Here is a 108,202-nt window from a genome sequence, read left to right on the forward strand (position 1 = left end):
AGAGTAAGCTCAAAAGGCTCCATCTTCCACTGCAGCAGCTGCTGTGTGAAAACCACGATATCTCCAGGTTCATTCAGGGGATAAAGAGATGAAAAAATAACGAATGGCCACACCCCCTTTCTTCCCTGGTGAATTGTGATTTGGAGAAAAACTACCGTATTTTTCGGACTATAAGACGCACTTTTTCTCCCTTTAAAGTGGAGGGGAAAAGTACCTGCGTCTTATAGTCCGAATGTGAGGCCAGGTGTCCCCCATAGGCAGGTGCAGGACATAGCGTAATCCCTCACCTATTCAGCCGTGGGCTCCTCCTGCTTCTGCACGTCACCCGGCGACCACGTGCGTAATCCTGTAGCAGTTTCAGCTCTGCTGCCCCTGAGATAAAATTTTCAGGCAGCCGATGCTGAGACCTGGACGGATGGGCTCTCTTCCTCTCACCCCGAGAGTACCACGTAAGGCTTCAGCTCTGCCGCCGCTGAGACCACGTGCTCAATCCTTCTGCGGCTTCAGCTCCAACATCGCTACAGTGAGAGGATCGGTTCCCGTTGCTGCCGCTATAACGAAGATGGATGGATGGGCTGCATCCATCGCACCACGTGGTCCAGCTTCAGTTCTGCCGCCGTGAGAGGATCGTATGCCCGCTGCCAGCACTATGACGACGACTGCCTCACTCACTTCCACCACGTGGGCCATTGTTTACCTTTGCCGCTGAGACTATCGCACATGAGCTGCCTTCCTCTTTCCTGAGCACACCACGTGGACCCTTCTATAGCGGCTCCAGCTGAGCTCTACCACCGCCCCAGCTGCGTGGACTGTTTCCCCACTGTCGCCGCTGAGACCACGTGCTTCAGCTCCAACATCGCTACAGTGAGAGGATCGGTTCCTGTTGCCGTCGCTATAACGAAGATGGATTGATGGATGGGCTGCATCCCTCACACCACGTGGTCCAGCTTCAGTTCTGCCGCCGTGAGAGGATCGTGTGCCCGCTGCCAGCGCTATGAGGTCGACTGCCTCACTCACTTGCACCACGTGGGCCATTGTTTACCTTCGCCGCTGAGACCATCGCAGATGCGCTGCCTTCAACTTTCCTGAGCGCACCACGTGGACCCTTCTATAGCGGCTCCAGCTCTACCACCTCCCCAGCTGCGTGGACTGTTTCCCCACTGTCGCCGCTGAGATCACGTGGGCTATCATGCAGCGGCTTCAGCTCCATCACCCCAGTTCCCGGCTAATGAGACTCGCCGCTGATGGGAGACCCAGACCAATCTCCCGAGTGCAGCTTCCCTATCTTCCTGGACCAGCTCACTTCAGCCCTACAACTGCCGGTAAATGTACTGTAGTGTAGTTTGTGGGGTCAGTGTAGGTTGTGGGGTCAGTGTAGGTTGTGGGGTCAATGTAGCTTAGTGTAGGTTGTAGGGCCAGTGTAGGTTGTAGGGTCAGTGTAGGTTTTGGAGTCAGTGTAGGTTTTGGGGTCAGTGTAGGTTGTGGGGTCAGTGTAACTTAGTGTAGGTTGTGGGGTCAGTGTAGTGTAGTGTAACTTTGTGTAGGTTTTTTGTGTCAGTGTAGGTTGTGCGGTCACTGTAGCTTAGTGTAGGTTTTGGGGTCAGTGTAGGTTGTGGGGTCAGTGTAGCTTAGTGCAGGTTGTGGGGTCAGTATAGGTTGTGGGGTCAGTGCAGCTTAGTGTAGGTTGCGATATCAGTGAAGCTTAGTGTACTTTGTGGGGAAAGTGTAGCTTACTGTAGATAGTGGGGGCAGCAGGGGATTAGTGTAGTGTAGCCAGTAGGGCAGCAGGGGTTAGTTTAGCTGGGCAATGTAGTTTAGATAGAGACAGCTTGGGTGGTAAAAGATTATAAGACACTCCTGCACTAAAGATGCACCAGGTTTCCAATTATTTTTTTCCCCCAATTTTTGTCCTCTGAAACTAGGTGCGTCTTATAGTCCGGAGCGTCTTATAGTCCGAAAAATACGGTAACTACTAACTATCACTTATTTATCTCATACTTATCTCACATTTATCTCTTGCATTTCTCTCTGTCGATATTTTCCCCTATACTTCTGGAGAATTGCTATTTGGAGATATCACAGGAGGTAAATTACCTCCCAAGAGATAAATAGGTTGGTAACCTCTGGTGAATTGACGCCATAGACACAAAACGGTGAGAGAGCTTACAATCTAAAGGAGTATTGAGTTAGGTCAGATAAAACAGCAGATTGGCAGGTTAGGGCTTGTTCCAAGGGTGTTGGCAGGGGTAAGGTAAGGCATTTGGTAAGGACCATAAATATAAAAAGGTTTATATAAAAAGATAAAAAGGGTCTATGTACAATTCAAAATATAAGATGCAACAAATAGCAGCAGTGTGACGTGCAAAAAGCATATTGGAATGGTGCATAAAGAACAACAGGTTGAATAAAGTGCTTGTGCATTAAAATTGTAGAAAAAACTGTCTGCAAAGCAGCAGAAGTAAATCTCAGATGAGCAGATGTTCCCTGATTATTAACCTCCTTGCCAGTTATCCCGAGCTCAACTTTGCTAGCTGCGTGTGGTACGCGATCGCCGCCGCTACCCGCCGATTCGCCGCTAGCCGCCGCGCCGAGCCGCCCCCCCCCCACCCCAGACCCCTTCGCAGCCTGGCCAATCAGTGCCAGGCAGCGCTGAGGGGTGGATCGGGATTCCCTCTGACATCCCGACGTCCATGATGTCGGTGACGTCATCCCGGCCCGTCGCCATGGCGACCGGGGAAGCCCAGCAGGAAATCCCTTTCTGAACGGGATTTCCTGCTTACTCTGATCGTCGGAGGCGATCGGAGTGGGTGGGGGATGCCGCTGCTTAGCGGCTATCATGTAGCGAGCTCTGGGCTCGCTAAAGGATTTAATTTTTTTTTTTTTTTAAAGTGCTGCGCTGCCCCCTTGCCGCGGGAATTGGACCGGCAAGGGGGTTAAAGGACCACTCTCACAAACATCTTAAAATGTAAAATATATGTAAACGCATACAAATAAGAAACATGTTTCTTCCAGAGTAAAATGAGCCATAAATTACTTTTCTCCTATAGGCTATGTTGTTGTCACTTACAGTAAGTAGTTGAAATCTGACAGAACCGACAGGTTTCAAACTAGTCCATCTCTCCATAGGGAATTCTCAGCATAGCCTTTATTCTTTATAAAGAAACTCCTTGAAAACGATTTATATAAAGATGCTCCACAGCCTCCATGCACACTTTAAAGAGAACCAGAGATGAAGCACCCTCTTGTATTTTACCTTATAAATCAGTGGGAACATGACAGTAAACACCTAATCTGCCCTTTGTTTCATTGTTCTCTGTGTAATCTGACTGTTAACACCTCTGATAAGAACCCCCGACTGAGAAGTCAGGCTGCTCCGTCTAGCTTTGCTACAGAAAGATTATAGCTAAGTCTGTCTTCTGTGGTGTTATTTCAAGCCCAAGCCTGCCCCCTTGTGGCTTTGCTATAATGACTCAGCAATAATCATTCCCAGCAAAGCCAGATTTAATTGCTCAGTCTGGGATTCTTGTGACTGCTGATAACAGACACTTTTAGCAGTGAGGACGAAACAGACAGCATGGTAAGTGTTTTCTCTAATGTTCTTACTGATATACATGGTAAAATACACAAGGGTGCTTCCTCTCTGGTTCCCTTTAATGTCAGTTGGACAGAGCAACTGCCGTTCACTAAGTGCTTTTAAAGATAAAGAAAACCCTGAGAATCCCCCATGAGGAGATGGGCTAGTCCAAAACCTATCTGTTCTGTCAGATTTCTACTACTTACTATAAGTGACAGCAACATAGGAGAAGAGTAATTTATGGCACATTTTACTCCGTTAGAAACATACTTCTTATTTGTATATGTTTACATATATTTAACATTTTAAGATTTTCTAGACAGTGGTGCTTTAAAATGCTATGTGCTTAGGAAACAGATAGGAAGAAATTGTTCGACTGTGACAAAGGATAGTCAATAGATTTTAATAAATTGATTGGGTTAGGTGGATGTGTCCACTTATTGGACAACAATTTTCTCCCCAACTTAGGCCCATATGTAATTAACTTTTTCTCCTAAGTTTTCTCAGAGGTGATATTTTCAAATGTATCAATAAATTGACTTTTAACCAACCACCAAGCAAAATAATACTTAAAATAGTTTTGACAGTACTTTTTACCTACTTTTTGGTACTTTTTCCATTGTGAAGTGCTGAAAAGTTATTTTAATCAAAAGGTGAAAAATTAACTCAAGAGAAAAAAAATAATTGCATATAGCCCTTAGTGTTGCAGTAGTTTGTAATGTTTGTACTTATTTTGTTTTGTATATTTTATTTTAAATGTGTCTGATTAAACAAATACATATATTTGTAATCATTAGTGAGTATTTAGTATTTTTGAACCTATGTACTTGGTTTTTCCCTTGAATGCATTGTATTAATGCTTTTGAATGTATTTATTATTTATCTTTGAGTGACCTTTTACCGTTTGCTTTCATCTGGAAAAGCCAGGTAAAAAAAAAAAAGAAACCAGTGTAAGCTGTATGAATAATAGATCAGCAGTTACTGATGAGGATATGAATGCAAGTAGAGAGCACCGAGCTGCAAGTGGAGCCCTGGTCAGCCCCCTCATGTGTCTCTTGCTGGCTTCTTCAAATCATGATAAATGGTGTTAGGTATTTTTGTCAATACAGAAAGTTTTCTTGGTTTTTTTTTTTTAATACACAGGGTTGTTTTTATTCTTTTTGTATACAATTACCATTACCATCCAATCACCCCATATTTAACCTCTTAACCCCACAGACTGTTTTACCCTTACTGCCATTTTCACCTGTCAGCTCTCCTCCTATTTGCAGTGTTTGGCCATAACTTTATCACTGCTTATCACACCTAAATATCTATATTTTTTCCCCACAAATCAGGCTTCTATGAGCAATACTTGTTTTCAGTAATTGCTTTTTTTTTCTATGCATTTTATAGAAACATTTTATAGGAAAATACAAGGAAAAAAACAAAAAAGACACAATGGCCTCGATTCATAAAGCATTACCTCATGCGGTAATGCTGAAAACAGCAGACTTTACCGACCACTTAGCAAAATGTCAATTCATAAAGGCTGTTACCGCATGAAAAGCTGACATTACCGACCAGGGAGATAAATTACCGACTTGGCTGCAGTTACCGACAACACATGTCAGTAAATTGTCAGCAAATGTCAATTCATAAAGCCTGCAACAAGCGGTAAGTCTGGCGGTAGTTACAGACACCTCTGGTGAGGTCTTAACAAGTTACCAACAGCTCTGATAGCTCTGATGAATGCCAAGTGCAGAGAGCCGAAGTCTGTTTGATTCATCTGTGGAGAGAGCCAGAGAGCCCTCTGTGTGAATCATTTCAGCAGGCAGGGAAAGACTGTGTGACTCATCTGTCTGAGTCATCAGTGGAGAGAGCCGGCTGTGTGAGTCATTTTTGCAGGCAGGGAAAGACTGTGTGACTCATCTGTCTGAGTCATCCATGGAGAGAGCCAGAGAGAGCCATCTGTGTGATTAATTTCTGCAGGGCAAATAGAGAATCGAGACACTGCTCTACTCTACCGCTCAATGGGCTGTGGTAATTTACCGACCTCCAAGGGCAGCTGTGGAAATCTTTATGAATTAGCACACAGACCGGGAAAATACCGAGTGCGGTATTTTCCCGACAAGATTTTTTTTTAACGAACTGCTGTTTATGAATCGAGGCCTATTTCTCCAATTCCATCCCCCATAGTTTTAAAATAAACAATGCTATTATAGATAAAACCCATACAATTTATTTTCCCATTTGTCCTGGCTATGTCAACATTACAATTTTGTTTTTGGACCCTATCAATGTGTTTTTTTTACCCTATCAATAATAAGGTAATAAAAGTCCTTATTTGCTAAAATACCAGTAATATACCCTCATGACATACATATGAAAAAACTATCACTTTTTTTTTTACAAGCGTTTCTGTAACAAATATGGACGGGCAGCTGCGGCGAACAGCACTGCCACCGTCACTACCTCCGTTCCCCTGCCTAATCAGTTACCTGTGCCTCGGGCATCTAGCACGCCGAGGACGGGTTTGTCGGCTGCCCATAGGGTTGTTGTGACGCGTGCGCGTGAGCATCGTCAGGGCCTTTATGCGTCGAAGAGGCGGCTCAGCTGACCTGCGGGTCGGCTGACGTCACGCCATGCGCCCGCCGCCGCTGATTGGCCAGACGCAGGGGGGCATGCTGCGCCCGCCGCCGCTGATTGGCCAGACGCAGGGGGGCATGCTTCGAGGTCTCCTCGGGCTCTTAAGCCCGGAGGATTCGGTGCTTCTTGTCTGCTGTTGCGATCACTACGTGTTAGCGCTTAGACTTTAGTTAGATCCGGTGTGCTTTGATCCGGGAGGAAACCGGGAATTTCACACAGCTCTAGGATTTGTGCATTATTGTAACGATTGGTGTCAGCACGCAGAGAGAATCTGATTATTGGCGTTTAGCAGTACCACCAAGAATGCAGATATACGCCTGATTATCGATGATCTGCAGAATCAGCGATAATACAGATGTATTACTAACCTCTGGACACCAGAATAGTGAAAGTGTTTGGTGTAACAGTAACAACTCTGAGTGGAGACCACCAGAGGAGCTGGCGGCCTAAGACTTCTGAGGAATTCACCCCTGACTGTGGGTGATATTCCTGTAGCCTGTGAACCCCTGGGCGAGGGACCAAGGCTGGGTTGCAGGAAGCCCTGCTGCTAATATGAAAGGTTTTGCCCTGAACTGGGCTAACGTAACACAGTAACAGCACAATCCTAGTCTGGGTGTGAGGTCCGTAGTCACAACACCCTGGAACTAGTCTGGAGCATAACATAAATGATAATACAATTCCCTAGTCTTGGGTGTGAGGTCCGTGATCATCAACACCCTGGAACTAGTCTGGAGTATAACATAAATGATAATACAATTCCCTAGTCTTGGATGTGAGGTCCGTGATCATCAACACCCTGGAACTAGTCTTGAATATAACACAAAGACAATACAGTTCCCTAGTCTTGGGTGTGAGGGCCTTGATCTCAACACCCTGGAACTATGCTAGAGAATACACTGAAGATACACAGTATTCCTAGTCTGGGGTGTGAGGGCCTTGATCTCAACACCCTGGAACTGGTCTAACAAATAATAATAACAGTACAAGGTAATCTGGCTCAGTGTGAATTCCCAGGTCACCCTGGTTCAAACACACTGTAAGGATCTGACTATGGTCTGAATGCTTCCACAAAGTGTTTGCAATGGCAGACAACCAGCAACTGACAAGCAAGCAGAATATATAGTAGCTGAACTCTGCTGCCCCGCCCGAGCCACTCAGCCAATCATGAGTCCAGCAGGAATCAGCTGATCGTCCCTGCTGGGAATAAAGGTCCTGACTTCTAGACCGCGCGCGCGTAGCTCTTCATCCATCTATGTGGACTAACAGACCCAGCCACTCCAAAGGCACGCTGCTGCGTACAAACCGCCACTTTGGACGCGGAAACAGCCGCTTTGCTGTTAGAACATGCGGCGGCTTTTCCGCGTTCTGCCACACTACCAGACGCGCACCTACGCGTGCAAACTGCCGCGTTGGACGCGGAATCAGCTGCCTTGCTTTCAGCACACGCGGCGGCTTTTCCGTGGTTTCTCACAATTATATTGTATTATTTGTTTATTACTCTGGCTCGTTTCTGACTATTCTCTCTGCTCTAGTGATTCTGTACCTTTGCCCATCTGATCTGCTTACCCACTCTGCCTGAATATCGTTCCTCTTTCTGCTCTAGTGATTCTGTACTTTAGCCCATCTGATATTGTTGCCAAACTCTGCCTGTTAACCGTTACTTCTCTGCCTCCCGATTTTGTACTGTATCTGCCTGTCTGTTACCGACTCGATTAGTCTGACCTTTCTACTCACCAGTGAGCCCTTGTCATTGGTGAGGTACTCACTGCACTGACAGTCCCCACCAGCTCGTCTGGTGAGGTATAGTCAAATCTGTCAGTATTACTGTTTGCACCAATCACTACACTCATTACAATAAAGTGTGACTAAGGTCTCGATATTCTCTGTGTTGCTATATTTGTATTATTGGTGATTCTGCAGATCACCATATAATCGGATATAGTATCTGCATTATTGGTGATACTGCAGATCACCAAATAATCGGAACCATATTATTGCTGACACCAATCGTTACAGAACAGCAGACCAAAAATGTCTATGGAGACACTGTGCAGTTAAGTTGAACTGTTAACCACGGCCGTTAATGACCTAACCAACACGGTTAACGCTCCATAGACACAGATCAACCAGTTGTCTGAGGTGGTGCGCACCCTTCAGGCAACTAATGCACCAGTGCCATCCCCTGTTGTTATGGAACCAAGGATACCTCTCCCTGAAAAGTTTTCAGGGCACAGGTCTGACTTTCTGAATTTCAGAAATCGCTGCCTTTTGTATTTTGATATACGACCTACGTCATCAGGGTCTGAGGGTCAGAGGGTGACTTTTATTAAAACTCTATTATCTGGGGATTCACAGACATGGGCTTACAGTCTCCCTACCGGTCATGAAGCGTTAACGTCCGTTCAGGAATTTTTTAAAACTATGGCGATTATATATGACGATCCCGATTTGGCAGTTACTGCTGAGAGGAAACTCATAACTCTCAGGCAGGGGCATAACACCGTTGAAACATACGCTTCAGAGTTTAGAAGGTGGGCTGTGTCGGCTAGATGGGGACCATTTGCTTTGTCGGATTGTTTCTTAATGGGTTTATCTGATGCAGTGGCCGATTTGATGTTAAGCCATCCGGAACCCAAGACTATTGATGACGCGATCTCATTAGCCGTTAAAATAGATCGCCGGGTTCGGTACCAAAGACAAACTCGAGGTAGATTCACGGGGAGACCCGTTCCTATCACCTCATCTTCTCCTCCTTCTCTTCCTCAGGAGGAGCCGTTGCAGCTCAGACATTCCAAGTTGTCCGAGATAGAGAAAAATCAGAGACGAGCTGAGAGGCTCTGCTTATACTGTGCAGCGAAGGGCCATGTGGTACAGAATTACCCCAAGAAGGTGGAAAACTCTGCCGCCTAGGTGTAGCTAGAGGCACTACCCTAGGCGAGCCTGTGTTACCTCTAAACGAGAATCGTTTACTTTTCCCGTGTTCTATTACCTGGGAGGATCGAGTTTCTTCCACCCAGGCATTCATAGATTCGGGTTCAGCAGCCAATTTCATAGATTATGATTTCGCTATGAAGTTGGGAGTCCCCTTTGTTTATTTGGACAGGCAGATTTTTGTTACTGCAGTGGATGACTCTCCACTGCAGGGAAAAAAACCTCTGTTTTAAACTCCTGTATTGTTATGTCAGGTGGGGGTGCTGCATAGGGAGGAAATACAGTTTTTCGTGCTCAAGATGGTCACTTCCACCGTGATCCTTGGTATGCCATGGTTGCAAAAGCATTCTCCTCAGATTGACTGGAGTTCCGGGCAGCTATTAAGTTGGTCCTCCTACTGTCATAATCATTGTTTGGAGAAAGTTACTATTTGCGCTACCAAGGTTCAAATGGAAGGATTGCCCACACCATATTCTGAGTTTACTGATGTCTTTTGTCCCAAAGCGGCAGACAAACTTCCTCCACATAGAAGTTTCGACTGTCCCATTGAGTTAAGACCAGGTTGTATGCCCCCTAGAGGCCATTTGTATAACCTTTCCGGTCCTGAAAAACTTGCTATGCAGGATTATATTAAATAAAACTTGGCCTAAGGGTTCATCCGTCCTTCAAAGTCTCTGGCCGGAGCAGGATTCTTTTTTGTAAAAAAAAAAAGGACGGTGGGCTACGGCCATGTATTGATTACAGAGGGCTAAACAAGATTATTATAAAGAATCGTTATCCACTCCCTTTAATAGATGACTTGTTCTCCCAGGTTACTGATGCATGTATCTTCTCCAAACTCGACCTACGGGGAGCATACAACCTGGTACGAGGTGGTGGGGGGTACTGTAACAAATATGGACAGGGCAGCTGCGGCAAACAGCGCTGCCACAGTCACTACCTCCGTTCCCCTGCCTAATCAGTTACCCGTGCCTCGGGCGTCTAGCACGCCGAGGACTGGTTTGTCAGCTGCCCATAGGGTTGCTGTGATGCGTGCGCGCGCGCACCGCAGTGTTGCCAACTCATCCCTTTAATTACTGACACATCTAAGTAATACAGGTTCTGGGGCTATTTGCACATAATCAGTGCCTTAACTGCATCTACCTAGCCACAAAACCTGTATAATTCCTGTGTGTCAGTAATTAAAGGGATGAGTTGGCAACACTGGTGCACCGTCATGACCTTTATGCGGCGAAGAGGCGGCTCAGCTGACCTGCGGGTCGGCTGACATCACACCATGCGCCCGCCGCCGCTGATTGGCCGGACGCAGGGGGGCGTGCTTCGAGGTCTCCTCTGGCTCTTAAAGAAAACCTGAAGTGAAGATTAAAAGTCAAAATAAGCATACAGAAGTCATACTTACCTTCCATGTAGTCTACTCCTCAGTGTCTCTCTCCTGTCCCGCGTCCTGTTTGTTCACTGTGATCAAGGGAATTTTCCGTCCTCCATTTTGAAAATGGCCATTACCCATAACAGCTTTCTGGTCAGCACACAGTTAAACTGTAACATCGCCCACTTGAGCCATAGGGAAACATGGACATTACCTGGTACATCTGTTTTCCTCTCAGCTATAACTGACAGCAACTGATATTTTACTGACAGCAACTAATATATTTCAGATCTGACAAAATATTGTCAGAACTGGAAGGGATTATTGTCAGAAGAAAATGGTGAGCTTCTGAGAGGAACTGATGGTAAGGTAACTATGTAATGTTCATTTGAAGTTACCTCATGTGTTTATTTTAAATATTTTTACTCAGTACAGGTTCTCTTTAAGCCCGGAGGATTCAGTGCTTCTTGTCTGCTTTTGCGATCACTACGTGTTAGCGCTCAGACCTTAGTTAGATCCGGTGTGCTTTGATCCGGGAGGAAACCGGGGATTTCACACAGCTCTAGGATTTGTGCATTATATTGTATTATTTGTTTATTACTCTGGCTCGTTTCTGACTATTCTCTCTGCTCTAGTGATTCTGTACCTTTGCCCATCTGATCTGGTTACCGACTCTGCCTGAATATCGTTCCTCTTTCTGCTCTAGTGATTCTGTACTTTAGCCCTTCTGATATTGTTGCCAAACTCTGCCTGTTAACCGTTACTTCTCTGCCTCCCGATTTTGTACTGTATTTGCCTGTCTGTTACCGACTCGATTAGTCTGACCTTTCTACTCACCAATGAGCCCTTGTCACTGGTGAGGTACTCACTGCACTGACAGTCCCCACCAGCTAGTCAAATCTGTCAATATTACTGTTTGCACCAATCACTACACTCATTACAATAAAGTGTGACTAAGGTCTCGATATTCTCTGTGTTACTATATATTATTGGTGATTCTGCAGATCACCATATAATAATAATCAGAACCTTATTATTGCTGACACCAATCATTACAGTTTTCTTTTGGTTCCATGAGGGTGGGTGGTTAATATGGGATTAATAACTATTACATTTTTTTCTTTATGTATTTTTTACTTTATTTTACTTTATGGCCACAAGATGGCATTATGCACAATCCTAGATGTTACCAGTAAGTGTTTGATTACTTTTTTACTCTCACTTTTATGAATGAACAGGGCTCATGATTCACTCGTGTTCATTCACTCCCAGGTACTTCGATTGTCTCAGAGAACACATGTTCCTATTCACCAATCGCTGCCCTGTAAGCCTCGCTGTGAATGATCACTGGGAGCATGCGGGCATACTTTCTGCTGATTAAGAGGAAGCACTGGTATGTCCTCATAGCATTAGTGGTGCTCAAACTGGATGTTTTATTCATCCAGTTTGAGATAAAAGGTTAATATGTGTATAGGATGCTGTTGAATTTTTGTGATGTATAATTATTTGGTTTCAATTGGAATTGTTTTAATCAAACCCTTTGAGAACAAATATGAGCTAACACAACTGTATACAATTAGCTACTGTATACAATGAAACTAGTATAATCCAACAGTTTGTTAATTTGAAAAGAGTGTGTCATGAGTTATTAACTTGCCTCCTCAAGAAACAAACCACTCCATTTATTCTTCTGGTGGGTCTACTTTTCTTCACGCCCAAAGGTCATAAACTCTCCAGACATAACACCACACCCTGCTATTGGTTACATGTGGAAACATATTATTTAATATTATTGATTTATTTACTCCCATTGCCTTCTGTAGTGTTGTACAAAGTAAGAATCATGCTTGGTAACAATACAGAGTCTAGTATATAATATGGAGTTGGGAGACAAAAATCACTGTGACTAATGCAATTGTGTTTAATAAAACGCTAAACAGATTACATGAAACAAAATAGAAAGAACCCTGCCTTTGAAAGTATGAATGAACTCAATTTGTTGCAAAAATATAATGCAATTTTTGCAATATACCCTTTTTAGGAAAAATAAATGGCATATATGCAAAAAGGGAGCTGAGTAAAAAAAAGGCGTCCGGTACAGCCCAAAAAGTTTTTCTTCGGCAATAAGAACTAAACTTAACCCTAGTCTCACATTGAACCCTTCCTCTACCGATGTCTACCCTTAACCCCCCCTCCACGGCTAACCTTAACCACAATCCCATGGCTAACCTTAACCACCACCCCCATGTGTCCATATTTCTGTGATCAGTTCAAAGTGCCTACAGCAATAGTGCAGTTCTTGCCACTGCAGTGCATACTGGGAGATGTAAAAAATTAATGTGACTAGATTCTCTAGCTGGAGAGATGTGTTGGTTAATAGCTTGTATCATAAAAAAAATAAACTTTATGGTTACAAATCAAGTTGTCTCTGTCAGTAGGTTAAGGCACTTAGGAGTTGATTGACTGAGCCCACTGACGCAGTTGTGCCCGCGGACATAAGTGGACACAACTGTGTTAGTGGGCTCAAGCCCTAAATGATGGTAAAATTTACAGACAGTGCATGGCAATTGTAGTGCACATAACATCACATGCATTATTATGCATATAACATGCACGTTGCTTCTGTACAGCTCGTTGGACAAATAGCATAACATGCAATATACTGTACTGTCAAATAAACAACCCCTTAGTGACAGGTATGAAATGGATTTCTAGATACGCTCTGTAAAGTGCACAACTAAATTGATTTCCCAAATCTGCCATCATCCTTACTGTAACCAGTCTCTTTGTGAGAGTCAAGGCACACAATGCAAACAAAATGGTATTTGCACTAGCAGTGCTTAGTCAAAAATACTGTATATATCCCAACCAATATTAAAGAGGAACTTCAGCCTAAACAAACATACTGTCTTTAAGTTACATTAGTTATGTTAATTAAAATAGATAGGTAATATAATCTGTTACCCACCCTGTTTTAAAAGAACAGGCAAATGTTTGATTTCGTGGGGGCAGCCATCTTTTTGGTTGAAAGGAGGTGACAGGGAGCATGAGACACAGTTCCAACTGTCCTGTGTGCTGATCACCCCTCTCAGTTGCTAGGCAACGTGAATAACAACATAGGAAATCCCATCATGCTTTGCACAGCATCAGGGAAATAAAGCCCGGGCAGTTTTCTTTGATGGGTGGAGCTTAGCTAAAAATGCAGCTAAAAATTATCCTTTGGTAAGAAAAACAAAGTTCTGATGCTGTGAAACTGTTAAAGAAACACCAAGCCTTTTGAGTTCTGCTGAGTAGATTTTTAGTCCGGGAGGTTCACTTTAAAGATACAATCTATGGAATATGTTGGCGCTTTATAAATCGATAATGACAATAATAACTATTAACTAAAGGGTGTTACACTCCTAAGAGGTTGAATAAACTACAGAAATGTTCAATAGTTTCTCCTAATTGTTTTGACTGGAGGATGGTTGGGTGACTTAGTGGCATTGTAGATCACACTCTGGCACTGCAGTGCTGGGTCCCTGGGCTAGAATACTATCTGCAGGAAGTTTACACATTCTCCCTGTGTTTGTGTGAGCTTCTTCCAGGCACACTGGTGTCATCACATATAGCAGAAACATACAGGTAAGTTAATTAGCTTCCCCCAGAGTCTGGCCTTTGACTATAATGGACATATGATTATGGTAGGGATTAGATTGTGCACTTCTCTGAGGGACCTTTAGTGACAAGACTGTCTACTCTGTAACGCACTGTGGAAGATGTCAGTGCTACATAAATGCAAAATGAATATAAAGAGGAACTCTATCTTACACTTATGGTGGACCTGTGAGGCTGTACAATTTTATTATTATTATTGATTTATAAAGCATCAACATATTCTATGGCGCTGAACAAAGTAAGAAACAAACATAATACAGACAATGGTATACACCAATATACAAAATACAGAATCGGTACAAAGTACAGAACTGGTAATTACAGGGACACAATGAATATGAATAAATGTGTAACAAAATCCAAGACACAAAAGGGTGAGATTTTAGAAAGATATTGCGCACTTAAATGTGAAAAGTAATCTTACCTCATGGTCTGGCATTATCAGCAGCATTATTGGCTTTATCAGTGCCACGAATGTCCAAGCCAGTTGAAGCATTCATTGGAAATGTTCACACAGCTGCGAAATGGAAAATGACTAGTACTTGGCATACTACCACACTTATTAACAGCTAAAATGCTGTTTAATGGCATGGCATTAATGTTGAAGCACAACTACACCTGAAATTTACATTATTAATTCTAAAAGCACGCTTTTATTTTGTAAAACATTGTATTACTTCTGATGCTGAATTTTAAGTAAAAAAAAAATCTGTTTTAGGCTAGGGGCCACTAAAGGCGCTTTCAGCTGCGCTTTGGGATCACTGACTATCACCAGCAATCGCTAAAAGTGATGTGCTAGTTAAAGCGTTTGGAGGCGAGTATAATTTGGCCAAATCTCAATAGCGGCTTGTACTGAATTTTTGGAGCAATTGTGCTTCAATGTAAAGTATAGGAGTGCTGTAAATTAACTTTTGAATCACTGTTTTAAATAAAGCTTTATTTACCTGCGGGGTCTAATCGTGTCCATGTAAGCCGACTTTTAAATCGTAGTCCCGCCCCCTTGCACAAAAGATCATCGGTGCATCTCTGTTTGGAGATAGAGAAACACTGATGACCTTTTGTGCAATGGAGGTTGGGGTTATGTTCCAGAAGCCGGCACACATGGACACGGAGAGAAAACTTTATTTCAAATGATGTCTTGCTGCATTCTATTCAATTGAATTAATTTGTATACATTTATACTGTAACTTCCAGGACACTATTTAAAGTTACATTTTTTTAATGATCTATACCTAGAGATTATTTTTGCAGCACGTCTTATTGTTGATGAAACGGTAATATAGTTAAGCCCAAAAAGTTCTTTATTCTAAAAGCGAGACTGAGCTGAGCTCACCATTTCTTCCCTATGGCATAGATCCCCGATGGGCGACATCAGTCATCAGTGTGTACAGGACAACTGTAACAAGAGGGATACGGAGGCTGCTATATTTTTTTCCTTTTAAGCAATACCAGTTGCCTGGCTATCTTGCTGATTATCTTCTAATATTTTTAGCCATAGGCTCTGAACAAGCATACAGCAGATTAGGTATTTCTGACATCAGATTTGACAAGATTATTATTCAGACACTACTGCAGCTAAATAGATCAGCAGGAGTGCCAGGCAACAGGTATTGTTTAAAAGGAAATAAATATGGTAACCTCCATATTCTTCTCACTACAGTTGTCCTTTAAAGAGAAACTCCGACCAAGAATTGAACTTTATTCCAATCAGTAGCTGATACCCCCTTTTACATGAGAAATCTATTCCTTTTCACAAACAGACCATCAGGGGGCGCTGTATGGCTGATATTGTGGTGAAACCCCTCCCACAAGAAACAAGAAAAGTACGTACTCTTGTCAGTTTCCTGTCTGTGAAGCTTGCTGCATTGTGGGAAATAGCTATTTACAGCTGTTTCCAACTGCCAAAAAAGCATGAAGCAGCTACATTACCTGCCAACAGTAAAAATGTCACCATGTAATAAATGTCAGAATGTAAATCAGGGATTTAAAAGATTTTACAATGGGTAAACACAGACTAAATCATTTATACATAATAATAAAAATGGAGCACTTTTTTTATTACATTATTTTCACTGGAGTTCCACTTTAAGGGCCATTCACATCAGCTCCCCCACACTGTGTTGTGATACATCAGGCAAGAAACAGACAATGGAGAGATTGAACAGTTAGCTTTCACATGAACACTTTCACACCATTGCAGGTCGGGGCACTATAACACAATGCAACTAAATACATTTTTCTGGACAGCCGGATGCAATGGAGTCAAGTGTTGAAGCCACATTGTATTGTGTTGATATATACCGAATATGTCAACGTTATGGATGTTATTAAGAAAAATTTAAATGATAATAGGTTATCTGTTTTTAGCCCGGTCACATAGAAAGCAGTATTGTCTAATTTCTGTGACCAGAGACATTCTTTAAACTGACCTCATACTGGCATTGTACGTGGATGTCATCACTTGTAATAACGGTCAGTCCCCACTATCTTAGATATGGTCTTTTGACATTTTGTTAAAGGTCCATACTCGTTAGTAACACTGTATGGAATATCTCTTTGGAGAAATTAACAAATTCTATTTTTTTTCTGTATATGTAGCTGCATAATGACAATTAAATTTAATATGTGCAAAAGCCAATTCCCTGAGTGATTCGTCTCCATGGAAGGAGGAATTTCCTGATGTATGTGTCATGTATTAGTACCAAGGCAGTGAGGTTAGTCACATAACTGGATATAGCATCCCAGTACTCAGATAGGGAATGGCTCACTTATTTACATCCCAATCATACAAGTGGTTTGTTTCCTGGCAAAAGTCTCTTTAAAATGATATTATTCTTGTATCAGACTTTTTTTTTTTTTTTTGCTTGATCAAAATGTTTCCACTGATTGAAAAATTATCTGACTCCATTAAAACGCCATTGACAGAACATCTAGAGGTTATTTGATATTACTTTAGATAATAAACACTGAGGCATCCAAATTAAATAGATTAATTGCGAACACCTGTGGAAGGTTACATTCTAGATTAGCACGCTGCATTCTGACACACTTCCAGCAGCTATATATAACACAAGCGTGATGGTCTGTACAGCATTGCGGTCGGTTCTAAGTCCAGCACCATGAAGTGGGTGATTCTTGCGCTGGTTTGTCTCCAGCTCTCAGAGGGACTGGTCAGGTCTGTAAAAAAATTAGGATTGTTAATGCTGACCAAGAAAACACGAAAAAGCTTATTTACTAAGGTTCTCCCAGGCCGGAGATCACCGAAGAACATGAGTGATTAATGAATATTGGGTGGGAGACATTCACAACCTTCATATGGGTTGTATTGGACCACAGCGAGGGTTGTGGAGAATGTTAGCGAGTGTACAGTTGCTCATGTATACATGCGCCCACTGTAAGAGCTGTTTTCCAAACACAATTCAGACTGTGCAATAGAAATTCTAGTGCCTCTATTCACAGAAAATAATTTGCTTATGTTACATCAAAAATGTTTTGGTCTTTTTACTTATGCAAAAACATTTTATATCATCTTTCTGGAATGATACTTGCTTCCTTAACTTCAATAACAAATACAAATGCATTATTATTAGGATGCATTTACCATGTACTGTATATGATTGTGGTGCTAATGTATTTACCGAAAACTTGAGAGCTTGTCTTCTTCTTGAGTTTGGCACTCTGATGAGGGTGGACCACTATTGTGTGTTGCTGCCCAACCTGAGGGAACTTGCTTGCCTTAGTTACTGCAACACGTCTTGCAAGAGATCGCACTGCCTCAAGAAATACCCAGTGCCACGTTTGTTGAGAATGCTTTTTCTCAAGTTTGGTGGCATTCACCTGCTTCATGACTGTGTACATGATAAATACATTCCACATATGTGAAAAGAGAAAAAAGTATTACAGTGTGCTGTAGTGGAAAGATGTTTTTTCCACTGAGCACCTTGCACTGATTTTCTTGTGTTCTGACACTTTAATCTCTTTGTTATTTAGAGTCCCTCTAAAAAGATTCAAATCAATCCGGGAGACAATGAAGGAAAAAGGAGTTCTGGAAGAATTTATGAAAACACACAAGAGGGACCCCGCCATGAAATACCCCTTCAACCACAAAAATAATTTTGCTATAGTCTATGAGCCAATGAACATGGATGTAAGTTCCTAGGAGTGCCACATGCCTTAGTGATAGACTTACAGAGACAGAGTTATAGCTTACTGTTGATTTTCATAGGCCTTGTTCAAGTGTATTGATATGATGGTATAAATTAGATAATACAGCAATATTCCATTATTCTGGTACTCCAGTGAGATGTGGTGGGCAGTGAATGCTATTTAATTCAGTTGTATTTAATCCTATATGGACAGCCGGGTTTTTTTGCAGGGCACCATGTAAGGTTGTGCCTCACAATCACTTCTTTTCTAAATATCATTTACATTTCAGCCCTAATCAGTCCCATTTCTAATTCTATATTTCACATAATGCTAATAGAACTTATTTCATTGATGGTATGTGGATTCTCTTTAATTCAGGCATGTTATTATGGACAAATCAGCGTTGGAACACCTCCACAAAACTTCATGGTACTTTTTGATACTGGATCATCTAATCTGTGGGTTGCTTCAACTTACTGCCAGAGTCAAGCCTGCCGTAAGTATGACTATAGAAGAGATGATAAAAGCGCTTATACAGAACAGTAATATATATTATAGTAGGCATGTACCACTAATTACAATATATTCAATCAAAATAAAAACAAAGAGAAAGGTTACAGGCTGCTTATGGAGTCTGAGTGAAAACAAGCACTAATGATGCCGAACTGGAAATAAAATCAAATACAAATCAGTGATTAAAACAGTAGTTCTTAGCATGAGGTCTTGATTAATAATATGTAAGATACATGCACTACTGTTTTCACCTTTATACACAAGCTTGTCAATGCCATAGTTTACACACACAAAAATGAGTCAACATCTGCTGTACAGCCATAACCTGTGTTTGCTTATGTTATGTGCATTTATTTAATGGGTGAGAAAAACTAATGACACTCCATTTACAACAGTGGAAATAGTTTTAAATAACATTTTCTAAATAAGGATCATCGCACACACTGTAGTAGTTTACCATCAGTATAAGCATGCAGTAAAAACTTAAGGGGCCCATACACTCAGTCGATTTTTGGCCGATCGATCAAAATCGATCGATCGATTGGTCGATTGCAAATCGATTGACCAATCGATCGATTTGCGGCCGATTTCAATCGATTTCGATCGATTTCAATCGATCTGGCAGGCTGGAAAATCTAGGTCGATCTGTTGAGATTGCTTATCATTTTGCATTGGCCCTAATGGAAATCTGATGGCAAAAAAAATGTCATCAGATCGATTTTCAATAGATTTCAAACTGAAATCTATTGGAAATCTGTTCCTAGTAAAAAATGTTCCTAAACACATCAGATAGATCAGAAATCTATCTGATGATCTATCTGCTGCTAATCTAATGAGTGGATGGCCACCTTTATACAGTAAATATTTACCTCTGGATACCTCTGGATTGCAAATCCAACTAATATTTGTAAGCAAATATACTGTATAAGTGGATTTCTGGAGATTTAGAATTTGGGTGTTGCCATCTATGACTTCACCTGCTATACATGTTCTGTGATCCAATCATATAAGAAGTTTCAACTGTGGTATGAGTTGACATATTGGATGTATCTCACTTAAACCTAAACAATGCAAACTGTGGACCCTGCTGTAAATAGACATTTTGCTGGAATGTTAAGTCAGCATTTTATTATGCATTTATACAGAACAGACACATTCTGTGTAGTGCTTTACGGAATACATAGGGTGGGTCCCAGTTCAAGTCTGGATCGGGAAATTATCTGCATAGAGTTTCTATAATCTCCCCATGTTTGCGTAGATTACCTCCAGGTAATCTGTTAATCATCCACTTATCCCAAAAACATACTGGTAATTTAATTGGTTCCCTCAAAATTGGCTGTGACTATGGTAAGGATGTAAAGGCTCATACACACATCAGACCATAGTCTTTTGAAAATGAAAGATCACAGACCAATTTTACCCCCTTCCATACATGGAAGGGGGTAAAATTGGTCTGTGATCTTTCATTTTCAAAAGACTATGATCTGATGTATGTATGTGGCCTTAGACTACTTCTGTGGTGGGAATTAGTTTGTGAGTTCCTTTGAAGAACAGTGATATGACTATGTACTCCTTAAAGTACCATGGAAGATTTCAGCATTATATAAATAAATAAATACATGCATATTTTATTATTATTATTAGTATTATTATTATTAATAAATAATAATAATAATAATAATAATAATACTAGAGTAATTCAGGTCACTATCTTCCTCAGAGGGGACAATCTGTGGTGGGGAACTGGTGTACCTGGAGGAAACTCATGACGCTAGGAGTACTTACGAACTCCACGTAGAAAGTGTCCTGCATGACAATTGAATTGGGGTCTCTAACACTGCTAGCAAGAATGCTGGCCACTGAACACCATTTATTTACAAGAAGTAAGGTTGAGATACCTCAGAACCATAGCACACTGTGGAACTACATTGTGGCATCTGGCTGCTTCATAAGTAGCCACATTAGATAGTTACAGTACATGGTTAGTTTGGTTGAAAAAAAAAAGTAATTTTTCCATCAACTTCACCTTAAATCATAAAAATGGTATTGTGGGACTGAGACATTCTGCTTATTAATGCTTCTCTTTATTTCTTCATGCTTGATTCCTTAGAGAACCACCCACTGTTCAACCCAAGCCAGTCCTCTACATACACTTCCAATAACCAGCAGTTTTCTATGCAGTATGGCAGCGGCAGTCTGACTGGTGTCTTCGGCTATGACACTGTGACAGTAAGTGAAAGATGGAGTCATGATCAGTCATCACTATTTTTAGTAGTCCATCAGTAGAAAAAGAAATGTTTTTTATTGGATTCCAACCATTATGCCCGCATCACATGGGAGTTAAACGTAGTGGTCACGTGTGTTTGTCACTCAAGCACTGTTCATTCAAATAAATGGACAGCATGTTTAAACGTCGTTGCTGGCTTTTCCCCTCACTTGCACAGATGCTGCACTCGATCCCATTGAGGCGGGGGCCTCCCATCTAACTGCAACTTTTCCGTGTCCCCCTGCGGGGATCAAAACATTACATGACAACTTATTAACCGTAATCGATGTCAGATGCTTTTCTGCTCACTTACAGGGAAGCATTTGGCTTTGGTTAAACAAGACGTGCCCGAGCTCCCTTCTGAATCGGCCCTTAGATTAAAACTGAATACTACTACAGTGTTTTGTGATTTTGGCCAGTTGCTTAATGTTTGTTCCAGGTGAGCTTGGAAAACAAAAAGGATCCTGCAAACCTGCGCCGGATTAAAGAAAAAGTGTCTGTCTCCCTCACCAAGGTCATAGATCTTAGTGAGAATTCTTGGAATGTTAGTGAATTTTGCAGTCATGTGCCTGCAGTCTCATAGACACACCCACACAAGAACTTTATGTTACTTGTATCACAGCCGGGTGCAGGGGCGTAGCAATAGGGGGTGCAGAGGTAGCGACCGCATCGGGGCCCCGAAGGGCCCTCCCTCAAATACAGTATTAGCTCTGTATTGGCCCTGTGTTCATAATAATCACTTCTATAGATACTTTGAATAGTAGTAATCATTAACACACTGTTCCCCATCCCCCTCTTGCACCCCTGACACTGTACTTGCCATTGGCAGGTTTTGGTGCGCCGTATCAATTGTTATGTATAGAGTGCTTGGGGGGGCCCCATAGTAAAACTTGCATCGGGGCCCTCAGCTCCTTAGCTACGCCACTGGCCGGGTGTCAAATTAGAGCACAAATGCAACTGTAAAGGCAAAACTACTACCCCATTTTTTGGCCTATAAGACGCTCCTGACCATAAGATGCACCCAGGTTTAGAGGACAAAAAGCAGGGGAAAAATGTATACTAAACCTGGTGCATCCATGCTGAAGGGCATCTTGTGGATTATGTCCCCTTTGTACCTCATGCCCCCTTGCACCTTTTGTGTCTCCCTGTGTCCTCCTCTAACCCCCTTGTGTCCTCCTGTGTCCCCATGTGTCCGCCTCTGTCCACCTTGTGTCCTCTTCTATGCCCCTTTGTGTTCCCTGTGTCCTCCCCTGCTTGAGCACAGTACAGGGAGTCCCTGACATTGCGACAGGTTGGGAGTTCATATTGGAACGAGTTCACAAGTCAGGAACTCCCTGCATGTGGGCTATAAGACGCAGTGACCTTTTTCCACACTTTTGGGGGAGAAAAAGTGAGTCTTATACTCCAAAAAATACAGTAATTCACTAATCGTTCAGCAGCACTCACTATAATCTGATATGATCCAATGGAGAGTTGAAAACTTTTTCTACCCAATAGCAGACTGTTTAATCCATGCCAGATTTTCAGGATTACTTATCTGAGATAGCTAAGGCCACTTTAAAAAGGTAGAACACTCAACCAGGAAGTTTCTTTTACACAGTAACCTCTCTTTTGGGGGTTGGGGGAGTTTGTGGGACATAGGAGGGGAGGTGGGAGAGTTACTTTACTTCAATTCAAATTCAATTCAAAAAAAGCTTTATGGCAGGACCAAATACATTTAGCATTGCCAAAGCAAAACAAAGTATTGCATGGGAGGGTGTGGTTGTGGCATTATAGGGGTGGGGAAGGTATAGGGGGAAGTATAAGGGGTTTATAGTCCATAGGCATGGGGAAAGTATAGGGGCAGTGGGGGGGGGTTACAGTCCATAGTGGTGGGGAGGGTATAGTGGGCACTGTAGGGTGTATATTTCTCTATTAGTAAATCAACCCTTATAAAGAAAGAAAGTGCATGCCATGGAACTAGCCATTTTCATTCAGAGAATATTTTCACTTTTTTTAAATAAAATAAATACTTGTTTGACAGGCTTGCTTTTTTGGTACATTTCAGCCTAGATCAGGATATCACTATGCCTTTTAAATTTCTCATTAAACTAAATTTCATCTTGTTGACTTGAGGCAGACAATAACACATTCTGTAAGAAGGGCATGATCTGCAGATTGGGAATAGTTCTACAAAGTTGTTTTTTTTTCACTTTAGCCACTTGAGGCCTAGAGGTTTATACTGCCTAGTGACCAGGATATTTTTTACAATTCAGCACTTAACAACTTTAATGGTTTATTGCTCGGTCATACAACTTAGCTCTCAAATGAATTTCACCTCCTTTTCTTCTCACAGATAGAGCTTTAATTTGGTGGCATTCGATTGCTGATGCTATTTTTAGTTTTTGTGTTATTTTCATTAAAAAAGACTGAAATAAAAAAAAAAACACATACAGATAAGTTAATTGGCTTCCCCCTAAATTGTCCCTAGACCACGATAGATACACTACACTATACATACAGTACATAGACATATGCCTATGGTAGGGATTAGATTATGAGCCCCTCTGAGGGACAGTTAAGTGACAAGACTATACTCTGTGCAGTGCCATATAAATACTAAATTCATAATTACTAAAAAAAAACAGCTTGCCAGCTCCGATTACTGGCTCACAGGCTGATCGCTGGGGCCCGCTGTGTATGCTGACGGGAGCAAGCGATCATGCGAGCGCAAGCTCCCGTCAAATCTCGTTCCTCGTGAGATGATGCATATATGTATCAAGGAGGAACGAGGGATCCGCCACCATCCCATGTTAGGCGTGCAGCTAAATATTAAACTTGAAACTTGCAGCTGTGATGGCGTTTCAGTGATAATGTTTGATTATTTTTTTCACTTTTTTAAAGGTGCAAAGTTTGACCATTACAAATCAAGAGCTTGGTCTGAGTGTCAATGAGCCTGGTACCAACTTTGTGTATTCTGCCTTTGAAGGTATTTTTGGAATGGCCTATCCAGCCCTGTCTGCAGGAGGCGCTACCACTGCAATGCAGGGCATGTTGCAACAAAACCTCCTCACATACCCCATTTTCAGTGTCTACATGAACAGGTATGTCCTTAAAAGCACATAAGGGTGCTGCCTTTACATTTGTTGAACCCCCATGTTCAGGTAGAATGTTATATGCATATAACAGAACATTGTTTTTTTAATGGATTATACATAAAAGGGTTTTGTAAAAAGATTTTAGTGTTTACTGTACCTCATTTCCCTCACAGTGAGAAAGCAAAGCGCCAATTCCTCAAATACATTAACTATGATACCTGGATGCCTTTGCATGTAGTCGTGGGGAGCAGATTGTGGGCCTATCCCTGGGTGTTAAGAGAATATTCAATTGGTATATTTTATAAGTAGCAAAAAGCAAAGATCGCATCCAGCCTACCTATGCATACTATGCATGGTTTCATTATGATACAATCCAGATGGCTGAAAGTCTATAGAACACAATTTCTTCTAGAAAGACAAACTTACTGTTAAAATCCAGGTCACATGTTCCAGTGTTGTTTTATGGGTCAGTTTTAGGTGTGAAGCATGCCATCAGCATTCTGGCTTTGGGCTTCAAATAAAACGTATATACCTGGAGGAAGTGGTTCTGCTGTAGACTTAACATTCACCTGTCTACTTTCTATGTACACTTATGCTCTAGCCTTATTCCCTCTCCTATGCCCAATCCTAACCTTCACCCTATCTTCAGCCTTGCACCTCAACCCAACGCTGCTGCTAAGAGGCCTAACCCTTTACCTAACCTTTCACCTAAGCCTAACGCACATCTTTGAAATTATGCATGACTCACTAATTGATGTCCCATTGTACCACTGACTCTTACATAACACAATAACTTTACCTAATCTGATTTATAACCCTAGTTTTTATGGTGGCTCTAAGCCCAGATGAACCACAGCAGAAACCTTTACTTCAGCCTAGAGTTAGTTCTAAGTTAAGTTATACTCACTTTTTTTTCTCTTTCTGTGCAGCCAATCAGGAGCAGTCATTTTTGGTGGTGTGGACAACAGCCTGTACTCCGGACAGATAAACTGGGCCCCAGTCACTCAGGAACTGTACTGGCAGATTGCTATTGATGAGTGAGTACTTTTTAGCTAAAAGCCAAAGTAAGAAAATTTAATATTTTTCCTGGTACATTTCATTACTAATAAAATTTAGATACAAATTAGGTAAAATTAGGAGCTGATTGGAATAGTGTTTGGTATAAGAAGAGATGGGAATTCCAGTGGTGGTCCTATCTGAGAGGTCTTTCATGGCCTTCCGGTTTGAGAAAAAAAACCTTATAGCATCCTGACTTACCTTGCTATGGTATCTGTTTATAAAAACAAAGCTCTCCCAAGCACCAGCAGTCTACCAGTCTCTCCCTACAACAATTCATGGCAGATGGGTGCACAGCCATGGCCTAATTTAATTTAGTTTGTGCAATACAATATGTCACAGTGAATTTGTAGAGTAATTCTCCACATTAATGCATTTCAGGTTTTCCATCAATGGACAGGCAACAGGATGGTGTAGCCAAGGATGCCAGGCCATGGTGGACACAGGAACCTCCCTCCTCACTATACCTCAGCAGTTTTTGGGAACTTTTCTGCAATATGTTGGTGCACAGGAAAGCCAGTATGGAGAGGTAAAAGGATTTAAAGCTGGTGCTCTAGCTCAGGAGGATAGGATATGGGCATCTTTTAAAATTAAGATAGCAAAGTAATTACTTGAGGGTTCCCAGAGTAAAATGTCGTTTAGCCTTATTAAATTACCTCCTTCACTTCTTTGTGTTGGGGCAAGAAATGCAATGAGTTCACAGCCTCTATTCTTAAAAAGAACATCTATGAAAGACCAGTCAGTTTTGTGCCTCCCCATTGGCAGACAGAGTTTGTACAAGCTCCAGTCAGTAAACATGAACTCTTAATGGAAATCTAACATTTCACTGAAAAAATGATATAACATGCTTAGGAGATGCAGAAGAATGATTTGTATTTTCCTGCAGAAGTTGCTGAAATAAAAACAATATCACTTTGTGATTGAGTGACAAGAGTTAAGGTAGCCACATAATATCCAAAATAATGATTCAAATTTATGACAATCTCATAAAAACGCTTTTTTTTTTCATTCGATCCAGAAATCTGATTGAATTTCCTGTTTTTATTCGATAAAATGATCTGTAAATTTTTATCAATTTATATGAGAATTGAATAGTGTAGGGTAGATTGACAATTTCTTGGTGTACAGAACCAAGCTATTTTTTTTCCGAGTAGTTTTCAATCATCTACTTTATAAATGGGGAAAAATTTAACATATGTATGTGGTACATTGGTCAGATTTTTAAAATGTTACAATCAGAAAAATTGATTGCACTTCTTGAATTGAAAATATATTTAAAAAATGGTATGGTTTGTGTCCACCTTTAGTTTCTGTGATTTAACTGCTTCTACAGTGCTTCTATAGTTACCTGATGGCCAGCAGATCTATAAACTGACATCAGTCATTGAGAGTCAGTGTTATGAGCTGGGTATTGGTGGTAAACATAGCAGTTAACCTCTTGAGGACTGCAGGGCTAAACCCCCCTAGTGACCAGGCAATTTTTAGTTTAAAAGGCCACTGCAGCTTTAAGGCCAAGCTGCAGGGCCGCACAAAATAGCACACGAGTGATTCCCCCCCCCTTTTCTCCCCACCAACAGAGCTCTCTGTTGGTGGGGTCTGATCGCTCCCCCCATGTTTATTTTTGTTTTAATAAATATTATTGTTGCCTTTTTTTAAAAAAAAAACCCTCTTCCTTTAAACCCCTTCCCTCCCTCGCTCCCTCCCTCCCCACAGCCGGCCAATTACGGCGATCGGCTGTCATAGGCTTCTGCCTATGAGAGCCGATCGCTCTCTTGTCCCCCAGGGGGACAGCCGTGTCACACGGCTGTCCCCAGTGCAGCGCTGCTGCTGATCGCAGCGCTGCACAAAGTAAATAGACGGCGATCACGCCGTCTACCGGTCTCCCGAGCGGCAATAGCCGCTCGGAGACTGAAGGCGGGGCGGAGCTCCGCCCCCCAAGCAGGAGATGCGCGCGCAGCCTGCGCGCGATCTCCTGCAAAACAGAGCCCCAGGACTTTACGCCAATTGGCGTTAGGCGGTCCTGGGGCTGCCGCCGCGGCCACGCCTACTGGCGTGACGCGGTCGGCAAGAGGTTAAAGGGGATCCGAGATGAAAAACTAACTATAACAAGTAATTTGTCTATATATCTTATCTTAAAGAGAATCTGTATTCTAAAATTCTTACAATAAAAAGCATACCATTCTCTTCCTTATGTTCTCCTGTGCCCCTCTGTGCTGTTTCTGACACTCCCTGCTGCAATCCTGGTTTGTAATTAACAGTTTTAGGCAGTGTTTACAAACAAAAGCTGACTTCTAACCAGAGTATGATAGGCTGAGAACTAGCTTACTGTGTGACTCATGCAGAGCTTGGAGGGGGTGTGTAAAGCTTCTGCCAATGACAAGCAGTGCTGCACATTCCACACATTCCAGCCTCAGCCCGACAGACATGACAGAGGAAAGGAGATAAGATTTATTACAGAGACAGTGCAAGTAGGAAAGGCTGCAGTAAGACAGACCACATTAGAACAGTAGTAGGAACTTATAGGACAGAAGAAATAAGGCTCAACGTTTTGTTGAGTCTCTTTAACTTTACATTTTTTACACAGCAAATCTAGCTGCAACAGCTTCAACAGTAGATGATTATTTCTACCTGTGATACAATGACGGCAGCCATGATCTTCTTGTGATCATTACACAGGCAAGCTGCTCTGCATCTCCACCCCTCAGCCCTTGAAAACTTCACTCTCCCCTCCTCCTCACTCCTCCCCTCTGCCTCTGAAATCTCTGGCTAGTAACCCTTCTCCTCCTCCTGCCCAGACTGAGCTCCCATAAGCCCTTGCTACATGGGTCTCAGAGTGCCTAGATCCTGGAGGAGCTGTGGGCTTGTTTAGTTTATAGAGAATTAGGGTATTAAAACCATAAAAAAGTATTTGGCTTGAGGAATGCCCTATAAACTATATGTAAGGAACACAATTATGCAATGAGTAAAAGTTTATCTCGGATCCACTTTAACAGTTGGCACTCGTCTAGATCATGGGATGTTTTCCCGTGTCCCTGAGGAAGCTGGTGCTGAAGGTAAAGATGATCTACGTGAGGCTAATTGTCTGACTTTGGCCTCAATTCACTAAGCAGATCTCCTGTCTTTAATAACTTTCTGAGCTGTTTCTAGTGTTATCACTATGGTGATAAGGCATGTAGTATTCACTAAAACAATTTACCTCAGGCAAACCTAATGCTGGGAACACACATTACGTTTTTTTCACCCGATTTCCCATGCGATCGATAGTACGAATCCAATCTCAACCAGAAATCGACAGTAATTTTATCGTCCGCCTGCTACACACATGTACGTTTTCTGTTCCGATTTTACTATGTTTTTGACTCATTACGCCCAGTATTGATGACACTGCACTCTGATACTGCCCCCTGAACGCCTCTATATCATACACATAATCGAGCTGCTTCATTGATCGCGCCAACACACATTAACCTCCTTGGCGGTAACCCCGAACGTAGTTCGGGGTAAGCCGCGCAGGAGGTTTTCTCAGGCCCTGCTGGGCCGATTTGCTTAATATTTTTTTTTGCTGCACGCAGCTAGCACTTTGCTAACTGCGTCAGCACACCGATCGCCGCCGCCCCGCGCTCGATCGCCGCTATCCGGCGCCGTGCCGCCCCCAGACCCCGTGCGCTGCCTGGCCAATCGGTGCCAGACAGCGCTGAGGGGTGGATCGGGACTCCCAATGACGTCCCAACGTTGGTGACGTCATCCCGCCCCGTCACCATGGGGAAGCCCTCCAGGAAATCCCGTTCTTTGAACGGGATTTCCTGATCGAAGCGGGCGGGGGGATGCCGCTGAGCAGCGGCTATCATGTAGCGAGCCCTGGGCTCGCTACATGATTTAAAAAAAAAAAAAAAAACTGCTGCGCTGCCTCCTGGCGGAATTTTTTAGACCGCCAGGGGGGTTAACATGTCCGATACTATTTCGATCGAGAACACACTCGATTCTGCACATAACATCGCCCAAGTGTGCTAAAAATGCTTTCGATTTTGGTTGCAATTCAATTCGTACTATCGATCGGGAAATCCGGTGAAAAAAACGTAACGTGTGTTCCCAGCATTGGGTTGACTCTTCTGTCTTTAAGTTAAGGTGAGATCTCGAAAGTTAACTCTTCAATCCTTAAAATAACTACAGAATTCTAAAGTTAAAGACAGGCTGTTAATTCACAGAGAGGAATACAAGAGTTAAGTCTGTGAGAAGTTATCACCTGGCCTGAGCTGTCGTTAAGTGGAGAGTTATTAAAGACCTCCTTCACTTCTTTGTGTTGGGGCAAGAAATGCAATGCAATGTAAAGTGAAGCATTCTGAGCTGTCTGCTTCATTATTTACTGGTTTATGCAGAAGAAGACTCTGTATAGACACAGAGAGGGAGGGAGAGAGAGACGTCAAGCATGTGTATACACACACACACACACACACACACACACACAGAATTGATAAGATAACTCTCTCACTGTGAAAAGGTATCAACTTAATAAGGCAAGCTGATAACGCAAGCGCAGAGGACCTGTAAGGTCTTCACCTTCCAGAGAGACAGGTTTAACTAAGTGGTTGTAAGAAGAAAACAATGAACTTCTGAGAAGAACTGATATTGAGGTAAGTATTTAATGTTCATTTGCAGGCACATCATGTCTTTACTTTAAATAATTTTACTTGGTTCAGGTGCCCTTTAAGGAGAATTAATATTTTGATTTCAACCTATTTACATGGCATGTAAGCTGTGTTGTCTGAGGAACTGTTAGACGTGCAAAAAGCAAAACAGTATATTTCATTATATTTACAACTCATTTTTGGTATCTCTTTACAGTACATAGTGAACTGTAACAATGTACAGAGTCTTCCCACCATCAGCTTTATCATCAACGGAGTTCAATATCCACTTTCTCCATCTGCTTACATCCTTCAGGTATCACATAGTAATTATATAGTAACACGGAAATATGTATGAAAATACTAAAAATGATGTCACTGATATACATAATGCACACTAACCAACAAGCTCATGGTGGACCAGAACTCATTGGAGTGTAATATACAGCATATAGTTATCCAGCTTATGAAGGCCTTTCTGCACAAGTAGAACAACAAGGCTTTATCCTGCGAGGAATCGAACAGTCTTACACCAGCCAAAACATCTTTCATTTTGGACAGGGGGAAATGTTGGAACCACTCTTAGTTTATTAATAATGTCTGTTTCACCATTAATGAAATTTGACCTCACTTCTTGACTGTTGTGACCTGCAAGTAGGGCAGGAAGTGAACAAAATCCTAAACAGGAAACAATACAAACTAAAAAAAGAGGTTTTATTAATCGCCATCACTAACAAAAAAATATATCTCATTGTCGGTGTTCCTGTGGATATTTCTCCCTCACTTCCTGTTCTTTGTAAAATCTATGTGAGGAAGAGGAAGTGAATGAAATTCTCATCCCCAACATGGCTAAACTGCCAAAACTCTTATCTGAGGTTCTAGCCTTTCCCTGCAGTCATAGATCCCAACTGTCCCTCTTTTGGCGGGATAGACAGTCCCTCTTTAGGGACCTAGTCCCTCTGACCCTTTTTCTTCCTCATTTGTCCCTCTTTCAGGACTGATGTACAGAGCTATGTAAATATATGTATTTTTCTACTGAAAATGTTCATTCTAACCTTAATACCATCCTTTAAATTGATATATTTCTTATTTTCAAATGGTAATATGAAGGAATATGAACCAGGATAGAAAGGACCAGTGTGGTTTGAATTATAAAATAACATATTTTTCATTTAAAATTCTTATGCTATGTGTGACTAGGGTGTATCGGGGTATGATTAGGGGTGTGGCTTAGGGGTGAAAGTGTCCCTCTTTCTCATCTCAAAATGTTGGGAGGTATGCCTGCTCTCACCATCACTTCACCACAACTCCAAAATGTTTTGTCTGCAGCTTTCTTATAGCCAGGGCCGGATTTGTGGGCAGGCCTCAGAGGCCCGGGACTAGGGCGGAGCTTAGGGAGGGGCGGGTTAACAAGCAGGCAGTGTCCTAACAGCTGTCCAATCCATGCCAGCCCCACAATAACGGCAAAGTTGTCCGCAGCCACCCCCAAAGTTCCCCCGCTTTGCACTGCACACAGTACTATGTCTGTGTGTGCATAAGCGGCGCTGGCAGCATAAATCAGGGACCGATTTAATTTTGTGACAGGAGCAGCAGCCACATCATTGCAGCTCTGCCCGCTGTCAGTCACTGGTAATCCCTCTGCCCTCCGCCCCCATATTCAGTGTCAGCCAATCACTGCTGAGGAGGCAGCATGAGGAAGTGCCAAAGCTGGGCAGAGATTGGTGGATGGCTGGTGCTGGGAACTGATTGGTGGTGAGTGACTGCAGGCGGGATTTCTGGTTGCTGGATGTGATGGGGAAGCTCGTGGACAGGACTCCGGAGACAGTGAAGAAGGTACAGGATGGAGGGGAATGGGAGAAGGGGGTGGCACTGGCGTCGGGATCACCCTAGGGGAAGCCTGGTCCTGGCTGCCTTTGTTTTAATTAGCCCACATACACTGTCCCCACTGCCGCTCAACTCTGCAGTTCCAGGTGTTGCCCAGCGTCATTGTTGACATGGGGTATGTGTCAGAAGTCCTCCTTTCAGGAGTCCAGTAGCTGTATAGATAAGCCGACTTTCCAGATGCCGCTGAATGTTTTGTCTTAGCTTGCCTGATTTATTACCCATTCCCAGTAACTCTCCAAATGCCTAACTAACGTCTCCTTCCCTCCTCCACTCTTTTCCTCCGATCTCATTCCCCCTCTCTTGTTCTCTCATCCTGAGGTCTATTTCTGTCCTTTTTCCTACCCTCTTCCTCATCTTGTTCCCTGTCTGTCTTAATTCCTCATCATATGCCGTCTATCCTTTCCTCCACTTTCTCTCTCTCTCTCTCTCTCCCCCCTCTCTCTCCTTTCCCCCCACAAGTATTTATATAGCACTGGCATCTTCTGCAGCACTGTACAGAGTACATAGTCATGTCACGGTCCTCAGAGGGGCTCAGAATCTAATCCTACCATAGTCATAGTCTAATGCCCTACCATGTTGTTGTTATTATGTATTTATATAGCACTGACATCTCCTGCAGCACATTACAGAGTACATAGTCATGTCACTGAGTGTCCTCAGAGGAGCTCACACTCTAATCCTACCATAGTCATAGCCTAATGTCCTGCCATATTATTATTATGTATTTATATAGCACTGACATCTTCTGCAGCACATTACAGAATACATAGTCATGTCACTGACTGTCCTCAGAGGGGCTCACACTCTAATCCTACCATAGTCATAGTCTAATGTCCTACCATATCATTATGTATTTATATAGCACTGACATCTTCTGCAGCACATTACAGAGTACATGGCCATGTCACGGTCCTCAGAGGAGCTCACAATCTAATCCTACCATAGTCATAGTCTAATGTCCTACCATATTATTATTATGTATTTATATAGCCCTGACATCTCCTGCAGCACATTTCAGAGTACATAGTCATGTCACTGACTGTCCTCAGAGGACCTCACACTCTAATCCTACCATAGTCATAGTCTAATGTCCTACCATATTATTATTATGTATTTATATAGCCCTGACATCTCCTGCAGCACATTTCAGAGTACATAGTCATGTCACTGACTGTCCTCAGAGGACCTCACACTCTAATCCTACCATAGTCATAGTCTAATGTCCTACCATATTATTATTATATATTTATTTAGCCCTGACATCTCCTGCAGCACATTACAGAGTACAAAGTCATGTCACTGACTGTCCTCAGAGGAGCTCACAATCTAATCCTACCATAGTCATAGTCTAATGTCCTACCATATTATTATTATGTATTTATATAGCCCTGACATCTCCTGCAGCACATTACAGAGTACATAGTCATGTTACTGGCCTGTCCTCAGAGAAGCTCACAATCTAATCCCAACCATAGTCATAGTCTAATGTCCTACCATATTATTATTATGTATTTATATAGCCCTGACATTTCCTGCAGCACTTTACACAGTACATAGTCATGTCACTGATTGTCCTCAGAAGAGCTCACACTCTAATCCTACCATAGTCATAGTGTAATGTCCTGCCATATTATTATTATTATGTATTTTTATAGCCCTGACATCTCCTGCAGCACATTACAGAGTACATAGTCATGTCACTGACTGTCCTCAGTTGAGCTCACAATCTAATCCCTGTCATAGTTTAATGTCCTATCAAATTATTATTATGTATTTATATAGCAGTGGCATCTTCTGCAGCACTTTACAGGCATGTTACTGACTGTCCTCAGTGGAGCCCACAATCGGTGATATAATATTGTGTTTCCGTATACACACGTGGTGGTGGTGAGGGGAGGGGGGCGGTTTGTTGATTGCTGGCCTAGGGCGGTAAAAAGTACAAATCCGGCCCTGCTTATAGCTCCCAACTGTCCCTCTTTTCTCCTCTGACTTCATTCGTACATTTTGCAATGCAGTTTTCTCTGTCATCATTCTTAACACATCAACCCTTAAAAGAGAAGCAGGTAGCACCTGATATCAGCGGGGCTATAGCTGCAATGCTACAGTGAGCGCCCACGTAGCTGTAATTACGTATACTCCCCCAGGTTGCTATGACTCGGAGGGGGAATAGTATATCACGCTGCTGAGGATTTCAGCGCCAGCAGGGTGAGCCATCATTCGGCGACGCACTAGTATGTATGCCTTGTATGTCCTCCACTTATGTTTCACAGTCATTTCTTTTATGTTTCGCAGAACAATGGATATTGCACTGTGGGTGTAGAAGTGACCTATCTGCCATCCCAGAATGGTCAGCCTTTCTGGATCCTGGGTGATGTCTTCCTCCGCCAATACTACTCAGTCTATGACATGGGCAACAACAGAATGGGTTTTGCACAGTCAGCATAGATATATCAGATAGAGGCTGTTCCAGGAATCACATGTACGTTATACTGTAATAATGAATAATAAGATGAGCAATGTTATAAAGTACCTTCACCCAAAATGTTATCTGTACAATGTACACATGTACTGTAAGCCCACTCTGCCAGCAAATGACGGTATATAATAAAGGCACAAACAAAAGCTCTACCAAATTAAAGGCCACATTAGATATGTTTTAGTGAAAGGAACTGTGGTTCTTCAAAAATGCTGCACTGCTTTCAGCATTGCCCTGCCAGTCACTGTCATACCACTGAGAATTACATTTCATACCACATCCATATTTTGCATTGAATGCTATAGAAAATGAGACTGAAGTGTTATGTGTATCTGACTGGACCCTTGAAATAAACAATTATGACTATATTGTGTGTGCACATTCTTTATCTGCTGTATACCATGTAAGGTACATTTCTTACATATACAAAGGCTATTGTAAGTCAGATGTCTTGTGTCAACCCCACTTCTACGTGCAGCTCCTCTCTAATGCCTCTACTCCATGAGCAGCTGAAGCAAAAGCAGTGAATTCAGTGCCTGTCAGCTTGTAAAACGGGACACGTGCGGTGTTACCAAATGCTGCCATTCGGCTGCATGTAATTGCAGCCCGAAAGGCACTTGCGGCCGGCAGACAGGGGGCTGAAATGCCTGAAAGGGGCTGAGTTCAGCCTCCTGCAGAGGCCTAAGATTTAAAGAAGCTTCTCTCTTCCATGTGCAGCCTGTTCCCATCTTCTATATGCAGTCACCCAGCTCTTACAAAAATACCATATGCGCAGAAGACCTCATTGCGTATACTGTTCCTCAATGTGCAGTTTCCAATTATATTTGCAGCTCCCTCTTCTATGTGCAGCTTCTGCCCTTATGCAACATCTCCCTCTGTCACGACTTATGTGGCCTTTGCTGAAATCTTGCCCTTTTCAGATCATGTACATGTGAAGTGTCCTTTTTAAGCAGGTCATGAATGAATGAAGGAATGTCAGAACTTTGACACATATCACACAAGTTTACCCCACCCAAATTGTAAAATCCAATCAGAACAGGGTCATCATTTAACTAGAAGCAAAATGGGAATTGATCATGGGAACAGAACTCTGTTCTGTCAGGGATCCTCACATCAGGGATCATGGGGGTCGCAATTGTAAGTTACATTGTCAAATAGCCAATCCCCATCTCAGTGTAGATGTCCACAGTGAAACATTGAATATAAATCATATTACCAGGCTCTATCAATGAGCAGCTACTGCAGCATTTGATTAAATTGCTGTTTAAATTTGCATTGATGTTTCCACCAACTCAGAATTATTTGCATCACATTGACCATTCATACACAGGGGCACTTTAAGAAAGGAGCAATAAGTGATGAAACAACTAAAATCACTATAACAGGGGACACTATAATGAGGTATGCTAATGGGGGCATCATAACAGGAAACACTACAAGGTGGGACACTAATGAGAGGGCATTTTACCTTAGATAGTTCAGGGACGTACTGTAACTATGTAATCAGGAGCACTATATGTTACACTGTAACAGGAGTGTTATAATATAGCACTCTAAATGAGGGATTCGTGTAAATTTGGGCACTGTAACCAAGGGCAATATAAGAGGGAGACATTGTAACTGAGGAATGATTTGTGTTGCTTGTGTGTACCAGAACTCATGGACAAACACTTGACACATTCTCACCCACAGCCTGTCATGACTTGTCATACAAATATTCATCCATCACTACCTATCACTACTCCTCACCCACTACCTGTCACTATTTATCATCTACTATCTGTCACCCACTACCTAGCATTACCCGCAACCCACTATCTGTCTTCATCCACTACTTATCACTACTTGTCAATTCTTGTCACTCACTATCTTTCATTACTTATCACCTATTGCCTGTCAATACTTGTCACTTACCATCTGTCAGTAATAATTGCCTACATCCTGCCAATGGAATATACCTATTGTTGTCACTATATTCTACATATCCATTGTTGTCACTATAATCTACCTATCACTATTTGTCTGCCACTAGAAACTGCCTATCTCTACCTGCAACCACTAGAAACAACCTATCACTGCCCAACTGCTTCTAAAATCGTATCTGCCTTGTCATTAGAAACTACGTTACACTATCTGCCTGTCGCTAAGAACTACCTACCACTATTTTTTACATTACTTCCCAAACTCTTAAAGTGGACCCAACCTAAAAATACAAAATTTCAGAAATAAAATCTATTTTCTAAATATAATAATAAATAGCAGCCTTTTTTCAGCTGCATGATGACAAATATAAAATATTTTACATTTAATGGAAGAACCCCTCCCTTCCTTTCATTTTGCCGGGACAGAAAACGGCAAACTGGTGAGTAGCAGGTGTCTGGCAAAGGAGGAATTGCTAATGGCTGCCACCTATATAATCCTAGTTATGCAAAGAGGGGGGTGAAAAGCAGGCACTGAAATGCTCATAGACTGAAAGGAGTGTTTATTTATCTTTGTATGTGTCAGAGTGGTGCATTTAAATATTTTGAATTAAAAAAATGTTTAGTTTGGGTCCACTTTAAAAGAGCATAAAGTCATGATACTAACTTACAATCTAATTTCACAAGTTTGCCTCAGGCATGCAAAAGGTCTAGAACTGGCCCTGCTGTAATGCAAACTAAAAACTTGGAGGAAACACACGTAGATGGGGATAACATGCATACTACATGCAGATAGTATGCTGGATCAGATTTTTACCTGAAACACTAGTACTGAAAGTCAAGAGTGCTATCCACTATGCCACTTTGCTGTTTACTATCTATCATTGTAGTCGACCTGTAACCAACTCCCTGTCATTGGAAAATATGACTACCTGCATGACAGTGGATTCTAACACTATTTATCTGTCACTAGAGTCTACCGATCACTACCTGCCTACCACTAGAATCTAATTACAACTACCTGCGTGTCACTAGAACCTGCCTATCACTGCTACTCAAATCTACCAATCAATGGTTGAAGTTGATGTTTTTTTTTTTCCCAGACAAGCTGTAATACTTCACTGCCACTAGAATCTACATTACTGATCATCTGATTGTGACTGATATTATCAGCATGTCATTGGGAATATCTGTATGTCATTGATATCAGTCTATTGTTGTTATCCTCTAAATTCTCTGTATGTTATTGGTGATAGCTGAATGTCATTGATATCTGTTTACCATTGGTAATATCTGCATATCATTGATATTTGCCTGTTATTAGTGACATTGGTATAGAACTGCAGCACTGACTTTAAAACATTTTTTGTTTTCAAATTATTTTATTTTTTTCAACTGACTTTAAAATTTAATCTCTCATAGCAAAAGGAGGAGAGACTAATAGGAAAAGTGCGCTTGGTGTCTGTATCTTGACTACCTCATGTGGGTGATGATGTAATGTGAGAGGCATCTGGATAGCTTTCTGTCTAGTAAAATTGAAATCTAATGAAAATACTGTGGCCAGCCGGGTAATTTCAAGTACAGAAGTGCAATGCACAAAATATTGTACATTACTAATTAATGCAAATGTACGCTAATAAGCTTTAAAGTGTAACGAAGTAGCATGTAGCATATATTACCAGTTCTACGGTCCCTTTGAATAAGGATATGGGGTTGCAGGAAAGCCCTATTTAGAATTGATTTCAGAACTGATGGAAAACATGGGGCTCAACTGGCAAGCAGAGTCTTCACCAAAGTTGCTGATAGTGACCACCCAAGGTTCCCCCCACCAGTGATTGAAAGGACAGTATGGCAAATGCTGCAGTGTGGACTGACTTATGTTTGGGCTGGCAGGGAAAAAGATGACAGACTACGGACAGGACAGGCAGGGACCAGGATGACAGCAGTGGAGCAGGATATGGACCAGGACCAGATATGGACCAGACCAGACCAGACCAGGACCAGATATGGACCAGGATGACAGACTGAGCATTTGACTAGCAGAGGAGACTGACAGGCCAGACTGTGGACAGGACTGGGAAAACAGACTGACAACAAGAGACAGGACTAGCAGGGCAACCGACAGGCTGATGATAAACAGAACGTAAGAGTAAAGGAAAAAGGGGATTTGGGGAGCATATGTCATAAATCAAAACCAACTAGATAAATTGAAAAAGTACAAAATTTATTGATATTATATTTAAACAGGTTAAAAAAAGAGCACCAGTACAAAATGCCAAGGGACCTCATTCCACATACATCCAACCATACAGACATACCACTACCTAGGATCACCTAATGTGATCAGGGATCCCAAAAACTGCCAAAGCGTGGGCCTGAAAATGCTCCTAATAAAGTGTCCTCCAGGAAGCTATGCCATGTAGCAAGCTGTCAAAGTTCAGAAAAACCACAGAGGATCCAGATGAAGCAGCACACAAAAGCAAGCAGCTCAATAGATGCAGTTTAGCAAGCAAAGCCCAGGTCAGTTGTAGACAAAATTGCAGCAAAAACACATAGGCATATGAGCACAGAATAAACACATACTGTTCCCAGTCCAGATAAAGCAAGATGGAGTTTGGTTAGCTCCTAGCTGATGGGTATTCCTGGTCTCTCAACCCCTATGTCCAAGTTCACAGCTTGGGGACTGACCAAAGATCCAGTTTCGATATGTCCAGACTATGCAAGGCTGTGATGCTGGCAAAGGAAATCCCCATCCATGTAGTTTGCTGTTGTTACAGCGGTCTACCAGACATGGAAGCTGCAGGCTATGCTGTTGTTGATCTGGCAGGCACCTAGGAGCCGAGAACTGACCAGGCCGGCAGAGAGTGGAAGTGGAAGGTATGCAGGCGGAGGGTCGGAAGGCAATGACCGTGCTGACAACACGCCAGCAGCCCTGACCTGTTTCGTCGGGTCTACCGGCTTTTACGAAGGGAGGCGTGGCTAAAAATGTTCCCCGCATTCAGCCTTTTATGAAAGACGCACAGCCGGACACGTGGGTGTCCGCACGGGTCACTTCATACGCGTCACTCAACTCCGCCTCCGGCTCACGGCCAATCACTGTGCCGAAAAAACGATCCTGGCAACTTACAGCAGAAGGTATAGCATACGTAACTGGTCAGAGCGGAGGGGGAGAGAGGGCAGGGCGGAGATGCGGAAACAAAATAAACTTTAAAGCAACAACCACAATAGACTGATTATAATCACAAAACAATCAAACTTGTCATACAGTATAATTCTAAGATAGATTCTGAGCAGAAAAAGCACACCACACAAAAAACTCTAATATGGACACTATAGAATGGCATAGATGCAGAAATATGTCCAAAAAATGTGCTAACATGGCACAGTCAATTGAGAATAAACGAAAACATAACTGATAAACAGAACATACTAGTCAGACTGGCTGGGGAAACAGCATAGAAGCATGCAGCAGCTACTGTAAGTTAAGCAAACAGCAATCAACGCTGGTTTGTCAGGGATCATATAACGCTGGCTTTTGCTCCAATACTGCAGCTCCGCACCATGCCAGATAGAAAAAAGGGAGGAAGTGCCATGCACATGTTCCTAAGCAGCATGCCTGGTGAAGAAGTAGAGGGATGACATGCCAGATGCCAGGGGTTTGATGAGGGGGAGGAGTTTTGCAGGACTGTAGATCATCTTTGATTGGAGGCTGCCTACTATAAATGGGTTTCCTCTTTTTGTCTCCTCTTCTTGTTCTCTGGATTTCCTACTGTCGACGAGAAGACCATCATCTACATAGACCTCTGCCATATGAATGAGAAGCCTAGCCTGGAGGCTGCAGCATATCTGCCCTTTTACTTGCTTTCTGATCACATGGCTAAAGACTGTTATGTTTGTTTAGCTAGTGCTTTATAGATAATTCTTTAGATGCATTGCTTATACCCTTTTTGAATGATCTATAGACCTCCCTGCTTCTCCTGGGCGCCACTAGCAACAAAGAGACTTCTCTGCCACTGCTGCAGCTAACAAGCCATACTGGGGGCAGGCAAACGTTTTGGTGTCTGTTCAGGATGGGAGTACCCAAAGTGCCTCCTCTCACTTTTTTTTTTTTTTTTGTGGCTATACTTGTTATGGGGGTGAATGGCCACACCTGTTTTATGACCCTTGAGAGGTGAGTCCAAAGGCCACTAAGGGCACCAAGAGGAAGCAAGAAAAGGGGTGTGAACTTTGGGGGGGGGGGGGGTCAAAATTTTGCTGGTGGGCCCCATGAATTGTTGGTACGCCACTGGGTGTACTGCAGGAAAGGGCAGATCTTCTCCCCTGCTCTCTACCCTCACAACCCATTCTCTGCCTCCTTCCAGCATTCCCCCTCCTCAATGATGATGAGGACTGGAAAGAGGCAGGCAGTGGGTGGAGGGCAGGGGAGAAGATCCGCCTTCTCATGCTTCCTGCTTCACTGGCACTTGGGCTGGGAGGCTTTGGGGACGGTGTGGGTGTGGTGGTCTGTGGCATCTTTTAGCCCCCCCAGATGCTGTGTCCGGCGACATGTGTCCCTCCTTGCTCCTTCCCCCCCAGCTACGCCTCTGTTTGTGACCTGAGAAATCTCTGTGCAAGGTTATGCTTAGGGCAGTCTGTCACATGGGGTAAGCCTCATCCATCAAGGAAAAGAATTCCAGTAAATGAGGGCTGCTCTTAAGAAGCCTTGTAGCCATGGATGAAGTGAGATTATCAGGAGGAGTACATTATTAGGTCAGAAGAGGTGGAAAGAGGGAAGTTTGAGGTATATTTGCCTATACACCCTTGACACTAACCCATGCTCCCATGTTTTCTTTCTTAATCTACTCATTAACCCCCTTACTCCCATAATCTTCAATCTTTTACTAAAATGAGCAAGACGTTTTGAATCAGGATGATACCATTTATTGGCTAACTTAGGAGAAAAGCAGTAAGCTTTCGGCTATGAAGCCTTTGTCAGACTGATTCATGTATATTCACAAAACTTAGTGTACAGCTTATATACACTGGACATTAAAAAGGAGATACATTGTTCTGCAGTAAAAGTCATTGGATTCCCTAAGTACAACATCAAGAACGTTTCACAGCCATGCCAGCTAATTTATGACCAAAAGATAAGACCACATGTTTGATTGAACATCACATTCCACAGACTTAATGTGATGAGGAGACATCGTAACTCATTCAAATACCACTTGGTCAGGCTACATTCAATGTTTGTTGTAGGTTAAAGTAGTAAAAATGTTTCTGTACCGTGTTAGCCAAACAATATATGTAGGTAGAAAAAAACAAAGTCTTGTATCAAATATCAGACCAATTTTCCTGTGAATCATCCAATGTTGTATACATGATACGCTGCATGAAATGCCCCTCAAGAGGAATCTATATAGGAGAAACAGGACAAAAACTGCGCACAAGAATGAACCATCACCGCTTTAAAATTAATGAGGATAAAATGGACACACCAGTGGGCCAACACTTCTGTGAACCAGGACACAGCATGCAAGATCTAAAAGTACTTATTCTTAAGGGTAACTTCAAAAATGAACAAGCAAGAAAGATTTCTGAGTACAAATTTATGAAAATGTTCAAGAGATTAACAGAAGGTTTAAATTGTGGAATGGGATTCATGACTCCTTATGTAACATGATTGACTTGGCTTCACTATCTTCAGAAACCTGCTAAATTTCATGTTTGCTTGCATAAGCTCACTGGCTCCAGCCTGCTGATCACCTGACATCTAACTGCTAAACAGCAACCAGTACAACTGCCATCTTCATGCAGCTTCCCTGCATCAGTGTTTTACTACAGCTAACATCCAGAAATATGCCTGAAGAAGGGGACTAGATCCCAGAAAGCTTGCATTATTTAACTTTATCAGTTAGCCATTAAAAGGTATTACTTTTACAAGACTTTGTTTTTTTCTACCTACATATATTGTAGGTTAAAGCAAATTGTGGAAATTAAAGCCCTTCTTACAATCGCAAGAACTAAAAAGAATTGAGGCACAAGAAATAAAAAATAAAATACAAAACATATAAAAAATAAGAGGGATTTAAACCCCATTAGGAAATGGTCTGTTAACTTTTTTTTTTTTTTTTTTTTTTTTAGAAATTCCAACACTGAAAAAATCTTGCTAGAGTTTAAAGAGAACCTGTACTGAGTAAAAATATTTAAAATAAACACATGAGGTACCTTCAAATGAACATTACATAGTTACCTTGCCATCAGTTCCTCTCAGAAGCTCACCATTTTCTTCTGACAATAATCCCTTCCAGTTCTGACAATATTTTGTCAGATCTGAAATATATCAGTTGCTGTCAGTAAAATATCAGTTGCTGTCAGTTATAGCTGAGAGAAAAACGCATGTACCTGGTAATGTCCATGTTTCCCTATGGCTCAAGTGGGCGATGTTACAGTTTAACTGTGTGCTGACCAGAAAGCTGTTATGGGTAATGGCCATTTTCAAAATGGAGGACAGAAAATTCCTTCGATCACAGTGAACAAACAGGATGCTGGACAGGAGAAAGACACTGAGGAGTAGACTACATGGAAGGTAAGTATGACTTGTGTATGCTTATTTTGACTTTTAATTTTCAGTTCAGGTTTTCTTTAAATCTGATAACAATAACTCAGAAAGTCCATTTTGAAGAACACTGGTACAAGAGTAGTGTTGGTGTTCAGATTTGGCACCACGTGGTTCAAACCCCAAACACACATTTAGGGCCCTTTTCCACTAGCGCGTTTGCGCTAGCTAAATCGCAAAACCGCAAACCGCTAGCGATTTTACAATCGCTACGGTTTGCTTTTTAACATAGGAATCGCGGTAGGTCATTTCCACTACCGCGATTCGTTTTTTACTTGATCGCGATCGCGCCGCGGAGCGACTTTTGCCGCGATTTTGCTATGCAGTGCATAGCATAGCAAAATCGCGGCCGCAAACGTCGGGAAAACGGCGGAATTGCGATTCAGCAATCGCTAGCGTTCAGCGCGAACGCTAGCGACTGCTAGTGGAAAAGGGCCCTTAGGGCCCTTTTCCACTAGAGCGATTGTGATTGCTGAATCGCAAAACCGCAAATCGCTAGTGATTTTTAAATCGCTAGAGTTGTTACTTTATCATAGAAATCATGAGAAGTATTTTCCACTACAGTGATTCGATTTGGAAATCACTAATCGCAAATCGCAATCGCTTGCTGGAGCGATTTTTACAATGATAATGCAATGCAAATGAAAATCACAAATCGCAATCGCATAACAGAATTAATGAAAAATCGCAATCGCAGGCGTTTGTGATTTGTGATTGCGATTGCTAGTGGAAAAGGGCCCTTAGGGCCGTTTCCACTAGCAAGAAAATCACAAACGCAAGCGATTGCGATTTTCCATCAATTTTGTTTTGAGACTGCGATTTTGCATTTAACATTGAAGCACAATCACAAGTAAAATCGCTCCAAAACGCGGTTTGATTTACAGAAAATGTAATTGCTATAGTGGAAAAAACTTTTCACGATTCCTGTGTTAGTAGCAACCCAAGCGATTTAACCCTGCCTACCGGTAAGGGCAAGCGTGACTCATCCAGCAAAAACATGCTGAAAGTGGTAAGGACGAGTCAGGCTCGTCCATGCCACGAGGGAGATGTAAAACTTCTCTGTCGGTTTTTTTCACATGTGTGGGCCATCCCTATGATGACTAGATGCCTGTCGGCACACTGTGGGTAGCGATCTGTGCTACCCACGGTGTGCAAACATCCATCCAGCCATCCTGGGGGAGCCCATCAGCGGACCCGGAGAAGCAGAGAAGTTGCGGGGCTTCCCAGCAGGGATCCCTACCCCCAGAGATCCCCCACCCGCCCTCAGTAACCTTCCCACCCACCCCTGCCTGCAACAATTTCTCTCTGAGATACCCCACCCTCCCCTCCCTCTCTGCAGTGATCCACACACCCCCATCTGCTGCGACCACCTATCCTCTCTCTTCGAACCCCCAGTAATCCTTGCTAGAAGCGAGGAACAGCAATCGCACACCCTCCTCTGCCGTATACAGCTCCATCTACTGTCTACAGTACAGAGGCACGGCTTGATTATGTCATCTAGCCACATCCCGGACTATACAGTAGACTGAGATGTACAGTAGAGGAGGATGTACGATCTCCGCAGGACAAATGGACAGTGAGTCTCACTTCCTGCAAGCGCTGAGGATCTGGGGGAGGGAAGGGAGGAGAAGAGGAGGGTCGCAGTATGGAACTGGGAGAAGCACCTATACCTAGCTATACTGCGGCACCAATACCTAGCTACCAATACCTAGCTATACTGTGGCACCTATACCTGGCTACCTATACTTTGTCACCTATACCTGGTTACCTATACCTAGTTATATTGTGGCACCTATACCTGGCTACCTATACTGTGGCACCTATACCTACCTATACTGTGGCACCTATACCTGGCTACCTATACTACAGCACCTATACTGTGGCACCTATACCTGTCTACCTATACTGCAGCACCTACACCTAGCAATACTGTGGCACCTATATCTGGCTACCTATACTGCAGCACATATACCTAGCTATACTGTGACACCTACACCTGGCTACCTATACTGTGGCACCTATACCTGTCTACTTATGCTACTGTACTTATACCGAGCTATACTGAGGCACCTACAGTATACCTGTCTACCTATACTGCAGCACCTATACCTAGCTATACTGCGGCACCTATACCTGGCTACCTATACTGCAGCACCTATACCTGGCTACCTATACTGCGGCACCTATACCTGGCTACCTACACCTAGCTATACTGTGTCAACTATACCTGGCAACCTATACTGCAGCACCTATACCTACCTATACTGCGGCACCTATACCTGGCTACCTATACTGCGGTACCTATACCTCAGTACCTATACCAGTCTACCTATATTGCGGCACCTACCCCTAGCTATACTGCGGCACTATACCTCGGCACCTATACCAGTCTACCTATACTGCGGCACCTATACCTAGCTATACCACGGCACCTATACCTGACTACCTATAGTGCAGCACCTATACTTAGCTATACTGTGGCACCTATACTGTGGCACCTATACCTGGCTACCTACACTGCTGTTTTTATACCTACCTATACTGCAGTACCTATACCTGTCTACCTATGCTGCGGCGCCTATACCAAGCTATACTGCGGGACCTATACCTGTCTACCTATACTGCGGCACCTACCGTATACCTAGCTATACTGCGGCACCTATACCTGTCTACCTACACTGGGGCACCTATAGCTGGCTACCTATAGTGGGGCACCTACGGCTGACTAATCTACAGGGAGTGCAGAAATATTAGGCAAGTGGTATTTTTGAGGAATAATTTTATTATTGAACAACAACCATGTTCTCAATGAACCCAAAAAACTCATTAATATCAAAGCTGAATATTTTTGAAAGTAGTTTTTAGTTTGTTTTTAGTTTTAGCTATTTTAGGGGGATATCTGTGTGTGCAGGTGACTATTACTGTGCATAATTATTAGGCAACTTAACAAAAACAAATATATACCCATTTCAATTATTTATTTTTACCAGTGAAACCAATATAACATCTCAACATTCACAAATATACATTTCTGGCATTCAAAAACCAAACAAAAAAAACAAAAACAAATCAGTGACCAATATAGCCACCTTTCTTTGCAAGGACACTCAAAAGCCTGCCATCCAGGGATTCTGTCAGTGTTTTGATCTGTTCACCATCAACATTGCGTGCAGCAGCAACCACAGCCTCCCAGACACTGTTCAGAGAGGTGTACTGTTTTCCCTCCTTGTAAATCTCACATTTTATGATGGACCACAGGTTCTCAATGGGTTTCAGATCAGGTGAACAAGGAGGCCATGTCATTAGTTTTTCTTTTTTTATACCCTTTCTTGCCAGCCAAGCTGTGGAGTACTTGGACGCGTGTGATGGAGCATTGTCCTGCATGAAAATCATGTTTTTCTTGAAGGATGCAGACTTCTTCCTGTACCACTGCTTGAAGAAGGTGTCTACCAGAGACTGGCAGTAGGACTGGGAGTTGAGCTTGACTCCATCCTCAACCCGAAAAGGCCCCACAAGCTCATCTTTGATGATACTAGCCTAAACCAGTACTCCACCTCCACCTTGCTGGCGTCTGAGTCGGACTGAAGCTCTCTGCCCTTTACCAATCCAGCCACGGGCCCATCCATCTGGCCCATCAAGACTCACTCTCATTTCATCAGTCCATAAAACCTTAGAAAAATTAGTCTTGAGATATTTATTGGCCCAGTCTTGACGTTTCAGCTTGTGTGTCTTGTTCAGTGGTGGTCGTCTTTCAGCCTTTCTTACCTTGGCCATGTCTCTGAGTATTGCACACCTTGTGCTTTTGGACACTCCAGTGATGTTGCAGCTCTGAAATATGGCCAAACTGGTGGCAAGTGGCATCTTGGCAGCTGTACGCTTGACTTTTCTCAGTTCATGGGCAGTTATTTTGCGCCTTGGTTTTTCCACACGCTTCTTGCGACCCTGTTGACTATTTTGAATGAAACGCTTGATTGTTCGATGATCACGCTTCAGAAGCTTTGCAATTTTAAGAGTGCTGCATCCCTTTGCAAGATATCTCACTATTTTTGACTTTTCTGAGCCTGTCAAGTCCTTCTTTTGACCCATTTTGCCAAAGGAAAGGAAGTTGCCTAATAATTATGCACACCTGATATAGGGTGTTAATGTCATTAGACCACACCCCTTCTCATTACAGAGATGCACATCACCTAATATGCTTAATTGGTAGTAGGCTCTTGAGCCTATACAGCTTGGAGTAAGACAACATGCATAAAGAGGATGATGTGGTCAAAATACTAATTTGCTTAATAATTCTGCACTCCCTGTACACTGGTGGAGTCTATACCTGACTACCTATAACCGGGAGGCAAAATACTGCATCACAAATAATATACAATAATATTGGGGGTTGCAATTTTACCCCCCCCCCGGGATCAATTCAGCCTATAAAATGCAGATTGGAGGTTTTGCTTAGAATGCGCACTATGCATCATGCACATGGGGGAGACTTGGTGGTGAGCTTATATTCACCATTGGCGTGCCAATTACTCATCGTGTACCTCTGATAGCTTCCCCAGTGTGTTCTTCTATGTCCCTCTGCGTATTTGCTTCCCCCTCGGCGATGACATGTTCCCCGGTGATCGGTGTTGATGACGCCAGGATCACACAGGGTCATCAACATGTGGCACACTATTTTTTTTGTACTGAATTCAATACAATAACCTGTATTGAATTGAAAATCGTAAAAAAACAAAAAATTACTTGAAAATTATTTGAAATTCATTGAAGCACTTTTTGCACAGAAATCCTGGAGAAACTGAATGCCAGGGAGGTTAAAAATCACTAGCATTTTTTCATTTTAAGAAAATCGCTCTCAGTGGAAAAGGGCCCTCAGCATAATTTCAGCATGGAACAGCAGGATAGGGTGTGTATCATTTAACCTCCCTAGCGGTATTGACATGTATGCACGTCAATACAAAACCTGCTGCGAACGGTATTGACGTGCATACACGTCAGTACTCTCCTGCACTGTGTACTAGACCCTTGCTTGACACATTCTGACAAGTTACAGGAAAAAAGTTTTTATGAAAATTAATTGGATCACTTTTTGCACAGAAAACCTGGGGAAATTGAACTTCCAAACAAGTTGAAAGGAGGAAGTATCAGAGGTAAATTAAACGCACCACATCCTACTGTTTCATGCTGAAATGGTGCTGGATGCGTGTGTTCAGGTTCCGAACCATGCGGTGCCGAATCCAAACATTAACACTATACAAGAATACTATCATATACAGTATAAACTTCATAGGGCTTTATCTGCATTTTCCTGTCAAGGCTATGCTTAAGTGATAAGTGGTCCTGAAATGATAGTAGTGTAGGAACAACATGAACAAATGAGGAGAAAGAAAGGATCGGCACTGCAGATTGCTTTCATATCCAAAAAGTGAGGCACAGTACACAATGCACACAATAGGTGATTTAATGAAACATACCAGTGCTGCGGAGTGTAGTGAAGCGGTGGGTGCTGGGCACTAATTGCCTGAAGGCCGTTTCGTTCTGTGATGCGCTTCCACGGAGGCTGTCATGAAGCGCATTACAGCGCGAAACGGCCGTCTGGCAATTAGTGCCCAGCACCCACCATTTCACTCCACAGCACTGGTATCTTTCATTCGATCACCTATTGTGTGCATTCTATACTGTGCCTCACTTTTTGGAAATACAAGCAATCTGCAGTGCCAATCCTTTCCTCCTCCTCATCTGTTCATGTGCAACCTATTGCTTGGATCATAGCATGCAAGCTGCATCCTAGTGAGGGAAGTGCGTGAATCTTGCCTGTTCCCCCCAGCATCAGTTATCCCATGCTGTAGTGCCAACTACCCTTCTCCTACAATCGTAGGATAGGAACAAGCAGTGCATTAAATGCAGTAAGGGTTCTTCTTTCCACAGTACAGAACAGTTAGCTAAGCTCTCTAACCCACAATGGGCAGCCAATGGTTCACCTCTCATAAGAATAGCTTCCTTACTTGTTTAGATCTTTCAAGTAAATTACGACTTATGGCCAACAACATCTGTAGCCACTCTAAGCATCTACTTTATTATAATTTAGTATTTATATAGCACCAACATCTTCCACAATGCTGTACAGAGTATATAGTCTTGTCCCTTAACTCTCACTCATGGGTGCTTGCAATCTAATCCTCACCATAGTTTTATGTCCATCATAGTCTAGGACCAATTTTAGGGGTAAGCCAACTAAGTTATCTGTATGTATTTGGCATGTGGAAGGAAGCCAGAGTACCCGGAGGAAACCCACGCAGACACGGGGAGAAAATACAAACTCCTTTACCAACAAATATTTTTAAAATATGTATTGAGAAACTAGGGGCATATGAGTTCTCATAATAGCAATTTCTGGAATATGATCTTCTGTTTATGCTGAGTTCTCTTTTAGGTAAACACTAGCTGTCATAGATAAATCTTCTTCTATTGACAGTCACATGCATAATAATCTTAGACAATCTGCTTCTGATTTACCATCAGGACAAGCATACTTCCATTGTGTGATGCCATCAATGTCATCTGTAACTGCCCATGGAGAAAAGACTGACCACGATGGAGCTTGCCCTTGGCAATGGTTTTGTTGTTATACATATCCCTTTTTTATATTCAGTTGAGTTTAACAAAGCATGAGGACATATAAATGTTGGATCATGCACAGATATCCACTCTAGATTTTTAGATACTAAAGTAAAAAATAATATTAGCTGAGTTTACTTTTCCTAGTAGCTCGGTTACTCTAATCTCTGTAACCTTCTTGGCACAGAAAAGAGCTTGTTTTAGGGGTGAACATCAAACATGATAAGAACAAGCTGTTCCTTAGTAGGTTGGAAACAATGTCTCATACAAGGTTTGAGTTTATAAAAAGGGTATATGCTATTTGACTTTGCCATTCCAGAGCTAAAATTGAATCTGTCACCATGAAGCTGCTTATTTTTGCTTTCCTTTGCCTTAATTTATCGGATGGACTAGTGAGGTGAGTATGTATAAAGGACTATGAATAATTAGGAATACTGCCATCAGCGTCCGTTAAAAATATATGAAATGACATGAGTTACTGATTTAGTGGAATAACATATTGGCCCATATGCAATTCACTTTTTCTCCTGAGTTATCTCCTAGAAGATAATTTTCATATTTTCTTTTAAATCACTTACTTAAATGTTGGTGACAAAGTATTCGCTGATGTGTTCAATAAAATTTGGAGAAACCTTTTCACCCTATGAATGGTGTAGCAGGACATCCTTTTTGCTTGCTGCCTGAACTGAGATACTTGGATCCCAGGCTCCCGCTGGCTACGTTTGGTGGTTGTACAGATCCATCTCCTCACTACTATCAAAATTATTTTGTTTATTTTCTTGATTGCTGGTGGTTTATTTTATGACAAGGGCTTTCTCGTAGGTGAAATTTTCAAACTTGTCAACAAAATGCCTTTTAAAGTAGATCCGAGATAAACTTTTACTCATTGCATAATTGTGTTCCTTTCATATAGTTTATCGGGCATTCCTCAAGCCAACTACTTTTTTTTTTGGTTTAATACTCTAATTCCCTATAAACTAAACAAGCCTCGTCCACAGCTTCTCCAGTGCCTTGGCACTCTCAGACTCATGTAGCAAGGGCTTATGGGAGCTCAGTCTGAGCAGGAGGAGGAGTTTACTAGCCAGAGATTTCAGAGGCAGAGGGGAGGAGGGAGGAGGAGAGGGGAGTGAAGTTTTCACAGGCTGGAGATACAGATCAGCTTGCCTGTGTGTAATGTGACAAACAGAACATGGCCACTCTCATTGTATCACAGGAATAAATAATCATAAACTGTTAAAGCTGTTTGCAGCTAGATTTGCTGTGAAAACTTTAGATAAGATACAGTGGCTTGCAAAAGTATTCGGCCCCCTTGAAGTTTTCCACATTTTGTCACATTACTGCCACAAACATGAATTAATTTTATTGGAATTCCACGTGAAAGACCAATACAAAGTGGTATACACGTGAGAAGTGGAACAAAAATCATACATTATCCTAAACATTTTTTACAAATCAATAACTGCAAAGTGGGGTGTGCGTAATTATTCAGCCGCCTGAGTCAATACTTTGTAGAACCACCTTTTTCTGCAATTACAGCTGCCAGACTTTTAGGGTATGTCTCTACCAGCTTTGCACATCTAGAGACTGAAATCCTTGCCCATTCTTCTTTGCAAAACAGCTCCAGCTCAGTCAGATTAGATGGACAGCGTTTGTGAACAGCAGTTTTCAGATCTTGCCACAGATTCTCGATTGGATTTAGATCTGGATTTTGACTGGGCCATTCTAACACATGGATATGTTTTGTTTTAAACCATTCCATTGTTCCCCTGGCTTTATGTTTAGGGTCGTTGTCCTGCTGGAAGGTGAACCTCCGCCCCTGTCTCAAGTCTTTTGCAGACTCCAAGAGGTTTTCTTCCAAGATTGCCCGTATTTGGCTCCATCCATCTTCCCATCAACTTTGACCAGCTTCCCTGTCCCTGCTGAAGAGAAGCAACCCCAGAGCATGATGCTGCCACCACCATATTTGACAGTGGGGATGGTGTGTTCAGAGTGATGTGCAGTGTTAGTTTTCTGCCACACATAGCGTTTTGCATTTTGGCCAAAAATTTCCATTTTGGTCTCATCCGACGAGAGCACCTTTTCCCACATGTTTGCTGTGTTCCCCACATGGCTTGTGGCAAACTGCAAACGGGGCTTCTGATCCTTTTCTGTTAACAATGGCTTTCTTCTTGCTACTCTTCCATAAGAGCCAACTTTGTGCAGTGCATGAATACTAGTTGTCCTATGGACAGATTCCCCCACCTGAGCTGTAGATCTCTGCAGTTCGTCCAGAGTCACCATGGGCCTCTTGACTGCATTTCTGATCAGCGCTCTCCTTGTTCGGCCTGTGAGTTTAGGTGGATGGCCTTGTCTTGGTAGGTTTACAGTTGTGCCATACTCCTTCCATTTCTGAATGATCGCTTGAACAGTGCTCCGTGGGATGTTCGAGGCTTTGGAAATCTTTTTATGGCCTAAGCCTGCTTTAAATTTCTCAATAACTTTATCCCTGTCCTGTCTGTTGTGTTCTTTGGACTTCATGGTGTTGTTGCTCCCAATATTTACTTAGACAATCTCTGAGGCCGTCACAGAGCAGCTGTATTTGTACTGACATTAGATTACACACAGGTGCACTCTATTTAGTCATTAGCACTCATCAGGCAATGTCTATGGGCAACTGACTGCACTCAGACCAAAGGGGGCTGAATAATTATGCACACACCACTTGGCAGTTATTGATTTGTAAAAAATGTTTGGAATCATGTATGATTTTCATTCCACGTCTCATGTGTATACCACTTTGTATTGGTCTTTCGCGTGGAATTCCAATAAAATTGATTCATGTTTGTGGCAGTTATGTGACAAAATGTGGAAAACTTCAAGGGGGCCAAATACTTTTGCAAGCCACTGTATATACACAAGTTACTTGTTATAGCTAGTTTTTCATCTCGGATCCACTTTAAACCACCAGCAAACAAATTCTTAAAATAATTTAAAAATAAATAATTTTGATAGTACTTTTTCACCTACTTTTTGGTACTTTTTCCATTGAAAAGTGCTAAAAAGTTATTATAAATCAAAGATGAAAAATGATCTAGGAGAAAACTTAGGAGAAAAAGTGAATTGCATATGGGCCATTGGCTCTTTAGTGTACGTATACACAGGTCTTAATAGAGCTGCTGAGTCCTATCTGCTTTGGGCTGAGCTAAATGCAACACAGGTAGGAATCCCCACATGCTGCTCTTAGGGCTGACTAAACCTGAAGCCCTGCTCCTGCAAGACAGATCGCAGTCAGACTGTGCCTCCTATTGTAGAAGACATTATGTAACTGGAACCTACACAGTTGCTTTTCAGTATGCAAATAACCATTGATGGCTGGCATTTTGCAGCATAGTGGATAGCGCACAAAAAAATGTGTACAATAAAAATCTATGGGCTGCATGCTGACTTGCATAGGTCTTTGATTCGCAATTCAAATTTGTTGCAAGTGTTAAAATCAGAAATCTTTTTGTTCCCTTTTTCGCATGTAAATCACATACAATGGTTTCCTATGGAGATGCAATAGGTTTGTGTTTTTAGGGCCTGTTCAGACTATGCGCGTTCCTAGACGTTTTCAGGGAACGTGTCTGGGTACCAAAAACGCATAGAAACGGCTCCTAATGATTTTGAATGGGCTAGTTCACATGTATGCGTATGAGACGCATACGTTTCTCATCCGCATTGCTGCACGCAGTTCTGTGCGTCACACATAGAAACGGACGCAATGAAAGTCTATGGACGCGTATCAAAAACGCGTACTATTGCGTTTTTAGCGTCCGTTTTCCTCTGCAGTTCCCATAATTCTTTTTTTTCCCCCTGGGTCACGTGTGTGTGCAAAACGCAATAGAATATGCATTAGAACGCAAGAAAAACGCATGCGTTTTTCAACTTGCGTTTCTTTGATTTTAAACGCATTCTTCATACGCAGATAGTCTGAACAGGCCCTATTTTTTGTTATGGCATGCATTTTTATGTGAAAAAGATGAATTGATTATCTTCTCTTCTGTTTTTTTCTTGTTGCAAAAGGCAGATTAGTAAAAAATGCAAATGCTTAAAGAATGCACAGAAAACAAACACACACGCAAAACACACACAAAACACATGCTTTTCCGTATTGAAAAGTATGCACCCTCCCTTAGCCAAATCTTCTAGCTGCTGGTTAATTAGCCATCTGCTAGCCAATTAATCGATAGCTACTGGTTTTGATATGCTAAATTTCTTTGACATTCAGGGTTAGTGGAAATTGATGTGTTAGGACAGTTTATTAGCTTACCCCAACTATGAAGGCTGAAAGCCATATGATGTGAATTTTCCTGCTACTTCTCTAATATGGGGAAGAAACAAAGGTATCTTAATTTTGACCGAATAAAGACATTACTGTAATTTACTGGCAAATAACAAGAGATCTCAATCGTTATTAAGGTTTAGGAATGCAATTATTACCTGAGTAATTATCAGAATTAGAATCACAATAAGTTATTTTGCCAAGTACAAATGGGGGTTTGTACCCAGAATTGGTTAGACTCATACAGGTTCTGGAAGGATGGGGGGATAATGTCTGAAAGCCATGAGCCAAGGCTGCCATACTAATTATTACTTGACGGAAGGGTTAAAATTAAAACCAGAAACAAACCATGCTAGATTACCCAGCGTCGCAACTGGTAATCCAACCCCTTCCTGCCAGGGCACAGCCCTTCCGACATGAACACCAACTGCATGCAGAAAACAATTACGTGCAGACTAAATGATTGATGATGTGCATTATGACATGAAGCAAGTTAATTGGTGTTTTGTAAAAGATGCAACCCTGAAATATAATGAACACTTCATGAGAATGGTGATTTTGTTTTCAGCTTTGACTCATTTTGACACAAGAATACTGGTGGACCAATAGCAAGATGCATGGGAAGGGAAGGCTAGCCTGTCTTCTCCAAAATCACACAAGAGATACTGCAGTACAGAATGCTGAAAAACTTAATGCTGTTCAGTTTCAGAGCAGATATAGTACTGCATAAATGAAGACCAATCAGAGTGCCCCTGCTACGAGGCAGGTCATTTGGGCACCTCACAGCACCTGTTAATTTGGGTGCTGCCATTGACCGCAATGTTAATTGCGGCTGTACCCAGTATATAATTTGGGCGTCTGACTTATAGCTGGTAGAAGGTATTGTGCAGGAAAGGATGGATGGGGGGGAGGGGGAGGGGAGGTGATGTCCCACAGTGTGATGTCATGATAAATGTCCTGACAGTCTGCTGTCTGTAAACCTCATTGCATGGGGGGAGGGGGGACGCTTTTTCCAACTGCCGAGCAAGCAATATCTCCCTCTATTCATAGAACTCTCAGTAATGAACATTCTGTACAGATCACCTGGCAGAACTGATGTCACCATCAGTGATAAATCTCAGAATGTTATTCAGGCAGAGGAAAGACTTTACAATGGGCAAACACTGACTAAATCATATTTAAATGAATATGAAATGAAATGAAAACATAAGCAATTGTATTAATTATGTTATTTTCACTACAGTTCCTCTTTAAGGGCAGATGAATAGTTAGTGTTAGGAGAAGGTATGAGGAGGGTTAGTGTTAGTAGTAGGTAGGTTAGGTAGAGTGATAGTAGAATATCAGCAGTATTGCCAATATTCCACTAGCAGCTTCAGCTGGTGCACACATTTCCTGGTGCCCTTCCTCCATACATGCCCCTTGATAACACTGAAAACTCCTATCCAAAGTAAATTTGTGTTACAACAGGACCATAAAGCAATGGAAGAATGTGATCTGCTCTAATGACACACACTTTCTTTAAGATCAGAGTTCCCCAGATCTAAATCTAAAATCCTTTGCCGTGGTAACTTTCTCCAATTGTTACATTCAAGATTTCTCACAAGCTTTACCACTTTTGTAGAATAGTCTTCTACACCAGGTCCATCATGCTTCAACCCTGGAGACCTTCAAGCATACTCTTAAACTGCACTTGGTCACAAAAGCATATTACTGTATGCCTCCTGTACATGCTCTAGGCGAATATCCAAGTCTGTCTTCTTGTGCACCAGCTGTCAAAGAACTTGATGCTTTTCTGTTATGTAATTTTTTACTTTACCTAGTGTTTCCACTCCTCTCTCCTCTTGTTTGCAAGGTTGTAAGGACAAGTCCTTTGTACATCACCTTCTATTGTCTGCATAGCACTCTATACAGTGTCTCTGAAATTGAAAGGGCTATATATTTTAGATACCCTTGCTAAATAATTTACATTTGTACCTTTTCATGTAATTCAGGATAATTGCATTATTGTTACTTTATACCGATTGCATATAATCCTTTAAAGTTTAAACCATGCAATAAACCGTGCTAAAGAAAATGTGTATGATGGTAGAATTTTGTGTATCTCCCTCAAAGAGTCCCTCTGAAAAAAATGAAATCCATCCGAGAAACCATGCAAGAAAAAGGAGTTCTGGAAGACTTTATGAAAACCCACGTTAAAGAACCAGCCATAAAATACAACTTACACAGGCCAGACAACTTTGGAGTAGTTTATGAACCCATGTATTTAAATGTAAGTGTTCATCATTACTTCAACTCCATCTAAATACAAAAGTGACCAAGAAAAATTGATTTCTCAGTCAGGTTAATAATGTCATTTAAAGATAATCTGTACTGTGAAAATCTTACATAAATGAAAGTACCAGCCTGTTTGTAGTCTTCTCCTAGCCCTCTCAGTGACATTTTCGCCGCTCCTGCTGCTTTCCTGATAATAAAATCACTGAATTATTCATTGTTTTTGTAAACAATGCAGGGGCGTGGGGGAATTGTGCATAACTTCTCCCTATCACAGCACATTCCTCTCTGGGCTGACAAGGCTCAACAAAGGAAAGAAGATTAGATATAATACAGAGACAGTGCAACTAGAAAAGGCTGCAGTAAGCCAGACCACATTAGAACAGGTATAGGAACTTATAGGATAGAAGAAATAAGGCTGAACATTTTGTTACAGAGTCTCTTTAAGCAGTTTGTAGAGGCAAAGTAGAGAACAAAATACCTTTTTCATGAGTCCATTGTGCTTGCCACAACACTATGGCTAGCACGGTGGCAGAGGGTGGGGACAGAGGTAGTTCGGTAATGGAAGTACTTTACTCATTTGTTTCTTTAGCTGAACACTTTACTACCCACTTCACCTACATTTAGTTCAATACACAGGAAATGAGCAGGAGCATAGGTCAATCACTATGCTTGCACAGCTGGCTGTAAGCTTGTAGTTCATAGGAAGCGTGATTTCAAAGAGGACCTTTAAACCAGGATTGAACATAATCCTAATCAATAGCTGATACCCCCTTTACCTTCTCTTGAACAGATCATCAGGAACGTATGTGTGACTGATATTGAGATTAAATGCCTCCCACGGTGATGTCATTGACAGTTTCCTGTCTGTTAACCCTTATTCCATTGTGGGAGGCTGTTGCCAACTACCAAGCAAGTCGTTTTAGCCAAGCACATTGTTAGTGGGTGTGTTTATAGATAAGAGCAGTTTCTGCCAGAAGTAAAGATGAGGACCTGCAGGCTCATGGTGGATCAAACAAGATGAATAAATTACACAGCGACTATCTTTCAGTAAAATTCCTTTTTAAGACCCATTTCTGAACAGGAAGTTAGCAGCTATAAACTGATTTTCACATTTGAAAATGTAGAGCTATAATTCATTCTTGTAACTTACACTAAACAACATGTGGGCTTTCAGAACATCTTTAGCTTCGGATTTAGTTGAGCTTTAAAACAGGGCTGTGGAGTCGGAGTCGGAGTCGTCGACTCCTAATGAATTTGTAACTGTAATTAAAATAGAAAATATGATAAAATGTTCTATTTCTCAGATAATAGTCATTAAAAATAATGTATATATACAGTATATATACAGTAATAGCTGTGCTTAGTCCACAAAAATGAAATAAACCAATCAAAATTAGTTACTTGTGCTGCTTCAATAAAGCAGTCCCCGTATTTTTAAGGTCAGATATACATATCTGATTGTGACTGTATATATGATGTGTACACAGAAATCTCTTATATATACACTAAATAGCATCTATGCTGTAAGAATAAAGCCTGATGTGTAGCTGTGTCACTAATAGAGATGGTCAACGAGATGAAAATAATTCTGCATTGATGCTGATTTATGCAAATGTATGCACTCCCTTTGCTGATGAAATCAAATAATTTGATATGTTGTTAAAATTTGGTTTGATGACTACAAATTAAAGGGTAACTGAGACGGATGAAAAGTAAAGTTTTATACATACCTGGGGCTTCCTCCAGCCCCCTTCATGCTAATCAGTCCCTCGCTGTCCTCCACCACCCGGATCTTCTGCTATGAGTCCTGGTAATTCAGCCAGTCAGCGCTGTCCGGCCGCATGCCGTTCCTACAGCCAGGAACATTCTGCACCTGCGCAATAGTGCTGCACAGGTCTAGTATGCTCCTGGCGACGGAGTGTGTGCATGCGCACTACGCCCGACTGGCTCAAGTACCTGGACTCATAGCAGAAGATCCAGGTGGTGGAGGAGGACAACGAGGGACTGATTATCCTGAAGGCGGCTGGAGGAAGAACCAGGTATGTATAAAACTTTAATTTCATCTGTCTCAGGTTTACTTTGTTACACAGTAGTACTATACTCTACATATGCACTCCCCACAGAGCTGCAGGGAATCCACTGAGAATGCTGTGCACATTGAACACAAAGGTGTTTTCTGTCACCCATAAACCTTGTTCAGATTGTGCATGAAGAATGTGTAATAGAGGAAGAATCTCCTCATTCCCCTGCAGAGTACCTGCACATCATTCTTACATGTACCCACGGTTACATTGCCTAGGGCCTGATAGATGTTCTTTGTTCCGATTTGTACCTTTTACAAGTACTCTTACCAAGGACTAGTTTTAGTCTAAAGGGAATAAATATAGTAGTCTACATATCCTTCTCACTTCAGTTGTCTTGTAAAATTCCTAAGTGTTGGCAGTTAAGAGACGAATTTCATGTTACATACTTTTAATCAACAAAATTGTAATATGCAAATTAGAGGAGTCGGAGTCGAGGAGTCGGAGTCGGAGTCGGTGGAATCCTAAACTGAGGAGTCGGAGTCGGTGGATTTTTGGACCGACTCCACAGCCCTGCTTTAAAATATTTTTTACTAATGCAAAACTATGTAAATAACAATATGTATTTATCTAATTATCTCTTCCAGAACTATTATTTTGGTGAAATCAGCATTGGAACCCCACCCCAGAACTTTCTGGTTGCCTTTGATACTGGTTCCTCCAATCTTTGGGTGGCTTCTTCATACTGTCAAAGTCAAGCTTGCAGTAGGTAGCATTTGGAAATGGAGTATGGAACATACATTTGTAAGAAGCAAGTTATCATGGAAGAGGTTATTAGAGGATAATTGTATATTAAGATACAAAAGATTTTCTGCATGGCGTTGGTCCATTAGCCTTCTAATATTGGTAAATGATGCATCTTGTGAGAATGCATGCATTTCGCTACCACAGCTGTGGTAGACACAAATAATTTGTTCAAAAGATTTAATGTGCTTAAAGAGAATCTGTATTGTTAAAATCGCACAAAAGTAAACATACCAGTGCGTTAGGGGACATCTCCTATTAGCCTCTGACACAATTTCGCCGCTCCTCGCCGCATTAAAAGTGGTTAAAAACAGTTTTAAAAAGTTTGTTTATAAACAAACAAAATGGCCACCAAAACAGGAAGTAGGTTGATGTACAGTATGTCCACACATAGAAAATACATCCATACACAAGCAGGCTGTATACACCCTTCCTTTTGAATCTCAAGAGATCATTTGTGTTTCTTTCCCCCTGCATCTCTCATGCACTGAAGTTTCAGGCTGCTTGTTTCTTGCTGCAAACAGCTTTGCCCTTGTCTGTAATTCTTCAGTATGTGACAGCCCAGCCAGCTCAGAGGACGATTTATCGAGCTTGTAAAAGATAAGAGAGAGAAGAGAGACGCTGCTCTAATCTAAATAATACACAGGCAGTGTGCATAGAGGGGCCTGGAAGGGGGAGTTCATAGCAGAACCACAACACTGAAGAACTTGGCAGCCTTCCAGACACAGGCTGACAAGTCTGACAAGAGAGAGATAATTTGATTTATTACAGAGACTGTGATAGTGGAAAGTGCTGCAGTTAGCCAGAACACATTAGAATAGCTTTTGGAACTTGTAGGATGATAAAAAACAGGATGCAATTTTTGTTACGGAGTCTCTTTAAAGCATAACTGTCAGGCATACAATAACAAATCAATTATTTATTTTTATCTGGTAAACAAGTAACACGGATGCTAACCAGGCAATCCAAAAGTTAAAAATCACTCTTACTTTTTTACTCCATAAAAGATCATTTCCCTGTTTCCATGGCTCTTATATTTTACATCTGCCGACACAAAGGAAGTTGCAGGGCATGCTGGGTTTTCTTTTTTTCTTCGCTACTTCCCCCTCAGACATAACTAATGCAGCCTGATTGGCTGAAACCTCTTTCCCTCCCGTTTTCCCCTCCCACACCTCTGTTCCTCTCTAATTGGCCAATATTTCTCATACTGAGAAGCTGAGAAAAGCAGCTACCGAAATGAAACAAATAAATCAGCTCTGCCTCTGCAGAGTCACACAATGACAATGCCCTTTCTACCGCAGAACTGGGTGGGAGTGTCTGAAGACTGGGAGGAAGGCGGACAATGCATACACAGACAGAGGAAGGAAGGAAATCATGTCAAGATTGGCTTCAAGATAGAAAGGGTCAAAATGGAAAATGTTAAGAAGGATTTTCTTTTTTTATCTTAGAAAAATCACTAAAATAAAAATGTGGACAGTGCAATATATATGATATGTAAGTAGAGCAATTATTTATCTACTTATATATGTGTTTTTTTCTGAGATAGTATGGCTGACAGCTCCTCTTTAAGTTTCACTCTTACAAACATGATGTCCAAATATGAGATCATTGTTGCAAATTCAACCATTTAAAGTTGTATGTCTGTACAATCATCTGCTATTGTCTGGAATTGACACTGCTCTAGGTATCTTCAATCTGCTGGGTGGATTTTCCCAGGTGATCATTACTATGTTCCTTCAATGAGTGGTGGCAACCTTCTTCACAGGGATGAGACAAGACAAGACAAATAACATTTATATTGCGCTTTTCTCCTTGCGGACTCAAAGCGCCAGAGCAGAGCAGCAGCCACTAGGGCGCGCTCTATTGGCAGTAGCAGTGTAAGGGAGACTTGCCAAAGGTCTCCTACTGAATTAGTGCTGGCTTACTGAACAGGCAGAGCCGAGATTCGAACCCTGGTCTCCTGTGTCAGAGGCAGAGCCCTTAACCATTACACCATCAGCCAACTGCATATGAGCACATGTGTCTGGCTGAGTGGCCTGTCCATGAGCTAGTCTAGTGTGAAGGACTAGTACATGTGTTGCATGGCTGACCACCATCCATTGTTTATACTCAGAATACAGCCTTCCTCTTCATTTTGCATTTATCAAATTCCTACTTGCTTTTTTTTTTTTTGTCTCATCCCTCTCCAGTGTTCTTTCTAAGCCCACCATTCATACTTTCCCCTATATAGTGTCTCTCATCTCCCTACTGCTTTTTAACACCTATCTCTTCATCTACATCTACATCAAAGCAAGTCTGATTTAATGATGTTCTCATGTTCGGTAGAACAAAAACAGACACTGAACACCTTAAAGTGTACCTGCCTAGTACCCTCTGAAAGTTTGCATCTGTATTCCCATCTATGAATTAGCACTGCCCAGGCCTACTGACTCATGCCTGAGCTGTAGCATGGAACTGCTCATGCATGGCTAACATATTAGCATCTCTCATTATGGCCTGATTCAGGGTTGGACTGAGACACTAAGGGCCCACCAAGAAAGTTTCAGCCTGCCCCCCCCCCCTCCGATCAACCCCCCCCCCCCCCATGTACTCCAGAAATTTTGCATGATTATGGTAGGGAATAGATTGTGAACACTTCTGAGGACAGTCTCCAATAGGGATATGTCCACATGCGGCGCGCGCAGTATTTATCTACTTATATATGTGTTTTTTTTCGGAGATAGTATGGCTGACAGTTACTCTTTAAGTTCCACTCTTACAAACATGATTTCCAAATATGAGATAATTGATGCAAATTCACACTAAGGGCCCACCACAGTCTCCAATAGCGATATGTCCATACGACAAAAATAAATGGGTGTCACCACGCACTGGAACATGGGCGTGGTCATGATGGGTCATGGGCAGACTTAAAAAAAAAACACACAAAATAAGTAGCGGTGTTATTCACAGAGATTAGGTCCGACCAGAAACATTTTAGACAAAATAATCAAGTAGTTACATGCCTCATGATAATTCATCAAGTAGTCAAATGGCAGCAGATTTCCCCACAAAATGCAATCAGATTGGCAGCAGATTTCCCCACAAAATGCAATCAGATTGGCGGCAGATTTCTCCACAAAATGCAATCAAATGGGGGGCAGATTTCCCCACAAAATGAAATCAGATTGGCGGCAGATTTCCTCACAAAATGCAATCAGATTGCCGGCAGATTTCCCCACAAAATGCATTCAGATTGGCTGGAGATTTCTCCACAAAATACAATCAGATTTCCCCACAAAATGCATTCAGATTGGCGGCAGATTTCCCCACAAAATGCAATCAGATTGGCGGCAGATATCCCCACAAAATGCAATCAGATTTGCGCAAGCCGGCAGATTTTCCAGTTTAGGTAGGCAGGTACATAGGTGTCCCCAGTATAGATATACCCTGGTCTATAGGTGTCCCCAGTTTAGGTAGGCAGGTCCCCAGTTAGTGGGGGCCCCCATGCTGGAAGGGGGCAGTGGGCACGAAGCGGCGGGGAGGGGGGAAGCCTCCCCCCTCCCTCACCTAGGGCCCACCCTTCCGTGCTCCCCCCAGTTTAGGTAGGCAGGTCTCAGTGCCCCCATGCTGGAAGGGGGGGCAGTGGGCACAGAGCAGCGGGGAGGGGGGAAGCCTCTCCCCCTCCCTCACCTAGGGCCCCCCTTCCACGCTCTCCCAGTTAGGTAGGCAGGTCTCAGTGCCCCCATGCTGGAAGGGGGGGGGGCAGTGGGCACAGAGTGGAGGAGAGATGGGGAAGTCTCCCCCCCCCTCCCTCACCTAGGGCCCCCCCCCTTCCACACCACCTCTCCAAAATTGCAGCCAGCAGCGGCAGCGAGTGGGAATCACTTACCAAGAGAAGAGCTCTGCGTGCCGCTGCTGGTCTGGTCTCCTGCTGCACTGCACTGTCCAATCAGGCTCTCACAGGAAGTACTGCGAGAGCGTCATTGGACAGTGTCAGTGCAGAAGACCAGATCAGTGGCACGCTCTTGGTAAGCCATTCCGGTGGCTGGCTGCAATTCTGGAAGGGGGGAGCGCGGAAGGGGGGCCCTAGGTGAGGGAGGGGGGAGGCTTCCCCCCTCCCCGCCGCTCTGTGCCCACTTTCCCCCCTTCCTGCGCTGTGCCCCCCTCCTTATCAGCACTGGGGCCCCCAGGAGGCGGGGCGGCAGGGGCCTCCGATGGAAAAATCGGTGGTTCGGTGTCTCAGTCCGAGCCTGGTCTGATTTGGTGAGGTCTGTATGCTACCTAATGCATAGTGGTTAAATAGTGTACTAGTTAAGGGCTCTGCCTCTGACTGTTACGGAACAAACAGGTATGGTACAGGAAGACCACAGTTTGCAGAACACTGACACTGAAAGAGGAAGTGAAGTGTGCAAAAAGGTGTTTATTATAAACCATACCATGCAAATAAAATGCAACAAAATGTATAATAGTTATTTAGCTTAATATCTACAGTGCTTTTTGTAACCACCTCTCTAGTCTCTATTGAACTCTGCTGCTGATCGCATCCACCTCTCTTCCTGCTCCTCTGATGCTGGCCCCTCCGACAATCCCTCCATTGGTTGCCAATAAGCCAAAGGATCCAGTTTAAAATCACAAAATTATCATACAAAGCTCTGCATAAGCTATCCCCCCATACATTTTTTTCCATTAATTTTCAGATATCATCAGGGCATCCAGCACTTCTTCGAGTGACATCTCTCTTTTGGATGTGTTGAAATACTCATGTATCTATGCTCCCCGCTATAGTCTGTTTTGTACTATGTACAGCTCTAAGGAATATGTTGGTGCTATATAAATATTAAAGTCCTAAAGCCAATATAGGCATCATTTTCACTTTAAAAAGGTAGTCTGAAAGTAATAGTGATTTTGACTGTAAATTTAAGCTGCACCTCAGAAATACATCAAATGGGAACATAAAATGCTCAGGGCCGGCCTTTGATATGAGTGACCGGAGCGGTCACTCAGGGCGCCAGCTCTCAAGGGCGCATGCGCCCTGTCGCCCCTTGACGCCCCGCTGTCTCTCCCTGCGTCCTCTCTGTCTGTAATTAGAGCAGGACTACAAGAACATGGTCGCGATGTCCACAAATGCGGACAATCGGTGGCCATTTTCTTGTAGCCCTGCTCTAACTATGGAACGGAGGCGGGGAGAGAAGAGTGACGTCGGCGCTGGAGCGTGGAAGTCAGGTGAGTCAGTCTCTGCCCGGCCCGCTGCTGCAGAAGGGGGGAGGGATTGACTGGGGGCATACTACCTACACTGGGGGCATACTACCTACACTGGGGGCACACCACCTACACTGGGGGCATACTACCTACATTGGGGGAATACTACCTGCATTGGGGGCATACTACCTACATTGGGGCATACTACCTACACTGAGGGCATACTACCTACACTGGGGGCATACTACCTAAATTGGGGAATACTACCTACATTGGGGGAATACTACCTGCATTGGGGGCAAACTACCTACATTGGGGACATACTACCTACATCATACTACCTACACGGGGGGCATACTACCTACACTGGGGGCAGCTATACTACCTACACTGGGGGCAGCTATGCTACCTATGTGGGGCCACTATACTACCTACACTGGGGGCAACTATGCTACCTATATGGGGGAAACTATACTACCTATACTGAGGGCTACTATACTAGCTACCTTTACTGTGGCAACTATACTACCTATGCTTAGCTACCTACACTGAGGGCACCTACACATGAGATCCTATACTGAGGGCACCTATACCTGGCTACCTACCTACCTATACTGAGTCTGAGGGCATTTTTTGGGGAGGGACACACCACAGCTATAACGAGCGTTGCAAATTGTTGGTGCTATATATAGGCCTGTGTGTGTGCGTACGTATGTGTGTACGCGCGCAAAGAGGATGGGGGGGAGGGGAACCAAAATCCGGTTTCGCTCAGGGTGCAGTGAAACCTAAGGCCGGCCCTGCTTGTGCTGCTCTTGTTAGACAAAATAAATGTTTTTAACCACTTAAAATGATTAAAAAAATATATTTTATGCACTGGTACTTACATTTTACTATTGGTAGGTTAATCCAACTGTAAAGAAAAAAACATTTATAAGTATTTAAAGCATATGTCTTTTTTTCTTACATTGTCTTCATTAACTTTTAGCCAACCATCCCTTGTTCAATCCTTCACAATCCTCTACATACACTTCCAATAATCAACAGTTTTCCATGTGGTATGGCAGTGGAAGTATGACCGGAGTGCTGGGTTATGACACAGTAACTGTAAGTAATCTCTAGTCTGTGCTGTTTGAGAAAGCATTATATAACAATTCTTATGCCCTTAACAAAAAAAAAACTCAAACCTGGATGTTATATTTACTGTAGTTTCAAAGAGTTTTATTGTCAAAATCAAAGAGACATACAAACAGCTTCAACAATATACCCCACAGACGGGGCAAGTCATTTGATAACAATGGTTTTATCAAAAACAGAAAAAAAAGCAATGAACACAACAGTCACAAGATGGATATTATATTTAGTAATCTTTGCCTTATTTAATGAAACTCAAATTTCCATTTACCTTATAGTGCATGTGAGTGATGACTTATTTTTGTTTAGTACTGATTTTATGCTGGGAATATAAGGCTCGATTCTGAGCCATTTAGATGGCTCGATAGATAATTTCCGACACGTCCTCTCCCCCGCCCAATCGTTTTGCCGCTCGATTCTGCAGTGAGGACAATGCAAAAAGATTAAAAAAAACTAGCAGAAGATATGAGAATCGCCTGCGGAATCAAGCGGGGAATTGATCGAGCGGGAGAATCGAGCAGCAAAATCGAGCCGTGTATGCCCAGCGTTACAGTATTGAATGCAGAATGTATTTACATTGCTAATCTTCATCATCCTCTTATAAAAAGAGTGTCAGAAAGTGTGACACTTTGAATTATGTCATACTGGAGGCTTGGTAGTTGAACAGTAGTTACTACTTGTAACAAGCTGTTTTATAGTAGTATTTAGTACTGAGTTAATTTAGGATAGCTAATTTGAGTACTTTCTTGTTTGGGGACTGAAAAGGTGTTTTATTGAAAAAGTGCAAAAACATCTGTAAGAAAAATCATGACAAATGCTTAATGACTCAGTGGGCTAATGAGTTGAGCTGTATAGGTTTAGCGATGTGAGAACACTATAGGCCTGATCCAGTTCACTTTTCTCCTAAGTTTTCTCTTAGGAGATCATTTTTCATCCTCTGTTTAACCACTCTACGACCCCAGGGCCACCTAGCGCCAATTGGCGGCCACAGAGTGGTTCCCCCAGGATCGCCTTACACCGAAAGGCATCAAGTCCTAGGTAGGAGATTAGGCTCATGCCTATGAGAGCGGATTGCCCCCTGATTGGCCATCGGGGGGAGGGAAGAGATGGGGGGAAAAACAGTCACATTTATTTAAAAAAAACAAATACATTCATAAAAAAAAGCCTGGAGCAGCGATCAGAGCCAGAAAGCTCTGTTGGGGTGCAGAAAAAAGGGGGGTGTTTAAATTTGTGTGCTCTAAGTTGTATGGCTCTGCAGCGAGCTGTTAAAGCTGCAGAGCACTAAATTGTAAAAAAGCAGCCTGGTCACTAGGGGAGTGTAAGCCTGTGGTCCCTAAAAAGGTTAAAGGAAACCAGAGCTAAGTTATTATGAAAGTTTCATAGATACCTGGGTCTTCCTCCACCCCCATGCGCACGGATTGCTCCCACGCTGCTGTCCTAAGTCTTTTCCCTCTTTGGTACCGGGTCCTGCAACTTCAGCCCGTCTCGGGCAGTCTGTGCAAAAAAAGTGTGCCCTCTACGTATCTCTCAAGCGGCTGCTGGTGATGTGCTCCACCTCTGTGATGTCTCTGAACTGCAGATATTAGCCAACTCCTGGATCAATGAATCTTGCAATGTAAGATGCATACACACATTCAATTTTCATTGACCAATGATTGGCCAATTGTAGTATAATATTATATTCCGTGTAGTATGAGAGCTTATCTACACAATCTGATCATAGTATTCAAAGTCTGTTGACCCTTGTACTACATGGAGGTGGTAAAATTAGCCAGTGATTGGCTAATCAAAATTGGATGTGTGTACGCACCTTTAGTCACAAGAGCAAATGTAAAATATGCATACAAAGTTTTTAATAACCACCTCAAAATTAAATGGACCCTGAATAAAAAAAAATGAACCGAATCTGGACTTACCTGGGGCTTCCTCCAGCAACCTGTACCCCTTGAGGTCCCTCGGCAACTTCGGCTGAAGTCTTTCGAGAATCGCGCAGGCGCAGTACGCTTTACCAACCGGTGTGATGACACGTCAGGAGCGCTGATGGGCCGTGCATGCGTTCAGCCAAAGTTGCAGGGTTAATGGAACAGGACCACGGAGGGGACCCAGTGGACGAAGAGGGACCTCGTGCGCTACGGGGGCTGGAGGAAGCCCCAGGTAAGTCCAGATTCCATTTATTTTTTGTGTTCAGGGTCCCTTTAAGCAAAAATATATTTGTAAATAATCTGTTTCGATACTGAGTGTATTAAGATAATAGAAATTAAAAAATGCCTGTTAATTACTTTCGTCAAAATGCATTAAGATATATATTTATAAATAATTTAAAATCATTATTAAAGTACACTACATTAAAATCTTGTGTTGCTTTTGATTGACATAAATACTTTTCAGGGTTCTTCATTGAATTGTATATTGTAGGTACAAGGGCTCTCCATTCAAAACCAGGAGATTGGTCTAAGTGTCACTGAACCAAGCAGCTTCTTTTATTATGCCAAGTTTGATGGTATTTTTGGAATGGCCTACCAATCACTGTCAGCACAACAAGCTACAACTGCTGTACAGGGTTTAATACAACAAAATCTCATTCCTCAGCCCGTATTCAGCTTCTACCTCACTAGGTGAGAATCCACACACATTACATGAAGGCATGCTTTTGAGCATGCGTGTTTAAGTGCAGGTTTACAGTACATATGTCCAGGATGTGATAATAAGGCCACAGCACAGCAAGAGAGCACTGTATACATGGGTCAGCAGCTGCCAGGTTGCTTAGGCTCAGTTCTCACTTGCACCAAAAACATACCGTTGGGGACATTTTTGGGGCTGTGTTGCAGTACATGGAATGCAAAGTCCTGCCCGGCTGCACTTTTACCCAAGGGGGATAGCTTTCCCATAGAAACCTATGGTGGAAACACATCCGCTCTGCACAAGAATGGGACGAGAAAACAGTGTAAAGCAGTCACTGTACTGGTCTGATCTGAATGGGCCGTTTGATCTGTCGCAAGTCGGAACTAAAGCTGGCCACTAACGGTCCAATTTCTAGTGAAAAATCGTTCAAGCGATCAGAAATTCTGATCGGACGAAAAATCGTTTACTACACCATCAACTAACCAATCATTACTTCCCATCTATCACGACCACCAAGAAAATCCAAATTTTTGTTCGATGAAAATTCATTCGGGCGACATTTTTTTCACTCGTTCATAATCGATTGTGTCTACCAATGGAGATTATTTGCAACCAATCCGATCAGAAATTCTGATCGCTCGAACGATTTTTCGCTAGAAATTGGACAGTTAGTGGCCAGCTTAATTCCATACTTCTGCTGTTACCGTGGCTCTGCTACTCTCCAGTACATGACTGTCTAAATTAAGCTTATCTGCTTGAAGGTTAATTAATATTTCCTGTTTTCAGAAAACTTCTTCTTAGTTGCACACATTCTGACTACAAAATCTTTTTTCACTTCCTATGCTATTTGTACTTAGATCTGAGATGGGTATAAGCTAACAATTCGGATGAATGCAAAGATAAAAGTGACCCATTTAATATCTGATCCGTAGTTTAAAAAGTTTTATGCAAAATCAATCCTAATCGTTTCTGACTTTTCATTCTGTATATTTCCATTTTGACATTAAACAAATATGAAGAGATCCCCTTTGGCAGAAATGTTTGTGATCTCCAGTAAAGAAATTGCCTTTTTTTTGTGCTAAGACTAGACCTGAAAACAATTACTTTGTCTAAAAAATGAAATAGGGATTGGGATTGTTGGTATCAAATTCAAATAAGCCTTCAAAAATCCATATTGGACCATTGGTCCTGTCCAATAGGAAGCCTCTGTGCCAAATAAAAAAAAAACCTGGTGTTGGGGTTCTCTTAATTTAGTGCCAGTTGCGCAACAAAAACAGATGCCGGGGGAATGTTGCCTGATTGAAATTCATGGCAATTATTAGAGAGTGTTGAAAGGAGTACAGCAAAATAGAAATCAGTTCCCTCAACCCAGCCCGAAATAAAATATTTGGTATAATGTGTTCTGCTAATAAAAACATTCTCATCTGTCTTCTTAGCCAATCTGGAGAAGTGATACTTGGAGGAGTGGACAGCAGTTTATATTCAGGCCAAATATACTGGACTCCAGTAACTGAACAGATCTACTGGCAGATTGGTATTGAAGCGTAAGTATTGAATACAGAAATTATTTCTTCTGCAGATGGCAGAGATTTAGGCATGTTATGAAAATAATAGTCACTTAAGGAGTCTCTCTGTAGCACCAATAGAATTCTTTAAGACATCAGTACAGAAAATCAGCTTCTCAACCAATCAATCATCCACTAAGAATTTTTGTTCAAGCGCCAAATATATTTGTAATATTGTTTTTCCTAGTCAATCAATTATTCCATCTGACATTAAGGTGAATCATACAATTATGCTTCATTGCTTTAGAATTCTAAATGAACAAAATAAAGGTTTTCTAGATGGTCTAATCCCCCCCCCCCCCCCCCCCAAAAAGTAATAAAATAAAAGATACTGTACATACACAATCCAGAACATTCTCTTAACACGATTCTCTTTCAAGTGGGTCAGTTCCCTGTGACTGGTGTAAAGCTGATGCTTTTCCCTTATTTAAGAAGGGTAAAAGATCAGAACCAGGTAACTACAGACCTCTGTACTCGCTTAAACACTGTTTTGCCAGTTGGACTGAGCAAAAGCGGTTCACAAAGTGCTTTTCAATATAGAACCCTGAGAATCCCCTATGAAGATAGACTAATCCAAATCCTGTTAGATTTTTGCAACCTATTGTTTAGTGACAGCACATTTTATACATATGCATACACATGCATATTGGATTTTACAATTTTTCGTAATAGCGGTCCTTTAAAGAGAACCCAAGGTGGGATTTAATTATGTTAGTGGGGCACAGAGGCTGGTTGTGCACACTAACACCAGCCTCTGTTGCCCCATGGTGTGCCTCCATGACCCCCCTGCGCGCCGCTATACCCCCCGCAGTGCTGGCGACATATAGCGTAAACATTGTACTGGCGACACGCTGTGTGTGGCCAGCACTGCGGGGGTATAGCGGTGCGCAGGGTGGTCATGGAGGCACACCATGGGGCAACAGAGGCTGGTGTTAGTGTGCACAACCAGCCTCTGTGCCCCACTAACATAATTAAATCCCACCTCGGGTTCTCTTTAACTCTACCCCAGTTTTCTATTCACTAGTATAGCTAAGACATGAACTTACCTTAAAGTGAAACCGTGACCAAGAATTGAACTTCATCCCAATCAGTAGCTGATACTCCCTTTCCCATGAGAAATCTATTCCTTTTAATAAACAGATCATCAGGGGGCTCTGTGTGGCTGATATTGTGGTGAAACCCCTTCCACAGTGGTCCTGACAGTTTCCTGTCTGTGAACCTCATTGCATTGTGGGAAATAACAGCAGTTTACAGCTGGGCCCAAATGCCAAAAAAGCAAGCAGCATCTCCTTCCACTGACATCACCTACCAGCAGTAAAAATGTCACCAGGTAAATGTCAGAATGGGAATCAGGGAGAGGAAAGATTTTACAATGGGAAAACACTGACTAAATAATTTATACATAATTATTGTAAAAATGAAGCACTTTTTTATTACATTATTTTCACTGGAGTTCCTCTTTAGAGATCTATATACGCAAGCTCTAAAGAATAAAGGTTGCCACACACGATACAATAAAATGATCCAATTTTACGGCAATTCGATAAAAAAGATTGGATTTCCTTAAAAATTCAAAAGCTTTTTTTTTATTCGAACAAGAAATCTGACCGGATTTTCTGTTTTTATTCAATAAAAGTCAATCAGGAATGGTGGATTTTTCTGATCCATTTTTATGAAAATTGAATGGTGTGTGGAAGCTTGTCAATTAATTAATATATACACCCAAGCAATTTTCTCAGCATTTCCAATCATTTTTATCATAACTGAGGAAAAATGTAACATATACTGTATGTGTGGTACATTGGTCAGATATTTGAAATGTTACAATCAGTTAGAAAAATGTATCGCTATTCTTGAATTGAACAGATATTTAAAAATTGAATGGTGTGTGTGGCCACCTTAACCACTTCAGCCTTCAGTCGTTTTCACTTTATGCATCCGAGCAATGTTCACCTCCCATTAATTAGCCTATAACTTTATCACTACTTATCACAATGAACTGATCTATATCTTGTTTTTTCCGCCGCCAATTAGGCTTTCTTTGGGGGGTACATTTTGCTAAGAGCCACTTTACTGTAAATGCATTTTAACAGGAAGAATAAGAAAAAAACGGAAAAAATGCATTATTTCTCAGTTTTCAGTCATTATAGTTTTAAAATAATACATGCCTCCATAATTAAAACTCACGTATTGTATTTGCCCATATGTCCCGTTTATTACACCGTTAAAATTATGTCCCTATAACGATGTATGGCGACAATATTTTATTTGGAAATAAAGGTGCATTTTTTCCGTTTTGCATCTATCACTATTTACAAGTTTAGAATAAAAAAAATATAGAAATATTTCATCTTTACATTGATATTTAAAAAGTTTAGACCCTTAGGTAAATATTTACATGTTTGTTTGTTTTTTTATTGTAATTTTTTTTTTTTTATATTAAACATTTTATTTGGGTAGTTTTGGGAGGGTGGGAGGTAAACAATGTGTTTATAATGTAAATGTGTGTTAATTTTTATTTTTTTAAATTTCAGATGTAGTATTACTTTTTGGCCACAAGATGGCGGCCATGAGTTTGTTTACATGACGTCACTCTAAGCGTAGCATACGCTTAGAGGGATGCACGGGAGACGCAACAGCCAGAAAAAGCGGAGCTTCTGAGAGAAGCTGTCGCTTTTTCTGCGGGGGAGAGGAATCAGTGATCGGGCACCATAGCCCGATACACTGATTCGTGGGCTAACGATCCGCGGCCGGGAGCGCGCATACGTGCACATGGCCTCCTGGGCGTAGCTAGTACGTCCAGGAGGCCAAAGTAGTTAAAGAGAAACTCCAACCTAGAATTGAACTTTATCCCAATCAGTAGCTGATACCCCCTTTTACATGAGAAATATAATGCTTTTCACAAACAGACCATCAGGGGGCGCTGTATGACTGATTTTGTGCTGAAACCCCTCCCACAAGAAGCTCTGAGTACCGCGGTACTCTGTGCAAACTGCCACAATGTAACAATGTTCACAGACAGGAATTAGCTGTTTACAGCTGTCTCTAACAGCCAAAACAGCTAGGAGCAGCTACATAACCTGCCCACAGTAACAATGTCACCATGTAATACATGTCAGAATGTAAATCGGGGAGAGGAAAGATTTTACAATGAGCAAACACTGACTAAATCATTTATACATAATTATGGTAAAAAATGAAGCACTTTTTTGACTACATTATTTTCACTGGAGTTCCTCTAAGTTTTATTATCTAGCAGATAAAGAAGTGCTGCCTCATTTGTTTTCTGGCTTTATGGTACACAGTAGTATTATGAATGGCTGAAATGTTGAAAAGATAATATACATTTGTCCTCCATATTTTTGTTTCCTCAGATTCTCTGTCAATGGACAAGCAACCGGCTGGTGTAGTCAGGGCTGCCAGGGCATTGTGGATACAGGAACCCCTCTCCTCACTATTCCACAGCAGTACCTCAGCACTCTCCTACAGACTCTTGGTGCTCAGGAGGGGCAAAATGGCCAGGTAATTTCAGTGTCAAATCTATAATGTTATAGCAGGGGTGCCCACACTTTTTCGGCTCGCGAGCTACTTTAAAATTTGCCAAGTCCAGGAGATCTACCAACATTTAAAGTGTTGCAGACCCCCCCCCCCCCCCCGTCATGAATAGCCCCCAGGTACAAGTGCCTCCAGTATAGGTAGCTAAGTATAGGTTCCTTCAGCAAAGGTAGCTGGGTACAGGTGCCTTTAGCATAGGTAGATGGGGATAGGTACCTTTAGCATAGGTAGGTGGGGATAGGTGCCTTTAGCATAGGTAGGTGGGGATAGGTGCCTTTAGCATAGGTAGGTGGGGATGGGTCCCATTAGTATAGGTAGGTGGGGATGGGTCCCTTTAGCATAGGTAAGTAGGTGGGGGTGGGTCCCTTTAGCATAGGTAGGTAGGTGGGGGTGGGTCCCTTTAGCATAGGTAGGTAGGTGGGGATGGGTCCCTTTAGCATAGGTAGGTAGGTGGGGATGGGTCCCTTTAGCATAGGTAGGTAGGTGGGGATGGGTCCCTTTAGCATAGGTAGGTGGGGATGGGTCCCTTTAGCATAGGTAGGTGGGGATGGGTCCCTTTAGCATAGGTAGGTGGGGATGGGTCCCTTTAGCATAGTTAGGTGGGGATGGGTCCCTTTAGCATAGGTAGGTGGGGATGGGTCCCTTTAGCATAGGTAGGTGGGGATGGGTCCCTTTAGTATAGGTAGGTGGGGATGGGTCCCTTTAGCATAGGTAAGTAGGTGGGGATGGGTCCCTTTAGTATAGGTAGGTAGGTGGGGGTGGGTCCCTTTAGCATAGGTAGGTAGGTGGGGATGGGTCCCTTTAGTATAGGTAGGTAGGTGGGGATGGGTCCCTTTAGCATAGGTAGGTAGGTGGGGATGGGTCCCTTTAGCATAGGTAGGTGGGGATGGGTCCCTTTAGCATAGGTAGGTGGGGATGGGTCCCTTTAGCATAGGTAGGTGGGGATGGGTCCCTTTAGCATAGTTAGGTGGGGATGGGTCCCTTTAGCATAGGTAGGTGGGGATGGGTCCCTTTAGCATAGGTAGGTGGGGATGGGTCCCTTTAGTATAGGTAGGTGGGGGATGGGTCCCTTTAGTATAGGTAGGTAGGTGGGGATGGGTCCCTTTAGCATAGGTAGGTAGGTGGGGATGGGTCCCTTTAGCATAGGTAGGTAGGTGGGGATGGGTCCCTTTAGCATAGGTAGGTAGGTGGGGATGGGTCCCTTTAGCATAGGTAGGTGGGAATGGGTCCCTTTAGCATAGTTAGGTGGGGATGGGTCCCTTTAGCATAGGTAGGTGGGGATGGGTCCCTTTAGCATAGGTAGGTGGGGATGGGTCCCTTTAGTATAGGTAGGTGGGGGATGGGTCCCTTTAGTATAGGTAGGTAGGTGGGGGTGGGTCCCTTTAGCATAGGTAGGTAGGTGGGGATGGGTCCCTTTAGCATAGGTAGGTAGGTGGGGATGGGTCCCTTTAGCATAGGTAGGTGGGGATGGGTCCCTTTAGCATAGGTAGGTGGGGATGGGTCCCTTTAGCATAGGTAGGTGGGGATGGGTCCCTTTAGCATAGTTAGGTGGGGATGGGTCCCTTTAGCATAGGTAGGTGGGGATGGGTCCCTTTAGCATAGGTAGGTGGGGATGGGTCCATTTAGTATAGGTAGGTGGGGGATGGGTCCCTTTAGTATAGGTAGGTAGGTGGGGATGGGTCCCTTTAGCATAGGTAGGTAGGTGGGGATGGGTCCCTTTAGCATAGGTAGGTAGGTGGGGATGGGTCCCTTTAGCATAGGTAGGTAGGTGGGGATGGGTCCCTTTAGCATAGGTAGGTGGGGATGGGTCCCTTTAGCATAGTTAGGTGGGGATGGGTCCCTTTAGCATAGGTAGGTGGGGATGGGTCCCTTTAGCATAGGTAGGTGGGGATGGGTCCCTTTAGTATAGGTAGGTGGGGGATGGGTCCCTTTAGTATAGGTAGGTAGGTGGGGATGGGTCCCTTTAGCATAGGTAGGTAGGTGGGGATGGGTCCCTTTAGCATAGGTAAGTAGGTGGGGATGGGTCCCTTTAGCATAGGTAGGTAGGTGGGGATGGGTCCCTTTAGCATAGGTAGGTAGGTGGGGATGGGTCCCTTGAGCATAGGTAGGTAGGTGGGGATGGGTCCCTTTAGCATAGGTAGGTGGGGATGGGTCCCTTTAGCATAGGTAGGTGGGGATGGGTCCCTTTAGCATAGGTAGGTGGGGATGGGTCCCTTTAGCATAGGTAGGTGGGGGATGGGTCCCTTTAGTATAGGTAAGTAGGATAGGTGCCTCTAGCGTAGGTAGGTGGGGATGGGTCCCTTTAGTATAGGTAGGTGGGGGATGGGTCCCTTTAGTATAGGTAAGTAGGATAGGTGCCTCTAGCATAGGTAGGTGGGGATGGGTCCCTTTAGTATAGGTAGGTGGGGGATGGGTCCCTTTAGTATAGGTAAGTAGGATAGGTGCCTCTAGCGTAGGTAGGTAGGGATAGGTTGCATTAGCATAGGTAGGATGGGTGCTCAATCACTTACCTCTCTCCAGCGGCGATGTCTGGTCTCCCCTCTCGGACTCGGAGCGATCCGGTGTAGCGTGAGCAGCCCCGCATGCGCAGTAGGAGCCAGCGTCCTGTGCAGCCACCGCCCAGGGTGTGCGCGTGTGCCCGGCACCGCCAGCCAGCCATGACGTCGCGTCAAGGCCTCTTCAGCCGCGCCTCCTCTCTCTTCCCCGCTTCCTATTGGCTGGCGGCTGGCAGCAAAATATGATGGGAAAGCTGCCGGCCGCAAATTGGGATGGGACGCGGCCAAGAGGCCGCGATCTACCAAATAGGCGGTCGCGATCTACCGGTAGATCGCGATTGACCTATTGAGCACCCCCGTGTTATAGCAATCGAGTGCTTACATAGATACAATAAACAAAAGTTCTCATAACTTCTCTTTCACATTTTTTCCAGTATTATGTAAACTGCAACAACGTGCAGAATCTGCCACCCATCAGTTTCACCATCAGTGGCACTCAGTTCTCCATTCCTCCTTCAGGATACATACTGCAGGTGACTATAGACACAAATGTATCCTGTCTTTATGTCAGAAAGGATACAACAAACATTTTTTTTACTGAGCTGCGTTGCCATTCTTTTTCAGATTAATGGATATTGTGTTGTTGGTTTCGAGTCAACATATCTGCCTTCTCGAAATGGTCAGCCTCTTTGGATACTGGGAGATGTGTTCCTTCGTCAGTACTATTCAGTTTATGACTTTGGCAATAACCAAGTTGGTTTTGCTGCCATGGCTTAGACCTGCGGTATGAAGGAAACTGGAAGAACTCTGGGCAACACTATGATTGAGATATCAAAGGCTTCACTGGGATATTTAAATATATAACTTCGCACTAAGATAAATATCATGTTGAGAATGTCATTTCATTAAACAATGTAAGTTTGCACATTATTATGTTGTTGTAATGACTGATTCACATAGACAACCATCCACAAATCTACTAGACTAATAAAAATATTCTAAAAGTATAATATATATGAGTGAGGAAAACTGACATTGATGCTGCAGTTCTTAGGGTACAGATTAGCTTGAGGTAGCACGGCAAGTCAGCTAATACTGGCCACACATTAATTCCCAATGATCAGCTAAGTCTATACAGCTCTCCCTGAACGATATATCCAAACAATATCCAAAATGCTGGTCCTCGTATTAAGCAGACAGTTCTGATATCGTACAAACATGATCAAATTACACTATGTATAGCCAAATGGCCATGCTCAGCAATTGCTCTGAAATTTCCCTGACCAGAGGGAGCTTGGGGCAGACATAGATGGCTACTAACAATTGGCATTCCTGAAGGCTGTAAGGGATGTTTTCCTCTAGAAATTAGCAAACCAAAAACACGCGATTTTGGGATTATGTGATGTGCACTTTCATGCGTTTTTATAGTGCGTTTTCAGATTCCAATACACTTCACTCACGTCATCTCACATCCCAATGACGTACAGCCAGGTTAAATGGTCCCTCAAAACTGTCCCTAGGCTGTACCCACAGGTTGCGCTTCACAATCTCCTAGGTCACAAATTACCACACAATCCACTTATTCAGAGTTAGGTGGTGCACATGATTTAGACAACCACGTCCATAAAATTCAATTTCCCTTATAGTTGCACTCAGTCCTCAGGTCCTTCACATTCAGATCCCAAGAACCAAAATGAATTTACACCTTAATGAATAAAAAAGATATATAGTGTAGTCTGTTTCAACAACCAAAGAAATTAGCACCCTTTTTGTGACAAACACACTGTAGGAGCAGTGTGTATACATAGACCAGGGTAAGATGCCCAACACCACCTACTTCAGGCACTCCCCCCCAGTTATCCCTGCTCACCAGCAGCAAATTACAGCAGGCTTCACATCAAGTCCACCAACTGCTATATGCCCAATATGGTAGTCACCACGGGTTGTAAGCTTTAGACATAATCTAGGGACTCAAACAGGAATGATCATGTGTAAAACCATATTTTTAATAAAACATTAAAAATGGTAATGCCCGTACATAAAATCACAAGTAAACAGCGTATATATCGCCATCTCTGGATCAGGAAGATAGCAGCGTCTCGCATCCCCTCTCCGTGCATCCCGCTTGGTGTATCGGCCTTGGCTCCGCCCTACCAGTTTTGTCATAGAATGACTCATCAGGGGCCCCTGATGAGTCATTCTATGACGAAACCGGTAGGGCAGAGCCAAGGTCGGTACACCAAGTGGGATGCACGGAGAGGGGATGCAGGACACTGCTATCTTCTGCGATGATGGGAACGGTAGAAGTCTGTCTATGCCCTTCTATCGTTCTTGCTTGTCGCACACTATGCGCGCTGCCAAAATGCACACAGCTGCGCGCATAGTCTGAACGAGGCCTAGGGTCCTTTTACATTATATCAGCTGCTGTCAGTTTTTGACTGAAAGGACAACTGATGTGCAGACCAGTGTCCATGTTTCCCTATGGCCTTTTTCACACTATACACTGAAAAACCAAACGCATTAAGTGTAACAGGGCCATTAGTAATTTACATCGATCCATAAGCTGAATCACTGTGAAAAATGTGTCTTCGCCATATAAATGCATAATGAAGAAGAGGCAGCATTATATACAAACATGGGCAGGCCTGGATTTCTGGAAAGTCCACAAAGACCCAGGCCTTGAGTGGGGGCACCTGGGTATGGAAGAGGAGCTGCTACATATGAAACAGGAGGCTGAAAATAATGAGCAACACATGAAAAAGGGAAACTGATGCTCAAGGTGGCTGTTCATGAAAGAGAGGGGATGCATACATGGATGATACACATGGAAGAGGGGGCTGCACATTGAATGGGAGGGGCACCGTTGCACATGAAAGGGGAGCCATAACATACTTGGCCTAGGTACAATGAGGCAGGGAACACATTTGACTGTTTTCGTGTGCGTTTTCTGCACAGAAAAAGTGAGAAGTCATGTTAATCAATGGGCTATTTCACACTTAAAGTGAATCCGAGATAAACTTTTACTCATTGCATAATTGTGTTTATAGGGCATTCCTCAAGCCAAATACTTTTTTGTTTTGTTTTAATACTTTAATTCCCTATAAACTAAACAAGCCTCGCCCACAGCTACTTTTGTGCCTTGGCACTGTAGCAAGGGCTTATGGGAGCTCAGTCTGGGCAGGATGAAGAGGAGGTTACTAGCTATTGATTTCAGAGGCAGAGGGGAGGAGGGAGGAGGAGAGGGGACTGAATCTACACACTGGCAAGCTGATAGCATCTCCAGCCCTCAGCCTGTGACAATGTGACAAACAGAACATGGCTGCCCTCATTGTATTACAGGAATAAATAATCATAAACTTCTGAAGCTGTTTGCAGCTAGATATGCAGTGTAAACTATGTAAACTTTAGATAAGATATATAGACAAGTTACTTGTTATAGTTAGTTTTACATCTCGGATCCGCTTTAATATGTTGGTCAACTGCAGAAAAAAAAACGGACATTCTGCATGATGACTCTGCACATTTTGTCAGTTTTCTCTATCAATTACATCAGCTGCTGTGAAAAAACGTGCGCGTTTTCCTGCATAAGAAACACACTTAGTGTACAGAAAAAGTATGCAGAAATACGCGCGCAGAAAACTGAAAGACAAGTGTGTTCCCTGCCTAAGAGTATAAATCCTGCCCTGAACATGGGGGCATAATACAGATGTGGTATACAACCTCGGTTCTCAACATGTGGTACAGGAACCCCAGGGGATATGTAGCATAGGTTTAGGAGGTACTTGAAGTGATAATAGTCAAATCCATCAAAGTACATTTTCAGAGTAACAGAAACAAACCTGAATAAAGGAGATAATGGTAAGAAACTGGGTAACAATAAATGAAGATAAATAATACACTGCCCCTCAAAACATATCGCGTACTTATGACGAGATTACAATATAACGGATAAAAGGTAGGTCCATGACCAGGGCCGGATTTGTACTTTTTACCGCCCAAGGCCCACTATCAGCAGCTGCCCCCAGACTGATAGCACCCCCCCCCCCCAACACGGCAGGGATTAGATTGTAGGCTCCTCTGATGACAGTTAGTGATTAGTAATGGAAGGGATTTAATTGTAAGCATCTTGGCGAGCGGCACATTTGGTGGGTGACAGGTGGCTCAGAGATCACTGAAAGTGCCCATTTGCTGCCCCTTTATCCCCCAAATGCCAGATCCGGCTGTTTTTTTGCCCCCAAATGCCATGCGCCAACTCTGTGTAGCAAGATTAATGTTCGGCAGGCAAACTGCTACTGCCTCCCTGCTGTCCACAGCCCGCCCCTTGCTTTCCTGGTGCCCTAGGCCATGGCCTATGTGGCCTTCCCTGAAATCCGGCCATGTCCATGACTAAACTTAGTTATTATGTGAGGTTTTACAGGAAGCATGTAACGATTGCGGGAACGATCTCCACGGTCAGCGCACAGCGTGTACGCTGACTGTGAGGAGATCTCAACAAGCGTTCAGACAGAGGAGCCCAGTAATGGAATACATCTGGGGAGGAACAAATCCAGCCAGCAGGTGGAGCTGTGGGGCACAGCAAGACTAATCCGCTGAACCATCCACAGATAACAGACAGAAATTGCACAAAGCGAATTCAGCGATGAGCAATATAATAACAGAACAGGAACAGGAACTTATCTACCACAGATCAGATGAATGTCTGTCAAACTTTCGGGAAATGGTGGTCCCCTTGAGAGGTTAGCAGGTTTTGTTGATCTGAAAATTAAAAACATAGTGAGGGGTCTACCATCATTTGTGATGGATACCAGGAGGCAGTCCTATAGACTAGCAATATGTCGGGCCGGGAGGCAGACTCAGGAAGTGACTTTTATGGATGAATACACCAATCAGAGAGAAGCATGCAAAAGGACAAGCCAGCCATCTGCATTCACTTAACCACTTAAGGACCGCCTTACGCCCATAGGCGGCGGCGGGTTTAAGTGGTTATTACATGGAAACAGCGGCCTTTCCATGTCAGTTCACAAAAACTGTCTCCGTGAACAGTGTGCGAGCCGCCGATCGCAGCTCGCACGCCTAATGTAAACACGCGGGGAAGAAATCCCCGCAGTTTACATCATACGGCGCTGCTGCGCAGCAGCACCGTAAGGCAGATCGGCGATCCCCGGCCTCTGATTGGCTGGGGATCGCCGTCATTTGATAGGCTGAAGCCTATCCTTCAATGCGCAGGACGGATATCCGTCCTGCGCAGGATAATAAGGAAGCTGGAGGTAAGGGGAAAGAGGGAGCGCATAAAACGCTGCGGAGGGGGGCTTTGAAGAGCCCGCTCGGCCACACGGAGCGGCGGCGATCAGACCCCCCCAGCAGGTCATCCCCCTTGTGGGGAAAAAAGGGGGGAAGTCTGATCGCCCTGCCTTGCTCACGATCTGCGCTGCGGGCTGGAGAGCCCACGCAGCGCAGATCTCAAAGAACAGCGCTGGTCCTTAAGTGTCTGCATCTCATAAGTTCATGCAACCCCATGCAAACAGCATAGCACTTGAATTCAGAATAGCAGACCACACCACTATGGAATGCAAATGAGATGCAAATGGACATTCATTCATTGTAAATGTCAGAAAATCTCTGCAGACAGCAGACAGCATAGTCTGGCTGCAGTAGTGTCTGAAGACAAAACAGACCTCACAGAGGAGATTATTACAAAGCAAAACTTTGTCAGTGGCTGATGGGAATGGATATCAGCTTTAGCCAGTGGCACAGCAAGAGGGGATACAGAGTTTGCAACCACACCAGGGCCATTGGACTGGTGGAGACACATGGGATCCTCCTCCAGTCACTGCATTATCCCTTTATTGGTGCTGTAGTGGTAATGTATATGATTTGAATTGTGGAACAACTGAACAACCTTGATCAACTTTTTATCATGCTTGGAGAAGAAACTTAGTTTCGAAAGCTTGCAACAAACTTTTCAAGTTAGTCATTAAAAGTATATTACTTGAGGATGCTTTTATACTTGTGCAGTGATCCCATGGCATGGCAGCCTGCCAGGGGATGACCACACAAATCCTTAGTTCATATGACCCCCCGGGAAGTACATCCCCGGGATTCCCGTTGGTTTGCACATGTGCACCGTGTTGCACCACGATCCATCTTTTACACTTACTGCATCGCCATAGACATGCATTACTGCATAACTGTGTGGTAGGCACGGATCATGTGGCAACGCACGAAATACTTTATGATGGGATTGCAGTGATTTAAGTACTTCCGGTGCAGGACAATGCATCGTGTAAATATAAAAGTCTCCGTAGACTTTCATTGCCTTTGCGATGGGGGAGCGTATCGCATGGCGACGTAACGCACTGTATGTAAAAAGGCTCTGAAACAACATATGTTTGATAATGACATTTGGATTGTGATAATCATTAATATACTATTTCTTTCATCTGCTTACACCTCAACTACACAGTAGTTGTCTTTGAAAGCCAGTTTTGGTGGACTCTGTCATGCAATTGTTACACATGCAGAGCTTGGGAGGGAAAAGAGAGGAGGCCATTAAAAATGTGTTGTGGGACCCATGGCTCTGTAGCTACGCCACTTGGTTTAGCTTGTTTTATGTGGGAACACCTCACTCAGGGCTGGTGCACACCGAGCGTCTTTTTCCGCGTTTTCAGATCCGCTTGTGGCTGCGGATCTGCTTGGTCAATGTATCTCAATGGGGTGGTGCACACCAGAGCGGCAGGCGTTTTGCAGAAACGAAAAATGCCTGGGTGAGGCATTTTTTGGATTGCGGATGCGTTTCTGCCTCAATGTTAAGTATAGGAAAAACGCAAACCGCTCTGAAAAACGGCACTTCAGAGCGGTTTTGCAGGCGTTTTTGTTACAGAAGCTGTTCCGTAACAGCTTTACTGTAACAATATATGAAATCTACTATACTGAAAACCGCAGCAGCAATCCGCAAAACGCTAGCAAAACGCCTCATAAAAATAAAAAAAAGCGTTTAAAAATCTGCTAGCGTTTTGCGGATCTGCTAGCGGGTTTTGGTGTGCACCAGCCCTTAGAGCATGTTTTGTGAACATCCAACCTTAAGGCAGGGGTCACACTTGTCTTTCAGTTTCCACACTTTTCAGAAAACTGAAAGACAAGTGTGACCTCTACCTTACAGCAGCTAATGTAATTTATAGAGAAAACTGACAAATTGCGCAAGATGTCAGTTTTTTTTCTGCATGCGAAATCTGCATTAAAGTGTGACCTAGCTCATTGATTAACATGAGTTCTCAGTTGAAGTCAGTTTTTCTGTGCAGAAAACGCGTACGAAAGCCGGTAAGTGTGACCCCTGCCTAAGAATGATTTTTTTGTGTGTGAATTCCTCCTCATTGCCTCTCTAAGGCTCAGTACACACTACTGCAAATTGGCCATGCAATGTTGATGGAACAGGTCTTCCCAATGACACAATGCAGTCCTAGTGCTGTGGTGCAGGAAATCCAGAAAGACCTTTTAGAGGGTGTGGTCATGTCACCCCTGAAGCTACAGAGCCTCAAAGGAAGTATAGATCGGTTTCGATACATAAGCGTCTTTGTAGGTTATGAGAGGGGCCGAAGGAAGGCTTAAAAGGAACCCAAGGTGAGAGACATATGGAGGCTGCCATATTTATTTGCTTTTATACAATACTGGTTGCCTGGCAGTTCTGTTGATCTGCAAAGACAATTAACTATTTGCACAATCACAGGCAAACGCTCGTGCAAATGCTTTCATACAAATCAATCATCCAGGAACCACTGCTATCCCTAAGCCAGCGTCTTAGTTACAAATTAATACATCCTCTTGCGTCATCACATATACCACGCAAAGGTACCCCAGAATATGTATGTGTCCTAACTCTGGCTGTGTGACATGGTGGTCGTATCTAAAGATTAGGAGCACATATCCTGCCGTCCTCTCTTGGGACAGTGCATCAAACTAAGCCCACAAGGGAGCTAACAAAATACATCCATGTGCACCATACACCCACCAGCATAAACTGTGTGCATACTGACAATAGTCAACAACAGGGTAACATGTAACCTGCCTCCTAACATAAAACACAATCGGGTGAACTCTGAAACGTTTACATTTTCCAGGCCATCCTGATGCTTTTTGGTCTCTGTAGGGATCATTAATCTACACTTGGAACAAGTATGCTGCTAGTGGAGTCAGAACACACTCAATCTGCATATCTGTTGTAATTCAGTGATGTAAGAATATTAGAGATAGATTATCAGCAACACTGAAGCTGGAAATACGGTTTTCCATATTTCTCTTAAAGGGGTTCTGTGGGGGTTCCTGAGGAGAAAAACTGCCACTTACCTGGGGCTTCTATCAGCCCCCTGCAGTGGTAATGTCCCACGCCGTCCTGCTCCCATCCGCTTTTCCCCGCAGCCGACACTGGGCTATTATTCGACAGACGAATAATGCGCGTTGCCGCGCCTCCGCTCGTGTCATCTGAGGCTTACTGTGCAGGCGCAGTACAACGGAGCCTTGTACTGCGCTTGCGCAGTAAGCTTCCGATGACGCAGGCGGAAGTGAGCGGGTGCGCGGCCACTGTAGCACAGCCGCAGTTGGATCCCATGCCGCGCTAGACCGGGGCCGGCGGCGGAGAACGTCAGATGGGAGGACGCCGCCGTGGGACATTACCGCTGCAGGGGGCTGATAGACGCCCAAGGTAAGTGTCTGTTTTCCTCCTCAGAAACCCCTAACAGAACTCCTTTAAAGGACAACTGTAACGAGAGGGATATGGAGGTTGCCATATTTATATCCTTTTAAGCAATACCAGGCCTGGCTATCCTGATGTTCCTCTGCCTCTAATACTTTCAGCCATAGACCCTGAACAAGCATGCAGCAGATCAAGTGTTTCTGACATGATTGTCAGATCTGAGAAGATTAGCAGTAGTCCTGCGCCTGCGCTGCTGCGCAGTACAGTCCAGATGACACCAGCGCGACAGCGAGAGCCGCTCACGCAGGTGCAGTAGATGCCCACCTGGCGAGGTCGGCATCTGCACTGGATGGGATCCCCGGGCCTCCGACTGGGCCCGGAGCTGCGGCAAGGGCACAGGACAGCTGGCAGAGGCTAGGGAGGCCCCAAGTAAGTAGTTCTTTTTTTTTTTTTTTAAAGTCCTCAGACCATAAGTCAACAAAATTATTTTCCATATTTCTCTTAGGTCTTATTTCTCAATGTATGCTGGCTGCAGTCTCACTAACAAGGTTTTAAGGTTTTTATTGCCATCTAGTGGCAGTCATGCATTCATACAGCATTTGACAATTCGTCTCCTGAAACTAAACAAATGAGAGCATTTATACGTATCTGGGGCTTTCTTCAGCCCCTTTCAGGCCATGGACTCCCTCGCTGTCCTCCAATGACACTTTGATCCTCCGCTGGGCAGCCTGGTAAAATCCTCCTGTCGCTCTCAGTCGTGCTGTACTGCACATGTGCAGCCCAGTCACACATATGTCACCATCGCGTGCTGCCTACCGCACTCCTATCACTGGGTGGCACGAGAGGAGGAGGTGAAGAAACCCAAGGCCTGAAGGGGGCTGGAGGAAGCCCCAGGTAGGTATAAATGCTTTCATTTGCTTAGTCTCAGGTACACTCAGGTTAACATGTAAACATATAGTACTAATCCTACTTAGAATTTGACTGTGTTCCTTTTTATTTATTTACTAGCTGAAGACCCGGCGTTGCCCGGGTATGTATTTGGCTGGTGTTGGCTCCACCCACTTTTTCTAACCCTAACACACAAACACTCAATGACCAAGTTTGTGAGCTCTGGTATCAATAATTTGTATGCTCCCATAGAAATTAAATAAATCAGATTAATGGTTTGTGACTCCGCCCCTCTCCAGCGTTTGGACCCTAGTCACCCAATGACCAACTATAGCAGGTTTGAGGCATCTGCTATTAACAGTGTAAAAATGGCAGCAATTTAACCTGCTGGGCGGTATGGACGAGCTCAGCTCGTCCATTACCGCCGGAGGCTGCCGCTCAGGCCCTGCTGGGCCGACTCTCTTCAAATAAAAAGGAGCACATGCAGCCGGCACTTTGCCAGCCGCGTGTGCTACCTGATCGCCGCTGCAGCGCAGCGATGCGCCGCGTGCAGCGGCGAAAGAGGGTCCCCCAGCCGCCCAAGCCCAGCGCAGCCGGACCAACCAGTTCCGGCCAGCACTAAGGGCTGGATCGGAGGCGGCTGATGTCAGGACATCGGCTGACGTCCATGGAGTCACTCCGCTCGTCGCCATGGCGACGAGGAAAGCAAAACAAGAAGGGCCGCTCTTGTTACTTCTGATCGCCGGAGGCGATCAGAAGTACGCATTAGAAGCGCCTTTTAGTGGGCTTTAAGTTGGCTGCATGCAATAGTTTTTTTTAATAAAAAAAAAACCGTCCGGTCGCCAGCCTGGCGATCTTAATAGAACGCTAGGCTGGTTAAATATTCCCCTTGAAAATCAAGAGGTGAATTTTGATTGGCTGTAATAGGCTCCACCCACTTCCTTTAATATTAATCTCAGTCACCCAGTGACCATCTGGGCAAAGTTTGAGATCCCTGCCATTAACAGTGTAAGAAAGCCTACAGTTTATATTTTCCCAGTGAAATTTGTTTTTGGCTCTCCCCACTTTTTGTAACATGGACACCCAGTCACTCAATGATCAAGTTTGTGAGCTTTCGGGTCCTTGACATCGATAAAAACAAATCTGATTGGCTGTCTGTGGCTCCGCCCCCTTTTCTGAATTTGAACCGCAGTGACCCAATGATTAACTGTACCAGGTTTGAGGCTTGTGCCATTAATAATGCAAGAATGGCACCAATTTTAATATTCCTCTTGAAAATCAACAGGTGAATATTGATTTGCTTTTTTAGGCTCCATCCACTTTTCTGAATATTAATCCCAGTCACCCAGTAACCAACTGTGCAAAGTTTGAGAGCCCTGCCATTAACAGTGAAGAAGGGCTGCAGTTCATATTTTCCCAGGGAAATCTGTTTTTGACTCCACCCAATTTTTGTAACCTTGACACACAGTCACTCAATGACCAAGTTTGTGAGCTTTCGGGTTCCTGGCATCAAAATTGTGTGAATGGAAGCAGTTTATCCAGCAAAGAAATCTGATTGGCTGTTTGTGGCTCCGCTCCTTTAGTGAATTTGGGCCCCAGTCACTTAATGACTGACTGTAGCAGGTTTGAGGCCTCTGCCATTAACAGTGTAAGAATGGCAGCAGTTTCAATATTCCCCTTGAAAATCAATAGGTGAATTTTGATTGGCTGTTGTAGGCTCCACCTACTTTTCTGTATATTAATCCCAGTCACCCAGTGACCAACTGTGTCAAGTTTGAGAACCCTGCCATTAACAGTGTAAGAATGGATGCAGTTTATATTTTCCCAGGTAAAAAGTTAGTTGTTTTTGACTGTTTCTAACCTTGACATAGAGTCACTCAATGACCAAGTTTATGAGCTTTGGGGTCCTTGGCATCAATAAGTTGCATTTTTCCATTGAAATTAAACAAATCTGATTGGCTGTTTTTAGCCCCCCTCCTCCCCCCTTTTCAGAATTTAAACCCCAGTCTCCCAGTGACTGGGAGTGGCTGACTGTACCAGATTTGAGGCTTCGCCCACTTTTTGTAACCTGGACACAGTCACTCAGTGACCAAGTTTGTGAGCTTTCAGGTTCCTGGCATCAAAAATGTTTGAATGGAAGCAGTTTATCCAGCAAAGAAATCTGACTGGCTGTTTGTGTCCCCGCCCCTGTAGTGAATATGAACCCCAATCACCCAATGACCGACTGTAGCAAGTCTGAAGCATTTGCCATTAACAGTGTAGGAATGGCAGCAGATTACAGTGGCTTGCAAAAGTATTCGACCCCCTTGAAGTTTTCCACATGTTGTCACATTACTGCCACAAACATGAATGAATTTTATTGGAATTCCACGTGAAAGACCAATACAAAGTGGTGTACACGTGAGAAGTGGAACAAAAATCATACATGATTCCAAACATTTTTTTACAAATAAATAACTGCAAAGTGGGGTGTGCATAATTATTCAGCCCACTTGTGAAGAATAGCGGAGCCACCGCCGGGCAGGGCAGCATGGCGGCGGCCTCCGCTTCCCAGCCGGCGGTTTCCGAATCTCATACGGAGCCGCCGGCGCAGAGCAGGGAAGGCACCGCCACGGCTAATAGTATGGCGGCAGGTCCCGCTACTCAGCCGGCGGACTTCGGTGTGCGGGCGTGCGCTGACCGGGGACCGGGCCTCTCTGAGGTTCAGAGGCAGAGGGTCATGCGCACGCGCGCGAGGCGGCAGGATATTTATTCCTTGAGAAGACGGGTCAGCTGATCCGGCGATCAGCTGACCTCAGCCAGCCACTCACATGCTGAGTTCAGGTCCAGCCCCCTGGGCGGGCTGGTGGAACTGGGCTCTTGAATTTAAGCCCACAGATGTCATTTGCTCACTGTCTGCTGTCGTGAATACTTAGGTGTAAACGCTCAGACCTTAGCTCAGTTCCCGGGTGTTGATATCAAGGACGTCACACCTCAGTTTAGGATTGTATTGCATATTTATCTGTGTTTTGACTTTGGCTATCCCTGACTACTCTCTACTCTTCTCAATTTTGTACCTTTGCCTATCTGATTCTTAGTTGCCGTCCCTGCCTGTTAAACGGACTCAGAATCGGCCTTCTGTTCTTGTACTGCTGCCGTCTCTCTGATGCCAAACCTTTGCCTGTCTGACCTTTCTCTTTTCCCCAGTGGAACGTCTTCCACTGGTGGGATATCTCTGAGGCTTGCCTCTCCGAGACGTCTGCCCTAGCAGACGATTACTGCCAGGGGCTGAGATCCCAATCTTCACCTGGGCCGAGTATATCACACACGGGGTTCCCATTCAGAGGTAACCACACCTCTGAGGAATCACCGTGTGGTGGATATTTCCACAATCTTGTATATTGTACAGTGTTGATTGTCATTTTTACTGCTACGGTATCCAGAGGTTAGTCGCACTTGCATTATTGGTGATTCTGCAGATCATCAATAATCGGGTGACATCTGCATTATTGGTGATACTGCAGATCACTAATAATCAGATTCTCTCTGCTTACTGACACCGATCATTACAGAACAGCAGACCACTAGTATGGATGCACTACGCAGTCAGGTCGAGACTAACCACCTCGCTTAATAACCTCATTGAGGTGGTTAATTTGCAACAGACTCAGATCAACCAATTGGCTGGGTCTGTACGGGTCTTGCAGACGACTGTGGCCATAGTGCAATCCCCTCCGGTCACAGATCTCCGTATGGCAGTGCCCGAAAAGTTTTCAGGGCAAAGATCCGACTTCCAGAACTTCCGCAACCGGGGTTTTGTCCTTTTTTGAGTTACGACCAACTTTGTCAGGTTCTGAGCAGCAAAGGGTGACCTTTATTAAGACCTTATTGTCCGGGGACTCACAAACCTGGGCATATGGTCTTTCACCCGAAGATACGGCTCTGACGTCAGTTGAGGAATTCTTTAAAGCAATGGCTATAATTTACGATGATCCGGATGCTTCGATCACTGCTAAGAGGAAGCTCAAAACTCTCAGGCAGGGTCGAGATACGGTCGAGGTTTATGCGGCAGAGTTCAGAAGGCTGTATCATCCAGGTGGGGGTCCTACGCCTTATTAGACTGTTTTCTGTCAGGCCTATCAGATGCAGTCTCTGAACTAATGTTAGGGCACCCTGAACCGAAGTCCGTCGATGACGCCATTTCCTTGGCGATACGAGCGGACCGCAGGTTTTGCTACCAGCGTCAATCGAGAGGCAAGAATGCAGTAAGATCTCTCTCTTTTGCATCCTCGTCACCTACCCCTCCTACTGATGAGCCGATGCAAATCGGACATTCTCGCTTGACTCGGGCCGAGAAAGAGCGCAGACGGGCCAAAAGACTTTGTTTATATTGCGCAGAGGAAGGTCATATTGCTCAAAATTGCCCCAAGAGATCGGGAAACGCTGCCGTCTAGGTGTAGTTAGAGGTAATACCCTAGACGCACAGAGCTTACCTCTAAATCAGAATAATCGCTTACTTCTCCCGTGTTCCATTTCTTGGGGGAATTTGACTGTTTGCACTGAGGCTTTTATAGATTCTGCAACTGCGGCTAATTTTATAGACTACGAGTTTGTGAACGGGCTGGGTGTTCCTTTACAACTTTTAGACCGACAAGTAGTTGTTACCACAGTGGATGATTCGCCTTTACAGTGCAGACAACCTCCCTCTCAGACACCATTATTGTCATGCACGATAGGGGTTTTACACAAAGAGAGTTTACAGTTTCTTATTTTGCGCATGGCAACCTCCACCGTGATCCTCGGTATGCCCTGGTTACAGCTCCACTCCCCACAGATAGACTGGGCGTCAGGTCAGCTACTCAGTTGGTCACCTTATTGCCATTCTCATTGCTTGGGGAGAATTGCAGGTTGTGCTACCAAGATAGAGGTTAAGGGGGTACCAGTACAATACGCTGAGTTTGCGGATGTGTTCTGTCCTAGGGCTGCCGATAAACTCCCACCACATCGGAGTTTTGACTGCCCTATCGACTTAAGATCTGGTTGTATGCCCCCTAGAGGTCATCTTTATAATTTGTCAGGACCGGAAAAGCTGGCAATGCGGGAATACATTAAGGACAACCTGACAAAAGGGTTCATCCGCCCTTCCTGGTCACCGGTTTTTTCTTCGTTAAAAAGAAAGATGGTGGTCTTAGACCTTGTATTGACTACCGAGGTCTAAACAAGATCACCATCAAGAATCGCTATCCGTTGCCTTTGATAGACGATCTCTTTGCCCAGATTACCAATGCCAGTATTTTCTCAAAATTGGACTGACGTGGGGCATACAACCTGGTGCGCATCAGGGATGGTGACGAATGGAAGACGGCCTTCAATACGCCCGACGGGCATTACGAGTATCTCGTTATGCCCTTCGGGTTATGTAACGCCCCGGCCGTCTTCCAAGAGTTAATAAACGAGGTATTCGGGGAGGTTTTGGGGAGGTTTGTCTTGGTATACCTTGATGACATACTGATTTTCTCTCCAAACCTTGTAGAGCATCGTAAACATGTCAAGTATGTATTGAAGAAGTTGAGACAGAATTTACTGTATGCAAAACTAGAGAAGTGCCTCTTTGAGGTCACTCAAATTCCTTTTCTGGGGTATATTATTTCAACTTCGGGTCTCTCTATGGATCCAGAAAAGGTTTCGGCTGTCTTGGACTGGCCGCAACCGGTAGGCTTGAAGGCACTTTAAAGATTCCTTGGTTTTGCTAACTACTACCGGAGATTTATCAAGGGATTCTCTTCGGTAGTAGCCCCTCTGACTAGTCTTACCAAGAAAGGGCCTTCGACACCCTGAAGAGATTGTTTTGCTCTGCACCTATACTAAGACATGGTGATGTCACCCTTCCCTTCATGGTGGAGGTGGATGCCTCGGAAATTGGGGTGGGGGCTGTCCTGTCTCAGCGTTCTGGTCTGCAGGGCAAGACACATCCCTGTGCTTACTTTTCACATAGATTTTCCCCTGCTGAAAGAAACTACGATGTGGGCAACAGGGAGCTTCTGGCCATCAAGTTAGCCTTCCAGGAATGGCGTCATTGGCTGGAGGGTGCAGAGCATACTATTGTCGTATATACTGACCATAAGAACCTGGAGTACATTGAGGGCGCAAAGAGACTTACCCCCAGACAGGCCCGTTGGTCCTTGTTCTTCTCACGCTTCAGATTTGTTATCACTTACACTTCAGGTTCTAAAAACATCAAGGCAGATGCTCTCTCCAGATGTTTTGAGCCTGAGACAACTCAGTCAACATCCCCAGAGAGTATTGTATCCTCCAAAGTGGTGTTAGCGGCCGTTGAGACCTGGGAGGATTGGGCAGCTACCCTAGCTACTTACCAGTTAGATACCCCGGAAGGGGTTCTCTTCGTGCCACTTCCTTTCCGATTACAAATCATGCAGTTGTTCCATGCCCATAAGAACGCAGGTCACCCTGGGGTCACTCGCACTTTGGATCTGCTCACTAGGTGTGTGTGGTGGCCTTCATTGGCCTCAGATTGTAGGGAATTTGTCAGAGAGTGGGTTGTCTGCGCCAGGAGCAAGCCTTCCCGCCTGGCTCCGGTGGGCACCCTACAATCCTTGCCAGTGCCAAGTGAACCATGGACCCATTTGTCCATGGACTTCATTGGCGAGCTCCCCAGGTCCGAAGGCATGACAGTCATCTGGGTAATCATAGACAGATTCAGTAAGATGGCGCATTTTGTTCCACTTAAAGGATTTCCCTCAGCTCAGGAATTGGCCGACCTCTTCATACAACATATCTTCCGGTTACATGGTATCCCGGATGATGTGGTTTCTGATAGAGGAGTCCAATTTGTATACAAGTTTTAGAGGGAGTTTTGCCATACGCTGGGTATGAACCTGTCTTTTTCATCGGGGTATCACCCACAGACCAACGGGCAGACCGAAAGGGTTATTCAGGCTCTGGAGCAGTTCCTGAGATGCTATGTAGCAGATGCACAAACCGAATGGGTTAGGTTTTTGCCCTTTGCGGAGTTCGCGCACAACAACCTGAAAAGTTCGTCAACAGGGTTTTCCCCTTTTAAGGTTGTATTGGGAAAATCCCCTAAGTTTTCCCCATTTCCGGTGTGTTCCTCTCCCTTCCCGGCCCTGGAGGATTGGCAGAGGGCTTTGAGGCAGCTTTGGGGACAGGTGAAAAGGAATTTGGGAATGGCCTTTCAGAGCCAAAAAAGTCAGTCCGACAAGAGACTCTGTTGAGTGGCACTTTGCTCCAGGAGACAAGGTATGGGTGTCAACCAGACATTTGGCACTCTGACAACCGTCCACCAAATTAGGTCCCAGGTTCATAGGGCCTTATCCGGTGGTCAAAAGGATCAATGATGTCTCTTATGTTATTGATCTTCCAACCAGCATGAGATGTGGGAGGTCGTTCCACGTCTCTCTTCTGAAACCGGCAGTGTATGTGGATTCCCCCCCCCCCCCCCCCCCAGTGGTAATAGAGGGTCAGACAGAATATGAGGTTGAGAAGATCTTGGATTCTCGCTTAGTGCAGAATTCGGTGCAGTATCTGGTCCACTGGAAATGGTATGGTGTGGAGGACAGGTCCTGGGTTCCAGAGGATCGCATGCATGCTGAGAGATTGAAGAAGAGATTTCATCAGTTACATCCTGAGAAACCGTGTAGGAAGTGTCCGGAGTCCACTCCTCGGGGGGGGGGGGGGGGGGGGGGGTACTGTGAAGAATAGCGGAGCCGCCGCCGTGCAGGGCAGCATGGCGGCGGCCTCCGCTTCCCAGCCGGCGTTTTCCGAATCTCATACGGATCCGCCGGCGCAAAGCAGGGCAGGCACCGCCACGGCTGATAGTATGGCGGCGGGTCCCGCTACTCAGCCGGCGGGCGTGCGCTGACCGGGGACCGGGCCTCTCTGAGGTTCAGAGGCAGAGGGTCATGCGCACGTGCGCGAGGCGGCAGGATATTTATTCCTTGAGAAGACGGGTCAGCTGATCTGGCGATCAGCTGACCTCAGCCAGCCAATCACATGCTGAGTTCAGGTCCAGCCCCCTGGGCGGGCTGGTGGAACTGGGCTCTTGCATTTAAGCCCACAGATGTCATTTGCTCACTGTCTGCTGTCGTGAATACTTAGGTGTAAACGCTCAGACCTTAGCTCAGTTCCCGGGTGTTGATATCAAGGACGTCACACCTCAGTTTAGGATTGTATTGCATATTTATCTGTGTTTTGACTTTGGCTATCCCTGACTACTCTCTACTCTTCTCGATTTTGTACCTTTGCCTATCTGATTCTTAGTTGCCGACCCTGCCTGTTAAACGGACTCTGAATCGGCCTTCTGTTCTTGTACTGCTGCCGTCTCTCTGTTGCCAAACCTTTGCCTGTCTGACCTTTCTCTTTTCCCCAGTGGAACGTCTCCCACTGGTGGGATATCTCTGAGGCTTGCCTCTCCGAGACGCCTGCCCTAGCAGACGATTACTGCCAGGGGCTGAGATCCCAATCTTCACCTGGGCCGAGGATCTCACACACGGGGATCCCATTCAGAGGTAACCACACCTCTGAGGAATCACCGTGTGGTGGATAAAGTATTTCCACGATCTTGTATATTGTACAGTGTTGATTGTCATTTTTTCTGCTACGGTATCCGAGGTTAGTCGCACTTGCATTATTGGTGATTCTGCAGATCATCAATAATAGGGTGACATCTGCATTATTGGTGATACTGCAGATCACTAATAATCAGATTCTTTCTGCTTACTGACACCGATCATTACACCCCTGAGTCAATACTTTGTAGAACCACCTTTTGCTGCAATTACAGCTGCCAGTCTTTTAGGGTATGTCTCTTCCAGCTTTGCACATCTAGAGACTGAAATCCTTGCCCATTCTTCTTTGCAAAACATAGGAAAATTGAATACTTACCTACAGAGCAATTTTCCTTTCCTGGCTAATCTCCATGGCATCATACATATGGGCAGTTCTCCACCTCCAACTGCCAGATAGGACAATCCCTGAATATAAAATGAGCTCCGCCCTCCCCTCTGTAATCCTCATATATCGAAAGAGCCGCCCCAACTGGGTGGGGATGTATGATGCCATGGAGATTAGCCAGGAAAGGAAAATTGCTTTGTACGTAAGTATTCAATTTTCCTATTTCCCTGGCATCTCCATGGCATCATACATATGGGTAATAACTAGGAAAACAAAACACAAGGGAGGGAAAAATGCCAAGAAAACATAATTTTAATAACAGAAAGTTAGTAGCGTAACAGACTATATTATTATACATTCGAAATCATAAATTTTGCTCAGCTGCCATAGCAATTATTCTCTTGCCAAAAGCAGATGTAGACAATGTCGCTGTCTCCATTTTATAGTGCTTGATGAATGTGTGACCAGAGGCCCAGTTCGCTGCCCTGCAAATAGTTTCAAGTGAAACTTTGCCCAGGGAGGCCCATGATGCTGACATGCCTCTTGTTGAATGGGCCGAAATTACCTGTGGAACAGGAAGATCCTTTGCTTTATAAGCCTTCTGAATTAAAGTCACAATCCACCTCGCTATTAGTCTTGTAGAGGCTTCTTTCCTCTATTTACTCCAAAAGGAACAATAAACAGTCTATCTGAGGATCTGAAAGAGCTTGTCATCTGTAAGTAAGACTTTATGGTGGCTACCGGATCCAAAGGGTGATCCCTATCTGGATTCAACGGATCCTTAAAAGATGGAAGTGTCCACTCTTGATTCAAATGGTAGTATGAAGCGACCTTTGGAAGAAACGCTTCTACTGGATTCACAACAATCCGATCTTCAAAGAAAGACAGAAAAGGCTCCTTCCAACTAAGAGACTGCAATTCGGGACACTCTCCTCCCCGAAGTGATAGCCACTAAAAAGGATGTTTTCAACGTTAGATTGAACAATGAACATTTTTCAACAGGGGTGAAAGGATGGTTTGATAGAAAATCCAGGACTAAAGGAAGATTCCACTGTGGGAACCTTGGCTTTCTAGGAGGTCGGATCTTAAGTGCTGCTCTGAAGAACTGCTTCACCAGGGTATTAGTAGACCAAAGGACTCCTAAAACTGTAGATATGGCTGACATCTGAGATTTCAGTGTGTTATATGCTAGACCAATTTGAAGACCCCTCTGAAGGAAGGATAGAATATGGTTTATATTTGGATTTAATGGATCAAAAGTAGACTGAAGAGAAAAGTCTGTAAACTTATTCCAGACCCCATTATAAACCCTGTTCGTTGACTGTTTTCTTGCTGATAACAAGGTCTGAACCACCTCTTGAGGGCAACCCTGAACTAGTAATCTCTGCTTCTCAACCTCCAAGCCGTCAAGTGTAACTTGGCTATATTGGGATGTAGGAACCCTTTCTGAGAGAGCAGATCCGGAATTAGCAGCAGGCGAAATGGTTGATCTATCAACAGAAGGTTGAGCAGGGTGTACCATGGTCTCCTCGGCCAGTCCTGAAGAACTGCCAGAACCTCTGCACAGGAGCATGCCACCTTCTGGAGAAACCTGAAAATTAGTGGAATAGGGGGAAAGGCGTACGCCCTCCTGAATGTCCATGCCTAAGTTAAAGCATCTGCTGCCATCGCTCCTTTCACTGGAAAATGTGAAAAGAATTTCTCCACTTTGTTGTTCTGTGGCGTAGCGAAGAGATTGATCTCGGGTTCTCCCCATTTGTTGACAATGAGCTGGAAGATCGATTGATTCAGAGACCATTCGTTGTTGCATAGAATTTCCCTGGATAGCCTGTCCGCTCTCGTATTCTCCCGTCCTGGAAGATATACTGCCGAGAGGTCTTGCTAATGAGTCTGGGCTAGCTCCATTATTGGAGGACCTACCTCCTTCAGAAGTGTCCTGCTGCGAGTACTCCCTTGGCGTTTTATGGATGATACTGCTGCCCTGTTGTCCAACCTGATCATGACTGAAGTTCCCTTCAACATCGGTAGAAATGCTTTCAGAGCTAGGAGGGCAGCTCGAAGCTCTATCACATTCGAGACTAATCGATTTTCTTGACCTTGGCATGTACCTTGTATAGCCCAGTCGCTGAAAGTCGCTCCCCATCCTTGAGCGCTCGCATCCGTCGTGATTATACTCCAGTCTGGGGAGTTAGAGGGAAACAATTTCTTAGATTTTGTCGAGACTTCCACCAAAGCAGACTCTCCCATACTGTCGTCGAGATAAAAATTGGACAATTTAAATCTCGATTTTTCCATTGCAGAAGAAAATTTGTTTGAAAATTTCTTAGATTCCAGTGAGCCCATCTGACCATTAGTATTGTGAACGACATCAGCCCCAAAGTTCTCATACATTGTCTCGCTGTCAAGAACGAATTCCTTTGAATTAGGCTTACTTTCTGAATAAGTATCTCCAACTTTTCCTCTGGCAGAGAGATAGTGTTCCGGTCTGTCGAAAAGAGTGCTCCCAGATAAACTAATCTCTGTGTTGGCTCTGGTTGACTTTTTTCGTATTGATGAGCCAACCGAACTGGCAGAACGTTCTTATCACTTTGTTGCGATGAATGATTAAATCTTCCTCTGAGTTTGCCAAGATGAGCACATCGTCCAGATAATGCAACAGTCTTATGCCATCTGTTCTAAGAATTGCTACTAGTGCCAGCAACACTTTTGTGAACATCCTCGGAGATGTAGACAGACCGAAGGGCAGACAAGAGAATTGAAGATGGACGCCTCCCACGAAAAAACGTAAGTATTTTGGAAAAGAAGGCTCTATTGGAATGTGAAAGTATGCATCCTTCAGATCGAGGGAACACATCCAATCCCCCACTCTCGTTGCCCTTATGACTGTCTGCAAAGACTCCATCTTGAATTTCTGTATTCTGATAAATTTGTTGAGAGACTTGAGATCCAGAACCGGTCTCCAATCGCCTGTTCTTTTCTTTACGAGAAAGACAGGAGAGTAGTAACCTGTAAACTTTTCTTTTTCTGGAACGGGAATAGCTGCTCCTTGTTCCACTAAAGAACTCACATATTCTAGCAGGATTTTCCGGTTTTGAAGATTTTTCGGAATTGTCATCTCGACCAGCCTTGGAAGTACTGGTTTTCTTAGAAAAGACCATCTGTGACCCACTGAAATCACTCTCCTGACCCAAGGGTCTGAAACATTCTCCACCCAAATAGACGGGTAACGGGCAAGTCTGGCTCCTACTAAACCTACTTGGGTGGGCATCATATCAAAAGGACTTTCCTGAGAACGCTGAAGGAGCCCTCGTTTTTGCCTTCGACGATCTAAAGAACGTTGGTTGTGAAGATCTCCAATTGCTATTATATTGTCTGTTTGGTTTATAAGACCTCGTGTCTCTAAATTTCTGAGCGAATTGTTGCCTTCTCTGTCCGCATCTTTGTTTTCTGAACTTTCTGTCTTGCGGCAAAAGTCCTGACTTGCCTCCGGAAACTCTGGAAATAGCAGCGTCCATTTTTTGTCCGAACAAATTTTTACCGTCATACGGAATTCTGGTCCATGTAGACTTTGAAGAAGGGTCTCCTGACCATGACTTGAGCCACAGGGCTCGCTTCACCATTATTGAGTACAGCATAGATCTGCTAGAATTCCTAACTACATCCAGTGCGGCCTCCCCAACAAAGTCCAAGGCAAATCTTAAGTCACTTAATGGTGCCAAAATAGCATCTTTATCTGCACCTTGTTCCACGGCGTCTCCTAATTCATTAATCCATGTTTTCATAGCCTTTGAAACTGATGTCAAGGCTATACCTGGTCTTGTGGCATCGCCTGCTGACATATAAGCTCTTTTAAGATCCTGGTCTAATTGTCTGTCCAAAGTGTCCCTGAAAAACACTGCGTCCTCCAATGGCAGCATAGTATCTCTTGCTAATCTAGCTACTGAGGCGTCCACAACAGAAACTGAGTCCGTTATTGCTGCATCCTGTTCTGAGAGAGGATACATTTTTTTTCAGTCTATTTCTCGTTGCAGGCTTCTTAACTGTATTCTTCCATTCTTCTTGGATTATTTCTTTTACTTCCTCCATAAGAGGAAAAGCAACCTGACTTTTGTCTAACTGTTTAAAGTAAACTTTCTTTTTCGTTTTCTGCTGTATATCAGCCTCTTCCCAGCCAATTGACTGTTTAATTTGTGTTACAAAGGCTGGAATTGAAGAAAAATCAATAACTGAATCCCAATCTTCCGATGAAACTGTACCAATATCTGAACCTTCCTCTGAAGCCTCCCGAGTTGTTCTCCGAGACGTACGTACTTTTGAACATCCTCCTCTTCCCATCTGTTTCATAGTATCTTTGACTGTCTGTCTTATCGTAGTGGTCAGATCCCGATTTTCCCCTGTTATATCTCCAAAATAGGAACTGCATACTAGCTTTCCAGGCAAGCGATCCTTTCTGCAAAGACAGCACTGGTCTTCTGAGGGCCTATTCTATTTCTTTGTGCACTTGCGATGCGGCGAAATTCGTCTTTGCCCACTTTCCGGTAAACTAGAGGTTAATCTTCTCGAGTATGACCTCTTCCTCGTGTTTAAACTTGGAGACATTCTTCCACTGGATGATGGATAATTTGGCTTTTTACAGTGGAGGAAATAATTATTTGACCCCTCACTGATATTGTAAGTTTGTCCAATGACAAAGAAATGAAAAGTCTCAGAACAGTATCATTTCAATGGTAGGTTTATTTTAACAGTGGCAGATAGCACATCAAAAGGAAAATCGAAAAAATAACCTTAAATAAAAGATAGCAACTGATTTGCATTTCATTGAGTGAAATACGTTTTTGAACCCTCTAACAATAAAAGACTTAATACTTAGTGGAAAAACCCTTGTTTGCAAGCACAGAGGTCAAACGTTTCTTGTAATTGATGACCAAGTTTGCACACATTTTAGGAGGAATGTTGGTCCACTCCTCTTTGCAGATCATCTCTAAATCCCTAAGTTTTCAAGGCTGTCTCTGTGCAACTCTGAACTTGAGCTCCCTCCATAGGTTTTCTATTGGATTAAGGTCCGGAGACTGACTAGGCCACTCCATGACCTTAATGTGCTTCTTCTTGAGCCACTCCTTTGTTGCCTTTGCTGTATGTTTTGGGTCATTGTCGTGCTGGAACACCCATCCACAACCCATTTTCAGTTTCCTGGCAGAGGGAAGGAGGTTGTCGTTCAGGATTTCACGATACATGGCTCCGTCCATTTTCCCGTTAATGCGATTAAGTTGCCCTGTGCCCTTAGCAGAAAAACACCCCCAAAGCAAAATGCTTCCACCCCCATGCTTGACGGTGGGGACGGTGTTTTGGGGGTCATAGGCAGCATTTTTCTTCCTCCAAACACAGCGAGTTGAGTTAATGCCAAAGAGCTCTATTTTGGTCTCATCAGACCACAGCGCCTTCTCCCAGTCACTCACAGAATCATTCAGGTGTTCATTGGCAAACTTCAGACAGGCCTGCACATGTGCCTTCTTGAGCAGGGGGACCTTGCGAGCCCTGCAGGATTTTAATCCATTGCGGTGTAATGTGTTTCCAATGGTTTTCTTGGTGACTGTGGTCCCTGCTAATTTGAGGTCATTCACTAACTCCTCCCCTGTAGTTCTAGGATGCTTTTTCACCTTTCTCAGAACCATTGACACCCCACGAGGTGAGATCTTGCGTGGAGCCCCAGAGCGAGATCGATTGATGGTCATTTTGTGCTCCTTCCATTTTTGAACGATCGTACCAACAGTTGTCACCTTCTCTCCCAGCTTCTTGCTAATGGTTTTGTAGCCCATTCCAGCCTTGTGCAGGTCTACAATTTTGTCTCTGATATCCTTGGACAGCTCTTTGGTCTTTCCCATGTTGGAAAGTTTGGAGTCTGCTTGATTGATTGATTCTGTGGACAGGTGTCTTTTATACAGGTGACTAGTTAAGACAGGTGTCCTTAATGAGGGTGACTAATTGAGTAGAAGTGTCTAACCACTCTGTGGGAGCCAGAACTCTTAATGGTTGGTAGGGGTTCAAAAACTTATTTCACTCATTGAAATGCAAATCAGTTGCTATCTTTTATTTAAGGTTATTTTTTCGATTTTCCTTTTGATGTGCTATCTGCCACTGTTAAAATAAACCTACTATTGAAATGATACTGTTCTGAGACTTTTCATTTCTTTGTCATTGGACAAACTTACAAAATCAGTGAGGGGTCAAATAATTATTTCCTCCGCTGTATGTCTTTTGCCTTCATCCGAAACCTCAGAAGTTTCTGTGTAGTCAGATGTATCTGCAATGCAGGAAGACCTAAAATAAAGCAGAAGAAAAAACCAAACATAATGTATGACAAAAAACTCTCTGCCTAGAGAGAATGAGCCTCTTTTAACTTACCTCCCTTACCTGATGTCTTTTCCATGGTCTCTAGTATTATGCCTACGCATGGTAGGTAGAAGCAGACAAAAGAAAACAAAAGGCCTCTGTTAGCCCGCCTGCACATTGGATAGCCTTTAGCCATCAACAGTAAAAGAGCGCATATATTCAGCTCTATCACCTACCTTTTCTGGGCTTGTAGAAATCCCAGGTCACACAAAACTGCAGGTGTCCGCTCCGTCCGCATAGACGCCGTCTTTGGACGCTGAGCGGACATCCTGTGCTGCTTAAAAAGCGTTCCCCCCGTCCTCTGGGAAAACAAAGATGGCCGCCGCCATACTTCCGGTTCCGGCCACCGCGACCTCTGCTGCCAACCACACGATGGCGCCGGACCCGGAAGACGCGCAGACATGCGCAGAGAAGCAATTTTGCTTGCAACACCCGGCCAAAGGAAAGGCAATGCGGATGGGGAACAGCGCGGCTAATCACCGTTTAGGTGAAATAAGCACTGTGCTGGAGACCACAAACAGCGCTCCTTGTTCCCATAGGCCCATTTAAGAACCTGGGCAACAGGACCTCAGCCAGGGAGAGGCTATGACTGGCTGGACCCGCAAACAGCGGAGGTAAGGAACAATGGGACATCTGATATAAGTAAAAAATTGAATGCTAAAAGCACAAGTCCACCTGAAAAATGTATAGTCCTTCTGGCGGCGAGGACAAAAAAAAGGATTACAGAGGGCAGGGCGGAGCTCATTTCATATTCAGGGATTGTCCTATCTGGCAGTTGGAGGCGGAGAACTGCCCATATGTATGATGCCATGGAGATGCCAGGGAAAACTCCAGCTCAGTCAGATTAGATGGACAGCGTTTGTGAACAGCGGTTTTCAGATCTTGCCCCAGATTCTCGATTGGATTTAGATCTGGACTTTGACTGGGCTATTCTAACACATGGATATGTTTTGTTTTAAACCATTCCATTGTTGCCCTGGCTTTATGTTTAGGGTCATAAACAGGACGCTGGAAGATGAACCTCCACCCTAGTCTCAAGTCTTTTGCAGACTCCAAGAGGTTTTCTTCCAAGATTGCCCTGTATTTGGCTCCATCCATCTTCCCATCAACTCTGACCAGCCCTTCCCTGTCCCTGCTGAAGAGAAGCACCCCCAGACAGAGCCCTCCCACACTCAAGGCTGAGACACCAAAGTGCGCCCCCCACCCCAGCCGTCATACACTGATTGCTATTAGACTAAGAGGCGCCCCAGATCCCCCAACACCTTAATCTCTAATTATCTGGCTTGCAGTCACTGCTATTTATACCCTTTTCTTAATTATCTCTGCTTCAAACACAATAGGGGAATGATAGCTGAGTGAGTTGTGCGCCCCCTCCTACACTGCACCCTGAGGCTGGAGCCTCTCTCACCTCTGGCCCGGCCCTGCCCCCAGAGCATGATGCTGCCACCACCATATTTGACAGTGGGGATGGTGTGTTCAGAGTGATGTGCAGTGTTAGTTTTCCGCCACACATAGCGTTTTGCATTTTGGCTAAAAAGTTCCATTTTGGTCTCATCTAAGCTGAGCACCTTCTTCCACATGGTTGCTGTGTCCCCCACATGGCTTGTGGCAAACTGCAAATGGCACTTCTTATGCTTTTCTGTTAACAATGCCTTTCTTCTTGCCACTCTTCCATAAAGGCCAACTTTGTGCAGTGCACGACTAATAGTTGTCCTATGGACACATTCCCCCACCTGAGCTGTAGATCTCTGCAGCTCGTGCAGAGTCACCATGGGCCTCTTGACTGCATTCTCATGTGTACACCACTTTGTATTGGTCTTTCACGTGGAATTCCAATAAAATTGATTCATGTTTGAGGCAGTAATGTGACAAAATGTGAAAAACTTCAAGGGGCCCGAATACTTTTGCAAGCCACTGTAAATATTCCCCTTGAAAACCAATAGGTGAATTTTAATTGACTTTTGTAGGCTCCACCCACTTTCTTGAATCTTAATCTCATTCACCCAGTGACCGACTGTGGCAAGTTTGAGAACCCTGCCATTAACAGTGTAAGAATGGCTGCAGGTTACATTTTCCCATTAAAAATAAATGGCTGAAATTTGATTGGCTTTTTATGCTCCGCCCACTTTTCCTGGATTTGTAACCTCAGTCACCAAGTGACCAACTGTGCCAAGTGTGGGGACTCTGGCTTGATTACTGTGAAAATGGGAGCCTTTTACATTTTTTCCATTGACATGAATGGGTGAAATGTGATTCGCTGTTTGTAGCTCCGCTCAGTTGTGCAGGGGGGACGCGAGACCCCCAGAACATATCATCCCAGGTAGTAAGGGATCTGCATACCAAGTTTCGTTCAAATCGGTCAAGGCGTTTTTGAGTGATCGCGGCACATACATACATACGTACATACATACATACCTGTACATACATCCAATTTTATATACTGTATATAGATGTAATGATCCGCTCAGCTGGATGCACTGGCAGACAGCTGTTTGACCATTCCTCTAGTCTGTGGACTGCAGGTCTCTGCAAGAGAGACCTGTTTTTCCATTACAAGTTTCTGGTCTGTTCTGCTGCTGAGGAATTTGCATACACTTGTTATGCAAATCCCTTACCTGCCTCCTTTGATGACTGGCAGTATAAAGAGCCATGTTTCCCAGAGTCCTTTGCTGGTCATAAGAGTTAATTCCTGTGTTACACTTGCCTGGAGTGTCAGCCTTGCTCTTTGTTTGAAGATTAGCCTAGAGTAATTCCTGGGATTGCACTAGGCAGGTTTCCCTAGTGCAGTTAGGATTGCATATCTGTTTTGTTTGTCTGTTGCTACCTACCATCTCCTCTATCTGTCTTGCCTGGATCGCATTCGCCTAGCGCTAGTGCTGTGGATCCCATCTCTAACTTGTTTCTGTTTTCGTGTATCTGTCTTGTCTGCTACGAACGCTTGCTGGAGGCTCGGTGAGGTAACCGTTAAGCAAGCGCTCGCGTCCTCTGTTTCATGTTTGTCTGTCGGTGGTTAGTTAGGCATGCTTGTCTCTATTGTGCTTATCACGTGGAGACCGCGCATAAATGCGTGCACTGTTGCGAATGAGTGCGGTGTTCGCGTTTAGCTAGCGTTTGTTATTTTCCTTACCTTCCCATTGTATGATTTGCTGTGCCTTTGCTACTCTCATGCTCTGCCTTGCTGTAGCCTTGTGTCACCTCTGGCAATCGCCTCACTCGTGATTGCGTTCCTACTTCATATCTGCTGGTGTGTATGCACCGTCGCGGGTTGGCGACTAGTTTGGTGCACACACATACAATCTGTCCCTGTGCTCATTCTCTTCCGCAATCGCTTCTCTTGCGATTGCGTTCTCACTTGGTTTCTTCTGTTGTGTGTCCGGCGTCGCAGGTTGGCGGCTAGATTGGTGGACATACATACATTCCTCATCTGTGCTTATTCGGTCTTGTGTCGCTGTTAGCAATCGCCATCTCCGGCGATTGCCTTCTCGCTTTGTCTTCCTGGTTGTGTGTTCATCATCGCAGGGTGGCGACTAGTTTGGTGAACACACATACCCTCTGTCGCTTTGCTCTCTCTCCTTCAGGGCTATCTTGCCCTGCGTTTCTTCCCTTCGTGCAATTCCTGTCTGGCGTGTGTGGTAGGGCAGAGGAGCTGTTCCTCTGCACTCCACAGCTCCACCTGCCGACAGGAATTTCCCTTTACAGGTGCATTGCACCTCTTGCTGGGTTCCCGCAAATTACACGCTTGTGGAGGATTTCCGCAGTGTCAGCGCACGTCTTGTGCACTGATCACGGAGAGAATTCCGCAATCGTTACAATAGATTTTTAATTTTAAGGGCTGTAGTGGCTAGCTGCCAGTGAGTGATTCTAGTGGCAAATAAGGACAAGGAAACCATGCTCCTCACCTTCAGCTAGGACATTTGAATACACATTAGGCAGATGCCAAGGGGGGTGTGGCAAATAAAACAGCAAAATTAGTAAGCCCTCTGCACTCGAATGCAAATTCATTCATGCAGATTAATCATGCAGGAACCAACACTATCCCTACTGCTAAGTTAAAAACTGAGGTTTTTGTTACAAGAATAAAGTTTCTTGTGTAGTCACATACCAATTTATTATTTTGCCATGTGGATACTGAGTGCCGTGTAGGTGCTGGTTATGCGGATGTAGGGTGTCATGTTGGTGCTATGTGTGTTCTACGTGGGTGCTGGGTGCCATTTGGATGCTGGGTGCAAGCTAGGGAAGGTACTGGGTGCCATGTGGGTACTGTGTGTCATGTAGATGCTAGATGAGGGCTAAGCAGAGCCAGATCATCCAGAAGGCAATCGTGGACAGTTCCCTCAGTTTAGGAGAGAGTCTAGAGGCCTGGCGGATGCTGGCCCCTACCAAATCTTATTAAAAAAGCCAGGTGATCATTAGCGGTGGGCAAAAACTGCTATCTTGCAGTCTTAAACCTTTTCTGGGGCTAAGGGTTGTAATGGATGCCATCTAGGTGCTGGGTGGTTGCCATGTGGGCTGGGCTAATGGGGTTATTGGGTTACTCATACTTACATTGTCCCTGCGCTGCAGTTCCCTTCTATACTCTCTGTACTGCCTCCGGTGGTAGTGCAGAGAACAGATGGGAACGCCAGCACTTGGATACATTATTAGGTGAGTCTGTGCCTGCTGCCTTTATCCCCCCCCCCCCCCCCGCTGTGCTCTGAATCAGTGCGGGGAGGAGGGGGATGCGGAGGGGGTGATTCTCTAACCTGAAGGGCACAAGATGGCCCCTGCCAGGAAAATAATATAAATTGAAAATTAAAAGAAACCAAAACGTGGACAGATAATTACATCTGATATGTAAGTAGAGCAAGCATTTATCTACTTACATATGTATTTTTTGTGGGGGGCATATGATGGCTAACAGTTGTTCTTTAAAGTACATTACCGTAATTACATCATCAGTCATATGCCGGTTCTATATGTGCTCTTTTGTGTAAGCCCTTATTGTCATAATTTCTAGCTTAAACACTGACTTTTTCAGTATGCCAGGTCTGCTGAAAAAAAATTTCTTTTAATTTTTCAAAAATGCAAAAAGACACAAGTGCAGAAAATCTTCAAGCAATGAATACATCCACAAACTTAGACCAGTTGAGGTCAGAGATAATGCAGTGTACATGAAAGATGTATTAAGGCGACAACATCAAGTTGTTTTGGATCTAGGATCCTTCTTCCAGCCTTTACAGAAATAGTGTACATCTGAACAGCATAGCACTGCAAACCAAGAAATTAATCTTCTGGACAAAAATCAGGTAACACCACCCTTTAAGACACTCTAAAAAGGAGCCACATGAAAGCATGTAAACTATTTCTGTAAAGGCCTGAAGAAGGATCCTAGATCTGAAACAATGTTGTCGCCTGCTGAGTGTTTGAGATACTCCTAAGTGAAATCCTTCAAGAGACACATTTAGCTGGGATTTTAGGTCACTCTCCACTATGCTCATGAACTGGCCTTGTGTTATTCGGGAGGCATGGTGAATAAACATGGCTTTTCGTTTCTAACAATAATCATCAAAAAATCGGGTGGCCAGCGTTTACAATGTAGCACCACACAATGAAGAGGAGAGGCTTTGGTTGTTATGGAATTCTAAAACCAAACACAAAAAATATCCAGCATGTAGTCATTCATAACCCACATTTCTAAAATCATTAAAAACTTCACGCTCCCAGTGTTTTGACCTGTGTTTTTAATGGTTTTAGAAGGGTGGGTTATGCATGACTGCATGCTGCAGATTTTTGTATGCTATTAATAAAGTATTTTTGTACAAGCAAATGCAGAGATTGCGGTTTAATTGTTTGGCTTTTTGGTTTTTAAGACTGGAGTCTTTGATGTAAAAACTTTGGCATTAGTTGAAAGATTTTTGTACAAATGTTTCTGTTAAAGATCAAAAAAGCATGTTTGTTTTGGATTTTGATGTCTGCAACATGTGATTTAACTGCCAATTGTCACTAATCGGAATTATTTTTATTGATTTGTGTAGCACCGTCATCATTCTTGATGTTGTATAAAGTAAGACACGAGCATGGGATCCATGCATGTCGCTAGGGCACTTCCCCAGATCTCATTCTAGGGTCCCCCAAATGTATTTATTTGGGGTTCCTACGCAAGTGCCCCGAATGTTTTCAGCAAGACGCTGGCTACACCTTGCGGGCACCAGCCTTTTCCTCCTGTCTGCTACCGCAATGGGCTGTACACCACCACCCCTGCCCATTCATTGGCCCAATTCTAAATTTCAAGGCAAGGGGTTGGAAACCATGAATAGCTCCACCCCCTGCATGCATGGACACTTCACAGTCACTGCCAAGTGGAAACAGTGCCACCTCTCCTGACTTTCATATTGCTGCGCCTGCCACCATTATTGCTAGCCCAGCACAGCATGACAGCACAGCATCACTGCATCTCTGCCAGCCAGGCCAGCAGAGCATCAACACCAACCAGGCCAGGAGAGCATAACCACCAGCCAGGCCAGCAGAGCATCTCTACCAGTCAGGCCAGCAGAGCATAACCAGTACCACCAGCCAGGCCAGCAGAGCATCATCATTAGCCAGGCCAGCAGAGCATCACCACCAGTCAGGCCAGCAGAGCATCACCACAGTCCTGGCCAGCAGAGTATCACCACCAGCCAGGCCAGCAGAGCATCATCATCAGCCAGGCCAGCAGAGCATCACCACCAGTCAGGCCAGCAGAGCATCTTTACCAGTCAGGCCAGCAGAGCATCACCACCAGCCAGGCCAGCAGAGCATCTCTATCAGTCAAGCCAGCAGAGCATCACCATTAGCCAGGTAAGCAAAGCATCACTACAATCCGAGTCAGCAGAGCATCACCCCCAGCCAGCCCAGCAGAGCATCACCACCAGCCAGCCCAGCAGAGCATCACTGCCATCAAGGCCAGCAGAGCATTACTGCCAGCCGGGCCAGCAGAGCATCACCACCAGCAAGGCCAGCAGAGCATCACCCCCAGCCAGCCCAGCAGAGCATCACCACCAGCCAGGCCAGCAGAGCATCACCCCCAGCCAGCCCAGCAGAGCATCACCACCAGCCAGGCCAGCAGAGCATCACTGCCATCAAGGCCAGCAGAGCATTACTGCCAGCCGGGCAAGCAGAGCATCACCACCAGCAAGGCCAGCAGAGCATCACCACCAGCCAGGCCAGTAGAGCATCACCACCAGCCAGGCCAGCAGAGCATCATCATCAGCCAGGCCAGCAGAGCATAACCACCAGCCAGCCCAGGAGGGCGTCACCACCAGCCAGGCCAGCAGAGCATAACCACCAGCCAGGCCAGAAGAGCATCACCACTAGCCAGGCCAGAAGAGCATCACCACCAGCCAGGCCAGCAGAGCATCTCCACCAGTCAGGCCAGCAAAGAATTACCACCATCCAGGTCAGCAGAGCATTAACACTTAGCTTCAGTGAGGTGTAAATATGCAATCAAATGTAACCAGACCAGTCTCATAGTGTTTCATGTTCATTGTTTTACTGCGTTTAGTGTTTTAAAGAAAACGTGTAATTTTGAGTATAATCCCACTAAAAGGAAACCAAAGATAAATAGAAAAAAAATCCATACATACCTGGCGCTTCCTCCAGCCCCCTCCGGCCTGATCGCTCTTTTGTCGCTGTCCTTCGCCAAATCGATCTTCCATAAGGGGTCCTGGTATCTTGGCCAGTTGGAGCCTGCCTGTTACGAAAGGGGGACAAATAGCTGTTGACCCTGACACCGGTGGTTAGCGTGGGCTGTCCCAGGGCGCGGAGTCTAAGTGACCACTTTTGTCTTTACCAGAGCGCCCCGCAAGGGACGATGGGCCGCTACCCCTAGTGGGCAGCGGGCTACTTTGCTGCAAGTGATCACCAGGTCGCAGCCCCCAGGATCGCCCCACCGGAGGCAGAGAGAACAACCAAGTCCGGCAGGAAGACGTAGTCAATTGATAAGCCAGTGGTCAATAGGTAGGCAGCAGACAAGCGGAACTGGGTATCAGGCCAAAAGATCAGGGCGGGCGGCAGGCAGGAACGGTATAA

The 108,202-nt window shown here is 43.8% G+C and overlaps 2 protein-coding genes and 1 long non-coding RNA gene across 5 annotated transcripts; 2 read left to right on the forward strand and 1 right to left on the reverse strand.

Annotated features, from left to right (window-relative positions):
- Nucleotides 1–17,105: 17,105 nt before the first annotated feature.
- LOC137543741 (uncharacterized) lies at nt 17,106–42,457 on the reverse strand. The gene is made up of 3 exons (XR_011025575.1): nt 42,354–42,457; nt 25,066–25,210; nt 17,106–17,333 (listed from the first exon to the last, which is right to left on the reverse strand). It is a non-coding gene; the product is annotated as an uncharacterized lncRNA (long non-coding RNA).
- LOC137543738 (gastricsin-like) lies at nt 17,264–34,536 on the forward strand. Its single transcript, XM_068264871.1, has 9 exons — nt 17,264–17,331; nt 18,147–18,303; nt 18,681–18,798; nt 20,926–21,044; nt 23,965–24,164; nt 25,088–25,195; nt 25,596–25,743; nt 30,057–30,155; nt 34,016–34,536. Exons 1-9 carry the CDS (start codon nt 17,276–17,278, stop codon nt 34,166–34,168), a joined length of 1,158 nt encoding a protein of 385 aa, XP_068120972.1. The 5' UTR covers nt 17,264–17,275; the 3' UTR covers nt 34,169–34,536.
- LOC137543737 (gastricsin-like) lies at nt 41,875–76,212 on the forward strand. Of its 3 annotated transcripts, none has more exons than XM_068264868.1 (10): nt 41,875–42,028; nt 49,239–49,731; nt 55,747–55,903; nt 58,577–58,694; nt 64,900–65,018; nt 67,461–67,660; nt 69,104–69,211; nt 72,607–72,754; nt 75,717–75,815; nt 75,907–76,212. In XM_068264868.1, exons 2-10 carry the CDS (start codon nt 49,676–49,678, stop codon nt 76,057–76,059), a joined length of 1,158 nt encoding a protein of 385 aa, XP_068120969.1. In that variant the 5' UTR covers nt 41,875–42,028; nt 49,239–49,675; the 3' UTR covers nt 76,060–76,212. The 3 variants fall into 3 exon arrangements, with proteins under 3 accessions (XP_068120969.1, XP_068120971.1, XP_068120970.1); XM_068264869.1 differs by lacking the exon at nt 41,875–42,028 and adding an exon at nt 42,614–42,689; XM_068264870.1 differs by lacking the exon at nt 49,239–49,731 and having other exon boundaries at nt 41,876–42,028.
- The last annotated feature ends 31,990 nt before the right edge of the window (nt 76,213–108,202 follow it).

This window comes from Hyperolius riggenbachi, unplaced genomic scaffold (genome assembly GCF_040937935.1).
Source record: "Hyperolius riggenbachi isolate aHypRig1 unplaced genomic scaffold, aHypRig1.pri scaffold_195, whole genome shotgun sequence".
Classification (NCBI taxonomy): Eukaryota; Metazoa; Chordata; class Amphibia; order Anura; family Hyperoliidae; genus Hyperolius; species Hyperolius riggenbachi.

Excerpts from the sequence above, each read along its gene's own strand:
- LOC137543737 (XM_068264868.1), top strand. The coding sequence starts at position 49,676 with ATGAAGCTGCTTATTTTTGCTTTCCTTTGCCTTAATTTATCGGATGGA. Across the intron at positions 65,019-67,460 it reads TGGGTTATGACACAGTAACT|GTACAAGGGCTCTCCATTCA; the intron begins GTAAGTAATCTC and ends TGTATATTGTAG. Across the intron at positions 75,816-75,906 it reads CTTCAGGATACATACTGCAG|ATTAATGGATATTGTGTTGT; the intron begins GTGACTATAGAC and ends ATTCTTTTTCAG.
- LOC137543738 (XM_068264871.1), top strand. The coding sequence starts at position 17,276 with ATGAAGTGGGTGATTCTTGCGCTGGTTTGTCTCCAGCTCTCAGAGGGA. Across the intron at positions 24,165-25,087 it reads TTCAGTGTCTACATGAACAG|CCAATCAGGAGCAGTCATTT; the intron begins GTATGTCCTTAA and ends CTTTCTGTGCAG. Across the intron at positions 30,156-34,015 it reads CATCTGCTTACATCCTTCAG|AACAATGGATATTGCACTGT; the intron begins GTATCACATAGT and ends TATGTTTCGCAG.